This window comes from Pangasianodon hypophthalmus, chromosome 12 (assembly GCF_027358585.1).
Source record: "Pangasianodon hypophthalmus isolate fPanHyp1 chromosome 12, fPanHyp1.pri, whole genome shotgun sequence".
NCBI classification, from domain to species: domain Eukaryota; kingdom Metazoa; phylum Chordata; class Actinopteri; order Siluriformes; family Pangasiidae; genus Pangasianodon; species Pangasianodon hypophthalmus.
Window position 1 is genome coordinate 5509825 of NC_069721.1, and position 144179 is coordinate 5654003.

General features: G+C 39.6%; 6 protein-coding genes across 9 annotated transcripts; 3 read left to right on the forward strand and 3 right to left on the reverse strand.

The window, feature by feature from the left end:
• Nucleotides 1-15317: 15317 nt before the first annotated feature.
• aldoab (aldolase a, fructose-bisphosphate, b) lies at nt 15318-19895 on the reverse strand. The gene is made up of 7 exons (XM_026915836.3): nt 19738-19895; nt 18217-18333; nt 17766-18032; nt 17492-17652; nt 17144-17402; nt 15855-16054; nt 15318-15731 (listed from the first exon to the last, which is right to left on the reverse strand). Exons 2-7 carry the CDS (start codon nt 18326-18328, stop codon nt 15636-15638), a joined length of 1095 nt encoding a protein of 364 aa, XP_026771637.1. The 5' UTR covers nt 18329-18333; nt 19738-19895; the 3' UTR covers nt 15318-15635.
• Nucleotides 19896-27247: 7352 nt separating this feature from the next.
• LOC113527309 (integrin alpha-X) lies at nt 27248-66888 on the forward strand. The gene is made up of 30 exons (XM_026914970.3): nt 27248-27403; nt 35273-35381; nt 37884-37984; nt 38090-38160; nt 38410-38524; nt 38629-38762; nt 40748-40881; nt 40990-41140; nt 42006-42156; nt 42326-42399; nt 43052-43172; nt 44960-45090; nt 45282-45437; nt 46739-46951; nt 49339-49472; nt 51326-51468; nt 51573-51721; nt 52874-53005; nt 53200-53273; nt 53411-53552; nt 56754-56852; nt 57121-57200; nt 62994-63080; nt 63292-63370; nt 63461-63556; nt 65031-65111; nt 65251-65361; nt 65462-65575; nt 65892-66002; nt 66132-66888. Exons 1-30 carry the CDS (start codon nt 27349-27351, stop codon nt 66228-66230), a joined length of 3447 nt encoding a protein of 1148 aa, XP_026770771.3. The 5' UTR covers nt 27248-27348; the 3' UTR covers nt 66231-66888.
• Nucleotides 66889-75691: 8803 nt separating this feature from the next.
• Nucleotides 75692-78927, reverse strand: vkorc1 (vitamin K epoxide reductase complex, subunit 1). Its single transcript, XM_026915461.3, has 3 exons — nt 78631-78927; nt 76388-76497; nt 75692-76203 (listed from the first exon to the last, which is right to left on the reverse strand). The coding sequence occupies exons 1-3, from the start codon at nt 78819-78821 to the stop codon at nt 75986-75988; spliced, it is 519 nt and encodes a 172-aa protein (XP_026771262.1). The 5' UTR covers nt 78822-78927; the 3' UTR covers nt 75692-75985.
• A 3706-nt stretch (nt 78928-82633) lies between these two features.
• mapk7 (mitogen-activated protein kinase 7) lies at nt 82634-90538 on the forward strand. The gene is made up of 7 exons (XM_026915490.3): nt 82634-83158; nt 83881-84173; nt 84877-85042; nt 85163-86610; nt 87796-89072; nt 89280-89413; nt 89546-90538. The coding sequence occupies exons 2-7, from the start codon at nt 83888-83890 to the stop codon at nt 89691-89693; spliced, it is 3459 nt and encodes a 1152-aa protein (XP_026771291.1). The 5' UTR covers nt 82634-83158; nt 83881-83887; the 3' UTR covers nt 89694-90538.
• A 2565-nt stretch (nt 90539-93103) lies between these two features.
• On the reverse strand, nt 93104-110262 carry zgc:92313 (uncharacterized protein LOC436869 homolog). Of its 4 annotated transcripts, none has more exons than XM_034309612.2 (8): nt 110244-110262; nt 108515-108561; nt 107535-107558; nt 102117-102202; nt 95423-95499; nt 94856-95127; nt 93976-94136; nt 93104-93757 (listed from the first exon to the last, which is right to left on the reverse strand). In XM_034309612.2, exons 2-8 carry the CDS (start codon nt 108558-108560, stop codon nt 93500-93502), a joined length of 924 nt encoding a protein of 307 aa, XP_034165503.1. In that variant the 5' UTR covers nt 108561; nt 110244-110262; the 3' UTR covers nt 93104-93499. The 4 variants fall into 4 exon arrangements, with proteins under 4 accessions (XP_034165503.1, XP_034165499.1, XP_026771699.1 ...); XM_034309608.2 differs by lacking the exon at nt 110244-110262 and adding an exon at nt 109788-109855; XM_026915898.3 differs by lacking the exon at nt 110244-110262 and adding an exon at nt 108739-108879 and having other exon boundaries at nt 108515-108581.
• A 20730-nt stretch (nt 110263-130992) lies between these two features.
• LOC113527671 (paired box protein Pax-6-like) lies at nt 130993-141903 on the forward strand. Its single transcript, XM_026915697.3, has 8 exons — nt 130993-131397; nt 132202-132327; nt 132837-133007; nt 135889-135971; nt 136253-136406; nt 136742-136812; nt 137659-137776; nt 140457-141903. The coding sequence occupies exons 2-8, from the start codon at nt 132219-132221 to the stop codon at nt 140552-140554; spliced, it is 804 nt and encodes a 267-aa protein (XP_026771498.1). The 5' UTR covers nt 130993-131397; nt 132202-132218; the 3' UTR covers nt 140555-141903.
• Nucleotides 141904-144179: the final 2276 nt, after the last annotated feature.

The following is a 144179-nucleotide window of genomic DNA, read 5'->3' on the forward strand; positions in this document are numbered from 1 at the left end:
GCGAGTTGGGGACGTCAACTATGAGGTAAGGCGAAAGGATAGAGGTGGGGCGCGGCAGTTTTAACACCTTAACCTCTGATACCTTTGGAGAGACGCAGTTTCCATGGCTCCAGAGTTTCCAGTCATTCCAGAGAGGGAGGAGCTGGGACCGAAGGTAAATATAAAAACAGCGGCTCAAGCCACCCTGGTCCCTTATGGAGACCACCTCGCACTGTCCCAAATCACAGATGTTGCTAAATTGCAAGCAGAGTTTTCCGTTGCACTGATCTCATAGAGCACCACATAGAGACACCCCAGGGGTGGTAGTATGCAGCTGCCCCTATCGTCTGCCCGAACACAAGGATGAACTCAAGGCTATGCTCAACATGGGGTAATTGAGGAATCCCACAGTGACTGGAGCAGCCCAGTCGTTTTGGTCCCCAAATCTGACGGGATGATCCGTTTTTGTGCGAACTTTAGAAAAGTAAAAGTGGTGTCTAAATTCAATGCCTTGCATTGACGAACTGCTCAATCGGTTAGGTGTGGCTCGCTTTTATTCGACACTGGATTTGATAAAGGGATATTGGCAGATCCCCTTAACTCCAATGAGCTCATTAAAAAGGCAGACGGTTCCCTGGCTCAGTTGGACAGTGAGGGATTGTGGAAGGGACTGTGGCGCGGTCAAGCGCTGGTTTGTGAATGGAGGGCGGAGCTGGAGAAGGTAAGTGGTGAGGAATGTGCACATTCAGCGAATTCTGTTAATGAGTCTGTTTGCCTTTCAGTGACGAGGATAAAGAGGGGAGAGACGAGCGCCTCGGGAGAGAGAGAGTAACCAGCACCGATGTACGTGTGTGTGTTTGCTTGTGTGCATGAAAATAAAAAGAGCTGAAAGTGAAAGTAAAGAATAGAAGCGACTTTTGAGTGTTCAAGTCTGCCTCCAGCTTCCTCATTCCCTCCCTGAATTTTGGAATTGTTACAACTTATAATTGGTAGGTAGCGGTTACACTCAGTGACCATTACAGATTCCCCCCAGTAAGACAAGGGCTGTCCTCAGCCTTACACAACTGAGAAACAACACCAAAACATGACAACTAAGATACATGAACAGCCATCAAAATGTCTAAGCTGTACATGGGAGTTGCATTACTAGTGAACACTCTGGCATATATGATAGCACAGTTCCACTAAAATACATGCACTGTGAGGACACATCATAAACAAAAAAAAAAACATACTTACAGTGTGAAATACACATTTTTTTTGTTTTCCTATAAAACACTGTAACAACCAACATTATAGCAGGTTATTACACGTTACAAAATACAGAACACAATTCGCCGTTCTACGCAGTTCACAATATTTACATATTAACAAATACACACAAGCACATTTGTACAGTGTGCTACGTGTTTCTCCACCTATTAGCTGACCATTCTGAGGTAATTCTGGGTGCAAGCCTAGGCCTCAAGTCATAACGGTTACCATCATGGTTACAACCACTTAAAGCTAGGTCTTCGTTCAGACTGGGCAGGTTAGCCTGACTGTCAGAAAAACAACTGTCGGTGTTATCAGTCAGATCAAGGACATTGTCTTCCTCTAGAGGTCTGCAGTCTTCTCTAGTGTCCAACTCTATTGAGCATGTGACAGCGAATGCCTGACTCCTCATTGATGACATCATTCAGGTACTTGTGTTCCAGTGCATTTTGTGTGGAACATTCAGATTCTGACTGTGTGTTAATACATGAGTCTCAACACAGAAGTGCTGTAAGTTTACGACATGAAAGATTCCAGCATCTTCTTCTCTAGCTACATTTGTGAGTCTGTAGTACATGTCTGAGAGCTTTTTCGCAACTCAATAAGTGCCTGCATATCCAGGTGCAAGTTTGGCTGTAAAATTGGCCAGAGCGTCGGACCGTGGATGAGTTTTATTTCTGACAAGGTCTTTCACAGAATATGAGACAGAGTGACATCTCTTGTCGTAATAATGTTTCCGCTTAGCATTGCTAGTATCAAGAACTGCCTTAGCATGATCATGTGTATCTTGAATTGAAGATCTTAGGTTTTCAGGGTAAGGGACACCTGGCTCATCAGTTTGACTACAGCTAGGCTGAATAATTAGATCCAGTGGTGTATTCAGTTCTCTTCCGAACAACAACATGGAAGGGCTTAGGCCTGTACTCTTGTGTTGGGCTGTTCTCAAGGCAAAACAGATTTGAGGGAGATAATGATCCCATGAGGTGCGTTTATCACCAAGGTAAGCATGAATGGCTTTTTTCAGCGTTCTATTTACTGTTTCTGTGGCATTCAATTGGCATTCAATTTGCCTGGGAACTACAGTTTGGACAAGTACAAACTGTGAAACCTGGTAGCGAGCATTTGAAACGCTGACTGTCCCTCACTGATTTACTTTTAGATTGCTCCAGGGCAGGCACCGGACACTTGGGCCCAGGACTGTGTGAAGAGGAGGTCTGTAACTGATAATACTGGAGTGGCATAAAGCGCTATTCTGGATTTTTCGTGCACATGCTTACATATGAGGTCTACCTGCTCCTGTTGAGGCGGAGGGGTTTTTAGTTTTCTAAACTCACTCTGAATGTGCGCAAAAGTAGGTAATGGCTCGTCAGGCCTTTGTATACGGTCTAGGATACCTCTCATAATTTGTTCTTGGTTATCCGTAGGCAGAAAAACTTTTTCAAAGAAATCACAGAATTGATCCCATGTAGTCACTTGTGAACTAAGTTCAATAAGGATTTGGGCGTCTGAGAGATCTAGGGACATTCTGTATGTGTTAACAGACTGAAGCCATTCCTCTAGGTTAACAGCACTATCTCCTGCAAACACTGGTGAAGAGCAGAAGCAAGGGCCCTAGTTGTGGCACTCATGTCAAATGAGGTTGGCTGTGACATCCCTGGAACATTTGTGTGAGGTACATTATTTGACACTGACCTTGAGTTGAACAGCAGGGCCTGGGAATGTGGCATAGAACTGGCCAAAGGGGAAGACAGACACTGCGGTGCAACAGGAATGACACTCTCTTTGGGCCCCAAGCACTCTAGCGTACTCTTTTGCGGGTCAAGTGATTCACAGAGTCACTGCAGCAGCACTGTCACTTCTGCCTGTAAGTGATGCAGATGTCAGATGGAGGAGTTTAGTCCCAGATCCTGGAGATTTTTGGAGAGGTGTGAGGGGACAATGGTGTTAAAGGTGGAGCTGTAATCCACAAATAGCATTCGCATATAGTTCCCTTTCCTCTCGTCCAGGTGAGAGAGGGCAGTGTGTAGGGTGTAGTTGATGGCGTCAGCTGTGGGCCTGTTGGACCTGTATGCAAACTATAATGGGCCTAGGCAGCTGGGGAGGAGGGAGCCGGTGTGGTTTCTAACCAGCTTTTCAAAGCACTTCATTACTATAGAAATGAGTGCTACAGGACGGTAGTCATTCAGAGAGGCAGGACGGGCGGTTTTGGTGACGGGAACGATGGTAGAGGACTTGAAACAAGTGGGGACAACACTCTGGCTGAGAGAGAGGTTAAAAATGGTGGTAAAGAGTGGTGCTAGTTGGTTAGCACAGACCTTTAGCACATATCCAGGGATGTTGTCCGGACGGCATGTTTTCCTGGTGTTAATTTTGTGTAGCACCTTCCTCACATCCATTTCTGAAATGATCAGTCTTTCCTCTTCTCCAGCTAGACCTGATGGTTCATACTCATGGTTTTCCTGGTCTGTGCTGGTACCCTCGAACCATGAGTAGAAGATGTTCAGTTCATTGGGAAGGCACTGGCATCATTAATGCTGGGGAGCTTGGGTTTGTAGTCTGTAACAGTTTGCAGGCTCTGCCACAGACGCCTGGAATCTACCTGCTCAAACTGGGTCTCGATCTTCTCTCTGTATTTCCTTTTGGCTTCCCTCACTGTTTTTCATTCATCCATGTTGCCAGTCTGCAGCTCTGCATTGTAGGCAGCTGTGCGTGCGTTCAGAGCCTTCCGCACAGATCAGTCTACTCATGGCTTCTGATTGGGAAAAACCTTTACAGATGGTTTGGTAATAGTCTCTCCTATCAGACACTCTGTATACCTGAGCACCACTGCTGTAAACTCGCTGACGTCATCAGAGCTGCGTGACTTTTTTCATTTTAGCCTTGTTAAAGTCACCGGCGCTGCATCCAGGCGTAGTGTTTGAAGTAGTCCATGTCTCTGTGCAATGTCTGTAAAGCAGTGTCTGTGTGTGCCTGAGGTGGAATACAAACAGTCATGATGATGGTGGAGGTGAATTCCCAGGGTAAATAAAAGGGACAGCATTTGACCGCGAGGTATTCCAGGTCTGGTGTGCATAATTCCATAAGAATAATAGTGCAAAGAACAAGATAAAAAACAAGGTAAAATACACAAAAGTTGTAGTGTGGGTTGTGAGCACCAACGTAGGCAGCCTTCCTTAGTGGTGCCATCTTGGATCCAAGAGTTTGTCCAGAGTAGGGAAAAATAAAGGTGGGTTGCCGAGAGTTGAGAGAAAAGAAAGCGACAGACAGCGGGTTATCCACATTTTCAATTACCTGTACTCAAACAGCACAGAAATCCTCATACATGAGAAAGTTGGAGAGAAGTCAAACACAAAAAAGGAAAACACTCTGTGGCATCACAAATAAAGTACGAAAGAAAAGTAGTACAACCACTAGTTGCAGATAAACAGTCACCAATACATGCTCTCACTGTGCTGGAGATAGGGCTAATAAGAAGTAAATGAGAAATGGGAGAAGTAAGTGAGAAGAGGGAGAGTGTGCCTCGCACTCTTTCTAATACTGGCGGACGGATACATTCACTCACACACATAGCGCAGGTATACATACAATATATGAGAGAAGTGTCTTAAAGGCACATTACCCTTATAATTGGTAGTTGTAATTGCTGATAGTAAAAGCAGACAAGGCCCATTTTTACATTAGGCCAAATAAAGTACTAAAAACAAAGTTTAAGAAACACATATATCAAAATATATCAAAATATCATTAAAAGTATAAGCTTACAGTGCAAAAATGAAATACATTCTAGCATGAGAGAGAGGAGGGAAGTGAGAGAGAGAGAGAGTGGAGAGCCACCTGCCACAGGTCAAGTAGATAGGCTAATTCTCATTAAAGCGTAGTTGAGTCATTTCCTCTGTTTTCGGGAGGATCAGCTGGAAATTAGAGGTTTCAGGAATCTCTGCAGTACAAGGCATTGCCTGGAACTCAGGGATTTTGAGTGCCTTAATGGGTCATAAGGATGATGATAATTAATCCATGTTTACCATCAACACACATCAAAAGCTCCATGCATAAGTCAGAAGGAGAAAGGACAGAGGAATAATAAAACATTAATTCCCAATGAAATCCAATCACTTTTTATATTATTATTATTATTATTATTATTATTATTTATTTATTTATTTTTTAAAATTTTATTTATTTTTTTAAACATGACTTTAACCCTTTGTTGACTGGTCATCTGGTGGTGGGTATTCTTCAATGCATGCTCTCCTCCTCACTGTGTCTAGATAGTTCACCCTCACTGTTTGCTTGCTGAGTGCATGTGTGGCTTAATAGCATGATTATCTTTGACACATATTCAATTCAATTCAATTCAATTCAATTTTATTTGTATAGCACTTTTAACAATGGACATTGTCACAAAGCAGCTTTACAGAAATAAATGGATTCACAAAAAATATACTGTAAATATGTGAATTTATCCTTAATGAGCAAGCCAGAGGCAACGGTGGCAAGGAAAAACTCCCTGAGATGATATGAGGAAGAAACCTTGAGAGGAACCAGGCTCAAAAGGGAACCCATCCTCATCTGGGTGCAACGGATAGTGCGATTATAAATAAATCCCTTCTATTATTGTGTACTATATGGACAAATAGTGCAATTGTGCAACCAATAAATTAATCACAGTTTTTGCAAGAAGTCCGGTTGGTTAAAATCTATCCACTGTCCACTGATGGAGTCCTGAGTACGAAGGTGTTCGTGGCAACTGCAGCCCCAAAGCCACTCCAGCAATCGCAGTCCCAAGCCATTACAGTACAGCTCCCAATATGTGATCCTCGAGCCATCTCCACAGCCCCCAGGTGGGACTAAACCCAGCAAACCAAATTGTTCTTCAGAACATATGGATAGCTCTCCTCCATCTGGCATGCCCTAGCCCTGCTGCTTTATGTGTTTTTGTTGTTTTGATTAATTTTGTGTGAAGTAAAGAAGGGGGTCTTCATAGATTGGTGTAATACCCATTAAGAATAATGTTTTGTGTCTTAATTGAAAAAAAAAAAAATTGTTTCGAAATCTGCCTCTGCCTCATACATATGAACCTGTGACTTGGGTATCCTTTATGATACAACTACATAATTGTAGGAGCCATTTATGGATGTGTATTTATGTTGAGACACAGAGTCCGAAGAAGGTCAAACAAACTTTCTGACCGTGACCATGATAGTAAGGTGAATGGACTTGAATGGATATTTATGTTTGAAGTTCAAATCAAGTTATAGAATGGCCACTTCCTTTCCTTTGTTGTTTGTATTATCTAATTGATGAAAGAAACGGACAATATATGCATTGGATTATCCAATTTTATTTTTTTCAAAGATATGTACATTTGCATTTCATTTTTTATCTGTTCAAGGCTCAACTAGATAGCTAGATAACTAGATAGCTAGATAGCTAGCTAGCTAGCTAGCTAGATAGATAGATAGATAGATAGATAGATAGATAGATAGATAGATAGATAGAATCTTTATTGTCATTGCACAGGGAACATTACATACGAACCTGTGACTTGGGTATATTGGTAAATAATAACTTTGTGTAGTCCTATGGTGGTAGTCTGCTACATCTTTAAGGGTAAAATATTCTAAGTCCTTTTGCCATAATAGTACCTGTCCAGTCCACAGTGATTAGAGTTCTCCCTAAATAAATTTAATCTTTTACAATCCTGTTATTTGCTTACCACACAGACTTTTTTTAAAATATGATTTAAATTAAGATCAGTATGCAAAAGTGATGAGGAATCTGACTTTTTTCAATGAGCCAGAGCAAATGGTTGAGCTCACCAATAATATCCACATCTTTCAACTCCCAAATGGATCGTTGTAAAACATGTAAAATTGTTGGTCTTTCCAGACGATGCTTCAAATTGTTCAGAGAAGTCCTACTCTACCATCTCAACATTACACCTCGCATTGTGTTATGAAATGTATGTACATAAATGTAAAAATATATGTACATATTTCCATTGACAAATACAGTAAATATTCTGACATTAATATTAAGGTGCCTTTACCTTATCAATAGAACTAGCTATAAATCTTGACAATGAGCCAAAACAACACAGATATTGATAAGCTGGTTTTGAGGGATGCTTTTCAATCATGATTGCATAGTATATGATTAACCAGGTTAGAGAATTAAGAATACAGAAAAATGCTGAATTTTCAGTGCTGGGCATATTTTGAAATGCAAGTCAGCTTCAAACTTGCCACGCTCAAAGAGTTGGCTCATTCGCAAATGAGACACAGCTAGTAGGAAATTTGGCTTTAAGTGGATGTTGGCAGAAATAATGCACATATTTTGTATGTAACATTGCATGAGGACAGAGAGAGAACATTTTGGTATTCTAAAGGAAAATAAAAAACTGTTTTGTCCCAATTATTCTTTTACTATTTGCTCTTTAAATTTAAAATGGTAAAAAGAAACAAGACTAAATGTCTGCTTGTGATAGTACGTTACAAACTCAGAGCAGAAGAAGAGAGGTGTGAGTGTCAGCAGGATGGCCAGGCCACAAATTCAGAAAGAGGAAGCAGAAAAAAAAGAGCACAAGGTAAGAGGTCATCATGACAAAAGACAAAATTAGCCAAAACTCCAAGAGGGAGCTTGTAAATAGTCTCATATGTATCTCTTTGACACCCTTTTATTCCATATGGAGAGTCAGTGTTGCCAGTTTGACAGAAAATGTCCTTTTGTTGTTTTTGTTTTGGGCATCAGTTACTAATGCTAATTAAGGAATAAAGCATGGTGGGGTGTGCTGTTGTATAACTAACTAAGCATGGTTAAATAATCAACAATGGGGTGTGTTCATGTGGTACACAACAACAATTTGCCAATTTGCCAAATTTTTATATTAGATATGGACATTTGCATTTCATTTTTTATCTGTTCAAGGCAACAAACATGTGTCAAAAAAACCTGACCAGCTCAACTAGATAGCTAGATAACTAGATAGATAGATAGAATCTTTATTGTCATTGCACAGGGTACAACGAAATTGAGTGTTCCTTCTAATGGCGCCTAAGAATAAAATAAAAGGAGTGAGGAATAACATAAATATTAAAGAATATAAATATTAACACAAATAATCAGATCTGTTCAGTTAAGATAGTAAAGCAGCTAAGATATTGCACTTAACATATTGCACATTTGAACAGTGCGATCCGGTAAGATTTATACATTTTAAATATAACAATAGAAATTAAAATTAAAATAAAACTAAGGTATTGCACATTATGGTATTGCACATTCATGTGTTGAATTTCTATTTTGTCTTATGTACAAATTTTTGCAGTTGGGGATAAATAAGTAAGAAGTAAGAGTCTATAGACGTGAGTGCATGTGTGTAGTGCAAATAGTTCGTAACATTCAGTGGTAGTGTTTCTTAGCCTTCAGTTCTCGAATGGCTCTGGAGTAGAAACTGTTACTGAGTCTGTGTATGCATGATGTGATGGACCTGAAATGTCTGCCAGAGGGCAGAAGGCCAAACAGATGGTGTCCAGGGTGGGTTGGGTCTTTCAGTATGTTGTTTGCTCTGCCGTGGCAGCGAGAGCTGCATAGCTCTTCCAGAGAGTGTAGTGAGCAGCCAGTGATTTTTTGGGATGTGTTAATAATCCTCTGAAGGGTGTTCCTCTCTGCTGCCGAGCAGCTGGCGTACCATACAGTGATACAGTACATCAGCATGCTCTCAATGGAGCAGCGATAGTAGAACAATGTTTTTCCTGAGAATCCTCAGGAAATAGAGTCACTGTTGTGGCTTCTTTACCAATGCTATTATGTTTGTGGTCCAGGAGAGATCATCAGCGATGTGTATACCCAAAAACCTGAAGGTAGAGACCCTTTCCACACAGTCTCCGTTGATGTATATTGGATCAGGGGCTGTGCTACACTTACGTATAAATTTACTTAAGTTTATGATGAGTTACTTTGTTTTTGTGGTGTTCAGGATGAGATTGTTTTCTGAACACCACACTGTCAGTCTTTGGACTATAGGCTGTTTCATCACCTTCTGAGATGAGACCGGCAACAGTCGTGTCATCCGCAAACTTAATGATGTTGTTGGTGGGATGGGTCGATGCACAGTCATGAGTGTAGAGAGCATAAAGTATGGGGCTCAACACACACCCCTGTGGGGTGCCAGTGCTGACTGTAAGCGTGGAGGAGAGGACAAGCTCGTGTCACTACAGTAATGACACATAATACTTCCATTTATAGTTATGTTTAATATTGGGGAATATCCAGAAATCAAGTTCCTGTTAACGCTTTTTTGTTTTGGTGTTCTGGCAGCTATAAATAGTTGTTCCTTCACCAGCTTCTTCTTTTTCTCTCTGATGAATTTAACAAAAAAAAGCAGCTTGACATGTTACTAGGAAACTGCAAAGCCCACTGTCCTGAAGAGTTTCCTATATTTGAAAACTTACTTATTTTTTTCTTATTTGAAAACGAAACAACTTTACCTCTGACTGATACAAAGTGCTGACAGTGGATACTCCTTCTATAAATGGCAAATAAACTTCTCCTTACAAAAAGCTTTTACGCAAAAAGCTTTTAAACAATTCCACACATTTTAAAAAACGTGTTTATGCATCCACCATACAAGTCCCTGTATAAGCTGTTACTACAGAAACCATAACATATTTGAATGATCACATTAATATAAAACCTGTGATTTTCCCTGCAGCCAGAACCCCTATCAGAGCTGCTGTTATAGAAAATTCTATGAATCAAGAATTTAATGGTGCTGTGGTATAATTAAGCAATATTACATGAGTAAGAGTGCAGTTATACTGAATATCGACATGGCTCTAATTCAGCGTAGGCATGAGCCCGCAGGTTGCAGGGAATTTCATGTGGCAAACACAGACACACGTTGTGATACAAACAGTGAAACAATCCAGTGCAGTTATATATGTTATTTACATAGGAATAATATTCATGAAATGTATCAGTCAGAGTTTAGGCACTGGTTAAAGTGGTAAATGACCTCCTACTGGCCTCTGATCAGGGTTGCGTCTCCTTGCTTGTGTTGCTTGGCCTTAGTGCAGCTTTTGATATCATTGATCATACTATTCTCATTGATAGACTAGAAAATGTTGTTGGCATTAGGGGAAAGGCTCAGGTCTTATATGACTGAGCGTTATCAGTTTGTATCAGTTTGTAGTAAATAATTTGTAAATGGTGACTTCTCTACGCATTCTAAGGTAAAGTTTGGTGTTCCAAAAGGTTCTGTTTTAGGCCCACTGCTCTTTTCTTTATATTGCTTCATCTGGGCAAAATTATTCGTAAACATGGTATTAGCTCCCACTGTTACGCTGATGACACACAGATGTATGTTTCAGCAAATCCAGATGACAGACACCAGCTTAATAAAGTTGAGGAATGTGTAAAGGACATTAGACACTGGATGCTTATTAACGTCCGTTTACTTAATTCTGACAAGAGAGAAGTACTTGTACTAGGACCACATGCAGCTAGAAGTAAGCTTTCTGATTACATAGTAACTCTGGATTGCTTTCTGTTTCATCATGTGCAGCAGTAAAAGACCTTGATGTGATTATTGACTCCAGTCTTTCAAGCTCAAGTAGATAATATTACTAGGCTACTAATATTACTAGCCTTCTTTCGTCTCAGAAATGTTGCTAAGATAAGAAATATAATGTCACTACATGATGAAGAAAAATTAGTTCATGCTTTTGTTACCTCTAGGTTGGATTATTGTAATGCCTTACTGTCTGGCTGTTCCAGTAGATGCATAAACAACCTCCAGTTAGTCCAGAATGCAGCTGCAAGAGTCCTTACTAGAACCAGAAGATATGACCACATCACCCATATCTTATCCACACTGCATTGGCTCCCACTCAAATTTCAAATTGATTATAAAATACTACTTTTGACTTATAATGCACTGAATGGTCCTACACCACGGTGCCTGAGCGAATGCTTTATGATCCACCGCGCCTACTTCAATCAAAAATTGCAGGTTATTTGTTGGTACCTCAAATAGTGAAGGTTACAGCAGGGAGTAGAGCTTTCTCTTACAAAGCGCCATAGTTATGGAACTGCCTTCCAATTAGTGTTTGGGACTCAGACGCTGTCTCAGTGTTTAAGTCTAGGCTGAAAACATATTTGTTTAGTCAAGCCTTTTGTGAATATTTTTTTCTTAGGTAAAGGAGCAGATCTGGAGGGTTCATGGGCATTGACTGTTGTGAACTGGGATGTTTAGATGCTATGACCCCCCCACTCTCACACGTTCACTCAGGTTTGTTGACGGTGGAGTGACTGGCTGCTTTATGTCCCTCATGTCTGTGTTACATTCTGGCTCTCCCTTTTAGTTGTGCTGTCATAGATACTCTTGCCAGAGTTCCTGCTTGCACTCTGCACACAAATTACATTGTCCTTAACCATTACGGGACAATAAGCATACCTAATAATCTCTCCCCACTCATCAATTGGAAATCACTCGCTGCTGCTGAAGACAGACACATGGACAGCCTAAAGATATGTGAGATTACTGTGGATGGTACCACTTAAAAACCATGAAGATGGCTTTGGACCAGAATTCAACAAAACAGACTTCATGTGAAAACTGTTTTTGCTGGTTACACAATTGCACTTTTTGACCATGTAGTGCACAGTTATAGAAGGGATTTATTTATAATTGAGTCTGGTTCCTCTCAAGGTTTCTTCCTCATATTGTCTCAGGGAGTTTTTTTTCTTGCTGCTGTCGCCTCTGGCTTGCACATTAGGGATAAATTTATACATTTAAAATTTATATTTTGAATGCATTTATTTCGGTAAATCTGATTTGTGATGATGTCTGTTAAATTGAATACTAAATATAAGCACACTTGGAATGCTGGTCAACCAATCAAATTAGTGGACCATAACTAATTGTCGTACAATTCTATTTATTAGATACATTTGGGGTATTTGTGACTTGAGTTACAGGGTGACCACTGATGATAGTTTGTTCAGAAATAAAAAAAAAAAATTCACACCAGAATAAACAGTAAGCAAACATCAGCTTTAACCATAGTAATATAGAAAATAATTACTTGAAGACAGTAAATATACAAGTCTGTAGTAACATACCAGAAAGGCTGATTACAGTATATTACTGTAGAAAAAGAGTGAAAAGTCTAACAGTATTGTAATAGTATTGTGAACACTGATGATTTATTGGAGAAATTTATTTAAATAATTTGAAAAATTTATTATTTTCTTTCTTAACTGAATGAAAAAAAATATTTCTTAGAATTGGATCTAGATCTTTGGACCACAATCTTGACATTATACAAGGTTGGAGTGGAAGCACTTGAGTTGGCCTCAACTCCACTGAACCACTTTGAGATGAATTGGAATCGCAGACTATGCTCCAGATCTCCTCACTCGAAATCAGTTCCTGACCTCACAAATGCTTTTGTGGAATGTGCAAATCCCCACAGCCAGGTTCCAAAATCTAGTGGAAAACTGCTCATGCTAGAATGGCTCGAATAGCTTTTCATTCCCCCTCTCACAACTTTAGCTCTCTCCTGCAATTTGTTCCTTTGTGCTGCAAGACTGGAAAAAAGGGAATAAAAAAAATGTCATCGTATCCTGTCAAATACAACTTCTCATTAAATGTGTATAGAGACATTATGAAGAACCATAATATTTGGAATAAAAGTCGCAGAGATGATTGGTGTCTCTGGAGAGCGGTTGTAGTTCACACCATTAGCTTGACTGTAAATTTAAATCACGAAAGAATGAGTCAGAGGTGGCAAGAAAGGGCAAGGAAAATTCCCTGGGATGAAGAAACTTTGAAAGGAACCAGATTCAAAAGGAACCCGTCCTCTTCTGGGTTATATTGGATAACACAATAAAAAATGCTGCTTATAATCTTTGCTTTGAATAGAGTTTAAGTGATTCCAAATTTTACAGAGTTTACTAGTTTTAGTGGAAATCATAAAAAAATATATCGACAGTGGAAAGAAAATCCATAGATACAAATGGTTTCTACACTGCCATAAAGTGAAAATGAACAGACATCATGCAAAAAAAAAAAAAAAAATCCCCCTCTGGTTTCAAGTGGCAGAGGTGGTGAGATGGGTTGTCACTTTACACTCAAAATTTCCATTTGTGATGACCTACTCACCCACACAGTCTTTTTTAGCTGTCCTTTACCAGCCCCTCAAACTCTACAGGAAGTGTAGTGCAGTAAATGATATGTGCAGGGCAAACAGGCAGAAGAATATACCTAGTAAGAGCACACAGAAACTGAATATGATCTTACAGAGCTAAAAAGGAATGAACACAATGCATAATGTGCATGTTTTCCCTGTGTCTGTGTTTTTTTTTTGTTTTTTTTTTCAGAAAATCCAGTTTCATCAGATTTAAAAACAAGTACTTTTACTAAAAGTTAGTGGTCTAGACACCACTGAAAAACCCTGTACCTCATTGTATGTAAAATTTCTATAAATACACTATATGGCCAAAAATATGTGGACATCTGACAATCATACCCACATGTGAGCCTTCCTCAAACTAACAGGTCCAATCCTGTTCAAACATGACAATGCCCTGTGCACAAAGTAATCTCCATGAAGACATGGTTTGCCAAAGTTGGAGTGGATGAACTTGAGGGTGCCTGCATAGAGCCCTGACCTCAACCCCAGTGAACACCTTTGAGATGAATTGACACACCAACTATGCGCCAGGCCTTCTTGCCCAAGATGTGCCTGACCTTACTAATGCTTTTGTGGCTGAATGGGCAAATAGCCACAGCTACACTCCAAGATTTAGTGGAAAGCCTTCTCAGAAGAGTGAAGATTATTGAAACAGCAAAGAGGGAATGAATCTTAAATGGGATGTTCAGCAAGCAAATGGGACGTGATTGGTCAGGTGTCCACATACTTTTGGCCATATAGTGTATGTTTCAAAATCAGTAAAATTCAGTCAGGTGACTGTAATTTTATTCTAAATCCCCATAATCATACCCAGGGGTGGAAGATATTTGAGTAATTTTACTTTGTATTTATACTTGACAAGTGTTATTGAATTTGAATGCTTATATTCTTTCTTAATTACATTTCCAAGAAAAAAAACTTACTTTTATTTCTTCTCTTAGCCAACTAATGTCTGTACACTGAATGGGTGGAGTTTAGAATCCAGCCATTTCATTTCAAAGCATCCAATTAAATTCAGTGCTGTTCTTCTTTTGGCTGCTCCCGGATGGGGGTCATTACAGCTGATCATTGGTCCACATATTTGATTTGGCACAATTTTTACATCGGATGTCTTGGTTCCCTAGCTGGGAATCAAACCCAGGCTGCAGCAGTGAGAATGCTGAGGCCTAACCACTACTCCACTGACCCATCCAATTAAATTCATTAATGTAGACAAAAACTCAAGAATCACCCCAATTGTTGTCTGCAGTGAGTTTTCATGCCACACAATGCAGTACCAACTCTATAGCTACATTAGCTCTTTTGCTAATTTAAATAATAACTAGTTATATTTAACTAAATTAGCCTGTTTTCATTGGTAATGCCAGGTTAGACTAGAATCGATTCTAGTGACTAACATAATTGGCTATGCAGCAGTTAGCATTCTAGCTAATAGTAAATATTGGTTATTTACAGAGATTGAATATTCTTTTCAAAAAAGAATAATCTTTTCAAAAAGGAGTAGTTGTTCCTAAATTTATCTTCTAACAGTTTTAGATAAATTTTCATACGAAAACAGTACATAAGTTAAAATATTTACTTTTTACATTTTTATTCACCTGAGTAATTTTTTTTTTCATTTAATTAAAATGGAAGATTATTAACACTTTATCTATACTTTCACTTTTGCAAGAATAATTTCTCAGTATTTGTATTTACCAAACCTTTTACAACATAACTTTTTATGTTAATCGGTGAGAGGTGCTAAAAATTTGAAGTATTGTGAAGATTGATTTGAGAAAGGTTCTGTTCTCAGAAGTTTTTTTTTTTTTTTTTTTTTTGGTCACAACACCTCCCACACACATTTCACATTATAAAACCAAAATGGAATGACCAGCAAACCACATGTTGGTGAGTAAGTTATTTATTTCTTGGCTATTATAGGACAAGAACATGTGGGATCATCATATGAAAAAAGAAGTCTTACACCTACAAAACAGAGAATTTTTCCAGCTGAATTATGGCTTTGGAAAAAGCATGGACACGGAGGCAGATTTTTTAGGTCTTTCACACCTACAAAGTTTATGAGTTTCTCTCACTCTCTCAATACACCACTCATCCCCTATTACTATACTACAGAGTAATTAGAGGACAGAAAAGAGGATGCTCACTGAGAGCAGGGTGAAACATTGGAAGTCCAGTTATTTCCTAAATGGAGATGGTGCTTTAATAAGCATGATTTGCCACAAACAGGGACTCTCCTGCTGCTGCTCCTTTTTCACCAGTTGATTCATATTTACCAATGCATGCTGCACTGTTGGCCTGGTAAAACAGCAGGTGACAATTTTAGTCTACAAGCATTGGCAACTGAAAAATAAAAACACTGGCAGGTCTTAATGTTAGATAATGTTGATAAAGTTTCATATAGTGTAGAGATATACATACCAAGGCTCTCTTGATGTACTCCTCCTGGCAGGCCTTGCCATTCTCCTTCTTGCCTCCCCAGGCTTTGAGGGCTGAAGCCTGTAGGGCACGGCCATAAGAGAAGGTGAGTGCCCATGGTTTGTGCAGGGGGCATGTGTTTATGGCATTCAGGTTGACTGTGGCCTCCTCCTCACTCTGCCCTCCAGAGAGGAAAGTAATACCTATAGGGAGAAAATGTGAAAAGTGGGTCTATTTGAAAAGGAGACTGCAGTGAGCAGAACAATATACAGTGTGATATTTGAATCAAGAAATTGAAAAAGATTGAGGTCATTACGGGCTGCATGCATAATATCGAAATTGTGCACATTGTTATACAGACCTCAGACCTAAGTACTGAAGTTGCCGCTATACAGAAGTTGCACAAGAGCTACTCATGCTGGGTTGGAGTTTGAGTACAACAGGCATGTCTCAGTTCTGTGTGATTCTGACTTTGGACTTAACCACATTTTTCTTGCACAATATCTGCTCATGGGGGGAGGAGCATTACGTCCAGTGCCATTGTCTGACAGTATAACCACAATATAAAATAGATTATATCTTAGCACATATCTTAGCATAGATTATATCTTAGCACATTCTATGACCTAGACTTAGTACCTCATGGCTTCATGTCAGCGTGTGATACAAAAAAAAGCAAAACAATATGTGCTGGATTAAGTGCTAGTATATAAACTAAGCAATAATGAGGGTGGAAGCCATATTGTTAAAATTAACCTGCCTTCTTCTTATTCATAGATCATATTCTGCTTTTTCATTTTTTATTTTTAAATTGTCCCTTGCTTTTATGTTACACCTTATTCCATTTGAGATAAAGCGATATACCTGTCTTCAGTTAGCATTTTCTATTCTTGTTTTTTTTCAGGCTTAAAGGCAAGTGTTTGTGTATAAATGTAGTGGTCTAGACACTATTAAGAAACCCCATCTCACATGCTTCTACACATGAAAATTTGGCAACCACCAAGGCATGAACTACAAGTAGTTGTTTTGCATACTGTGAACAGGGAGCCCAGAAAATCAACTTAACTTAAGTGTAGACAAAGTCTGAATACAAATTACTTTCTCCACAAAAATACTGATGGAAATTTTAGACTTAATTGTTAAGTTGCCAACTGAATACTGCCATATGCCTATTCAAGAACCATTAGTTACTGTATGTTCAATATTATACAATGGTATGGGCAGAGAACACTGAAATATGCAGCTGTGGATGGAACCTAAAGCAATTTAGCATTTGTGTGAGCATGACTAACCAGGAACAGCAGGGGGCACAGTGCGGCGCAGGGCAGTGACAGTGGCCATGGCAATCTCCTGGGGGGTGTACTTGTGAGAGCAGGAGTGGCCAGCAGTCACCATGTTAGGCTTGAGCAGAGTGCCCTCAAGGTAAACATGGTGTTCAGACAGGGCTTTGTAAACAGCTGCCAAAACCTTCTCGGTTACATACTGGCACCTCTTCAGGTCATGGTCACCATCAGGTAAGATCTCAGGCTCCACGATTGGCACGATGCCATGCTGATGAGAGAGATGTAAAAACATAATGAGCTTAAAGACCTATGGAGCAATTTATAATGTTGTTGTTTTTGACAACATGTGAATCTCACCATCTGGCAGATGCTAGCATAGCGTGCTAGCACATTAGCATTTTCTTTGATGGCCAGACTGGAGGGGGTGGTGGGGGTAATCTTCAACACACAACGCCATTTGGCAAAATCAGCTCCATCCTTCTTGTACTGAGCACAACGCTCATACAGGCCATCCAGACCTAATTGAGGGGCAATGTGAGAGAAAAAATGGTTTTATAAAGCCATAAAAGACAGAAAAAAGACAAAGAGTGTGACAGCTAATGCTTTAAAAAAGTACAAATGGAGAACCCACCCTGAGTGGTGGTCTCTCCATTAGTTCCGGCCAGAGGAACTACGCCCTTGTCAACCTTGATGCCCACTACCGCGCCTCTCTCCTTGATGAGCTGAGGGAAGAGCTTGCCATCATCAGTCTTCTGGTAAAGGGTTTCATGAAAGAAGATGACTCCTCCAATGCAAGGCTTGACACGGTCATCGGCAGTGAAGAGCAGTTGACGGTAGAGCCTCCGGTTCTCCTCAGTGTTCTCGGCATTGATGCTCTGGAAGCGTTTGGCTATGCTGCCTGTTGTGGTAGTGCACCATTGAGTGCGAAGAAATAGTAAATAAATTGCAGTATGGTATGAGTTCATCGGATTAAGACAGTTTGGTGTGTATAGAAGGCTCATATGTTGGTACAATGTATTCCCATTGGCATTCTGCAGAGATGTTGGCATGCATTTAATATTTGACAGTGCATGCAAGCATACCTGTGGATTCGTCGGCAGCGAGGATTCCCTTACCCGGCGCAACAATCCTCAGAGCAATGTCATTGAGCTCTTTCTTCTGCTCAGGGCTGAGGAATGGGTATGCGTGAGGCATTATGACTGTAAAAGATTCAAAGAGAGAGAAAGAGAGCATGAGAAGTGAGAGGCAGTTGAGCCATAGGGACAGATACAACACTTTTGCAATATCTTGAAAAATAGCATGTCAACATGTTGCTTCTTAAACTGAGCTGAGAGAGAAAATGAAAATGAGGCCAGGTTGAAGATGTAAGCAGGGGTGTAATGAGTGACAAAAATAAATAGAGGAACTTGTATCATGATGGTAACGACCATCAGTTACATTATTTCCACCAGTGTACCACATTGTGTAAACCTGTACATGCCTTCTTATACCTTTTTATACATACCAGCAACATGAGGTTATTTCCTGTTTTATTGTCACTCTGACACACCTTATTGTAACATACATCTGATTATTGTAAAGTTCAACCACTTGTTATAGAGCAACTGTGCATGTGAAACCAAGACGTTTGTATTTATTTCACACTATATAATTCACACCGGACACTGAAACCACAGTTCAAACTACTGAGTGCTAAATATGTTATATGTTTGATGAAGCAGTACAGGAACTGTGTGACTGTCTGCATGTAGTCACCCTCTTCCTTATCTTTGCTACTTAGAAACTCTCACTGTTGACCTTTACTTTAATCATATATAGCACATACCCCCACTCTCTGCTCTCATTTTCCTTCTATCCTTCCATGATCCTCCCTCAATAGGTCAGGCTATATATAAATGCTGTTGATGACAGCTGCTCTTGTAATGCCCTTGCTTGTAATGCCATGGGTCCAAGCAGATCAGTTCATTTAATTTGATACTGCCTAAAACCTTTCAAAAATGTCATAGGTCAGAATGATGATACCATTTTTATAATAAAGTACATTATAACTTTATTTGTATTAATCATGGGCCAGTTTAGACTAGGCCTGTATTTACCAAGCTTCTCCAAGTTAAAGTGCTGATCTATGAACAGTTTTTGCCTTTTGCATTGAATTACCTAATTAAGTAGATGAATTTTATACTTAAAATTAGTACTCTCACATCCCAAAATTTTACACAGATCTTGCTTCTATTCAGAAGGGTTCAATGTTCTGTAAGTAGGAGGGAATACTGTGTCCTCAGCATAGCTTAGTATGACAACTAGGATTAGCTAATGTGAGGCAACATCATCCTGCCGTTTTTTTAAAGAGGAAGGAAGTGACTGCTTAACATGTGATACTAGGTGAGTGTTAGTCAGGGCTGCTAATGGCGATAGTTGCATTTGTGGCATAAACAAGCATTATAAGTCATGCCTTTATATAGCAAAAAAATCTGTGTTAACACATTCAGTGTTTATATGAGTCCAACTGGTAACACTGCATTATTTTTTTTATTTAACACTAGGGGTTATAGCTCAATATGAAACAGTTTATCTCTGAAAATTTTAGAAACTTCATCCCTTACCTTTCCAGTCGAGAGGACAGCTGAAGGAATGGAGGGACTCTCTGAGAGAGAGTGAGATAAAGAGGGGCAGTGGAAAAGATCCGGCTTTTGCCCGTGACACCTCCTAATCAGCGTGACCACTGTATTTATCTAGCATTATGACCCCTCACATTTGAGCTGGTTGGTTAAAATTAGCCCCAACCTGACACTGGAGAAGGGCGGCAACATTCCTCAATCTGAAACAGAGAGAGGAAGACAGAACAAGGCAGGGTATTTAAAGCAATACTGGGAGAGAGAGATAATGGTGAGGTTATGAGTTACTGGGTATAGAAATATAAAGGCTGGGAGGAAATTGCAGAAATGCCGATTATACATAAATATGGAGGATTGTACAAGTTTATAGGCCATGAAGGCCTTTAATTACAGCAATATGATTATATTGTAAGATTACACATTTTGGTTTTTGCATGCTGGCCATGACTGGCTGGAAAATGGGAATCTCACAATGCAATAATGCACATACATTTCATATACTTCAGGGAAGAAAAAAATTCAAACAGCTTTTCATTAATACTTTGGTTTGCTCAAGTCTTTTTTGTTTGACCACATACAGACACATCTCTTCTGCTACACACATATGGTGTATTCACACTACATATGCCCACATAGGTAAAAGTGCAGGGGAGACAAAAATAAAATTCATTGCTAAAGGTCAATCATACATGCTCTCCACATACATGAACCTGCTGAATTAACATTATTCAATTTCAGTTTAAGCATTTTCCTGTTGCTTCATTTGGCAACACTGCAAAGCTACTATTAGAAACGCAATCCCAGCAAGGTACAGATGATCCTTGACCTTTTCTCGACCTATCTATGACTTTTGGGTGTAGTAGGGCAGCAAAGGTTACACTCATAATATCTGAGGACCAGCAGAAGTGTGCGATTTATCACCTTTTGCATCTACACACACACACACACACACACACACACACAAAAAACACACACACACACTGAATTTAGAATTTATTTTAAAGAACATGCACACTTTTCAAGCAAAACATTTCCCCCATGAATAGACTGTTTTCTTTAAAAATATAAAAATAATAAAGATGTTCAAAATTAGACACAAAAAAATATCTGGACACTTAAGATTATTCTGGTTGTCACAGTTAATCCATAATTAATGTGTTTAACTACACAATGTGGTTACTCTGCTAGGGGTACTTGTATGAACTTGAAGGTAATTGAATACATACAAAAAATGGCAGACATGCAGACCCAGAAAGACCACCAGCAGACTGGGCAGGATAATTGTTAATAAAATCTAGAACAACAGGTGAGAAACAGCAGTAATCATCAATGAGAATTACCAAATACAACTAGAGCACAAACTACTCAAAACAGGATCAATGAACATGGGTATATAGGCAGAGTAATGCTGCAGAAATTATTTATCAGCCTCAAAAATAAGAAATTTGCAAAAGAACATGCACAGAAAGACAGCAGCTTCTGGAGAACTGTCTTATCAGATGAATCGAAATTTAACTCAGCTGGATCTGATGGTAAAATGTAAAATGGTAAAATGTTTAAGCCAGGAGAAGAATTCCAACCAAAATAGATGGAAGTGGAAAAGTCAAAATCTTTGGCTTTTTCTCCTACAGTGATGTTGGTGAGCTTGTCGTCATTGATTGCATCATGAACTCAGAAGTGTACAGAGGCATTTTGGATGCAAACTTGCAGAATTCAGCGAAGAAATTATTCAAGAGACAGAAGTGGATTTTTCAGCAGGATAATGATTCAAAGCATACCAGCTGCATTTTTTTGCAAAAAAGAAAACTAAAGTCTTACACTGGCCCACCCAGAGCCCTGACCTATACCCAATAGAGTATTTGTAATGCAATGAATTAGAATTTAGCAATTAGCAGATAGTGTGGATGAACAGAACGTTTTGTTGGTTGAAACTTGGAGGAAACACCACAACTGTTACAGAAACTAGCTGCTTCCATGCCATGTCAAGAAGTTCTGTGAAATAAAGGATAGCAAACCCTAAATATGGGTACTTATTACTATACGTATTATCATATTTGTACTCTATAGGCCAGAGGTGGAAAATACTTGTGTAATTGTACTTTGTTACTATTCGGCATTATTATTTTGCCATATTTTTACTGTACTTGAGAGTAATTGAAATTGAATACTCGTACTCTTAACTACATTTCCAAGAAAAAAAAAACCTTTTGCTCTTTAAAGTGTTTTATTTAGACCTTTAAAATACTCATTACAAATCTCAAAGGTCTCTTCTTCTCTCATTTAGCCAAATGTCTGTATCAATTGAAATGGGCTCAGTTTAGCATCTAATCATTTCAGTTTAGTAGCCAATCAAGTTCATCAATGTCAAGAATCGTGCCAATTCATCATCACCTGTGACCTTCACATGCTACACAATGTAGTTCGCAATGTAGTGTGCCTCTGAATATAGATAAACCACTGGACTGCAGTGAGTATGAATGTGCTTGGACCTACTTCAGTAAAATATTTCAATACGTTGGAGTTAGCAAAGAGTTGTTTAAAATAAGGTGTCTCCTTTCCCTCCCCTGAAGGCATGAACTCCATCTAATTTGAAAAAGCATGCTGAGCTAAGTTTAGCTAATTTGCTAACGTTAACTGGCTATAACTAAGTTAGCATGTTTTCTGTGCTAAAGCCAGGTTAGACTAGCATCAATTGCAGTAGCTAATATAATTGGCTAGGCAGCAAGTAGCATTCTAGCTATTGGTAAATATTGGTTATTTATATGATATTTTAGTTCTGATTCATGTAGTATTCATCATGCATATCACAAGTTACATAGATTGAATGATGTTTCCAGGCAAAATGGTGTGGTGGAATAATCTAATAATCAGTTTTAGATCAGAAATTCAAGTTACTTTTCACTTTAAACCTTTCCTTAATTTTGACGGTTAAAACATTTACATTTCACTTTTTAATGCATGAGTACATTTAAAAAGGAGCTTAAAAGGAGTAAACAATGTTTTTACTTTCACTTTTTGGCTGGTACATTTTTCGGTGAATACTTCCACTTTTAATTTGAGTAATATTGTAATTTTTAAAACACTGTCTATACTTTCACCTAAGACAAATTTCTCAGTACTTTTTCCAGCCCTGCTCTTAGCCATGCAATTCACAATAGACTTAACCTTTTATTATTTATTTTCCTTCAGTACATAGACTTAATTAAATAAATAGATTAAGGACATTGTAATATTTTACAAAGACATTGTGTACTTTATATTTGTATGTCATAAATATGTTATAGGAAAATAACAGATATAGGAAAAACAAAAAGATAACATAGCAGAATTTGGTGTCCTCGGTGTTTTACACAGATATAAAACATGGCCTACACGCACCACTATCCACAAGTCAGTTTCTATTTGTCTAAGGCTTGACACTTCCTCTCTTTTAATACTTGTGCAAACGTCCTCTCTGGTTGGTTAAAATTAGCCCCAACCTGACACTGGAGAAGGGTGGCAACAATCCTCAATCTGAAACAGAGAGAGGAAGACAGAACAAGGCAGGGAAGTTAAAGCAATACTGAGGGAGGGAGATAATGGTGAGGTTATGAGTTACTGGGTATAGAAATACAAAGTCTGGGAGGAAATTGCAGAAATGCCGATTATACATAAATATGGAGGATTGTACCAGTTAATAGGCCATGAAGGTCTTTTACCTACAGTACTGTGCAAACGTCTTAGGCACCCTATATTTTTTTAATACAAACTTTGTTATAGATTTGTATTTTATGACTTCTACATTATCGAGTCAGTACAAAACCTTTTTAGATTTCCAAACATTAGTTTTCCAGCACAAAATTAAATGTTACAGAACAATGTTTGTATGGCAGTAAAGAAAGCAGCATATTACATAAGAGATACTTTTCAGACAAAAAACATAATGAAAGCTGCTGGGTTTTCCTGCAAAAATAAGAAGCAAGTGCAAGAGTCAAAGTCTCCAGAAGAACTGTGTCTGGTTCTGCAAGATGCTCAGTAAAACTTGCAGCTCATTCATTTCCTTATAAAACTTCACATGCTGTACCTGAGATTACTATTTTTTATTTTTTTTAAAGCAGGCTGTCACACCAAATATTGACTTTGTTTCATTTATTACTGTTTACTGCTCTTTATAGTATTTTTTTAAATGTAGAAACATTTAATTTCATTATTTCTGAAGGCATCTTTGCTCTACAGCATTTCTTTGCATGTGTCTAAGACATTTGCAGAGTACTGTAGATAAAAAAGATGTGTGAAAGCTTTCTGATGGCCTGCATGCACCACCATCCACAAGTCAGTTTCTGTTCCCCTGAGGCCTGACACTTCCTCTCTTTTAACACTTGTTTAACACATGTGCAAATGTTCGCTACTGGCCGACTTAAAATTTTGAAAAAAAGAAAAAAAAGTGTCATGATTTTGGGATATGGACATGGGGAGAACATGCTCACAGGCCAGATCTCCAGATAGTCTATCCTGTGCTCATCCCAGAACTCCTTTTCACAATGAGCTCATACTGAACATCCTTTCAATGCACTTAATACTGCTTTTTTTTTTATTACTGTTCTACAATTGTATACTGTATTGATTTATAATTGCACTATCTGGTATTTTCATGTCATCTCAGTGGGGGTTTTCTTTACACTCTCACCTTTGACTCATTACAGATCTAAATTACATTCAAATTTCTGTAAACTTGCTTTGTGACAATGTTTATTATTAAAAGCACTCAATGAGAGGACTGTCTGATCCTGCCTGGCTGGCAAGTATGGCTTTTTTTTAGTGGATATAACCAAGAACTGTAGTGTTTTCACCAGTCTGCAAGGAAAACATGCTGTATGGTGAGTCATCTGTATGAACACATCAAGGCCTTTGCTATCTGTCACAGCTTCAGGCTAACATGACATACTTCTCCATGTTGCGAGAGGTGGTGGATAGTTTTCCTAGTGAGAACTTTGGTACACAAGTGGGAAATATGCAACTGCTTTTGTGTCACTGTCTGAGGAATTTAATGACAGCTTTCAAGATTTCACTGTAATTATGAAGGATATGCTCCTTTTCTCTTGTCTCTTCACAGTGGCTATGGATGTCACACGACATCAGCAATACAATACAATGCAATACAATGATGAACTTTGCAGTCAACACTAGCAGGTTTCTCTTCTCTTAAACATATTCCCAGAGATTCCCAGAGATGCAAACACATGCAAAGAGAATGCTCAGCTTATTTGTATCAGCTTATACATTAGTGTACAGAACTTCTCTGTTATAAACACGAACTGCTTGGGGTCCAGAGCAGCTGCACAGTTACAGCTTTCAAACCAAAACTAACACATAAAATCAAGACTAGTCAAGGTCTTGGCTTCACACCCACATTAGTTTTAGTGTTCTGTCCATCTTTCGGAAAAGAAGAATTATGACTAAAAGAATTTCATTTCCAAAGTTTGAGGTTATGCAACATGGACTAACAAAGCTAACAAAGATTTAAACAGTGATCATCTTTGGGAAAAACTGGTACATCCAAAACAGGGTATATTATCAAAAGCCGTAATATATTAAAGTAACAGTTAATAGGGTAATTCCTTGACTGGGGTGCCATTTGTGTCCCTCTGGTATTACAGATATTACTGTGCCAATATGTATGTAAAGTGACTGTGAAAGACCGTTTAAGCTTATCTAAAGTGTCCTTTATAACAACCTGTATGTAACTCTAAAATTAATAAACTCTACAGCACTTAGAAAAGTCATTAAAATACTTCAAACATTATATTATTTTTGCATTAATGTGTGAATCCATTTAACATCTCAGGCTCAGGCTATTTATTAATAAAAAAAAATAACTAAATTAAAAATCTAGAATGTCTTGAATGTCCTAATTCAATTAGAATGAGTTCAATTAGAGCTAGTTAACTACAATTTGTGTGGTTGCTAATCCTATGCCAGAAAAATCAGTGCTGTTACTTTCAACCTTGTTGCATTTAAACAAGAGTAAAATTGGGCCACATTTATCAATATTTGCATAAGCCAAACCGAACTAAATTTTTCCGCTGTATTTACAAAAGTTTCGGAAACTCTGATATTCTTCAGACCCACATGTGTATGATGCAAAGTGAGTTCCTGACACAGCTCATTTGCATTTAGTGGCACCCACAAAACTCCATAAAAGTTCAAATGCACAGACATGGCACAAAATGAATGATGAGACTAAAGGCTTAAAGACAGAAGTGGAAGTTATTCTGATTCAAAATGAACAATCAGTGTAAAGGCTGAAAAGCAGAAGTGGAAGATATTTTGACTCACTTCTATGCCAATAAACATATTTAATAATACATAATATTAATACACTGTGTGTATATATAATATATGGTTTTCACAAAAATTTTTTTGGTATTCTTAGTCCCTGCTCTAGTGAACTAGTATGAGGATGTGTTTGTCACAGATAGTTTGGAGACAGATGCAAGTGCAGAGTGCACTTTTATTAATTGTGAAACACACGAGAACAAAGACAAGGGCTATGTAACATGAACACAAAGTAGACAAGCATGGAATACACACGGCATGGATAAGACAACCAGCAATGCCGGTGCTATACAAATGTGGCTTAAATACTAGTGCTCATTGTGCATAAACGTGGTTCAGGTGTTCACGATCATGTGACTTGTTGCATCACATGAACATGTGGTTCTGCAGTCCCGAGCCAGTCTCAGTGCTATCCTGACAGTGTTTTTAATAGATACTTCTACAAGTCGCTCTGGATAAGGGCATCTGCTAAATGCTGTAAACATAATAAAAATAAGCCATTTAAACTTGACGGTATAATGCATAAGTGTAAGATCTCATTGCAGATTATATGATTTGAAGTCAATCAAGCTGAGGTTTACGTTAGTAAGTCTTCTTATGTGTAAATTTATACACAATCAGGAGCGCAAGTAGGATACGAAAATTTTAAACATGGTTTAAATGCATAGGTTAAATGCATGCTTTTAGAGTTAATGTTGAAAATAACTTTTAAGTTATAATAAAACATTTGGATCTATTTAAATATTCAAAAGTATTGTGTATACTGTATTTCACTTCACAACAGAAGCAAGTCTTACACAGAAATAGAAGTGTCTGGTATTGTAATATAATACTGTTCATCTGTGTGTTGTAACAGGTGTCATGCTGTGGGGAAAAAGAAAAGAAAAAAAAAAAAAAAGAAAAAAACTTGCCACATCACACTGTTTGACAAATGCAGGCAGCACTTTGCTAAAGCCTCCAGGCTGCTCATGAAAACATCTGCTGATTGTAGTTTAGAGATGGAGAAGTAATGAATAATAAACATTAAAAGAAGCTCTGTGCATATGGCCACAAAAATTGTAACTGTTGTTTTTATTTTGTAGACTTCATTTTGCTGAGTGCTAGTGATATTTTTATATGGTCTGCAACTATTTCCACTGTGTTTCCCTGATTTCGTCTGGTCAATTTATGCCACTCCCACAGATGTTTGTGTGGGTTTGCTAATCGACTGCCCAAATTTTCAAACACTGCTCATGTATCTACTTCCTCAACAGTCACTTTTTTGTGTCCACCACCCTGAACCTGATGACAGCATTGAAAATGGACTGGAATTTTGCAGTGTGCTTTTTCCTGATTTCTGGTAAGACCAAACTAAGTGTCTTTATAGCTGATATAGCTCTAAATTTATTTCATGTATTCAAATTCAGGTCCATTTTGATCTCTCATATCATTATGGCAGGGAGACAGGTCTCACAAACAGCCACATTAAGGACAATGAATTAAATAATTTGCTGATTCCGGTTTTGGATTGTACATATATTTTATATATTTTAAATTAAGACATTGTTAATACATCTTGAGTCTTCTTTTGAGATGCACAAGTTACATTTTAATGAGCAAAGTACTGCATATGAAATAAACTATACATGTCCACCTATCTATTGTATTTTTTTGTGATTTTGGTCATTTGTGTAGAGGTGTCTTGACATATGGGATGAGAATAAATTTTGACCAGTGAATATAACACAGCATTTAAACATTCAAAATGCCCTTTTATGGCACGTGATGGAATGTGCAAGATTAACCACTTCCTAATTTCTCTCTCTCTTTCTCTCCCATTTTCAGTTTTCATATATAATGCTTTATTGACATGACTGCTACACAGTCCTACCAAAACAATGTTAGAAATAAGTGTTGCCATATGTGTTGCCATATGTAATTTTTCAGAAAAAGGTTTTCTGAGAGACTTTTGAGAGACCTTTATTGATTTATTTTAAAGAAATAAGCCCTTTTTTAAGAATTGGCACCACAGAAAGTTCCTAAAATACCTTTAATGTCAAAAGAATCACTGTAATGCACATCCTCAAGTGGCTTATTGCTTTTACAAAACCATGAGAAAAACAATATGATAAAATCCAGTGTTCAATAAATCATTTAATTTATTTATAATATCCACAATAAATAATTCTTCCACCACACATTGTAGTCTGCAACAGTAAGCTTTGATTTCTAAACAACATAAAAGACAAAAGTTAGGGCATTCCAATTGTATAATTGTGTAGCATTTTTCCTACACTGGAACTAAGAGGCCCAAACCTGTTCCAACATGACAGTGCACCTGTGCACAAAGCAAGGTTTATAAAGACATGGTTTGCCGAAGTTGGCGTGAAAGAAGTTTGGTCTGCACAGAGCCCTGATCTCAACCCCAATGATCACTTCTAGGATGCATTGGAATGCCAACTGAGTGCCAGGCCTCCTCACCCCACATCAGTGACTGACCTCACTAATGCTCTTGTGGCTGAATGAGCAAATCCCCACAGCCACGCTCCAAAAATCTAGTGGAAAACCTTCACAAAAGAGGTGTTGTATGGCAGAGGGGGATCTAACTACAATAAACAGTACAGTGCACCTTACATATTTCCTTTTTTTTTTTTTACCCCTTGAGCACAGCAGTGTTGTAGCAGAGTTTTTTTTTAAAGACGTCATTGTCACTGCTGGGTTGAGAATAGCTGTGGCCAAGCAATAAGCTCCAGTCAGTCTGATACTGATGAGCAAACTGTACATGAAAAAAGATTAATTGCAGCCTCTCTATACCTACAACCAACATGGTGAACCAACATGGAACACCCTTAGAAAAAATTTACTCCATGGTTCTCTAAGTAGTTAAGTGTTCTTAACTTCCTAAATAGGTTCTAGTGGGTTCTAGATACCATTTAAGACGCTAAGAACCCTTAACTCTATTTAGAGAACCATGGAGGAACTTTTTTCTATATATGTTCCATGTTGGTTCACCTTGGAACATTCTTTGAAAGGAAAATATTCTATTTTCAAACTTTTTGTAGCCAGTAACTGATTTATCTATAAAATAAATTCCATGGACACCCTCATTGTTGTTTTTTTTTTTTAAATTCCTGACCTTTCTGCTGAAGAAACACGTCAGGTCCAATTAGGCAGTTAAACAGGCTAATAATCACAGACTTCCGGAGTAACTGGACCCCAGTTTGAGGAACCACTACTCTGTTTCTAAGAGAGTAGGAGGATCTAATAAGGTGGCCAGTAAGTGTACACAATATTGAAAAAAAATCCTGCATAACTGCTGCATATGATACACTCAGGGGGAAACAGTGTGCGATTCATAATGGTCATAATGCCATCTAGTGGAAATCATTTAGAACAATGATTTGTTTGCACCAGTCAGCGTAAGTGTTTTGAGGCAAAACTGTTCCTTTAAGTTTTCTTCCAGGAGGAGAGTCTTCATCAGAGAATACTTTACACTTTGTGGTTTATTGGTAACAAGATAAGCTGCAAGTACTGGTCTTATTAGCTTCGAGAAAGAGAGAGAGAAAAGAGAAGCTTGTGAGGGAACTGCAGATTATAGCTATTATAACAAGTGATAACAGGAACTGACTTGTTACACAAACATTCCACAACAGTACAATGTAAATGTCAGTACAAATGGATAAAAAGTATGATGTTATTTTTTAATAAATATAAAATTGTAATCATTGGGGCACTGCTGTGGTAAAAAGAGGAATACAACATTTTATTATATAACATGTTATTGGAAAGTAATCTACTTCAGGGTGGTAATAGTAACTCCTTTTCCTGTTGAGCCACATCATACCACCCCATTGTTAATTATTTTTCTAGAACAGCACACCCCTTATGTAAGGCTCTAGTGGCTGTGGTTAACTTTTATATACTTTGTGCAAAATATTATATAATACAAAAGTATAAATGTTCATATCCACACCTACTAGTATGTTGGATTTAAAGGTGAGATCATTTCCATTTCCTTTTTGCGATGCATTTTAGACACATTATCTGATATGTATTTTTATTATTAATTTGTTTTTTTTAACCCACCTCCTTCTTTAATTTAAAGTATTACTAGTGATGTGGCAACAAGATGGCGCCGCACATGGCAGCCTCGGTTTGTTGTTCCTTGGTACTTGTACTGTTTTTGTTTGTGTGTCCTGTCTTAAGCAACTTTTTTCCGATCAGCTTTACAAGAAACGAACTCCTGGACATCAGAAATAGCGCACCAAATAACTTTTTGCCGACGTTTGAACATTCAGACGTTTTACTGGACATTTTAGTCGGAGGAGCTGCGATCCTGTACAAACGCTCCAGGCGACGCAAACGAGGGAAGCGCGCTGGTGCGCTCGTGAAATTCCGACAGCGCGGTTTTAGGACTCCGCTGCCGAGCATTCATCTGGCGAATCTCCGCTCCCTAGCAAATAAATCAGACGAACTACAACTCCTCACCCGCACAAACAAGGACTTTTTAAACTCTGCTGCGCTTTGCTTCACGGAAACCTGGCTGAACGGAGCCATCCCGGACAGCGCGCTTCATCTAACGGGCTTCCAGCTGTTCAGAGCGGATCGCGTCACCGAGTCGTCGGGGAAAACGAGAGGCGGTGGATTTGTTTTTATATCAATGAAGGCTGGTGTACAGACGTGACAGTTTTAAAGAAGATATGCTGCCCAAATTTGGAAGCTCTCTTAATTAACTGTAAGCCTTTTTATTCGCCGCGGGAGTTTTCTTCGGTTATTCTGGTGAGTGCGCACATTCCTCCTGACGCGCGTGTGAGCGCGGCGCTAGAACTGTTGGCCGATCAGATCACACACACAGAGCAGCGTTACCCGGACTCTTTCATTATCATTCTCGGTGATTTTAATAAAGCTAACCTCACCCGCGAACTGCCTAAATACAGACAGCACATCACATGCCCCACCAGGGACAGCAATATACTGGACCATTGCTACACTGTTTTAAAGGATGCATACCACTCTGTCCCCCGAGCAGCTCTGGGACTCTCTGATCACTGTTTGGTTCATCTTCTACCGGCTTACAAGCAGAAACTTAAATCTGCTAAGCCTGTAGTAAAAACTGTAAAGAGATGGACTACTGAAGCAGAGCGGGACCTACAAGCCTGCTTCGACTGCACTGACTGGAGTGTTTTTGAGGCTGCAGCTACTGATCTGGATGAGCTCACCGACACCGTGACGTCCTACATCAGTTTCTGTGAGGACATGTGTGTTCCTACCAGGACTTACTTAACATTTAACAACGATAAACCTTGGTTCAGTGCAAAACTCAAACAGCTTTGCCAGGCCAAAGAGGACGCCTACAGAAGTGGGGACAAAGCCTTGTACAAACTGGCCAAATACACACTGAATAGGGAGATAAGAGTGGCAAAGAAAAACTACTCTGGAAAACTGGAAAAACAGCTTTCAAGTAATGACTCTACATCAGTGTGGAAAGGCCTGAAAGCCATCACCAGCTACAAGACCCCATACCCCAGCACTGAGGCCAATCAACAACTGGCTGAAGACCTGAACGAGTTCTACTGTAGGTTTGAAAAGCCTGGTCTGACACCTCGCACCCGCTCTGACTGTCTCACAACACAGCCATCAACACCCTCCCCGTCGCTCCCCCCTACTGTTTCTCAGCCTGTACTTAAGATCTGTGAAGATGATGTACGCAAAGTCTTCAGGAAACAGAAGATAAGGAAAGCCAAAGGCCCAGATGGTGTCTCTCCAGCCTGCCTCAAAGCCTGTGCTGTCCAGCTATCATCCATCTTTACATTGATCTTCAACAGATCACTGGAGCTGTGCGAAGTCCCCTCCTGCTTCAAACGCTCCACCATCATCCCTGTACCCAAGAAACCAAAAATCACAGGACTAAATGACTACAGACCTGTTGCTTTAATGTCTGTGGTCATGAAGTCATTTGAGAGGCTGGTGTTGGCCTACTTGAAGGACATTACTGGACCCTTGCTGGACCCCCTGCAGTTTGCTTACCGAGCAAACAGGTCTGTGGATGATGCAGTCAATATGGGATTGCACTACATCCTCCAACATCTGGACAAACCAGGGACTTATGCAAGGATCCTGTTTGTGGACTTCAGCTCCGCTTTCAACACCATCATCCCAGATACCCTTCTAAATAAACTGACACAGCTCTCTGTACCCACCTCTATCTGTCAGTGGATCACCAGCTTCCTGACAGACAGGCAGAAGCTAGTGAGGCTGGGAAAATTCACATCCAACACCCGCACCATCAGCACTGGAGCTCCTCAGGGCTGCGTTCTCTCCCCACTGCTTTTCTCCCTCTACACAAATGACTGCACCTCTAAAGACCCCTCTGTCAAACTCCTGATGTTTGCAGATGACACTACAGTCATCGGTCTCATTCAGGACGGCGACGAGTGTGCTTACAGACAAGAGGTTGAGCGGCTGGCTGTCTGGTGCAGTCACAACAACCTGGAGCTGAACACGCTCAAAACTGTGGAGATGATAGTGGACTTCAGGAGAAACCCCCCTGCTCTCCCCCTTCTCACCGTCATGGACAGCACTGTGGCTGCAGTGGAGTCATTCAAGTTCCTGGGCACCACCATCTCTCAGGACCTGAAGTGGGACATTCACATTGACTCCATTGTGAAAAAGGCCCAGCAGAGGTTGTTCTTCCTTCGTCAACTGAAAAAGTTCAACCTGCCACAGGCGCAGATGACACAGTTTTACTCAGCTGTTATTGAGTCGGTTCTGTGCTCTTCTATAACTGTCTGGTTTGGGTCAGCCAGCAAATCAGATATAAGAAGACTGCAACGGACTGTTAGGACAGCAGAAAGGATCATTGGTGTGCACCTGCCCAACCTTCAGGACTTGTACAACTCCAGAGTGAAGAAGCGGGCAGCTAACATCATCACAGACCCCTCTCACCCCGGCCACAACCTGTTTGCACTCCTCCCTTCAGGCAGACGTTACAGATCTCTGTGCACTAGAACATCTAGGCATAAAAACAGTTTTTTCCCCCATGCCATCTCCAGCTTAAACAGCTAACACAGGAATCATTACCTGTGTTTTTTTATTCTATAATTCATTTCTGTAATTCATCCTCCATCTCTAACTACTACCTCTGTCTCAAGTATTATGTAAATACGTATGCATATCTCTTTATTTATACAGCTGTATATAGAGTAAATAATGCACAAATCTGTACATAAATCTTCTGTTCCAGATTCATACACATTATTATTTTTTATTTTTATTTTTTTATTGTTAAGTCTTACTATTTAAATGTTTTTTGTTCTCATGTAAGATATGTATGTATGTACCAAGAGCACCTTAAAGAAAACCACAACAAATTCCTTGTGTGTCTGCGCGCACACTTGGCGAATAAAGCTAATTCTGATTCTGATTCTGATACCTTTGTCTTAGTCTTTTATTTTAGTGTTTTATTTATTTTACTTTATTTTTAAAGTAGTAAACTTAATTGAAAAAAAAAAAAAAAGAACGACACATAAAAAACGTGTCTAATACCAAAACAATATCCAGCAAACAATAAATGAAAAGTCACTTCAGGACTCACGACAGAGCTACATTTTTCAACTAAGTGCAAACCATGCACCTGATTTTGCAAATTATCTTGAGATTCTTCCATGTCCTGCTTATGTGTAAAATAAAACAAGAATATAAGTATTTTCGGTGATGCACACTTTATCCTGAGTTTGCACTGAGTATTCTTGAAAGAGGTATCATTAGCATTTGTTGTGCTCTTGTCTCAAAGCTATTTCTAAAAAAAAAGTTGTAATATACACATGAATCCCATACTTGGGGTATTTCTTCTGAGTTGTTAAGTATATATATGTGTACATTTATACATTTTAATATACAGGTGGGTGACAAATTAAAGGAAAAACAACATTGTCAGACAGAATTAGACTTAAATGGTATATGCATGTTAAAAAAGGTAGTTTTATTTAACAAACAGTCCAAAATGCTAAGCAGTAGTAAGGTTACCTAGTCCAAACCAGTACAAAAGGGCAAAGAAACGCTTAGAAGTGAAAGCAAGGAAAAAGTGTGTGGTAAACTTGGTACGAATTGAGGAAGTGGGTGTGGCTGCTGGTGGGGGATTCTGGCATTTCCTGTAGGATGGAGCATTTTTGTGACAAACATAAAGCATGTTAGTAAGGCATTAGCACAGGTACTAAAAGTTTCTGTAACTGTACCTGAGAGATGAACATTTTTCCAAAAGATATTTCCTTAGTTGGTGTTTTGATGATGGTGTTGGAGAATGTTCACTCCAAAATCTCCCGAAAGGTGTTCAGTTGAGTTGAGCTCTGGGGACTCTGAAGGCCTATCTCATTTTCATCCTCATCAAGCTATTCAGTGAGCCCTCGTGCCCTGTGGATGAGGGTAGAGTCATCCTGGAAGAGGCCACTCCTATCTGGAGAGAAATGTTTCATCATAAGGTAAAGGTGATTAGTCAGAAGAACTTTATTGATTTGTAGTGGCACATCCCTCTAAATTGACTAGTTGACACATACCATGATAGCAAAATGCCTTCCATAGCATAACAGAGCCACCTTTTTTCCCTTTGATTTGTCACCCATCTGTATATGTTCATGTGGGCACAGTTTAAAGGTAGACAGAACAATGTTGTGTCCCCAGGTACCGTTTGGAGGACAGGCTCATGATTTAACAGCTTTAATATGACATCAGTTCTTCTTGTTAGAAGTCTAATCTCCTGCTTCTTGGTGTTTCATACTTTTCAACTAGGTATTGGATCTATAGCATTGCCTTCAAACTACTGACTGGACCTAGTGCTGAATTACTAATGATTGAGCATGCATTAGCCAGTATAAAAACTTTGGTTTCTATTTATTTGGTGGGGGGTGGGGGCACATCAATAGCTGGGGGGCATATCAATAGCTGTCCGGTTAGAATATTAAAGGTCTTCAGCAGCTGAGGTATATGAAAGCTGGATCTCTCATCAGATTCTGAAAACTGGTGTACCCAGTTTCATTATTCAGCTCTTTACTTCTGTATGTGTGTTTAACTCTGTGAATATGGACCACAATTCTTAGGTTCTTTCCAATTCATTATTTTCAGTAATAAAAAAAATGCTTATACTCAAATATGCTATTGTTTTAATTGTCATCTAAGTAATGCACAGTGAATTTTGTATGTAATAAAAAAAATCTATTCTGGTTTTGAATTCTAGTACCTCAGTCAGTGGTGACTTTCAACATTGATCCAAATTCATGGAAAGCGTTCACCCAAATCGAAAACACAGCCTTCGGCTACAAAGTGATAAGCCAGAAAACCTCGAGGTGAGAAACACAACAGCTATAATGCTCCAGTAACACATGCCTTCTACTGTAATTTGTGGCTGATACATTTTCATACATTTCTTGTGACAAATACAGCATCTACTTTGTCCACAACAGCAGTGATTTTAAAACAATCAATTAGAGACAGATTTATTTCAGCTTTAATTCACTATATCACAATTCCAGTGAGTCAAATGTTTACATACACCAAGTTAACTGTCTCTTTAAACAGTCTGGAAAGTGATGTAATGACATTTAGAAGCTTCTGATTGGCCAGTTATTATAATTAGGAGTTAATTAGTTAATTAGCGCACAGTGCAAATGTATTTAAGGGGCAATGTCTTTTTGCCCTTGATACCCTGGGAAAATCCAAGCAACTCTGCCAAGACATCAAAATAAAATTGTCAGAACAAGTCCTGCTCCTCTTTAGGAAGAAACGTACCACAAGCATCTGTAGAAACAATTGTATGCAAATATAAAATCTTGGGACCACACAGACACTGCGTCGTTCAGGAAAGAGGCATAAATTTACTTCCAGGGATGAAAAATCTTTGGTCCAGAAGGTTCAAGTGCACCCCAAGACAAGAACAAAGGAACTGTTGAAGGAGTTGGAGGCATCAGATACCAAAGTATGTACAGTACATCCACAATTAAGCGATTCCTACATCAACTTGGCCTGAAAAGCTGTCGCACAAGGAAAAAAACGTACTCCAAGACCAGCATTAAAATTGCCAGACTGAAGTTTGCAGTTGATCACCAGGACAAAGACCAAGCCTTTTGGTGGACTGTACTCTGGTCAAGGAAAAATATAACATTTTGGACATAATGATTGGGTCTGTGTATGGAGGAAAAAGGGTGAGGCTTTAATCCAAAGAACACCATCCCAGCTGTGAAGAATGGGGGTGGCAGCATCATGCTGTGGGGGTGTTTTGCTGTAAAAAAATGGACTACTTCAGAAAATAGATCACATCATGAGGATGGAGGATTACCTAGAAATACCAAAGCAAAACCTCAAGACATCAGGCAGAAAGTTAAAATTTAGTTGCAACTTCCAGCAGGACAATAATCCTAAGCATACCTTCAAAGATGTAACAAAATGGCTTAAAGACAACAAATTGAAAGTATTAGTGTGGCCATCACAAAGCCCAGACCTGAATCCCATAGAAAATTTGTGGCTTGAACTAGGAAAGCATATCTGATCAAGGAGGCCTGAGATACACTAGTTCTGTTAGGAGGAATGAGCAAACAATTCAAAGTATTGTGAGAAGCTTGTGGAAGGCTACCCCAAGTGTTTGAATTAAGTTAAGCAATTAGAAGGCAATGCCACCAAATACTAATGAAGTGTATGCAAACTTTTGAACCTCTGAAATCTGATATAGTAAATAAAAAGTAGCTATTATTTTGAAGCAGAAATAAATTAGTTATTATTTTGAAGCAGAAATAAGTTGGCTATTATTTTGAAGTGACCTCTTATAGAAATAATTGAAAATTTGAGTTTAAATGTTTTTAGCCTAGGTGTATGTAAACTTTTGGCCTCAGTTGTAACTTTGGGACATGACAGGAACATATAGAAGCTTGTTTACAAAAACACATTTGTGAATGATAAAGGGTAAACCCAGACATATCTCTCTGTTTAATGAAATAGATTACACAATGACCAGCACATTTCAACACTAAGTGTGACAAATGATGCATTTCACCATAATTAGTATTGTGTAAATGATCCAGCCAAGATTTAGGCTGCACATTGTTCTAAAATTTGATTTTGTTATGTTAACATTTTCAGATTTACAGTACATGACACCATGATTCAAGCCCTTACATATTTAGTGGTGACACAAAAAGTAGATTTAAGTATTATGGTAATGCTTTACATTAAGGATTCCTTAACTGTCAATATGTAACACATTAATTTACATTAACAAAGCATAAGCATCAGCATTAATGCACCATGAGTAACTAACCAAATATGCCAAATAATAAACACATGCATTAACCAATGTTTATCTCAATGAGTAAAATTAAACCAGTATGACCAACATGAGCAACACCTTAATGAACATGTTTGTGATTGAACTGAGGCTGAACATCAAGTATTTACATTTAGAATATTTACATTTGGAGACCAGAGTTCAATAAGTTATAAACATTTAGAAAGGAATATGGTGTTATTTAATTTTTGCTAACTTGTATGAATTTATTTTTAATCATGATTTGAATAAACATTAGCAAATTCAGGTGTATTTAGTAAACAGACATCAATTTATACGTTTGTTTGTTGCTTTTTTAACATCTAATAAATGTCTTTTTATTTTGTTAGATTTAGATTTTTTTATTATTATTAGATTTATTAAATTTGGTTTGCTGATGCAGTAAATAAAGTTAGTTAAGCAAACCTCGATGTTAAGTGTTAAAAAAAAAAAAAGCAAATAATGACACTGATATCAGTGATGTTTATAAAAATTCAGGTTCATATGGCTAACATTTTCCTTTTCTTCTCAGTTTGATTGTGAGTGATCCCTTAATCCAAAGTAGGAATGAAAGAGGCAAGGTGTACAGCTGTGCAGTTGCGCAAGAAAAATGCTCACCAGTACCAATAAATGGTATGGATACGCAATATTTATTAGTCAAAAGTCTATGAGATATTTCATTGAAAATATTTTCCAGAAAGGGTACCGCATTTGTCTCAATGTTAAATCTTGTCACAGTGCCCTCTGAGGCTGTCAACATGTCCCTTGGATTTTCAATGACTAAAGATCCCCAGTCTTCAAAGTTAGTGGTAAGCTACAGCTGTAATAAGTCTCTATTTCAACTCAGGTAAGGCTTGATCTTCAATAATGGGTCTAAGACCCCACTGTAAGTTTTACTTCTGTATAAATATCAAGCTGAGATTTAAATTATCTGTGAAATGTACACTCAAGAGTACAGGTTTTTGGCTAATTTTCATCACTGTATATTAGTGTTCATTACTGAAAACCTCAAAATATCAATGTGGTATTAAGTAAAAGGGGAAACCATTATTTTTCAGGTCTGTGGCCCAACCATTCCCAAGAACTGTAAGCATTTTACTGCATACAATGGCATGTGTTTTATATTGGATTCCAACAATAATCCATCAGCACCTATACCAAGTACTTTGAGAGGTATTTCATGTGTGGAGCTAGCAATAATAAAAATCCAAAACCTTGTGTGTTTTACACTGTTCTCTATTCTTATAAGTTTGTTTTCATGCTTTCTTTACTCTTAGATTGCCCACCTCCATCGCAAACAGACATTGCTTTCTTGTTGGATGGCTCTGGCAGTGTAAGCACTGGGGATTTTACTATAATGAAGAATTTTGTTATAAGCATGGTTAACGGATTAAAAGACAGGGATTTTCAGGTATGTGCAGAAAGATCTTTGTTTTTTGTATTAGAACAACAAAAGAAAGCAAACATATTTGAGTGTTTTTATAGTTATGAGAATGAGTACTCTGTTGCTGGAATATATTTCTGATACATGTTTATATAACTCTACACTAATATAATGAAAGCAAGTTTATATTTTATAAACACTCTTTTGAGTACCAAGGTAAAATTGTTAAGAAGAATTAGTTAGCAACAATATGGGTTCTAACTGAGGTGGCAGAGTAAGAATCCTCAGACAAACATTATAAAATGTTGCAGGTGGCAAAGACTGTTGCTGGCCATCATTAGTGCTTGATAAAAAGAACACAGCAGAACACAGAACCAAGTTGTTCAATTAATTTTATAGTTATAGTTTGGAAATAGTGAGGTACCCAAATATTTCTGACTTCATCCTGTTAAATATCTTTTATTGTAGCTGTTTCATGACCTCAAATGAAGGCACAGACTAATTAGTCGAAGGCTCTCCATCAGGATAGCATGCTAGCTGAAGTTAGCTTTAGTTGATGTTTGTCCAAGTTCCTTAGTGAAAGAAAAGTAATTTACCATCAGTACCCAAAGTCATTGTGTTATTTGAAGTTCAGTGCTCTAGTTTTGTGATCATATCACTCATGTAAAAACAAGGCATTAGATTGTGGCTTTGTATATTTGGGCATTTTTATAACCATCAGCGCAGGTGAAATGTGGCTCAGAATTGTGCAAATGTAAAAGGGGTTGGAGATAAGTGAACACATTATTGAGAGGTGTGGTTCTATATGCTGCTGACATATCCAATCAAATCAGGTTTTAGCATTCCCTTCAAGTGTGTGCTCAGTGCAGTGTTGTGACATTTTCAAATATACAGTTAGATTTCACTTAAAGATTTCCTATAGATTATTAGTGTTAAAACTAAACACTTGCGCCTTGCAATGGACCAGCTAGAGTGTATCCCACCTTGCACCTAGTGTTCCCAGGATGTGCTCCAGATCCGCCGCAACCCTGACAAAAGACAAAATGCTTATTAAAGATGATTGAATGAATAAATGAATGAACGAATAACTAGCTGTCAATAAACTTTACACTGATACAACCTTGGAGACTGGAATAAAAATATACACATTTTTATTTTGAATGCCAACAATCTAAAATAATTAAATTATATTTGCATGTTTACACTGCTTAAAACAGTGCAACTCTTAGTTAAACATTTCATAACTACATTATGTGGCCAAAAGCATGTGAACCTGACCATCACACCCATATGTGGTTCTTCCCCAATCTCTTGCCACAAAATTTGAAGCGCAAAATTGTATAGAATGTCTTTGTATGCTTTAGCATTAAGATTTTCTTTCACTGGACCAAACCTGCTTCAGCATGACAGTGCCCCTGTGCACAAAGGTAGGTCCATAAAGAAATGGTTTGCCAAGGTTGGTGTGGAAGAACTCGAGTGGCCTGCACAGAGTCCTGACCTAACCTTTGGGATGAACTGGAATGCCAACTGCACCCCAGGCCTCCTTGCCTGACAGTGCCTAACCTAACTAATGCTCTACGAAATCTATTTGAAAGCTGTCCCAGAAGAGTGGAGGTTATTATAACAGAAAAGGAGGACTAAATCTATAATGGGATGTTCAACAAGCACATATAGGTGTGATTGGTCAGGTGTCCACAAACTTGTGGCCATATAATGTAGGTTCATCATTATACTGCCCAGGCCAACAAAAAATACAGATATCAGATATTTTTTAATGCCAGTGCATTTTTTTTAATGCACTGGCATTAAAAAAAACATACATTAATCTTTGTAAGAATAACCTTCTGAAGCAAAATATCCTTCTGGACTTATGTGACTCTTTATGAACTTTTATTTTTGAACAACAGCCATCCACTACAGTCAAAACAATACAGCTGGTTTTGTTAAACAGATTCTTAGAAATCTGCTATATGTAAAATACAATTTATTGTAAATGTTGTTTTCCTTTTCAGTTTGCAGTTGCACAATATTCTTCTAAGTGTGAAATACACATAAAATTCAACAGCTTTTCAAGCACTGATCAAATACATTGGATCAATCAATTTAGGGGTGTTACCAATACTGCCAAAGCTATCAAAAAAGTTGTGTGAGTATCATGAATGCATCTAAAAGCCAGAATGTTCTATGTTGCATTTTTATATTACAGAAAAGTAATGCGTGGCATGTTCATGATCAGTTCATTTGTTTTGCACAGGTCTGAATTATTTACCCGTCAGGCAGGGGCCAGAGAAAATGCTAACAGAGTGTTGGTGGTCATCACTGATGGTGAATCACATGACCGGAGTGAACTGGGAACTGCTGCTTGGGAAGCAGAGCAGAAGAAAATTACTCGCTATGCTATCGGGGTGAGAAATTCTCCTGTATTAGTCATTCATTGAACTATTATGAATGTTTTATTAACCGTATTACACTTTAAAATAATGTCCAACCAGAAACAGAATTAAATAGTAATGATCTACATAGAGCAAAATGCCTGGTCCTTTATAGTCATTGGGCCTCATTTATAAATATTTTAGTAAAGTTGTGTGTGAATGTTTTTTTCAGCCAAAGAAAGCTAAAAATTTCCATCAGATTCACAAATTTTTTTATAATGCTAATTTTCTTAATAATTCTGTGCATATATTGATAAATGCCAATCACCAGTACAGTACAAGGTGTGTTCATGGAATAGCCCACTTTCATTTAGTGATGCCAGCAAAATGCTATAAAAAGCAAATGGTGAGAAAGGTGAAAGAGCGCAGAGTGTGCTAAACCTTCTGGTGATGCCACTGAACCATTGCAGATCATAGAATAACATAGATACACAATAATTCTTCCTCCTTTCATGCGGCAACACAGCAGAACACAAACTTTTGTCCTAATTGAATGGCTAGACTTATTTGTCTTAATTTATGGATTTCTACTGGATTGCTTTCTTTCAAGTCATTAATATGAAACAACTGAATTTCATAAAATTTTCACTATGAACTAAGTGGGTTTTCATTAATATCACATTGTGTAAATGCTCCTATGAACATCTGCCATATACATTTGTCTGTATCTAGATGGATAAATAAGGTCCATTTTTTGTTTTTGATGAAGACCATATAAATATCTTTAAAGGCTACTAATATACTACTATACTAGTATTAGTTTATATGAGAGATTTAAAGTAGAAATACAATGTGTTCAGTTTTGTCTCTATTTATGCTCTGATTTTTACTTCACTAGGTCGGTAGTGCCTTTAACAGCCCATCAGCAGAGAATGAGTTGAGAACTATTGCATCGGATCCAGATAATAAACACATATTTAAAGTGAATGACTTTTCTGTACTGAAGGAAATTCAAGACACACTGGAAGAGAATATCATTGCAATTGAGGGTATACAAGTAAACTTATCTTGGGTACATTTTCCCTATCTCTGTTTCCCTCTGATACATAATGTGAGGGCTCAGAATTCATTGTAGCTACTGAAAAAAAAAAGAAAATAAGAATAATTTTTCTCTGGTGTTCACAATAACTTTCATTCTTGATATTATTACTTTATTAGGAACCCAGACTTCAGGAGAATCCACAAGGATGGAATTTGCACAGGATGGCTTCAGTGCAGACTTTGTTTCATATGTGGGTAAAGCCGTTAATATTTTAACCAGCATTGGTTGTTGCTAATTTCATTGCTTCTTTTTCACTTTCACTTTTTAATAAAATACTGTCAATCTTGGGCACCTGTATACTACTCTACATAATGTTTGAAACATCATTTTAGGCAAATTTACTGCTGTCATCTAGATATATCTGCATGATATATCTGCATTTTGTTTTGATTCATGCCTTGTCTGAACCCATCTTGTTATTGGTTTATCTCCAGTATTGTGTCATGATCATTCTCACCTCTTTTCATTTCTTCCACTGGGTGGTTTGTATGTTTAAGCCCTTGTATTTCATTGTGTCTGGGTAAAGCCTCGTCCATATATAAGTGCATTTCTAAGCCGTGTTTATCTGTGTTTCCCAGGTCCTTGTTTTCTGTGTGCCTATTTTGACTTCCCCATTTTTATGTCTGTGTCTTCCACTGTGATTATAGATAATCATGTAATATGCCTGTGATGTGACCTATGCTATGAACTTTGACAGTGACTCTTGGATTGCTCCAAATAAACAGCACGTTGATGTTCATGCACTTGTGACCTGCTACTACTATCCACATACAACACTACAACAGTATTGAAAATCAGAGGCTGAGTTCTTAGTTTAACATGATGTTTTTGTGTGTCTTTAGGATAACATAATAATGAGTGCAGTTGGAGCGTTTCAGTGGAAAGGTGGTTATCAGAGGTACAATTACCGTGGAACACCTTTAGACTCCTTTCAGAAGGGCGACAGTAATGACAGTTATTTAGGTGAGAAGCTTCTCAAAACTCAACCTAAGCAATGTAAATGGGAAAAAATGAAATTTTATACAGGTAGCTGTAAGCCCAAATACTACTCTATATGGCCAAAGGTTTGTGGACACCTGACTCTCACAGCCATGTGTGGGTCTTCCCTAAACTGTTGCCACAACGTTGGAGGCATACAATTGTATAGAATGTCTTTGTATGCTGTAGTATTAAGATTTCCTTTCACTGGAACTAAGGAGCCCAAACATGATCTAGCATGACAATGCCACTGTGCATGGGATGTTCAATGCACAGGTCTCCACATACTTTTGTCCATATGGTGAGGGTTTGCATTTTGATGTTTAAATATAGTATATAATAAATATAGTATATTAAGTCAAAAATTGGAATTTCATATTAGCGATTGACTTTTAATATGGCAATGAAGGACTTTAAATAAGGCAATTAATGTATTTGGAAACTTACAGAATATGTGCTATAACATAAAAAAAATATTTTAAATGCTTTTAAATAATTCACTTAAACCTAAGAAAGGACTCACATTTAAAATGTTCTGGGGTGGGTTTCCCAATAGTGATGATGATTAGTGAATAATGAACAACTTAAAGAAGGACGTATGTTAAGCCTGAGCCTGTTTTGAGAGTGTTTCCAGAAAGCCTTCGATATCAGAGATTTAACAAACGAGTTATAAGTAGTTGTTTGTTGACTCCGCCCAGTTGATAGTCAAACAATTCACAGTCCGGAGATAAATTTAATAGATAAATTAACTGTGAGACTGTGTTAATGCAAAACAATTCATGTGGAATCAGTTTACATATCTGGACCAAGTAAATTCAATGAACTTTCTTGAGTGTTCAAAACAACGACCAAAGGGCATACAAAGCTACACCAAAAAAGTTCATTTAATTTACTTGAAGCAATTGTGTTCATCAGTTCCAGACAAATTAAATATTGTACTTCAGCATAAATTCATCTCTTACCCTGAATGAATTCAATTACATGAACACAGTTTTAAATGCGGTTTGCTTCATTTGTTTTTGTACAGTTAACACGATTAATAAAAGCAATGTGCAACCCCACACAGACAGTCACCCAAGCTCAAACCTAAGAGACTGATGATGGCCACGTTCCCCACTGCAAGCCACAAACAAACTTGTTAATAAAGTTGACACTTGGGCAATAGATCACACTATCTCTAGCTACTGTAACTGAAAGGATTTTTGTATAGAAATTAGCAGCCTCTGTCTTTTTTGAGGTAGAACTGCACACAAGCTCTGAATAACAAAGTAGTTAGTGAAGGTTACTTGTTAATATACGAACGTCTTTATGTACTTTGTTGGTTATGAAGGGTTTCGGGCAACACTCATTGATTAAAGAATGTTCTAATGAATGAGCTAAAGCAGTGCGAACGTTTTGGGAAACCCACCCTGGTTCCTTAACAAGCTTTATGTAAGCACACTAAAAAAAACTTTCCAACATTTTACCCAGGAGTCATTCCCTGGATTTGTATATAACTTTTAGTACTACTACTTGTGCAAATTTGCTACTTTTATAAAAAAAAAAGAAAAAAAAAGAAAAAGAAAACAGAAGTTTGGATAACTGTTCCATCTACATTTTCAAATTAATGATTTAATTAACTTGTTAGTGTTCTGAAAACTTAATATAAGTTTGTATTGCTAAATGTATTGTATATCTGTATATAATACTATAATATAATGCAGGGATCAATCTGTGAGCAAACATGTAACATGACCAAGCAAAACTCCTGATTGACTGTCCTGTGTTCACAGGTTATTCCATGACAGTAGCAAAAACATCCAGGGAGCTCTACTACATCATTCAGGGAGCTCCAAGAGATAAGCATATGGGGAAAGTGACCATATCAGGCAATGGAGTCTTTCAGACACTGGATTCTCCTGAGGTATTTTATTTATTTAGTTATAGCCCATTTATAATAAATAAATAAATAAATAAATAACAGGCTGCATTGTGGTGCATCAGGTAGTGATTGTGCCTCATAGCTCTGGCACACAGTGTTCAGTCCTAGAGATGTGAATGGCTGTGTATTTCCCAGTCTCAGATGAAATTCAGACCCAGTGACCATTTTTTCAGCCTCAGATTGGTGCCTATTATGGTGCTGAGTTATGTGTGGTGGACTTGGATTTGAACAGCGTCGCAGACCTTCTACTTGTTTCTGCTCCACTGCATAATGAGGGGGATCAGGAAGGAAAAGTCTTCATCTACACCTTTACCACATCCTTGTCCCAGGTAAAGAGTAAACACAACAGTCCTAAAGTAAGAAAGCTGAAATAGTTTTTTTATTCTCAACATCTTACTGAAAATGCCTGTTCCATCTTAAAGTTGCAGATATAATATTACACCTGTAGAGGGTACTCATCAGTGTGAGTAGTGTAACACCCTTGAACTGGCTAATTATACCAGCAATTCTCAAACTCGGGCTGAGAAAAATCTCAGAAGTCTCTACTTAGTAAAGGTTAACGTAGTAAAAGTAAACTTAAATTTGATCAATATAGTAAAGCTGCTTTCTGTTTTTAACCTACCGTTTTGGAGCTCTTCACCCTTGAAAGTACTATACTATGTTGTATAAAATACCTAATTTTCAGACAAGGGTTTAAATCATCTTGGGCCACTAAAAACTCACCACAGTCTATAAGAACAGGCCTTCCTAAAATGGTCTGGATTGACCTCATCCTGGCCCAAAGTATATGTGACCCTTATAAAAAAGTGACCCTAGCATAAAATGCCTAATTTTCCCTGTAGGATTCAATGCTCGCACCACTGTTTGAAAGGTTAAAACATTTTGGGCCACTAAAATCACTATCACTTCCAAGAATAGGATATTTTGTCCCCAGCCTGGTCAGTGATCATTATTATACAGTACATAATATATTGTTTAAAAATAGCTATTTCCGCATACATTTTTAAACCACTGTTTAGGAGGTTAAATCATCTTTGGCCACCAAAAACTCACTACAGTCTGAAAGGACTCCCTTTAAAATGGCTATATTGCCATATGAGTCAATGTTCAGACCAAGTTAAGATAGTTAAGACATCTTGAGCCACCAAAAACTCAAAACAAAACTCATCAAAATACATATGTAAGAACAGGACTTCGTGGTATAGCTTGGTTCCAGGAGAATCCAGGTTGGTCCCAATGACCTGGACTGCTGGCATCTCCTGCTTTAATGCCATGGCCCCAAAGCACAGAGAGAACTTTACACTTTGTTGTCTATTTAATAGCTTCACTAATGACTGACAGAGCATAGGACATTATGAACATACAGTACCATGTGTTACAAAAGATGCTTAAAGTTCAGTAAACAGTAACAAACTAAATCAAGTCAAATATTAACTTGGTTTAGTTTGTTACTGTGAACTGCATCAGTTTTCTTAGGTACCTTGTCATGTTGTTTTATAGGAAAACTGGCTGGTATATTTTTCTAAGCATCTTCTGGAGACTTGGGCTGTTGTACTTGTTTCTGTTTCACACAACTTCCAGTGTGTTCATTTGAAAAGTGGCCTGTTACTTAATGTGTTACATTCTTTAGCGACGTGTAAACCTGAATGTAAAGCACATTCAGTCAGTGAAAGGAATCCCAGGACAAAGGGGGAGGTTTGGCCTGACGTTGGCCAGCCCTGCAGATCTAAACAGGGACGGTCTGGTGGATGTAGTGATAGGAGCACCTCTAGAGGAGAAAGGAGAGGGCAGCATCTATATCTTTAATGGAAGAAAAGAAGACATTACCCCCACCTTCTCACAGGTCAGAAAGAAACAAATGTACAGCTTCCTATTATGATTAAGATTTCATTATTTAAAATGTGTTGTAATAAAGAGCACTTTGAACATGCTTGAACTTGATAAATGCCCCTAGTACCACAATATTTCACATCCTGTTTAATTTTGACTTGAAAAATTCTTACTTTTTCCATAGTCATTGATGAGCTTGTGTCTATGCTCAGATGACATTCTGTAACAGGTTATAATCAACTAAAACTCACTCATATTTTTATATACACTCTAAAAAACGCTGGGTTAAATGTAACCCAATTTGAGTCATTTCTTGGCTGGGTCAACAGAACACACACTGGAGTAATTTGACTACATGCTGCTGGGTTATGTGTAACCCAAAACATAGATCATTATAAAGCAGCCATAGATCTTATTCAGATAGGGAATTTGAATACATTTTAATCTGTAAAATAACGAAATTACTAAAAGTTTTTTTTTTTTTTACTTTTATAGAAAGTATTTAGTTGTTTTATGTTGGCACCTGGATAGCTCAGTTGGGAGAGCATGAGACTCTTACTCATAGAGTCATGGGTTTGAGCCCCATGTTGGGTGCCAAACCCAGCCAATGAGGTTGCACAAGATAGTACACTCTCAGTGTTGGTCCCAAGATAAAACGGAAGGGCAATCAGTGTAAAACCTGGGCCAAATCAAATATGCAGTTATAAACTGGATTTCCATAATGGAGATGGATGATCTGCTGTGGTGACCCCTAACAGGAGCAGCTAAAAGAAGAACAACAACATTTAGTTGTGTTTATATATATATATATATATATATATATATATATATATATATATAATGTATGTCAGTAAAGAAAGTAGGATATTATGTAAGAGACCACTTTTCAGACAAAAAACATAATGATGTTTTTGCATATATATATATATATATGCAAAACCCAGCAGCCATCATTATGTTTTTTGTCTGAAAAGTGGTCTCTTACATAATATACTGCTTTCTTTATTTCTTTACTGACATAAATTTTTCTGTAACATTTAATTTTGTGCTGGAAAACTAATGTTTGGAAATCTGAAATGTTTTTGTACTGACTCGATAATGTTGTTCCTCTTTTGGCTGCTCCCGTTAGGGGTCGCCACAGCGGATCATTGGTCCGTGTATTTGATTTGGCACAGTTTTTACACCAGATGCCCCTCCTGACGCAACCCTCCCCAATTTTATGCATTTGCATTTTATTTGCATTTCTTTATTCATACTAACATTGAGATGTTGGTGTGTGGGCAGTGTCTCCCCTCTACTGTCTCAGATATGATCTCATCCATGGATGAGGCACTTTGTCAGCTAAGCATGAGCACTTAAAAACTGGTCTTGAGATGCTCTTGTCAGAATCCATGTGTAGGGTGTTTAATAACAAATCCTAAATCCACAATGCAAAAGCAGTGTCAAAACAGGTCCCAGTCAAGGACAACAACAAGAACACACATACACACACACTCAATACAAGTTAAATACAATAAATACTTAGAAGCAATTTGCAGTTAATATTATAATTATTACCTAAACCACAAAATTAGATAAACCATCGAAAAAGACTTTTCTTGGTGACTGGACTAGTTATTTTGTCATGAAGATGTTTCATCACTGATGAGAGGCTTAGCAGTGAGATTGTGGGTGTCAGGTTAGCTACTATCTTAATTCTGTTATTCTGACAAGATTATCTAAAGTCTGACGCTAGCTAACATTAGATACCGAAATCAAGTAAATCCAAAAACCATACTATTACCTAGCTGGTTGTGTTAGCTAAGCTTCTCTTATCCTTTTCATTTCATATAATGTTAATTCTCCATGTATAATATATCAATTTATGCCATTCATTAAATCCAAGAATCCAGAACATAGAGAATGAATAAAGTGAGAAATAAGGTACTTTGATTTTATTTAGATAGATTTTCTCTCAGCTGTTCACTTCGCATCATACAGGACCTCAGTAAAAAGTAAAAAGTGTCAAAAGTAACTTTAACTTTAAAAAGTAACCCAACACTGGGTTCTAATGACCATTATGCTGTATGATATGAAATAACAAAATGATCCAACCCACTCAACCCTGGGATTGGGTTATGTAATGACTCAGCATTTTTAGAGTGTACCATCACAGCTTGTCTTATTCTATCTTGTGTTTCTCTGATACATCTTACATCACATGGCTAATTTTTCTTAGTTTATAATTGTCTGCATTCAGCAGATAAAGTGACGGATACCAACATTCACACAACACACAAATTATTTTAAAAGGTAAAGCTGCAATAGTAATTCATGTTCATTTTCAAGATCTCTCACAATCAGCTTCTCGCTCTACTACTTTTACTATATACATTTTTTCCTGTGTTTTTCTACTGACAGAGAATCACAGGCTCTTCTGTACGCACTGGGCTGCAATTTTTTGGTTTTTCTCTGAGTCAGTCTGCTCTGGACCATAGTGGAGACCAGCTGCCAGATCTTGCTGTTGGTTCCAAAGGAGCAGTCATACTTTTAAGGTCAGGCATTTCAGTTCTGACATGGTATTGTGTGTTACGCTTGTGTTAGGTGCAGCAGCTTTCACTGTCACTGCTGGGTTTAGAAGAGTCTGCAAACCAAAAATAATTTTCTAACCACAAGATTATCAGCAAGAATCTTGTGGTCAGAAAATGACCACTGATGAAGAATTAGAGGATAATTAACACAAATTGCACACAAAAAAATAGTAGCTATAGATCACCTACAAAGTGGCCTAACAAGGTAGGTTTGTCTAATAAAGTAGTCAGTAACTGTGCCACAATGTTTAACATGTGGACTATTTAAATGAAATATACACAAATTCCATCCTCTTGAAGTTTTCCACATTTTGTCCTCGTAGAACTGTAAATTGACATGGACTTAACTGGGATTTTTAGCATTTGGTTTACACAATATGCCTAATATATTCAGTTTTTTTTTTTATTGTGACATTTTTTTAAGTCACAGTAGTATCCACCTCTCTGGGTAAATACTTGGTCGAACTACCTTAACTGCAAATACAGCTGCAAGTCTTCTTAGATATGTGTCTATCAGCTGGATAGTGATATTTTTTGCTCATTCTTCTTGGCTAAATTGCTCAAAATTGCTCAAGCTCTGTCAAATTGGATGTAGATGTTGGTGTTAATAATTAATATTATATAGTAATTAATAGTAATTCTAACACATTCAGTTTCTTGGTTTTGAATCATTTCAGTGTAGCTATGACAATATCATTAGAAGTGTTGTCTTTATGAAAAGCGAACCTCTGCCCTAGTGTTAGGTCTCTGACCAGAACAGGTTTTCTTCTAGGATTGTTCTGTAATTGCACCCATACATTTTGCCCATTTTAGTCCCGGGTGATGAAAAGCATCCCCACAAGAGGATGCTACCACTGCTATACTATATCACTGTGGGCATGGTGTTCTTAGGGTGATGAAGAGTGTCAGGTTTCCTCCAAATGTTGCGATTTTGTGACCAGGCCAAAAAGTTCAGTCTTGGTCTCCTCAGACCAGAGATATTTTTCCATATTTGTATCACCAACATGATTTTGGAAACCCCAAATATGATTTCGTATGGGTTTTTTTCCACAGTAATGGCTTTCTTCTTGCCATTCTTCAATAGACCAAGCTTTGTGGAGTGTCTGGGCAAACAGCTTCTCCCATCTGAGCTGTGGATCTCACCAGCATCTTCAGAGTTAACTATGGCCTCATGGTTGCTTCGCTGACTAATGCCTTCCTTAAAAATGTTTTGACTTTTGGCGAATGGCCTTCTTTGGTTTCTCTTGTAGCTGTGCCATATTAATTCCATTTTTAAATAATGCATTTAATGGTGTTTCACATGATGTTAAATTTTTTTTTTTTAATTTTTATTAGTTTATTTGATAACCAAACTCTTTATTAACAATTTTCCAGAACTTTGTCCTGAGCTTGTTTTGATAGCTTCTAGGTTTTCATTATGCTATTTGTATAGGTATGTTCCCAAATAAACCCGTGGCCTTCCAGGAACAGGTATATTTATATTGAGATGACATGAAACTTTAATTGAAGATAGATGGACTCTATTCAGCTAATTATGTGGCTTCTGATGGCAACTGGCTGCACCAGAACTAATTTAAGTGTTACAGGGGTGAATGCATATCTACTCATAACTTTTAGGTGTTTTTATTTGTAAATAATTTTGATTTTGTCCCTCAACATAATAATATGGGCTGTTTTGTGTAGATTCATGACATACAGTGAAATTCCAATTAAGTCGACTTCAGTTCCAGTTTGTAACACTACAATATGTAAAAATGCTGTTAGTCTTAGTTTGATGTTACATTTACATTGTGTGTTGTGTTTTGTGTAATGTTCAGATCTAGACCCATTGTGAAACTGTGGAACAAAGTAACTTACAACCCATCCAAAATCCCCACCAGAGACACCGACTGCAGCAGTCCTTTGAAAAACACACTAAAATTGTGTTTCACTATAATAGGATCAAATACTGGCATGACAGGTTCCTATATCTATCTACATTTTAAATGCATAACCTATTGGCCTTTCCCACAAAATAACAAGGGAAATCTTTGACTTCACTTGTTGTTATTTCTGTTTGTTTAGACTTGACTGCAAATGTAAACTATACACTAACACTTGATGCCAAACGACAAAGCTACCGAGCCTACTTTTCACCGAAAAACCGTGTTCGATTTGGCATGATATCTGTGTCGATGCAGGAGAAGTGCAATCAGCATGAATTTTTTATAGAGGTATTTGAAATGCTCCTTTTAAATCTTATAAATGTATTTACTTGCACACATTCAATGCTAAAAGGAAGTTCATTTGAGTGGCAAAAAAGGCTGCAAATAGGGTAGCCTAATATAGATGAGAATATTTGATTTCAAGTAAATTATTATTATTACATTGCACCTACATTTATAAATATATTATTTATTTTGTGTTAAAACACGAATAATGGAGGCTTAATGAATAATGTACAGGATCCAGCGTAACAGTAAATTGTACCCTTTCTAGTTCCTCAAGCCCTTGACAGCAAAAATGTAAAAAGATGCATGAATGATGCATGAAAATATGTCTATGATGATATACTGATATGACCAGACAATGATAAGAAAATCTGATATTGTCATCGTTAGCATTATATTGAACTAGGGAATGTCTTCTTCTTCTTCTTTTTTTTTTAATGATGCCTAGGTGTGGTGTGCCTACTCCAGCATTTTTAAAAGAAAATAGCTAATTTTTAAAGAGGTGAAAATTTTGTACCATCCATTTAATAAATATTCTAAAAGTCCTTAATTAAATAATCATTTAATCCTTGCATTGTTGCTATAGTGTTATACGACATTTAAAGTTGTCTTCCTTAAGCAATCTGTGGTCTACCAAAACCATGCTATTGGGTTGCCTTTTTATCCCATTGTATATTTTTCACACTGTTTTACATCATTTGTCGTAGAAGACAATTCCTAGAAGAAAATAGAATTTTTCCATGGTAATTTGTAGTGGTTCCTCAAATTTTGCTATAGCACTACTAACTACTATTAAACAATAGTAATTTTCATGCAATTTTCATGCATTTTCTACTTATGTATTAATGTACATTATTTGGACATATCTTCATAACTGTCCTCAAGTCAGAATTAATCATTCATTCCAACATTTCATGTGTTAGAGTTGATTAAATTCACCTATGAAACATTTTATTAGCTAAGAGTACTAACATGCATCTTATCTTGTGTAAACAGTGTGCATATGAGGAGATAGTATATACAAGACAGGATGTGAACACATCAACCAACACATGTCCGTAATTCATGCATCATCATTTTTAAAACAGTAAATAAGATGGTATTTATATAGTTTCTCTCTTTTGCTATGGCTATTTGTTTCCTCCTGCCTTACAGTCCTGCCCCAATGATGCACTAAATCCATTATCTAATGAGTTAGTGTATACGTTTGAGGGTCTTCCTATTGTAAGACAGAACAATCTACGGCCGATGCTGCTTCCTACCACAAAGACCACCTTAGATACCAATGTAAGTGCTGAGAGTCTACAGCTTTTCATATTAGAGCAGTAGCAGTATAATCTCTTTTATGTCTTTTTTCTTATTATTGCTAATAAACATGTCAAAAGCATTATCAATAATTATCCATTATGTTTATTTGTACATGAAATATCTTTCTACACCTCAATTCTATTATCTGATTTTCTCATAAACTATTTTCACAGCTGGATTTTGAAATAAACTGTGGAATCGATAACATCTGCATTGATAATCTCAAGGTGGATTTTAACTTTTCTGGGTAAGATGATTGGTGAAAACAGTGGGTCACACTGGGGGAAAACACTGGGCAAGATGATTGATGAAAACACTCAGCAGAGTCCTGAGAAGTGGATGATTTGACATTGTGTTTGTTTGTTTCACTTTTCATTTTTTCAGATACTCAGTCATACAAGTTGGAATAATGCAGGATATGAATGTAACTGTCTTTGTAGAGAACAGAGGGGAAAATTCCTACAACAGTCGAGTAATTCTCAAATACCCATTTGGACTTTCCTTCAGGAGAGTCACCACTAAACAGGCAAGTGTATCACGTAAAAAATTATACATTTTGGGCCACAGTCAGAGTTGAGTTATACAGTATGTGAATAATAACGAATTATTATCAAAATTGCACACACAGTGGTGCAGTGGGTAGCGTTCCTGCGTCACAGCTCCAGGGTCCACAGTTTGATCCTGAACTCGGGTTACTATCTTTATGGAGATTTGCAGATATACCTGTGTGCACATGGGATTCCTCCAGGTTGAAGTGACTTGTAATTAAGATAGAATGCAATTGAGCAGTTGAGGGTTAGGGGCTCTGGTCAGTGCCAGTTTGGCAGTGCTGTGATTTAAACTCAGAACCTTCTGATCAGAGCCCAAAGCATTAACCACTGGGTCACCACTTTCCCGTTAGATCTATGGCAGCATGGTGGCACAGTGGTAGTGTTGCCACCTCACAGCTTCAGAGTCCCTGATCGCTCGGGTTATTGCCTTTGTGGAGTTTGCATTTTCTCTGCAGGTCTGCATGGGTTTTAGTTTCCTCGCACCTAACAAAAACATGCTGCAAAGTGTATTGGCTGTGCTAACTTGCCCCAAGTTGTGAATGAGTATGTGAATTTGTATGTGCATGTTGATGGACTGGCATCCCAACTGGGGTTATTCCCACCAGATACCCATAGGCTGTGGATCCATTGCAACCCTGACCAGGATAAAATGCTTACTGAAAATGATTGAGTGAAAGAGCATAATAAAATACCTTATATTCCATGCACTTATTTTTTTCCTGACTTTGATTTAGTATTATGTGTCAACACTAGATGGCTCGCCATATAAATAATATACAGTTAGGTCCGGAAGTATTTGGACAATGATGTTTTTGAGATTTTGCCTTTATACACCACCACAATGGATTTGAAATAAAACAATCAAGATGTGATCAAAGTGTAGACTTTCAGCTGTATTTTAAGAGGTTCCACAAAAATATGGCATTTACCATTTAGGAATTACAGCCATTTTAAGCAAAGTACTTCCATTTTCAGGGGCTCAAAGGTATTTGGACAAAGTGACATAATTGTAAATATAACCATAATTTTAATACTTAGATGAAAATCCTTTGCAGTGAATGACTGCCTGAAGTCTGGAGCCCATGGACATCACCAAGTTTCCACTGAGTTTCCTCCCTGGAGATGCTTTTCCAGGCCTTCACTGCAGCCACCTTCAGTTGCTGCTTGTTTTTGGGTCCTTCTGCCTTCAGTCTTGTCTTCAGTAAGTGAAAAGCATGCTCTATTGGATTGAGATCAGGTGACTGACTTGGCCATTGAAGAACATTCCATTTCTTTGCCTTCAAAAAGTCTTGAGTTGCTTTCGCAGTATGTTTAGGGTCATTATCCACCTGCACTGTGAAGCGGCGTCCTATCGCTTTTGTAGCATTTGGCTAAATGTGAGCAGAGAGTATAGCCCTATACACCTCAGAATCAATGTTACTACTTCTGTCAGCAGTCACATCATCAATAAACACCAGTGAGCCTGTTCTATTGGCAGCCATACATGCCAATGCCATAACACTTCCTCCACCATGTTTGACACATGATGTGGTATACTTTGGATCATGAGCTGTTCCTTTCTTTTGCCATACTTTTCTCTTCCCATCATTCTGGTACAAGTTAATCTTGGTTTCATCAGTCCAAAGAATCTTATTCCAGAACATGGGAGGTTTGATGTTTTCTGGCAAAGTCTAATCTGGCTTTCCTGTTCTTGAATGTTACCAGCGGTTTGCACCTGGTTGTAAACCCACTGTATTTACATTTATGAAGGCGTCTCCTGATTGTAGATTTTGACAATGATACGCCTACCTTCTCCACAGTATTCTTGACTTCTGTTGATTTTGTGAAGGGGTTTTCTTCACCAAGGAAAGGATTCTGCGATCATCCACTTTAGGTGTCTTCCGTGGTCTTCCAGGCCTTTTGGTGTTGCTGAGCTCGCCAGTGCATTCCTTCTTTTTAAGAATGTACCAAATTGTTGATTTGGCCACTCTTAAAGTTTTTTCTATCTCTCTGATAGGTCTCTTTTGTTTTTTCATCCTAATGATGGCCTCCTTCACTTGCATTGAGATCACCTTGGACTTCATATTGGTAGCTCCAGTCGAACAGCTGCCAAATGCCAACTCAATACCTGATATCAACTCCAGACCTTTTATCTGCTTCATTTGTCTTGATGTAACGAGGGAATGGACCGCACCTGGTCAATTAACTTCTTGTCAGTCAATTGTCCAAATACCTTTGAGCCCCTGAAAATGGAAGTACTTTGCTTAAAATGGCTGTAATTCCTAAATGGTAAATGCCATATTTTTGTGGAACCCCTTAAAATAAAGCTGAAAGTCTACACTTTGATTGTTTTATTTCAAATCCATTGTGGTGGTGTATAAAGGCAAAAACACAAAAACATCATTGTCCAAATACTTCCGGACCTAACTGTATATTGTTTGCATCATGTCTAGTTAATGACTGAAACTCTCAATAGTAGATACAACATTTTTCACCCCTGCTTAAGGATCATGCTTTCTGCCACTGTGCCTCTAGTTCATCATGCAAAAATAGGATTGTAACACAGGGCTCACAGAGGCAGAGTAATGATCCATATGCAAGAGGTTAATTGACAGACAAATCAAGTCCAAACAGTCCAGGTCATTATCAACAACTCTTTGACAGCCAGGCAAATCCAAAACATAGTCAAAATGCAAGGCAAGGACGAAATATTAGACATCACATAAATCATACACAAAGGCAAAAATGAGGCAAGGTAAGGCAAGATATGGTCATACAGAAACTACTAATCCAGAAATAACACAGCACAGCACTCACAAGATCAGCTGGCAAACTGTAAGGCTTCATACCAACTGAAAAGTTGTGAATTTTTTTCTAGCATTAACATGACCGTTATAAGGTTCTATGCATTCAAAAAATGCATTCAGCCATACAAAAATCTTGAAACATTATGCTTTATAAAGTATTTATGCAGCTCTTACTAATGTACTGTGAAGGCTCAGTGTATGTGCCCTTCCAAAACTGTGTTAACGAATGATGTGTCCTTCTTCAATGGGAATTGTTATAATGCGTTGACTTAAACAAAAGTATTTGGTTTATAGAAATGTTTCATTTCATTCTATTATATTTCTAAATGACTGGACTGGACTCTGAAGAGCAAATGGAAAAGATGTGTGTCTTGTTTTCTGTCTGAGCAGGGCAGACTGGAGTGTGTATCTTTGGACAGTGATGAAAAAGCTGCGCTGGGGGAGACTACATGTTTCATCAGTAAACCCATCTTCAAGAATAATGGTTTGGTGAGTCCAAATGAGTTCATACTTTATTCTTTTGTTTATACGTAGACATCGTATATAGTAAGAGGAATGATGGGGATTGAGTTACGAGTTAAGCCTAGGACAAAGATAAAAGTAGTGTAGATTTGTGATTATTGGCTGGTTAAATATTAGAATTAGGGAAAAAATAAGTCAGAGTTGTTTAATACATTCACAAAGGATTTACATTGTTTTCTCTTTAGGCTAACTTCTGAAATAATGTAATCTCTCAATTCCTGCATTACCTCTATAGGCTACCTTTGATGTTACATATAGCATAAACAAAGAAAGTAACTTTGACAGGACGGTGACGTTCACTGCAAATGCTTTCAGGTAAGTTCCTACATTAACCAGCACATTCTACATGGTCGATTGCTTGTGTGCGTCTCAAAATGAATGAAATATCTTATAGCCAACAAGGACACACAGGCTATATTCCCATTACAAGCTTCACATTGCACAGTTCTGATATTTTTGCTCAGATTGGATATGTCTATTTTGACTTGTAGTGACTCAAGGATGCAACAGGCTGAACACAGACATGCAGAGGCAGGAATACGTGAGAAAAAGGGCTCTTTCATTTTAAAAAAAGTGGCAGGGGGAAAAGGGTGCTAACAAGGTGCAGTATCTTGTGGCAGGCTGTGCATCGTGGAAGCGGGACCCAGGTGCAATTATGGATGTCCCGGAGAGGGCACACAGCAGTCTGCAGCCGGGAGAGAGTCATTCCCTGAGCTGTCTTCTTCGTCTGTGTAAGAGAGAGAGAGAAAAAATGTCAGTGGCGAAAACATAGCTCACCTGGTTGCTGCTGTATTGCCCTTTTGTATTCTCTTATATTCTCTTCTTTTATATTCATGCCTGCAAGAGGGTAGAGAGCCACCGCTGCAATTAATCCTCACCAGCCGTGTGTGATTTCGCCACCCTGCCTCACAGCCTGCTTTGCTCCCTAAAACAATGGAGGTGCTGAAGTGGCACTGTCCTTTCCAGCTGTGCGAGGAGCGTGTTGTTTTTGTGTGCGGGCTGCACGCCCGCTGTTACAGTTACCCCCCAGCTCCGAGCCTACTGCCATTGGTTGCTATGCCCACAAGGCGTATCTGCAGGAGAGGCCATCTGTATTTCCATGCTGGACCCCCACCCGGTGCTGTACCTGGAAAGAGAATCCATGTAGTGAAAGAAACCATGGTTACCCAGGAATTGGTGTCCTTGGCTTGGCCATCCATTGTAGAGCTTGGTCAGTGCCAACCTGCCCGGTAGTAATTCAGGCCTTCTATAGCCCACTTTATTGTGAGGGCTTCTCTCTCAACAGCGGTGTACTTCCTCTCTGCAGGAGTCAGTTTGCGGCTGATGTACAGGACCAGTTGTTCTTTGCCATCGGTCTGGCTGTCCCTTCTTTGTGAGATCTGGGGATCTGTCAACCCCAAAAAGGCACTTACTTGTTTCTTCAATGTGGGCCGGGGCTATTCCTCAATGGCCTTGATCTTTGTTTCTTGTGGTTTCAATAACTCCCAGCCAATGCTGTAGCCCAGGTACTGTGCTTCGGTCAGCCCCAGATGGCACTTCTTCGGGTTGGCCATCAGGCCGGCCTTCCGGAGCTCCTCCAGGACCTCCCCGAGGTGATGTATGTGGTCCAACCAGCTGATGGAGTGGATGATGTCGTCGTCCAGGTATGCAGCTGTGGACTGTCTATGTGGGGGCAGGGCAATATCCATCAATTGCTCCATGTAGCCCAAACGGGAGAACCCGGTACTGCCAGTGGCCGCTGGTGGTGCTGAATGCAGTTTTTGGCTTCGCGTCTGGAGCAAATGCGACCTGCCAATATCCCTTTGTGAGGTTGAGGGTGGATACAAACCAGGCTCTTGTGAGCCACTCCACCAGGTCAAATCCTCATACTGCCTTCAGACTTCGGCACAACCACGATAGGGCTTGACCAGGGGCCGTCATGGAGCATTAGGCTAACTTCCTCCTTGATCACCTGAGAGTTGGCCTCCGGCCTTACCACAACACAGACACAACTGGAGATGGTTCAACTCACTTTTTTAATAAGTTTATGTGGTACAATTGTGTGTCTGCATGCTTACCGGGCTGTCGCAGGCAGTATTTGACTGGACCCACCTTCTCAAAGACTGTGTATGGGCCTTGCCAGTGTTCCAGGAATTTACAGGCGGCATTGGGTAGGAGGAGCACCTGATCGCTCAGCTGGAACTCTGTTGGCTGGCCTCCCAGGCCTTCCGGGGCATGTCCATCAGTCCCCGAGGTCGCCGTCTGAAGAGGAGTTTGAATGGAGTGAAGCCGGTGGATGCTGGGGGGCTCTCTCAGATGGCAACGAGGACGTATGGTTGGAGGAGGTCCCACTTCCTCCCCTATTCCTCTACCACCCGCCACAGCATTCGCTTGAGGGTTTTGTTGATCCTTTCCACTAGTCCATCCGTCTGTGGGTGGTAGACGGGCATCCTCAGGTGCTTCACCTGCAACAGCTGACACAGATCAACCATTAATTTTGAGACAAACAGTGTACCTTGGATCATCCTTAAGGATCCAAATGCCACCGAACAGGATCATGAGTTACTTTGCTATGTTGTGGGAGGCGGCTTTCCGAAGTGGGACCACCTTGGGGTATTGAGCGGCATAGTCGACGATCACCAGGATATGTTCATGGCACCAGGTGGACTTTGAGGCCCTATGAGGTCCATGCCTATCCTTTCAAAGGGGACGCCCATCAGGATGATGAGGAGGTGAATTAGGGCTGTGGGTGAGGGCTTTCATCAATGCCAGGCCAGAGGAAATAATCTTTCAGTTTCTCCAGGGTGTTTCATGCACCCAGGTGACCGCCTAGTGGGTGTGAATGGGCCAGGTGGATGAGTAACTGGGTCTTGGGTTTGGGAACCACCAGGAGGTCACAGGCTTGGCCACAGCATTTGGTGCAAAAATACAGGAGGCCTCCCTGCACCAGGAATTACGATGCCGGAAGTCTCTGCTCTGGGTCCTGCATGATCCCCTCCACTTGGCGCACCTGACTTGGCGCACCCTGCCGAGTACCAGGCTGGCTAAGGCGCACTCAAGGGCCTCTATCATCTCTCTGGGGTTGCTGGGGCTTTGCATCCCAACGGCTTTCTGTTCTTTGGGCAGCAGAGCTCGAAGAAACTGGTCCTCTTCTTTTTGTTCGTGCCCGAAGATCCCCTCCTATGTCACCTGTTGAAAACACAGGATTGCGGGTTAGTTTTTGTATGTGTTGCACCTTCTGCTGTGGCATCCCCTTCCTCCTGGGCCATGTAAGCTTGTTGGACCCATGCCCAGGTGTGTTTCAACCTCTGGTGACTAGAAACCTGTGTGATGGCTTCGGGGGGCTGGATGATGGGAACCCTGGCCAGTCTCTTCCTAGGACCAGGGGGACGGGGAGCTTGTTAATGAGGCCTAGGAGGAGGAGCCATTCTCCGGTCTGGCTTCGGATTTTTACCTCGGCTATAGGGATTTCCCAAACATCCCCATAGACACAGACCACTGATAGGGTCTCTTTTTTCTTGGACCTTTGTGGCACGGCTTTGGGTCTGGCCAGGGTTGTTGTGCTGCTGGAGTCCAGGATAGATATGATGGGTTGGCCGTTCACTTGGATGAGCAGGGTGGGTGCTTTGAGTGGGTTATCTGCATCTAGTGCACACCTGGCCAGCCAGGGTTTGTTGGGCAATGGGTCTGGTTTGGTGGGCATGGCCTCATCCCAGGATGATCCATATCTGGGGCAACTTTTGACATCCCTCCACTCCCCGTTTTGCATCCGTTCAGGGCGGCGAGGTGGGACACTTTGTCGGGGCACCGGCTGGGTTCCCCCCCCACCCTTCCCTGCCGAGTACCAGGCTGGCTAAGGCGCACTCAAGGGCCTCTATCATCTCTCTGGGGTTGCTGGGGCTTTGCATCCCAACGGCTTTCTGTTCTTTGGGCAGCAGAGCTCGAAGTAACCGGTCCATCGCCATCCTCTCGGTGACCTCAATGGTATTCTGTTCAGGCTGTAGCCACATTTTGCTTGTGTGCACCAGGCTGTCCATCTGTCTCTGGGCTGGTAGGACCACCTGTGGAACTCAGCTGCCACACGGTTGTATGAGAGGCCGCACTGGACCAGGATTTTGCCCTTTACCAGTTCATAGTCAGCAGTCTCGGCCAGCAGGAGGGCGTATTAGGCCGCCAGCGCTTCCCCAGACAGGAAGGGTGTGAGGATGTGCGCCCATTCTTCTTCTGCCCAGCCCTCGCAGGGGAGGCTCCTTTCAAAGCCTAGCTGGTAGATCTTTACATCATCTGCTCGGCCTAGCTTGGAGAGAAGTCACTGGATGTCTCGGCAGAGGTCGGGGAGGGGGGTGGCAGCAGCGGTGGCAAGCTGTCTCTGTGCTAGTAGTTTATCAGTGGTTACACAGAGGCTCTCGATGAGTTGCTGGGTCATCATCTGCTTCTGGATGGTAGTTTCTAGGAGATGTATCAGCATGGGATCCATGACTGGGACAGGTTGGGCTGGGTCTGTGTTCATGCCCACATTCTCCACCAGTGTAGCCACTCAAGGCTGCGACAGGCTGAACACAGACATGCAGAAGCAGGAAAACGTGAGAAAAAGTGCTCTTTTATTTGCAAAAAGTGGCAGTGGGAAAAGGGTGCTGATAAGGTGCAAACAACAGAGGCGCTGAAGTGGTACTATCCTTTCAACACCTCAGCAGCAGTTGTGCGAGGAGCGTGTTGTTTCTGTGCATGGTCTGTGAGCTTGCTGTCACAGACTGTTTGCATTTGTAAATGTAAGTTACCAGTATTTGTCTTAATCATAATGCACCTGTCCCCCAAAACACCCTGCATGTGCACATCGATATAAATTTTATCTGCATTATAAACAGTAGCAAAAATGTCATATTCGTCAATCATAGTAGAAGCAACAAATGAATACGCTAATAGCCCAAGCCTGCATTTGGTCTGTAGGTCAGCAAACAGCTTGTCAGCTGTACAGGTGAAAAAAAGGGCAGATGACTAGCTTTTGCAGCTATAGCTGGCACTGCTGCACCATGTGATGTGTGGGTCCAGGAGAGGAGCCAGCAATGGACCACAGTGTGGAGGGATTCACAGAGTATTTCTATGGGAGGGTATTTCTTTGGCAGGCGGCATGGCGGCCCAGCAGGTAGCTGTCCCAGGTTCGATCCTGAGCTTGGGTTATTGACTGTGTGGAGTTTCTGTGCATGTTGTCCTTGTGTCCATGTGGGTTTCCTCTGGGTTCTCCAGTTTCCACCCACCTCCCAAAAATATGCCATTAGGCAGATTGGCCAGTCTAAATTGCCCCTAGGTGTAAAGAAGTGTATGAATGTGTGTGCATGGTGTCCTGCTATGGACTGGCATCCTATCCAGGGTGTATTCCTACCTTCTGCCCAGTGTTTTTGGGATAGGCTCTGGATCCACTACGACCCTGACCTGGCCAAAGCAGTTACTGAAAGTCAGTGAGAGTGAGTGACTATTTCTTTGGCATTGTAGCCACATTCATTTTTGGCCACGCTCTGCCATTTTTGGGTAACTGTTTTGAACACTACTAAGTTTCGGGAGCAATTGATTACTTTCTCTAAGTAACAGTCAAGATAGATAGATCCACTGCTATTGCTGTCCTTCATTGTTGTTTTGCCATGCTGCCATGGGTGACGACAATGACAGTGATAAGCACATGCACGTTGGGGAAAAGTGACAAGAATTCCAATCTGACTTCTTATTTATGTCACATGGCCACATATAGGATATGTATCTGATCTAGGTTTAAAGAGATCAGATTTTTTTGTCCACACAGTACTGAAAAAAATCTGATATTTGTCATGCAGAAATTTGTAAGAAAAAAAAATGTGTCTCTTCAGTCTGGTAATATGAAGGTAGCCACAGTATCACTGACGCACCACTTGCTTTTTTATCCATGCATTCATAGATAAATTAAATAGGTCTGGGTTAAAGATTGCTAAATATGATAAATAAAGCCTATTCTTTTGAAATCTGCAAGTTGTAATGATTTAATTTCAATTTATATACATAGAGAATGGATCACATCAAAAACATACGTACAAAAACTACGTTCAATTTGTAAAAAGAATGATGTTTACTGAACTGATACAAATACCCCAATCTTTACAGTGACAATGACAGACATTCACCTGACAATGAACTATTCAGAAGGAAAACCATTGATGTTAAATATGCCATCTACATTGCATTGATCAGGTTAGTCAAATATTTCTGTTGATTTATAGTTCAAATAAATATGTATAATTACAAATGTGAAGTCTGCCATACTCTTGTTTACATCCATCAGTAAATGGTCAGATATTGTAATATGCCAGGAGAACATATACATTCATTGTCTGTGTGCATCTACTGATGTTTGTTTAGTTATCTGTGAGTAACATCTTACTTTATATGATTTCATGTCAAGGCATGAGAATTCCACTATCCACATTAACTTTACTGCAGGGAAAAATGACCTTGAGAAACCAGTCCACCAAATATTCAAGGTATAAAAAAAATGAAGGAAACCTTCGAAATGACACTTTTATTTGACAAGAGCATAGTGTGGTTATTATTAAATTCTCACTTCCTCTCAGGTGGAGAATGACCTCAGGGATTTGAACGTCAACATTTTCATCAGAGTACCCATAAAATTAGGAGTTAAGGACATCTGGACTAATAACAACTTGCAGGTACTGTAGAATGACATTATTGCTACTGAGGTTTTCAGCAGCTGTACATCTTTGACAATCTAGTTGTTATTATTACAATATGTCACATCCACCATGATGAATTCACTACCAAGCCACCACAGGCACCCTCCCACATATTTGAACTTCTTCTGTTATTCCACTCATTTTGTCTCTTGTGCTTAGCATTCTTTCACAAAAAATTAAGTGCAGGCAAACAAGAAAATTTCAAGAATCATAGACCAGACAACCCTAACAACTGACTACTTACAACAACAGTCAAAAACAACAGATGCTAAACATCCAAGGGGGGCTGGGGGTGGGGTGGCATTGTGGGACAGACCTAGGAGACTAATTAAGGGAGAAACTGAACTGGTGTGCATGAAAAAGAACTTATGTGTTAATAAGTTATGTGGGAGGGTGCCCTCTGGTGGCTTTGTGGTGAGTTGTTCGTGGTGGTTAACTGTGTAATGTACTACTCATCCTGACTTCTGTAAGTGGAGGGGGGAGGCCCCAGTGTAGAATGCCAAAAAAAAACACAAAGAAACAAAAAAAATGTGAAATTTGAAATCTGAAATTTAATTATCATGCCACTGGAGTGCAGAAGTGTATAAGTGTACACAAACCACAGACAAAACATGAGTCAATGTCATTTTTAGGTGATATAGTTTCACCCCTTTTTCACCCCACTCTTAATTAAAGTCAGCTTCTACTAATGTACATAGCTAAGAAACTACCACTAGCTAGTCACAATCTTGGAGATAGAAGAGTTCTTCAAGGGTTTGTTGGATAGTTAAGGATTCCTAGCTTCCTAAATGGGTTCTACTTATGACTGTTCCTGATAAGGAAACACTGTTGTAGGATTCTACATATATACTTAGAGGGTTCACACAGAGGGAAAACTGAAGAACCCATAAGGGTTCTAAATTATGATGCTCTACGTCTGCTTGGGGCTTTCTGCACTAGTGACACACCTTCTGCTGTTGTGGATGATCCCATATGCATAGTCTAAAAATGTGTATTTCCCAAAAACAGGTTTATGTCCAAGTCTCACAGTTTATTCAGTGTTTAATCTCAATTGGATGCTACAGACTTTTGAGTCTGGTATCTCTCACAGATTCTTCCTCATGTGATGTCAGGTGTATTTCCTTGCCACTGTCACCTCTGGCTTGTTCATTAGAGATCTAAATTTACATACAGATTTCTCTAAAGCTGCTTTGGTACAATGTCTACTGAAAAAACTGCTATACAAACAAAATTTAATTTTATATACAGTATCTAAGATTCTGAGTGCAGTTACTTATGGTGCAACCTACACAAGGGCCGAAGGGCACATGTGTAATGGGAACCTGTTTATTGATTTTTTTTATTGAAAGCATTTTTGTGTGAATCAGATTTACATAAAAGATAAAAACCAATTTAGAATTTCAAGCTTGTCAAGACAAGCAACTCTGGAACTTATTACTGTGTTTCTTAGATTCAAGGCTGCAATGCAGAGAGAGTTGAGCAGCCTACAATCCCAGATTTTGTGGCAGCACTGCAAAAACAGCCTGAGGTGGTGAGTAACTGTTATGCCTTTGTATAATCACCTAACATTTTCCAAATTCTAACAGTGAATCAACATTTTTCTTCTCAAGACTTTCCTTTGAAATGAATTAATATCATTAATATGTATGTGGAAACTCTCTGGGTTTTAGAATTGCTCCGTAGCTGTATGCAGAGTGTTTAAATGTGCTGCAAATCTCATTAGAAAGCAAATGAAATTCTACGTCATCTCTGGTAATGTCAGCTCTGGATGGATTGAACAGGTATATTTATGATGCCAGGTATTACTGATATTTCCACCAATGACCATATTTTCTACACCTCTGTACCATTAATCATTCATGTACACCTTCTCACTTTTAGACTGGACTGCGTTCAGCAGTTTTCGAGCTGGTCAGTACAGCAACACTGGACTATAACAAAACAGCATATATCTTCTTCTCCTTTGATTCTATAAACACTGCACCTGTTGGCAAGGTACATCTACTGGTTAAGACTCTACTGAAACCATAATTTTCATGATGAGCTATGCTTCGTCTGTTTACTCTAGTTTTTATTTTAAAATATTTTATAATTACTGTTTATAGTTTATCAGTTACTAAGTGGTGAAAATTGAAATGCTGGCATTAAAATAAATAGGTTTGAAGTCATGTGACTTTCATGGAACTCTGGTGGTGAGAGTTGGTATAAAGTTAGCAACACTACCCACTGCACCATCTTGCCAGCCTCAGCTTCTAGGGGCTATATAGAATTTACTTGCCAGAGTGACTTGTTATTGTAACTGTGTATGCAGATTAATACCCAGGTAGAGGTGTATGAGGAGAAATTACCCCTTAAGGAGACAATTGGAGGTGTTGTAGGAGGGCTTGTGCTTTTGGCTCTTATCACTGCTGGCCTCTACAAGGTCAGTACAGAGATCATTTTTTTCTCCAATATTTTTTTCTCTTTCAAATTTCAAGATGTAAAACCTCTGAAAACATTCAGATATTCTGGGCTCTGTGATATGTTGCTTGATCTTTTCTATCACTCCTAGGCTGGGTTCTTCAAAAGCAACTATAAGAAGATGTTGGAGGAAGCAGGAGCAGGGGCTGAGGGACCCAGAGGAGACGCAGAGGCACTAAGTCAAGAATGATCACTCTGCTCTACATTTCCCGTTACGCTTAATCTTATTTGTAGTATAAGGTGTCCTTAATCCTAAGGAAAATTTCAGGAGAGTATACAGTGCTCTTCTGATTAATTATAAAACCTAATTTCAACTTGTATATGGGGAAAATGCATTAGCAACCATTTTGCCTTTTGCTAGTCAGTTGGAATTTCTCAGAGAAAAAGAAAACTTGCTTAGAACTTACAGCATTAACTTTCTCTTATAGCTGCTGCAGCTTATAGTAATGTTTAGGCAAGCTTACAATCAAGTATGAAGGTTGGCATGCTGTATTTACCAACATGCATATTTGATTTCATTTAAAATTTTATGTTACATGCACACAGACGTCACCCTTTAAATTGCAGATACAGAAGTGTAGAACATGTCAAAGAGGCACATCTGTACTTTGGTTATTGAAATGTGTTCAAACATTGACTGGTGATTTGAGATCACATTTTACTAACTGAAACTCCTAGTTGCCCAAAAACCTATTTTGGCACATTTTGATGTCTTTGTAATAATGCTGGATTATTTCTTAAGATAACTAATGGCATATAACTTTGTTGTATTGCTCAGACATACAAAAAAATACAGCCTAATATGTAATGATGGAAATACAAAATAAATATTTTATTTGAATGGATAAGATACAGTGGATATAAAAAGTCTACACACCCCTGTTAAAATGGCAGGTTTTTGTGATGTAAAAAACATTCAACCAGAATAAATCATGTCAGAACTTTTTCAACCCTCAATGTGAAATCAAACCTATAAAAATTAAGTGAAAAACAATTAGAAACATTTTAGGGAAAAATAGGGGGAAAAACTTACAACAACCTGAATTCATAAGTGTGCACACCCCTAAACTAATACTTTATTGAAGCACCTTTTGATTATATTACACCACTCAGTCTTTTTGGCTAATTGTCTGTCAGCATGGCACATCTTGACTTGGCAATATTTTCTCACTCTTTCTTGCAAAAACATTCTAGATCCATTAAATTGTAAAGGCATCTCCTGCGCACAGCTCGCTTCAGGCCACCCCACAGATTTTTAGTTGGATTCAGGTCTGGGCTCTGGCTAGGCCATTCAAAAACATTGATCTTCTTTTGGTTAAGCCATTCCTTTGTTGATTTGCATTTATGCTTTGGGTCATTGTCATGCTAAAAGGGGAAATTCCTTTTCATCTTCAGCTTACTAGCAGACACCTAAAGGTTTTGCACTACAATCGACTGGTATTTGTAGCTATTCATGATTCCCTCCACCTTGATAAAAGCCCCAGTTCTGGCTGAAGAAAAGCAGCCCTAAAGCATGATGCTGCCACCGCCATGCTTCAACGTGGTGTTCTTTTGGTGAAGTGATTTTTGTTTTGCACCAAACATACCTTTTGGAATTATAGAATAATTATACCTTTTGTAATTTGTCTCATCAGACCATAACACATTTTGCCACATAGTTGGGGTGATTTAGTTGTGCTTGTAAGTTGTTTTGTGAGAAAGGGCTTCCATGTAGCCACCCTACCCCATAGCCCAGACATGTGAAGATTATGAGAGATTGTTGTCACATGCAAAGAGTAATCAGTACTTGTTAGACATTCCTGCAGCTCCTTTATTGTTTCTGTAGGTCTCTTGCCAATCTCCCTGGTAAGTTTATGTCATGGCCTTTTATAAATTTTGGAGGGACATCCTGTTCTGGTTGATGTCACTGTGGTGCTCCACTTTCTCAACTTGTTGATGATGGCCTTCACAGTATTCCATGGTACATCTAATGTTTTGGAAATTTTTTTGTACCTCTCTCCTGATCAATACCTTTCGACAGTGGGACCCTGTACATGCTTTGTAAGCTCTTTGCAGACCATGGCTTCAGAAGTCAGATGAAACCAAGAAGATGTGAAAAAAATCCTATAGAAACAGCTGGTCTTTATTTGGAGTTAATCAGAATAATTTCATTGATGACATCTGTATGATAATTACTTTTTAACATGAGATTGAATGTGATTGGTTGATTCTGAACACAGCGACATTCCCAATTATAAAAGGGTGTGCACATTTATGCAACCAGGTTATTGTAAGTTTTTTATTTTTCCTATTTTTCCCTAAAATGTTTCTGATTGTTTTTCACTTCCTTTTTAGTGAAGTGACTTGTGGCCAAGTATGGTGACCCATACTCGGAATTTGTGCTCTGCATTTAACCTATCCAATTGCACACACACAGTAGTGAACACACACACACACCGTGAACACACACCCGGAGCAGTGGGCAGCCTTTTTTGCCGCGGCGCCTGGGGAGTAGTTGGGGGTTCGGTGCCTTGCTCAAGGGTCTCACCTCAGTCGTGGTATTGAGAGTGGGAGAGAGCGCTGGTCATTCACTCCCCCCACCTACAATCCCTGCCGGACCTGAGACTCGAACCCACGAACTTCAGGTTCACCTTTGGGCTGCAAGTCCGATAATATAATATATATATATATATATATATATATATATATATATATATATATATAATATAATATAATAATATAACTATAGTTTTATAGTTATAATTTCACATTGAGGGTGGAAAAAGTTCTGACATGATTTATCGTGGTTTAATTTTTTTTACATCACAAAAACGTGCCATTATTATACCAATGTATAGTCACAAGTTTTACTTTTACAGGATTTTTCAGTTTATTTTAAGCCCTGTAATCAGTAATACAGCTTGTGGACTTCCAATTAATATATAAAGATTTCACCATTAAAAAGCTCTACATTCAAAGGTGAGGTCAATGCAAGTAATCCACCTTTATTAAATTTACTTTGCATCCATAATATTAAGTGTAATAAGAAGTAAATAAGACAGCAGTTGGTACAGATTTCAGCAGGCTAATGACACAGATGGCCATCAAGATCTGGGGCCTCATGTAAAAAACAGTGCACTAGTTTTCGTGCAGAGCTTGTGATGTTAAACATGACACATGGGAAGTAGGTGTAATTTAAGAGCTGACTCAAATATATGAGCCATTCCTGTCTTTTTGATGATGTAGGTAATGCCGCTTCTCTCACAGGCTAATTTAATCCAATTGCTTCCATGGAAACCTCTTTTTAACATCTGAACTATTTGTTAGCATGAATGGTGAGATGTGTGATTGTATGAAAGATGCAGCTGGTCCGTCTGCACTGGTGCTTGATGAATATGTATTGTATGTAGTCAACTGTAATAGGGGAGGTGAGCAGTTATCAGGATGACTAGGCACAATAATATCAATGCAGGAATGCTTACTGTATTTGTTAATGAACATCTGTAGTGCCTTGCTTATTTTACAATTATTTAAATAGATTTTATAATATACACTGCAAACAATTTCAGCCATATTTAGGAAAGTAAGAACAATGCCTGGTCAAAAGATTGCAAACTTTGTCTTGTTTAGAAAAAATGGCAATGAGCCATTTGGGAACCAAAAGATTCGGCTGGTGAGCTGAGACAAATTATCTGACTCACTTAAAAAGAGCAGGAATTCCCATCACTAGCAGAATATGATGTTGGCTCAAAGATTATACTGTCGACCACACTGCTGTTTTTGTCATTTAGCACCACCACATGGCTGAAATTAATAGAAAGGTTTGACATCTACACTCTATGGTCAAAAGTATGTGGACACCCGGACATCACACCCATATGAAAGCCTTTCCCAAACTGTTGCCACAAAGTTGGAAGCACACAATTGTCTAGAATGTCTTTCTATGCTGTAGTATTACAATTTCCCTTCACTGGAAGATCATTCCAGCAACCTGTACTAGCATGACAGTGCCCCTGTTCACAACTTCATGAAGACATTGTTCGCCAAGGTTTGACTGTCCCACACAGAGCCCTGACCTCAACCCAACTCAACACCTTTGAGATGAATTGGAATGCTGACTGTACACCAGGCCTCCTCACATCAGTGCCCGATCTTACTAATGCTCTTACAGCTGAATGGGCACAAAACCCTACTATTCTATGAAAAGCCTTCCTAGAAGAGTTGAGGCTGTTGTAACTACAAAGTGGAACCAACTCCATGGGAATAGGATTGTAAAATGCACAGGTAGGTGTGATTGTCAGATGTCCACATACTTTTGGCCAAATAGGGTACTTTAGGTGTCACTTAACTTTAAAATAAAGTCAGCTTGTAAGTGACTTTTTCACTGATTTTATTATACACTGATTTGTTTAAAGCAAACATGAAACCCCAAACATGAGCTAATTAATTCTGCTAGGATCTACAGGGTAAATAAAAGGAAAGTAAAAGAAAAACTGAGTTTAATGTTACTTTTTTAATATACACAATTCAATAAAAATTTAGCTTTTACAGTTTTAAAGATTCAGTACAAAATTATAACAGTTACTACAGATACTTATGATAATATCAGCTACTGTAATTGTTATAAAATTAATATACAGATACTATAATTTATTTAGTCACTAGTCCAATCTTTTTAGTTTTCTTGTCTAAATAAAATTCATATTCTAAATGTTCCAGGCTTAATCATCTGCCCGTATTATCAGATCAATTTGTAGTGATTATGCCTTTAAAAATAAATAAATAAACAATATGAAAGATATGTTTCCTTAAAATATTCTCCATAATATATTTCAATTTCATCACCCTCAGTTCTTCTATGGACTACAGCACTACACTGCTGATACTATGCCCCCTTGTGGCCATAATTGCATACATATCCCTTAAATACAGCTCGTTATTATCAATAAATAGATAATGTGTATCCATCCATCGTACCGCTTATCCTACACAGGGTCACGAAGGAGTCTGGGGGGACACCCTGGATAGGGTGCCAACCGATCACTGGGCACAATCACACACACACACCCATTCACACACTATGGACAATTTGGAAATGCCAATCAGCCTACAACACATATCTTTGGACTGGAAAAGTGCTGGGCTCACAGAGACTGAAGTACCTTTACACTCCTCACTCCAAAGTGGAGTCCAGTGCCAGAGAACATACATGTAAGTAAGAGGGAGCAAGGCCAAATACAGTTTTATAAATAATTAGTGGCAGTTTACAGCTAATAAGTCATAGTGTTGTAGCAGTAACTTTGGACGGACATTATAATAAGATCAGGAAATCATGAAGCACATCAACATACAGAGAAGAATTTGATGAGTATGAATAGAGTAATGTTTACCAGTGGTGGTTTTGTAGTACCACTGCACTACACACAACATAGCATGTTCTGTGCTCTAACACAACTGTCAAACTATTTGATTACTGTAAATTCTAGTTTAGGTCTATTCATCAATAACATGTATAAGCTATTGGTAGTACATTCAGACTAACTGTGGTGCATACAGTATGTAGTGGATAGATAATGCAAGACCAGATTGGGAAAATATCTTTTCTTCTCCAGGTCCTTGGCTTAATGTGTGTCCACAAACAGCTTTTGACAATAGTAAGATCATTTTTGTAAACTTTCAAAAGAGTTCTAAACATAATAACATTATAAATACCCACAACTCAAGGCATCAACATCTCATTTCAATTCTGATTAAAGAGACACCAAAGCTTGTGACTTTTCAGGCAAGACTTTTTCTCAGGATATTATTACTTATTGTTATTATTATTCCTATTCCTGTTATGTCTCCTCACAAAGCCTGTGAGCACTCACACTGGACCCACCCAAATCTTACACAGTTACTTGAAAATATAGTAATATTCACTCATTTTTTATGAAATTGCCTTACCTGAATAATATTACTATGCATTTGCATTATTATTAGAAAAAATGGTATTTTAGCTTCCAGGCTTTCATAGGTGAAGACCCTACAACACTGGTTCCCAAACTTTCTGAGGAAACAACCCCAAATGGACATTATGAATTTTCTGGGACCCCAAGCCTTGACCACCCTACAATTTTTTAAATTCCGGATTTATAATATAAAACTACTGTAACATTTAAACTGTTTTAATCTAACAGTTTTATTTTGTTAGTAACTAATAGTAACTAATATTATTATAATATATATAGAGGTGTCCAAAAGTCTGAGACCACTAATGAAAATGCTTCTGTTTGGCTTTTGTTATTTTATTTAACACAAACGTTTTCATTATAAATAATATTATTGGCAACAACTTGAGTGAAAAGTCAAATATTTACATTAATTTCAGAGTTTCCTAGTATATGGTATGTCCCCTTTTTTGCTTTAATGACAGTGTGCACTCGAGCTGGTGCACTCGAGTTTTACACAAACTCCACGTTTGTGTAAAACCTTATGATCCATGTTAGATCAAATCCATCTGTGTTTCACCTGAATATGTGCTTCAATGGAAGGGATAAAACTCACAGAATATCTGACCTTTTGTAAAAAAGAGATAACATGATCAATATCACAAATTTGCTTAAATTTAAACTGTGCAACTTCTTAAATATTGAATAGTCAAGATGTTGCACATTTCCATTTTTTGTTTCATAATTTTCAAAATTGGGGTTTAAGGTTCTTTAATTGTCACATACCTATTACGTACATGTGATGTAATGTAGTGAAATGTTTTTCCTTACAGTGCAACAATGATAAATAATAAAAACAGAATAAAATAAAATAAAATCTAGTAGACTATATGTAAAAAAAAAAAAAAAGTTTAGCAGCCTTTAGAGGAATGAAATGTAGAATATGAATATGCAAAATAGAAAATGTTTTAAAAAAAACACACAGATATACAGAGCTGTAGTGTTCAGAAACTGTCTCATAGTGCAACTGTTTTTGTGTAGAAATATACAGAGCTGTACAGTGTAAGAGTTTTTTATGTAGTGTGCAAAAAATTCATTTTCCCATAGTGCAAACTGTTTGTGTATGTGTGTCTGTGTGTGAGGTAGAGACATGCAGACTTCTCAAGTGTCCTCATTCAGTAGCCGGATTGCCTGAGGGTAGAAACTCCTACTGAGTCTCTCTGTGTTGGTCCTCAGGATCCGGTAGCGCTTCCCTGATGGGTAAGTGGACCACTGTGTCCGCGGTGGTGAAAGACTTGCAGTTCTCCTGGCCTTGGTCTTGCATCGCTGGTTGTAGATGTTCATGATGCAGGGGAGAGAAGTCATGATGACCTTCTCCGCTGCCCTCACCACTCTGGACAGTACATTCTGGTCCTTGGCCGTGGTGCCTCCGAACCAGGTGGTGATGCTGTCAGTGAGAAGACTCTCCACAACCCCAGTAAGCCTTCAGCACCCTGTGAGAGACCGTGAACCTGGCCAGACGTCGTAGATGGTAGAGAGGCTGGTGCACCCTTGTCACCAAGCTGTTTGTGTGTGTAGTCCATTAGAAGTCTTCTGTGATATGGACCCCAAGGTATCTGAAGCTGCTCACCCTCTCGACTATGGCCCTGTTGATCAACAGGGGGCTGTAGTTCCTCACCTGCTTCTTCCGGTAGTCAGTAATCATCTCCTTAATCTTGGTAATGTTCAGGGAGAGATTGTTATTCTGACATCATGTGGAGACGACATTCATTAAGTAGGCCTTCTCGTCGTTGTTGGTGATGAGGCCTACCACCACTGTGTCGTCGGAAAACTTCACCAGCTTGTTGGAGCAGTCTGTAGCCATGCAGTCACTGGTATAGAGGGAGTACAGCAGGGGGCTGAGGAAGCAGCCCTGAGGGGCTCCAGTGCTGAGGGTGAGCGTGGAGGAGGTGTGGTTTCCCATCCTGACCACCTGGGGGCGTCCAGTCAGGAAGTCCAGAATCCAGTGGCAGATGGAGGAGTTCAGTCTCAGATCCTGGAGCTTTTTGCAGAGGTGAGAGGGGACGATGGTGTTAAAGGTGGAGCTGTAATGCACAAACAGCATCCGCACATAGTTTCCTTTTCTCTTGTCCAGGTGGGAGAGGGCAGTGTGTGGGGTGTAGTTGATGGCATCATCTGTGGACCTGTTGGACCAGTATGCCAACTGTAATAGGTCTAGGCAGTTGGGGAGGAGGGAGCAGTTTTCAAAGCATGTCATCACTATAGGAGTGAGTGCTACAGTACGGCAGTCATTCAGGGAGGCAGGAGGGGCGATTTGGGGACAGGAATAATGGTGGAGGATTTGAAACATGTGGGGACAACACTCTGGTTGAGGAAGAGGTTAAAAATGGTGGTAAAGAGTGGTGCTAGCTGGTTAGCACAGACTTTTAACACACATCCAGGGATGTTGTCTGGACCGCATGCTTTTCTGGTGTTAACTTTAGCACCTTCCTCACATCCATTTCTGAAATGATGAGTCTTTCCTCTTCTCCAGCTAGACCTGATGGTTCATACTCATGGTTTTCCTGGTCTGTGCTGGCAACCTCAAACAGTGAATAGAAGATGTTCAATTCGTTGGCTGGGGAGGCACTGCCATTATTAATGGTGGGGGGCTTGGGTTTGTAGTCTGTAACAGTATGCATGCTCTGCCACAAACACCTGGAATCTGCCTGCTCAAACTGGGTCTTGATCTTGTCTCTATATTTCCTTTTGGCTTCACTCACTGTTTTCCTCAGGTTGTAGGAAGCCGCTTTGTATATTCTAAAACTTTCTGTTTATTTCCAGTTAAAAAAAAAAATCCCTGATTTTCAACATGGTCTCAGACTTTTTGACCCCACTGTATGTGTAACATAAGTAACTAAAAACCAAAGGAATATTCTTTGCACTGACTTACCAGTCTAGTGGGACGTATTGGGTTGTTAAAAGAAAATAAGCCATGCCAGGGTGGTGTGATTCGCCCCAACTCAAAGCAGAGGAGCCTGGTTTATACTGGTTTACACTTTGCTTGCGCATGCAGAAGCAGTGGTAATGCGAGTGGCATTGTTCACACACTAACTGTGTATCTTATGTACATCCAGAACATTTAAAAATGACATTCACTAGATGGGACAACAGAGCCAAAACATCCCTGCTGTCAGGTTTCCTAGACAAACTGTAAAATGTTGAGTGATTTCCAGCATAGCACTGTTAAGTAGACTGATAAGCTGTCTCTTTCTGCCATCATCGTGATTGGGTAAACACCAGTACACAAAATAGACCTTTCGGTAGGTTTGAATGCTGCATGAGAGTTTTGTAAAATTCAAACACTAACTGGAATAGTAAAACTGGTTAATGTTATTACTCATTAACAGTCTAGAAGAGTATATAATTATGCATTCTGAGACACAATGCTAGTTTTTGTTTAAATACACTAGTGCAGCATGTCAGGATATAGTGAAAAAGACTAAAATAAGATGTCCCCTATTAATTTAAATGTGGTTTGTCTGCATGTGACTCCCGGTAACATTTCAAAATATTAGAACACAAAATCCATGTTTCTAATATTAATTTGCAAAATAAATGAATGACACATAAGAGGATATGAGTTTCTGGTGACCCTATTTGTAAATCAAGCAACCCCATGTGGGGTTGCGACCCCTACTTTGGGAATCACTGGCCTACACATACCTTTTCTTTAATTATGACATATACGAGAATTATATGGTTACTTTTTAATAAGCTTTTATTCAAAGAGGTTGATAGTTTTTTAAGTAAACAGATTACTAACTTGCATGCTTTTCTGTAACACTCTGATCTACAAGCAAGAACACTATATTCTTATATGGGGCACTGTTTCAGCAGGCAGGACCAGTTATAATAAAAAAAAAATTATGTTTTTTAATTATTGTCATTGCATTTGGCCTCGTCTTAAGACACCTGTAATCCAATATCACTGCTGGTTCCTTGCATCACTTACTAAATAAGACAGACAGACAGACACGCACACAGATAAGAGATCTCATCTTGTCTTCTCTTTCTTCTGCTTTCCCCTGAGGCCTGTCCTTCTCTTTAGGTTGGTGTAGAGGAGAGCAAAGTTGATGATGTATGTCGACACACACACCATGCAGAAATCACCCAGCACCAGCACTAGAATAGCAGCTAGATAGATAGAACCAGCTACCGACACCCAGGATGCCATGACCAAGAAATGTGCTGCTGTAGTGGACACCATTTGGCCTGCAGAAGTGAAAAGAAACCACGACCCATGGTTTGTTATAGCATTTAATAATAAGTTGTATAGAGCTTACTGAATGCTAAAAGCTAATGGTAGTTTTGGACCCACTGTAGTGACTGCAGTAATCTTAAAGCTGCACAGATGGTCTTATAGAAGGCTTGGCTGCATATGGACATAAAGACCCACCTAGGCCTAGCTGCAGAGTGTAAAAGATGATGCCCAACACACTGTTTGGTTGGTTCAGAAGGCTGTCCTTTTCCGCAAACAGCTGAACAAGTCCAAATCCACGTCCCCATCTGACAAAAGCATACACAGTATATCAGTGTTGGAGTGTAGCTAGCCACAAGTAGTGAGGCTACTAGCTTAACTACATTTTTAATAGTGGGCATTAGCTGAGCTATTTTTTTTTAAATATCATAGCTTTTCCAGGAACTAACTACTTTTTTTCACCAAGTATTGGTGTAGCATGACAAAACTATCTAGCTAGTTATTTCCAGAAACTATACGAACTAAGATTAGTGGCGTGAACCCTCTCTGTATCTGTTGCTTTTTGAGGATTGTTGTTTTACAGTTGCGTAATGTTAACTGCTTCAAAGAAAGTGATATACAAATACCAAAATATCTTTGTTATGGCATACCCTGTACAAAGCATGTGCATTTTTATTTTGTGCAATAAAGTAGCTGCACAATAAAATGAAAATGTCACTTCAGTGTAGTGAGCTACTATTTCAAAAATGTTTTTTTAATGTTTAACTTTATCAAAAGGATAGTTTGGTGGTAGCTCAGCTATTTTCAATCATAAGACACTGCACAATATCTTAAAAATGAAATTAGTATATTACAAGAACAGATGTTTCAATCTTTTCCCAGGGACCCCTTCCACTGTAAAATACATTTCATGGACCCCCAGAGAACACATTTATTTTATGAATGTAATCTATTTAAAAATGTTAGGCTCATTATTTAAATGTGTACAATAATATTCTGGCTATTATTGAAGCCATGTAGCTTTTTTATTCCTCAAATTTCTAACGGAAGAACACTCAATAATAAATATAAAAGACCTGATAATAGTAGGTTGTGATTTCCATCACTGTAACAAAAAAAAAAAAAAAATTGGCATGCTTTCAGAACCATTAGAGGGTACATACTCTGTAAAAATGATCTGATATGTTAGCTTAAGTCGTAATCTTATCAAAAGTACAATCAGATTATTGAATTATCCAAACAGCACTGGTTATCTTTGGCAGTTGTCTTCCCAGTGTGGAAAGCCGACTTACCAAAGGCCAATAATATCATGACAATACAGTATTATGATAAATAAAGGAAAACTTAATAACTTTATTGCGGATCTGGTGACTTTTTAGACTTCTTTAGTGACCTTATTTAAAAAAAAATATAGCGACAAATTTGTCCTTCACTCAGTATGGCTCTCCAGCTCACATCAGAGCTGCTGGTTATACGATTTGCAAGAGCAGGTTCAGTTGATTTGCCATGAGTGTGTAAAGCCAGAATGAGTTGTGGTCACATGAGCCAATATTCCCAACACCCAATCACTAATCATCATTGTTTCCAACACCCAATCACTGATCACTACTGTTCCTGATGCCCAATCACTGATCACTACTGTTCTCAATGACCAATCACTGATCACCATTGTTCCCAATGACCAATCACTGATCACTACTGTTCTCAACAACCAATCACTGATCACTATTGTTCCCAACGACCAATCACTGATCACCATTGCTCCCAAAACCCAATCGCTGATCACCATTGTTCCCAACGACCAATCACTGATCACCATTGTTCCCAAAACCCAATCGCTGATCACCATTGTTCCCAATGACTAATCATTGATCACCATTGTTTGTCACACCCGCACATTTCTATGTTCCTTGTTTTAAACTCTCTTCTTGTCTATAATTATATAAATAACAGTAATAACAATGAGTTATTCCATCCATAACCGTTCCCTATGTTTATTTCCCAACTAGTCTACTTACTACCACTACTTATTTTGGTCTGTGTATAATATATAAATAGTTAGTTTGTGGTGCCACAACTTCTTTCTATAAGAAACAATTATAAAAATCTATTATTTTCTATTCTGATAAAACTCTGTTCTCTTCTAAGTGTCTTTAGAAAATCTTCCTTCTTTGTGTAACACGTTTTGATATGCAAATGATTGTGACGATGCAAGAAATATGCAAATTAGCCCGTGACGTCAGTAGCGACTCTTTTGAGCACACACTAGCTACTTTCCCCTGAAAAGATCTGCTTGCGCGGACACAAACTGTTAGACGTGGCATGAGTGCTGTTCCTCAGCTGCTCTGCTTCTTTCGGAATCTTGGAAGCTCAAAATAAACATAAATACATATTTTTTTTTAAAGTTCATTAAATGAGATACCACTGTGAGATATTTTTACCTGGAGGTGAAGACCTTGGAGCAGCTCACTGATTCAGCGAGGTCGCACATAGCTCGGTAATGTGGGTCGTTTTCGCGGGACAGCTCCACATGAAGAGCATAAACCGATAATATTAAACCTAAGACACAAAGCAGCACACGAACCCATCTCTCCCATTTAGGAACACCGTCAAGTGATTTACCAGAAGACATAGCGGCACTAAAATAATTTTTAAATAACTATTACAAGACCTTATCCTGAGCTCTTATTTACTACTGTGGGTCCTGTCCGGAATATCGAGGAAAAGTAAACTTTCTCTGCTACGTGGAAAAATCCGGAGCTGTGATTGGATGTGTGCCAGTGCAGCCGCGTGTTCTGATTGGTCGGTTGGACAGACGTTATGCATTATTATAATAATTATTAAATTCCGTTGTTTTGATTTGTATAGCCAATCATTTCCACACATCCTAACCTTTGGTGTGTTCATATACACTCCAAGAAATATATATACAGTACTGTGCAAAAGTCTTAGGCACCTATTTTTTTTAGTACAAACTTTATTTTATGACTTCTACATTATTGATTCAGTACAAAAACACTTTCCAAACATTAGTTTTCCAGCACAAAATTAAATGTTACAGAAAAAATGTTTGTATGTCAGCAAAGAAAGCAGCATATTACATAAGAGACACTTTTCAGACAAAAAAACATAATGAAAGCTGCTGGGTTTTGCTACAAAAATAAGAAGAAAGTGTGACAGTCAAAGTCTCCAGAAGAACTGTGGCTGCTTCTGCAAGATGCTCAGTAACACTTACAGCAGATTTCCTTATAAAACTGCACACACTGTACCTGAGATTACTATCTCAGTGAAGTATCGTCACACCAAATATTGACTTTGTTTCTTTTATTACTGTTTACTGCTCTACCAAAAGTATTCGGTCACCTGCCTTGACTCACATATGAACTTAAGTGCCATCCCATTCCTAACCCATAGGGTTCAATATGATGCCGGTCCACCTTTTGCAGCTATTACAGCTTCAACTCTTCTGGGAAGGCTGTCCACAAGGTTGAGGAGTGTGTTTATAGGAATTTTTGACCATTCTTCCAAAAGCGCATTGGTGAGGTCACACACTGATGTTGGTCGAGAAGGCCTGGCTCTCAGTCTCCGCTCTAATTCATCCCAAAGGTGTTCTATCGGGTTCAGGTCAGGAATCTGTGCAGGCCAGTCAAGTTCATCCACACCAGACTCTGTCATCCATGTCTTTATGGACCTTGCTTTGTGCACTGGTGCACAGTCATGTTGGAAGAGGAAGGGGCCCGCTCCAAACTGTTCCCACAAGGTTGGGAGCATGGAATTGTCCAAAATGTTTTGGTATCCTGAAGCATTCAAAGTTCCTTTCACTGGAACTAAGGGGCCAAGCCCAACTCCTGAAAAACAACCCCACACCATAATTCCTCCTCCACCAAATTTCACACTCGGCACAATGCAGTCCGAAATGTACCGTTCTCCTGGCAACCTCCAAACCCAGACTCGTCCATCAGATTGCCAGATGGAAAAGCGTGATTCATCACTCCAGAGAACGCGTCTCCACTGCTCTAGAGTCCAGTGGCGGCGTGCTTTACACCACTGCATCCGACGCTTTGCATTGCACTTGGTGATGTGTGGCTTGGATGCAGCTGCTCGGCCATGGAAACCCATTCCATGAAGCTCTCTGCGTACTGTACTTGGGCTAATCTGAAGGTCACATGAAGTTTGGAGCTCTGTGGCAATTGACTGTGAAGAAAGTCGACGACCTCTTTGCACTATGCGCTTCAGCATCCGCTGACCCCTCTCCGTCAGCTTACATGGCCTACCACTTCGTGGCTGAGTTGCTGTTGTTCCCAAACTCTTCAATTTTGTTATGATAAAGCTGACAGTTGACTGTGGAATATTTAGGAGAGAGGAAATTTCACGACTGGATTTGTTGCACAGGTGGCATCCTATGACAGTTCCACGCTGGAATTCACTGAGCTCCTGAGAGCGGCCCATTCTTTCACAAATGTTTGTAAAAACAGTCTGCATGCCTAAGTGCTTGATTTTATACACCTGTGGCCAGGCCAAGTGATTAGGACACCTGATTCTGATCATTTGGATGGGTGACCGAATACTTTTGGTAATATAGTGTATATATATATACACTATATTATATATATATAGTTTTGTTCTTGAGTTGCTGAGGGGAACAATAGTAAATCCTCTTTAAAATCTGTTTAACATCCAAGCACTCTCTGAGTGGAAAAAAATGCCACGTGTGAAAGTACCGTTTAGTTTTGTAACTATGAACTGACTAAGGACTTACCTGAGGAAAATGTAAGATGTAATAAGTCAAAGTCAAATTTATTTGTAACGCACATTTAATAACAACAATTGTTGACCAAAGTGCTGCACGAAAGCTCTAATAAAATCACTGAAGTTAATAAAATAAAGTTTATAACCTAAGCTAAAAAAACTTGATAAAAGGAAGAAGACTACTAGAATGGGTGAATAAAAAATTATTATTATTATTATTATTATTATCATTGTTGTTGTAGTTAATACAAAGATAAAATAAAAAATTATATTAGGTAAAATATTAAATAAATGAAAAATACAGAATATGCACACCACTGCATCACTATACACCACACCTCTTACAGCGAGGCATAGACCAAAGCAAAAAGATATGGGGACGATCTGACTGAGGGGGGAAACTATTCCACAGATTTGGGTCTGCAACTGAAAAAGCACGGTTACCCTTTGACCTTCTGAGCTTGACTAGCTGATCTAGGAGACCTTAATGTAATGTAGGGGCAGATTAATTCTGAAATGTAAAGCAGTGCTAATACATGTACTGCCTTGAAAACAAACAGTAAAATCTTCAATTCAATTCCAAACGTAAACAGCAGTCAGTGAAGAGATACAGTCTCTTCAGTCAGTCGAAATCACATTTTTTATATGGTTATGTATATTTGCAGACAGGGGGCCCAAGTTGTTGCCAAGTTGTTTAAAGGACCTAGAGAGTCCAAACACAGTAAGTTCTGTCTTGCTCTCATTTAGCTGAAGGAAGTTCATTGCCTGCCAAATTTTAATGTCCCTCAGGGAAGAATGGAGAGGCATTACAGAGTCATTATCACCAGGTTTTAATGGGAGGTACAACTTTGTGTCACCGGTATAGAAATGATAAAAGATATTATGTTTTTGAAGGAGGTGACCTAAAGGAAGCATATATAAAGAGAATAAGGTCGGCCCTAGAACAGAGCCTAGTGGCAACCCAAAGGCGATGGGTGCTGTGGAGGAGGAGAAATTTCCTTTCCTGACTGAAAAGGTATGATTTTCCAGATATGAGGAAAACCGTTGCAGAGCAGTACCCTTAATGCCGGCCCCATGACTGAGACGTTCCAGGAGAATGGCATGATCTACTGTGTCGAATACAGCACTCAAGTCCAGAAAATCTAGAACAGCAGAGTTCCCCAAGTCCACAAACTGTAGCAAGTCAATGGTTACTTTAAGGAGGGCTGAATCAGTACTATGATGTGCTCTAAAACCTGACTGAATACCTGAAATCTATAAAATACAATTAAATAAAAAGAAAGCTGGGAAAATACAGCTTTCTCCACAACTTTAGAAAGAAATGGCAACTTTAATGTAGGTCTAAAATTTGAAGGACAAAATGCTAGGACCAACAGTGCCTAACAGTTTTCAGAAAGTAAATAAATATGCATTAGCTCATTTGCCATCGTTGGTAAGACCTGACACAGTTCACCTGCGTTAAATCTGTAGATGTAAATTTAATAACACATAACATTTTGGTTTCATGATTTTCTCTTACTGCTCAACATCTCAAAAATGTATTCTTATCGTTTTCAAATACAGGAGCTTTCAGTATTACATTGTGTCTCAATACTGTGACAATGTATTACACATGCTACAATTACTGTAGCTTTCGTGCTGTTTTGAAATACTATGTAGTGCTGCAGTGTGTGTGCTGCAGTGTGTGTGTGTGTGTGTGTGTGTACGCAGCCTTTGATCCCAGCGTGTTCACAGTGCACTATCAGCAGACGAGTGGGAGGCGCCATGTCTCACTTTAGTATGAGTCGTAGGCTATGTAAACAGTAAACCAGCTCAGATTTGTCAGTGTGTTGAGGATTTTAAATAGCCTCAGCTTAACCACGGCTTCTCTGACGTGTTTAAAATGCGACCCTGATACCAGAACGCATACTGTAATCATACTGTATGTAAAAAAGAGGTTTGGCTTCTCGAAAGTGTTTACCCGCGACTCACTTCAGGTCGGCACCGCCCAAACAATGGTTCTATTCAATAGCTAAAAGATCCCGCCTCTTAACTATGTCTTAAAGCCTATTGGCTCTTCCATGCACATGTTACACCCCATTGGACAGTCGCGCTGTCACTCACACACAACACGGAAGAATAGAAGGAAGTAAAAAAGGTTTGCGATAGCCATTCCAGAGAAAAGCAGGCATGCTTTGACAGAAACGTTCACAGGATCATCGCTATCCTGATAATTATAAGGTAAACTATATTTTTTGAATTGAGTCTTTATTGACACACGATGTCGTTGTTGTTGTTTTTTTTTGCACGAGTTAAAAGATAACAGATTGGTTATGCAGTGGGATATCACGCCCCTATGCTAAAGAGAGCAGTGCTCGTTTTGCCTTGTATTATAAATCCTATAAATCCTATAGCGTGTTATTTTCTTCAGCATCACATAATGTTATGTTATTTTAAACTTAGCTTCATTAAGTAATGACCTTACGTGATCTTACGTTTAGACAGAAGATAATTTAGTGTCTTGAAATGAAATAGAAAAATGTTTAAGTTTCAATAAATCAATTTATTTCCTCTTTAGTTTTCTGACTATGAATTGACTAAGAACCTAAGGAAATGTAATATTATAAATATATTTATATACATACATTCATTACCCTTTACTAATTACATTACATTACATACTAATACCATTGCTGAAAAGATCATGCTCACTGTTCACTGCATTCTTAAGTCACTGAAGTAGTTTATATTAACAGCAGCTGTCTTAGCCATAGATTGTTTTTGTTTTATTGTCAAACTGATCAATAAAATGGTTATCAAAAAACACAGAGGTGTCAAGCAATAACAGTAGCCTTAGTCATATTCTGTATACAGTGTATGATGTATCAGTAACACAGTACTTGTTGTAAATGGCAGGCCATGTCCACAGGCGTTACATTTTTAGTGTTTCCTGCATTTAAAAGGTCCAGGATGTCATCCAGTGAAGTTGAGAAATCAAAAGACTCTGTAGCCAACAGTAAGAGGGAGAGTAACAGTGACAAGAATCAACAAGCACCTGAGCTGGAACATCACTCCCAACCTGTCAACGATGTGTCAACCAATGCAGATGCAAGTACTGTGGCTGCGAAGAACCTGGCACTTCTTAAAGCCCATTCTTTAGATGTGAAGTTTGAGGTTGGTGAAGAGTATGACATAATCGAGACCATTGGCACAGGTGCCTATGGCGTCGTATCATCTGCCAGGAGGCGGGACAATGGTAGGAACCCCAAAATGTTGTCTGACATAGTGTTAAAATGTTAAAGTAAAAAAAAATGTATTAAATACAATTCTTATATATTTAATATAACACCTACTTTGAGATTGGGATCCATAAGTATTTGGACAGTGATACAATGTTTGTAATTTTGCCTCTGTACTCCACCACAAAGGATGCAAAGGATTTGCATGCAAGTATTAAAAATAATCCTAATATTTATGATTATATTAGTTTGTCCAATTCCTTTTGGGCCTGTGAACATGGAGGGACTATGTAAAAATGACTGTAATTCCTAAATGATTACCACAATATTTTTGTTAAATCCCTTGAATTAAAGCTGAAAGTCTACACTTCAATCAAATTTGAATGCTTCATTTCAAATCCATTGTAGTGGTGTACAGAGGCAAAATTGTTATGTGTATATATATATATATATATATATATATATATATATATATATATATATATATATATAAATATTATTAGATTATTATAAAGTTCTTTGCACAACGAAATATTCAGCTGGTGTTTGCAAACACCATTTAGTACATTTAAGTAGCTAAAGTAGACCTTGTAAAAAAAAATGACAGATTGTGATGTCAAGCTAAAACATTTTACTTTCAGTGATTCGTTTGTCTTATTTTTGTATTCCATGGGGCATTAAATGTTTTTCATTAATTTTAAACTGATAATTTTTATGCAGGGCAACAGGTGGCAATAAAGAAGATCCCAAATGCCTTTGAAGTTGTGACAAATGCCAAACGCACACTTCGAGAGCTCAAGATCCTGAAACACTTTAAACATGACAACATTATTGCAATTAAGGACATCCTTCAGCCTGTGGTACCTACCTCAGCCTTCAAATCAGTGTAAGTGTGAGAAGTATCACATGCAAGTTGTAGAAAACAATTGGCATATAATGTGTGCACTTTCTATAAGGTGTGATTGTTTCTGCCTTTTATTTTTTAATCTTTGTCTCCTCTTTGTAGGTATGTAGTCCTTGACCTAATGGAGAGTGACCTGCATCAGATCATCCACTCAAAACAACCTCTGACCCCTGAGCACACACGCTACTTTCTGTACCAGCTGTTGCGTGGCCTAAAGTACATCCACTCAGCCAATGTAATCCACCGCGACCTGAAGCCGTCCAACCTGCTGGTGAATGAGAACTGTGAGCTGAAAATTGGGGACTTTGGCATGGCCCGGGGTTTGAGTGCTGCCCATGCTGAGGAGTCACGTTCCTTCATGACAGAGTATGTGGCCACACGTTGGTACCGTGCACCCGAGCTTATGCTCTCACTTCACCACTACAGCCTTGCCATTGACCTCTGGTCAGTAGGATGCATCTTCGCCGAGATGCTGGGTCGGAAGCAGCTCTTCCCAGGCAAGCACTATGTGCATCAGCTGCAGCTGATTCTCTCCGTCTTGGGTACACCTCCTGAGAGTGTGGTGGGTGCTATTGGAGCAGAAAGGGTGCGCTCTTACGTCCAGAGCTTGCCTTCCAGGGCACCCGTGCCCCTCACCAGACTGTTCCCACAGGCTGAACCTGTTGCTCTGGACCTTCTGAATGCCATGCTGCGCTTTGACCCTCTCGAACGGATTAGTGTCTGCCAGGCACTAGAGCACCCTTACCTTGCCAAGTACCATGACCCAGATGATGAGCCTGTGTGTGTGCCTGCCTTCGATTTTGAGTTTGACCGACAGCCCATGGGGCGAGAGCAGATCAAGGAGGCCATACTTGCTGAAATACAGGACTTCCACAACAAGAAACAAGGTAGCAGGAAGATCCAGTTCAAACCACTCCAGAGATTGGGACAAGGGCCAGGGAGCACAAATAATCATGCCTATCCAATGGTGCCCAGTACTCAAAACCAGCCAAATGTTACACACCCTCAGCAGCAGAAAGCAAGTCAAAATTTGGTCATAACACAGAGCTCAGTCACCTTGGCTCCTTCATTAAATAAGCAAGCTCCTCCACCTGATTTTACCCATCTTGCCAATTATTTGACACCATTCACAAGAAGCTGTCAGGATGTGGACATGCCCAGTGCAAATTCAGATGGACAACCAGAGACCATAGACCTTACCACTCCCACATCCAGCCAAGGCACACCACCTTGTGAACCAACTGGAGACTGCACCAAGAGGGAGGCTTCTGCAAATCAAGCTCCTGCTGTACAGACAATTCAGAGCCAGGCACTCCACCAGCCATCAGCCTCTACAGCACCTCCATCCAGTCTTACAAAATCTGGGGCCTCCCTTTCTCTATCTCAGATGCAAGCTCAGTCTCTCTCTCAGTCACTTTCTCGTTCACTTGGAAAAGGGGGGAAAGGAACTTCTGGGGAGACCGCTAGAAAAGAAGGGGCAATTTCAGATGATACCAAAGCAGCACTCAAAGCAGCTTTGCTCAAGTCAGCACTAAGGCAAAAGGCACGAGGTATGTGTAACCATACATAAATAATTTTACCTGTGTTCCTGAAGGGAAACTGTGACATTTTATGTGCTTTTTTTGTGTGCCTGCATTTTTCCTTTTTGCCATTCATATCAAATCCAAAAACAAAAAATGAAAAAACACACACCTTACAAATTACTCCTTACAAATTCCTTACATTGAAATCTGGGAAGAATTTTAAGCATAAGCTTGACACAGCAGTACTATCTGCTCAGAGTTTGGCCATAACAGAAACATGTCTCAGTTGTATTCAGTTCTTTTTTTTAATTACGCAGTTTTTCTTCATCATCGATAATATTTTTTTGTTATTTTATCTCCTTCTCCATTATTATAAGAATCTCTACACTACTGTGCCTTCAGAGTGCTGTTTATTGCCTGGTAGTCAATTAATGTTAAGTCAATTAATAGTCAATTAATCCCAGATTGTTATATTGGACATTTGCAGAGATTGCAATAATTATGTTATAATCATGGCTAGGGCTATGTATGGTCTAAATATTAAGCTCAGTTTTCATTCATTCATTCCTCTTCAGTAATTGCTTTACCTTGGTCAGGGTCATGGTGGATCCAGAGCCTGCCCCTATAATTTTAAGTTGCCAATAAAGATGCACTGGAGTGAAAATTCTTGGCCAAAACTACGCCATCTTTCTGGACACATTAAGAAAAAAGTCCAGGATTTTAAAAATTTGCTGATTTATTCTACTACAAACAGTAAATCACTGAGAGAGAAAGGATACAGTGCATTTTAAACACTGTCTAACCTTCTTTACAGTAAAACTGATGTCTAAAATACTTGCTTTTGGTTTGTTGTATTCAATTTTATTAAGTACTGAAAGTGTAACTTTTTGAAATATATTTTTAGCTGGTTTACTTAGTACTGTTTGCCTTTACTATACTACTATACTGTAATCATTTAGAATTACACTATCTGTCATCCAGAAGAGGATGGGTTCCATTTTCAGTCTGGTTCTTCTCAAGGTTTCTTCCTCATGTCTTCTCAGGGAGTGTTTCCTCGTCCGTTTTGCCTCTGACTTGTTCGTTAGGGATCTAAATCTATATCCAACTGCTTTTTGATGTTTATTGTTGCACTACACAAATGAAACTGAATTGAAATTAACTGAATGGTTTAAAGACCTAAATAATTAATATTTGTTTTTCTTTGATACCCAGATGGAAGTGCTGCAGCCCTGGGTATAGACCTGGGCAGCGGAACTGCAAGCTCATCTTCCTTGGTTTCGTCCTCTGGTCCAGAACACAGGAGACCTGTTACAGCACAAGAGAGACAGCGGGAGAGAGAAGAGAAACGAAGGAAAAGACAGGAACGAGCAATGGAGCGAAAGAAAAAGATGAGAGAAAAGGAGAAAAAAGAAGGCAAATCAGGCGAGTCCTTGGGTGGCGTCGTGCTGAGTGACAATGACAAGAAGCTGCTGGAACGGTGGGGACGAATGATGGACAAATCACAGGTCATCGACAATAATCCTACTAACTCCAGTAACAGTAAGACAGGTTCTTGCCAGATGCAGGCAAACATGGGAAAAGGCCTGATAAAGATGTCATCAGACACTGTGGAATCAGTGCCAGACAAACAACCAAGTGAGTTGCAGGTGTTCAAACCACCCCAACAAATAGTGCCTCAGATTGGCCAGTGTGTGGCATCTGGAATGTTTCATCCACGTGCCACCTTCAATTCCCTGTCAATTCCCCTAGGGTCCACTCAAAATGGGGACATTGGGATGGTGGCAGTTGGTGGAGGTGGAGGTGTAGGGGGTGGGGCTCTGGCCATAGTTGGAGGTGGGACACTTGGTGTGGTTGCAGCCCAATGTACCCTTGCCAAAAGTGACACCTTAAAACCCCAACCTCCGACTCAGTTCCAGGGGTGTCGGACAGTATTAACCACAGTAGGGAACTGGACAGGGAACCAGGCCAGTGGAGGAACAGCACAGCAGCAAGCACAAATACCACACCAGTCTCAGCAGATCCAGCTGTCTCCTCCACAGCTGAGCCATGTGAGCTTACCCCAGCAGTCAGTTCTGCTCACTCAAACCCAGTCTCTTCCACACCCCCAGCAAACCCAACCTCTTATGCACCCCCAAGAAACTCAGCCTCTTCCTAGCGTTGAAATGCCCATCACTAACCCTCCTGTCAAACTCTTCTCATCAGACTCCTTCATTAGCAAACCTCTAGCATTGACTCCCAATGGGACGACAAGAGTTGGAATTCAGGACACCAGCAGGTCTCTGCCTACCCAGGACTCAGTACATGCTTCTGAGCCCCTGGAGAAGTTGTGTTCTGCCCTTGGCAAGCAGCAAAATGGTACTCCTTCACATGAACCTTCTCATGGGGCACCTGGATCATCAGCCCAAACCTGCCTGACGGACACGGGGCTACCAGTGAGCTCCAGAGCACCAGACATCCATACAGTCACACTACAGCTGTCTAAGTCACAGGTGTGTTGTGAATAAGTGAACTAAATTGGATTGATTATGAATGTTTTAGCTCTAAGCGTTAGCATAACAGTATTCTTAGATTCTGTCCTGCTTGTATTACTGTGAGGATATTTTCTTCTGAATAAGAGCAACTGTCAAATATGGTAAATTTATAATACCTAAGGTTTTCTGAATTGTTTAGTCTTCCCTTGCTCATGTTTTTGCCAGGTTGACGATATTTTGCCCCCAGTTTTTTCTGTGACCCCCAAGGGCAGTGGGGCTGGATATGGCGTCGGCTTTGATCTTGACGAGCTTCTTACTCAGTCGCTCACTGACCTCCAGCACTCAGACCTCAGGGAAAGGTCAGTCAAGCCTCACTTAAATTGCAAATGTATTCATATGGAACTGTAATGCATTTACAGTTGTTCCTTTTATTTAAATGGTGCCTGTGAGCTTACCAAGTGATTGAAATGTGTTAAATCCTTTCATGACAGTCACAACGACTCTGCACCCCTCTCCGCATCCTTGCTCTCAGATTGGTTGGAAGTACACCGCATGACCCCAGCCGACTTGGAATCACTGCAGCAGGAGCTTCAGCTTGGATCTCCCATGATTCTTTCTGACAACTCCAACCTCCCTTAGACTAGATTCTAGTCTAATTCCCATCATGGCAATATGGCACCTTAATTTATTCTACCCAAGATCATGTACTATACCTCTAAAACAAGTGCCAACTTCACTATATACAGTAGTTAACGGTGAAGAAAATTTCACGGTTATAGGGTGTAGATTCCCCCCCCCAGTGACTTCAAAAGACAAGTATGGCATGCTGTAGATTCTCTAATACACCTGTTCAGATTGTTTTTCAAACAATCGTTTCCTCTATCCATATACATTTGGTCAAGTTTTACTCCTAAGAATTCTAACAAGTCTAACACATGGCTAAAATTGCTACCATTCATGACCAAAATGGAGGCCTAGATAGCAGTCTGGTGCTAATTTGGTGCTAAAATGAAGCATTTCAGCTAATAAAAGTATAAACTGGGTCACAGGCAATAGGTTGATCTCTATCTCTAATTTTGTTTTGTGCCACAATCTTGATATTGAAACTGAAAATCTGATCCTTTGAGACAGAAACTTAAGATTTACCTATTGGCAGCTAAGACTAACTGCAGCAGAATGTAGAAGCACTACAAAAGGATTCTACTTGTGATCCCTAGGTGCACTCAAACTACAACAAAGGCACACTGAGCACTCACTGCAGACGAACTCAGACTGAAAAAGATCAACCATTGCCTTGGAACCATGTTCATTGTAAACACAAAACCCACCAAGAGTGAAGTGTTAAGAGCAGGTAGAAGTTACTAAGCAGGTTTGATTGGGCATTTCATGAATACATTTTAGGTATTAGTGTTCAGATAAATGATTTTGCACCAGCATGACAAATAACATTTGTTTGCAATAAAGGAACAAAAATGATAAGTCAACATTGGAGTTGGTTTCACCACTTCAGTCTGCAAAGAAAAAAAAATGAGTAATGCAATGAGTAGTGTGTGTGTGTGTGTGTGTGTATATATATATATATATATATATATATATATATATATATATAGCACCTGTCAAGGGTTGAGATATATTAGGCAGCGTAAGGATTAGAGAGACCAAGGAAGGACAACCAGTGAAGTAGCGAAAGGGTCATGGGCGCCCAAGGCTCACTGATGCGTGAAGGCTAGTCCGTCTGGTCTGATCCCACAGAAGAGCTATTGTAGCACAAATTGCTGAAAAGTTAAAGCTGGCTATGATAGAAAGGTGTCAGAACACACAGTGCTTCGCAGCCTGCTGCATATGGGGCTGTGTAGCCACAGACCTGTCAGAGTGCCCATGCTGACCTCTGTCCACTGCCAAAAGTGCCTACTATGGACAGGTGACCATCAGAACTGGACCACGGAGCAATGGAAGAAGGTGGCCTGGTCAGATAAATCACATTTTCTTTTACATCATGTGGAAGGCCGGGTGCGTGTGCATCGTTTACCTGGGGAAGAGATGGCACCAGCATGCACTATGGGAAGAATGCAAGCTGGCGGAGGCAGCGTGATGTTCTGGGCAATGATCTGCTGGGAAACTTTGGGTCCTGGCATTCATGTGGATGCTATTTTGACACATACCACCTACCTAAACATTGTTGCAGACCAGGTACACCCCTTCATGGCAATGGTATTCCCTAATGGAAGTGACCTCTTTCAGCAGGATAATGCACCCTGCCACACTGTAAAAATTGTTCAGGAATGGTTTGAGGAACATGACAAAGAGTTCAAAGTGTTGACTTGGCCTCCCAAATTCCCCAGATCTCAATCCAGTCGAACATCTGTGGGGTGTGCTGGCCATCAAGTCCGATCCATGGAGGCCCCACCTCGCAACTTACAGGACTTAAAGGATCTGCTGTTAACGTCTTGGTGCCAGATACCACAGCACACCTTCAGGGATCTAGTGGAGTCCATGCCTCGACGGGTCAGGGCTGTTTTGGCAGCAAAAGGGGGACCAACACAATATTAGGCAGGTGGTCATAATGTTATGGCTGATCGGTGTGTGTGTGTGTGTGTGTGTGTGTGTGTGTGTGTGTGTGTATATATATATATATATATATATATATATATATATATATATATATATACACACACACACACACACACACACACACACACACACACACACATACAATCAGGTCCATACATATTTGGGCGCCAACACAATCTTCATAATTTTGCCTCTATACACCACTGTACACCACCACAATGGATTTGAAATGAAGCAATCAAGATTAAGCTGTAGACTTTCAGCTTTAATTCAAGGGGTTTAACAAAAATATTGCATTAACCATTTAGGAATTGCAGCCATTTTTGCAGAGTCCCTCCATTTTCACAGGCTCAAAAGTAATTGGACAAACTAACAATTATAAATATTAGGATTATTTTTAATACTTTGACTGCGAAGGATTTTCATCCATGACTGCCTGAAGTGTGGAGCCCATAGGAAGCACCAAGTGCTACGTTTCCTCCCTGGAGATGCTTTGTCAGGCTTTTACTGTAGCCACCTTCAGTTGCTGCTTGTTTGTGAGTCTTTCGGCCTTCAGTTTTGTCTTCAGTAAGTGGAAAGCATGCTCAATTGGGTTGAGGTCATTGAACATTTAAGAACATTTAATTTCTTTGCCTTAAGAAGCCCTTGGATTGCTTTTGTGGTATGTTTTGGGTCATTATCCATCTATACTGTGAAGCAGCACCCTATCAGTTTTGCAGCATTTAACTGAATGTGAGCAGAAAGTATAGCTCTATACACTTAAGTATTCATCCTGCTCTTTTTACCAGCAGTCATGTTATCAATATACACCAGTGACCATGTTCCACTGGCAGCCATACATGCCCATAACACTTCCTCCATGTTTAACAGATGATGTGCCATGCCTTGGATCATGAGCCCTTCCTTTAATTCTCCGTACCCTTCATTCTGGTCCTCCAGAGTGTTCTTGACTTGGTTAGATGTTGTGATGGGGTTTTTCTTCATCAAGGAAAGAATTCTGCGATCATTTGCAAAAGTCTTCCATGGGCTTCCAGGCCTTTTGGTTTTGCTGAGCTCGCCAGTGCATTCCTTCTTTTTAAGAATGTATCAAATTGTTGATTCGGCCACTGCTAAAGTTTTTTCATCTCCTTAATTTGTCATGAAATAACAAGGGAACAGGCCACACCGGGGCATGAAACTGCTTATCAGTCAATTGTCCAATTACTTTTGAGTCTGTGAAAATGGAGGGACTATGTAAAAAATGGCTGTAATTCCTAAACGGTTAATGCAAGATTTTTGTTAAAACCCCTTGAATTAAAGCTAAAAGTCTACACTTCAATCACATCTTGATTGATTCATTTCAGATCCATTGTGGTGGTGAACAGAGACAAAATCACATAAATTCAGTCACTGTCCAAGTAATTATGGACTTGACTGTGATTATATATATACACATACACACATATACACACACACACACACATATACACACACACACACACTATACACAGTTCTTTATTTAAGACAATCAGTTATAAATTTAAAAAAAGCAAGATACGTAAAAAACATCAATAAATACCTGATCACACTATCCCACAGTTAAAACCTATTTTCCTCAATTTATGGTTGTCAAATCTTGCGGTTTACAGACATTTCATTAAAAAAGTAGTCTGCTTACAGTTCAAATGTGCAAATTGCATATCACTTCTGACTAAAGTGTTACCTTTCTATATTCAGACTAAATATGCACATTGAGTAGCCACTGAATGCAAAGGCAAGCAGAACATTGTATTCAACATACAGTATATAAACAATAATCATTGCCTGCATTGCCTCTTTTTAATGTCACCTGAGGTTTGTGAATTTTTCCTTCCCTTGGCATAGATAAGTTGACATTATCTCAGCAGATGTGCCATAATTAGTGCGATTACAGTCCTGGTGAGTATGATGAGCCAGCCGGTCCAGTTGTGATCCGCTGCACCACGCAGTTGTAGTCCCTGAATGTTGTTCTGAATAAAGTTGGAAAAGGCTGACACTCTAGCATAGACACCCGGCCGGTTGGGCTGGGCACAGCCCAGGCCGAAGCTCACAATGCCAGCTTGTAACCAGATGCCACTAGATGTTTGGCACACCAGCGGTCCTCCAGAATCCCCCTAAAGAGAAGTTCAGTATTTTTTCAGAAAGCTCTGGAACGTGAATATGTCCATCTGAATATGTTGAGCAAAATCCGCAAATAAATGATACATCAGCTGAGAAAATGCATAAAGCATAAGGGTGAACATGTAGAGCATATGCTCTAAATAATAAATACAAAATTAAGCTCTAATTGGTTCTTGACTTTTCAGACACCCTATAGAACAGTCACCCTCACCTGGCAGGAATCTTTGCCCCCCTGTTGAAAACCGGCACAGAGCATGTCATAGCGAATGTTAACCTGCTCTGTGGCTTGGATCTGGAACATCTCCTGGCAGGCAGACTGATCGATGATTGGCACCTGCACCTGCTGCAGAGTTCCCACCCCCTGCAAAGAAACTACACCCAGAGACAGAAGATGGGAAAATGTTAGGAAAATAGTGGGCAGGAGTGGCTGAATGGTTAAGGCTCTGGGTTACTGATCAGAAGGTTGGGGGTTCAAACCCCAGCACTGTTAAGCTGCGGCTGTTGGGCACTTGAGCAAGGCCCTTAACCCCACCTGCTCCAGGGGCACTGTATCATGGCTGACCCTGAGCTCTAACCCCAGCTTTCTAGCAAGCTGGGATATGTGGAAAAACTGCATTTCATTGGCAATAAAATTGAAGCTAATCTAATCTTACCTTCTCACCCAATTCCTATTTTGTGTTCTCTAACTATCACCTACAACTGTTAGAGGAACACCATGATAACTCTCTAATTTTGTTGGAAGTTATTACTGGGCAGAGTCTTCAGGCCTCAATTTACTTCTTGTTTTGTAGGGTAATGAAAACTTATTTACGTAATCTGTAGTTCTTTACCCAAAAAACCTGCCTAAGTTGCAGATTTGCTTATATGGCTCTCTTTTGTCAACAAGGCCTCAACTCTCTGTAACTCAAATCCTAAGTGCATTAGTGGGTCACAACCAAAATACGGATGAAAGTCTTACCTGTTCATGGCCACAAGTACTCCCCCTAATAATACTAATAATACAGCAAGCATGCACCTAAACTTAATCAGGCTGTTTTTAATTTATATTTTCTCTCAACGCCGACCTCTGTTTCCGGCATCCCCACACTCACTTCCATCTCTAATGTCTCCCCAGCCTGTGATGGTGCACAGCGTTCCTCCAGGAAACGAAACATCTGCATTTGGCAGGCACACAGGCTGGACATGATCAGACCACTTGACTGGGCTAGCCAACTCCACTAAAGCTATGTCCTGGCCCAGCTGCGGGTCCGTGTAGCCATACGGCACCACCACACGACTAATCCGATGAGACGTCTCATATGGGTTCCAGCCATTCAGCTGCAGACGGCCTGCGTAGATCAAGTACTGGGACGTGTCAGAAGGACTGGAAACACCATGAGAGACAAAGATAGATATGCTGAACATGCTAAATTTGCAACATCACAAGCAGAATACACTAACATAGCTAACAAATTGCTAGTGGAAATCACTAGTGGTAAGTCATTATTATTAATCATCAATCATGATCAAATTTGTACATTAGCAAGAGGAAAAAGTTCCTGTAATGATGCAAGATTTCTGTACATTCAGAAGGAAAACATGTAAAGAACAAATAGATTTGACTGAATTCTGCTGCAAAGAAACATCTCAAGAATTAAAAAAAAATGATCCAAACTCACTTTGGGAAACAGTGAGCTGCAGATAGAACCCAGTTCTCAGCAATGATTGTTCCTCCACATACATGTCCTGTAGGGGACTGAAAATAAATGGTTTATTGATAAATAAACTGCTTACAGCAGCTTTAAACTAAGAACACTTCAGTAAAACAGATGCTGTCAGAAAATGTCCCTGAAAGCTGGAACTAAAGATATCAATATGATCCACCTACATTATATGGCCAGAAGGTATATGGACACCTGATCATCACACCTTTTTAACAGTTTTACCATTTTAGATATATACACTACATATCCAAAAGAAAGTGGACACCTAACCATCACAGTCCTATGTGCCTATTCCAAAACCATGGGAATTAACAGAGAGTTGACCCCCACTTTGCTATTATAACCTCCACTCCTCTGGGGAGGTTTTCTACAAGATTTTGGAGGGTGTCTGTGAGAACATGTGCCCATTCAGTCATAAGAGCACTTGTGAGGTCAGGCACTGATGTAAAATGAGAAGGCCTGGCTCGCAATCGATGTTCCAATTCATCCCAGAGGTGTTCAGTTGGGTTGTTAGGGCTGTGTGCAGGCCACTGGAGTTCTTCCACACCACCAAACTTGTCAAACCATGTTTTTATGGACCTCACCATCATGCTAAAACAGGAAAGGGCCTTCCCAAAACTGTTGCCTCAAAGGTGGAAGCATACAATTGTCTAAAATGTCTTTGTATGCTGTAGCATTAACATTACTCTTAACTGGAACTAAGGAGCCCAAACCCTGAAAAACAGCCTCAGACCACTATTCTTCCTCCACCAAAATTTTACCATTTGCATTACGCATTCCGGTAGGTAGTGTCCTCCTTGCATCCGTCAAACCCAGATTCGTCTGTCAGACTGCCAGATAGTGAAGCATGATTCATCACTCCAGAGAATATGTTTCCACTGCTCCAGAGTCCAGTGACTGTGCTTTACACTACTCCATGCTTGGCATTGTGCATAGTGATCTCTGGCTTGTGTGCAGCTGCTCGGCCATGGAAACCTATTTCATGAAGCTCCCGATTCAGTTTGGAACTCTGTAGCGAGTGATGCAAAAGAGGATAGGAGCTTTTTATGCGCTACACACTTCAGCACTCGGCAGTCCTGCTCTGTGAGCCTGTATGGTCCATTACTTCGTGGTTGAGCTTGAGTTCTTGGTCCTAGATGCTTCCATTTCACAATAATAGCATTTACAGTTGACCAGGGCAGATCTAGCAGGGCAGAAATGTCTCGAACTTTCTTTCACAAAATGCTTTTCTGCACACGATGGTTGTAAAGAGTGCTTATTTGAGTTACTATATCCTTCCTGGCAGCAAATCTGGCCATTTTCCTCTGTTCTCTCTTATGAACAAAGCATTTGTACCCACAGAACTGTCGCTCACTGAATGTTTTTTGTTTTTCGCTTCTTTCACCATTCTGAGAATGTCTGTGAAATTCCCAGGTGATCAGCAGTTTCTGAAGGTGCAGAACTGCATGAAGGTGCAGGTGTACAGATGTTCCTAATAAATTGGACACTGAGTGTACATACATTTTTTTCAGGGACAGAGTTAACATGAAAATGTTAGCAGTTTTACACTCTGGCAGCCAGCACAGTTTAAAATTTAGCGAAGAAATTCTGCACATTTTTGGAGTGTAGAATCTCTAACAAACATGATTATAGGCAAGAAAATAAAAGAAAAACTGAAAAATGACACAGTCAAAATTACTTTTCTGTGGCTTAATAACACCTGGCTCATAGTTGTAAGCGAAAACAGAAGCAGTAAAAAAAAAAATCAAGTCCTGGGAACATGAACAATTTAGTCAAGCCAAACCTGAAATAAAGCTTGTTCCTACATGCATAAATGAAGTTAGGCAAAATAAGGATATATACAGTTCCCTTCTAAAATATTGGAAATTCTTTTGTTTCTTTTGTTTTTGCTATACACTAAAGACATTTGAGTTTACATTTACATTTAAGGCATTTGGCAGACACCCCTATCTGGAGCAACTTACAATTATCTCATTTATACAACTGAGCAGTTGAGGGTTAATGGCCTTGCTCAAGGGCCCAGCAGTGACAGCCTGGCGGTGCTGGGATTTGAACTCACCATCCTCTGATCAGAAATCTAATCATTGGGCTACAACTTCCCCATGAATGTGCAGGTGAGATCAAAAGATGAATATGAGACAATAGATCTTAACTTCAGCTTTCATTTCCTGATATATCTAGATGTGATAAACAACTTAAAACATGGCACTTTGGGGTAAGACTACACAATTTTTAGGTGAACAAAAGTATTGGAACAGTCGTAAAGTAAATTAAAGCAAATAACACTTCATATGCGATTGCATATCTCTTGCTTGCAAGAACTGCATTAAGTTGGCGACCCACTGACATCACCCAACTATTACATTCTTCTTTTGTGATTCTTTCCCAGGCTTGTACCACAGCTTCCTTCAGTTGTTGTCTGTTTGGGGGGTTTCTCCCTTCAGTCTCCTCTTCAGGAGGTGAAATGCATGCTCAATTGGGTTAAGGTCTGCTGATTGACTTGGCCAGTCTAAAACCTTCCACTTTTTTCCCCTGATGAATTCCTTGGCTGTGTTGGCAGTGTGTTTTGGGTCATTGTCTTTCTGCATGAAGTTCCTCTCAATTAGATTGGATGCAAATCTCTGGATACTGGCAGACAATGTCTCTGTAGACTTCTGAATTCATTCTGCTGATACCATCATGAGTTACATCATCAATAAAGATTAGTGAGCCCATTCCAGAAGCAGCCATGCAAGCCCAAGCCATGACACTACCTCCCACCGTGCTTGACCAATAAGCTTGTATGTTTTGGATCACAAGCAGATCCTTTCTTTCCCCACACTTTGGCCTTTCCGTTACTTTGGTAGAGGTTAATCTTGGTTCCAGAACTTTTGTGGCTCATCTCTGTATTTCATTGTGAATTCCAATCTGGCCTTCTGATTCTTACTGCTGGTGAGTGGTTTTCATCTGCTTGATGTCTCACAACAACAAATGCGGTCTTCACAGACAAAACCCAAGGCTCAAACCAAGAGTCAGCAGACCTATTAATTGTTTAAACTATCAATCTAACAGGGCATACCTGGGCAACAAGAAACACCTGTCAGTCATATGTTCCAACATTTCTGATCACTTAAGATTGTTTAACACAACTAGATGTAAATATCAGGAAACGAAAGCTGAAATTCTGATCTATCGTCCCATATTCATCTAAAAACCCTTGACGCTCTAATACTTTCAGATCTACAGTTAGGTCCGGAAGTATTTGGACAATGACAGTTTTTGTGATTTTGCCTTTATACACCACCACAATGGATTTGAAATAAAACAATCAAGATGTGATCAAAGTGTGGACTTTCAGCTATATTTTAAGAGGTTCCACAAAAATATGGCATTTACCATTTAGGAATTACAGCCATTTTAAGCAAAGTACTTCCATTTTCAGGAGCTCAAAGGTATTTGGACAAATTGACTGACAAGAAGTTAATTGACCAGGTGCGGTCCATTCCCTCATTATTTCAAGACAAATGAAGCAGATAAAAGGACTGGAGTTGATATCAAGTATTGAGTTGGCATTTGGCAGCTGTTTGACTGGAGCTACCAATATGAAGTCCAAGGAGATCTCAATGCAAGTGAAGGAGGCCATCATTAGGATGAAAAAACAAAAGAGACCTATCAGAGAGATAGAAAAAACTTTAAGAGTGGCCAAATCAACAATTTGGTACATTCTTAAAAAGAAGGAATGCACTGGCAACACCAAAAGGCCTGGAAGACCACGGAAGACAACTAAAGTGGATGATCGCAGAATCCTTTCCCTGGTGAAGAAAAACCTCTTCACAAAATCAACAGAAGTCAAGAATACACTGGAGAAGGTAGGCTTATCATTGTCAAAATTTACAATCAAGAGGCGCCTTCATGAATGTAAATACAGAGGGTTTACAACAAGGTGCAAACCGCTGGTAACATTCAAGAACAGGAAAGCCAGATTAGACTTTGCCAGAAAACATCAAGCCTCCCATGTTCTGGAATAAGATTCTTTGGACTGATGAAACCAAGATTAACTTGTACCAGAATGATGGGAAGAAAAAGGTATGGCGAAAGAAAGGAACAGCTCATGATTCAAAGTATACCACATCATGTGCCAGTGGAGGTGTTAAGGCATTAGCATGAAGTGTTAAGGCATTGGCATGTATTGGTGCCAATTGAACAGGCTCACTGGTGTTTATTGATGATATGACTGCTGACAGAAGTAGCAAGATGAATTCTGAGGTGTATAGGGCTATACTCTCTGCTCACATTCAGCCAAATGCTACAAAACTGATAGGACGCTGCTTCACAGTGCAGGTGGATAATGACCCTAAACATACTGCAAAAGCAACACAAGACTTTTTGAAGACTATTCTTCAATGGCTATGTCAGTCGCCTGATCTCAACCCAATAGAGCATTTTCTCTTACTGAAGACAAGACTGAAGGCAGAAAGACCCACAAACAAGCAGCAACTGAAGGTGGCTGCAGTGAAGGCCTGGCAAAGCATCTCCAGGGAGGAAACTCAGAATTTGAGTTTTGAGGACATGGGCTCCAGACTTCAGGCAGTCATTCACTGCAAAGGATTTTCATCCAAGTATTAAAATTATTTTTATATTTACAATGATGTCACTTTGTCCAAATACCTTTGAGCCCCTGAAAATGGAGGTACTTTGTTGAAAATGGCTGTAATTCCTAATTGGTAAATGCCATATTTTTGTGGAACCTCTTAAAATAAAGCTGAAAGTCTACACTTCAATCACATCTTGATTGTTTTATTTCAAATCCATTGTGGTGGTGTATAAAGGCAAAATCACAAAAACTGCCATTGCGAAATACTTTGGGACCTAACTGTATATACATATATAAAATGTTTATACCAGTTTAAGGTGCATTCCCAGGCTCATTTGTTGAAAACACAGACACAGAAATGTGGGTGGTCAGTGTTATTATGGACAGCTCATGTTTAGATTTTCCTACTGTAAAGGCCAGGTGGCCAAAGTAGAAAAACAGGTTGAGGGATTTCATGGGCCCTGGTCTAAACAAAGCAACCATGTAATCAAATCTCCTTCTACTCTCAATTAACATTCCACAATGCTCACAGTTTTTATGTTATTATCTGTCATTTATCAGTTACAGGAAATACTGTGATATTGATTACACACATTATTATTAGCATGGACACTTAGAAGCCACACAGGGAGGCCTTGGTAGGTAGGCAGACAAGCTAAAGACAGTCACATTCTAAAGACAGCAACAGAGCACAGGGGTCTATAGCCCAGATTGTGTGTCTTGGCTATTTTTTTTATTCATATTTGCCTGACAGACAAGTACAGACAAATACAGAATACAGAAACCCCCTTTGCATTCCATTCTGTGTCCTGGAACAAATGCATTCTATTGTGTGTCCTGGAACTGTTGCTGTAGTAAAGAGTCTGCTCCTTGTAGCCACACTTTTCCAATCCTCACTGTGGGTTTCACATGTTTGATGATGGGGTGTATTTGGGGAGTAGGAACAGGGACATGTGATCTGATTACTCAACATGGGGGAGGGGAGTAGCTTTGTAGGCCTCAATAATATTTGTGTAAACATGATCAAGAATGTTGTATAACAATACCAAAATCATGGATAACTTAGCATTAGCATCCGTGGGTACATACACTGGAGAGATTATGGTGCATGTAAATTCACGGGGCAGATAGAAAAGGTCTGCACTTGATAAAGAGGTACTCGATATCAGCAGAACAGTGGAACTAAGTAATAACAGCATCGGTGCACTAAGTTCTGTTTACATAGATGCAAACACCCCCACCTTTCCTTTTACCAGAGCCCACAGCAGTTCTGTCAGCTTTGAAGATGCTGCGGCCCTCTAGTTCAATCGTGTTGGTAGGAGTGTTGCTATTAAGCCATGTTTCATTGAAAACCATAATGTTGCAGTCCAGAGGCATTTTTTGAGTAATCTGGAAAGCTGTAGTAAGTCATATTTCATCAATCTTATTAGCCAGAGACTGTACATTGGCAAGGAAGGTGCTTGGACGATGCAGGTTGAGCTTTAGCTTAGCCCGCAGGCCACCCCGCTTATCCTGTCTTTGTTTATGGTCGTGACGCCGGTGACTGGCCCTTCTGTGGATGTTGGGGTGGCTGGCTCACTGGAGTCCGGGGACCAGAGTATCTCTGATGGTAGCAGATGGAAGTTGAATGCCATATCCACTGCAATGTTTCTGCAGCGAATGTCCAGTAGATTTTGTCAGCTGTATAAAGTGATTGCGCGGTTGTGACGAACAGCCAAGCTTAACATAACTGGAAAAAACATAGCTAATTTGCAAAACCTAGAGAGACGCTGAGCCTCGTGCTGTGCATGCGCCTCCATATTGGTTTTGGTCACCAAGATGATAATTGTTTAAAAATATGCACATGTGGGTCATGTCAGGACAGAGATCTGTTTACCCATGACTATTATAAGTCACTTAAACATAAATATTAAGGAAGCTCTTAAGGTAGACCAGATCTAAGGTTAGACTAATGTAGACTATACAATGTACATCACAATAATGTAATTAACTGTAAATTGTGATATTATGATGTATCATGAAATAAACATTTAATATCAACAATGTCTAGCCAGAACATTGCATTATTTACTGTACCTGTATATCAACTTGCCATGGCCAGTGACCTGCATTTGCATCATATCCTCCAACTATTCTGCTCTGTAGAGGTGGCTGACCGCATTCTGAGACACACATTTGAAATATAAAAAAAATAAGTATCATATTTTCTCTGCTTCCTGTAAGTCTCAATTAAAAACATGCCCTGTATAAATGGTATTAAAATCCAAAACACACCACAGACAAGCGTAGGGGTAATTGATACGCTTTTAAAAGAAAAATAATTTAACAATCTTGCGATATCATAAATCATAAGGCATTTTTACAGTACACAGTATACACATTGATGAGCCATAACGTTAAAACCACCTGTCTAATATTGTGTGGGTCCCCCTTGTCCCTCCAAAACAGCTCTGAGCCATCAAGGCATTGACTCCAACAAGACCTCTGAAGGTGTGCTGTGGTATCTGGCACCAAGACTTTAGCAGCAGACCCTTAAAGTCCTGCAAGTTCTGAGGTGGCCCTTAATGGATCAGACTTGTTTGTCCAGCACATCCCACAGATGCTAGATCGGATTGAGATCTGGGGAATTTGGAGGCCAAGTTAGCACCTTGAACTCTTCGTCATGGTCCTCAAACCATTCCTGAACAATTTTTGCAGTGTAGAAGGGTGCATTATCCTGCTAAAAGAGACCACTGCTATTAGGGAATACTGTTGCAAAGAAAGGGGAGTACTTGGTCTGCAACAATGTTTAAGTAGGTGGTACGTGTTAAAGTAACATCCACATTAATGCCAGAACCCAAGGTCTCCCAGCAGATCATTGCCGCCCAGAGCATCACACTGCCTCTGCCAGTTTGCCTTCTTCACACAATGCATTCTAATGCCATCTCTTCCCCAGGTAAACGATGCACATGCACCCGGCCTTCCACATGATGTAAAAGAAAATGTGATTTATCTGACCAGGCCACCTTCTTCTATTGCTCCATTGTCTAGTTCTGATGCTCATGTGCCCATTGTAGGAGCTTTCAGTGGTGGACTGGGGTCAGCATGGGCACTCTAACTGGTCTGCAGCTATGCAACCTCATAGGCAGCAAGCTGTAATGCACTGTGTGTTCTGACACCTTTCTATCATAGCCAGCATTAAATTTTTCAGCAATTTGTGCTACAGTAGCCCTTCTTTGGGATCAGAGCAGATGGGCTAGCCTTCACTCCCCGCACGCATTAGTGAGCCTTTGGCACCCATGACCCTGTTGTCGGTTCACTGGACCACTTTTGGTAGGTACTAACCATTGCATACCAGGAACACCCCACAAGACCTGCTGTTTTGGAGATGTTCTGACCCAGTCATCTAGCCATCGCAATTTGGCACTTGTCAAAGTCGCTCAGATCCTTGTCTATTTTTCCTGCTTCCAACACATCAACTTTGAGACGTGACTGTTCAGTTGCTGCCTAATATATCCCACCCCTTGACAGGTGCCATTATAAAAAGGTAATCAATGTTATTCACTTCACCTGTCAGTGGTTTTAATGTTATGGCTGATTGCTGTATATCACGATATTTAAATGTGCCAGCAGGGCCGCTTAAAAAAAAAACTATTCAATCAAACTTTTATTCATAATCTACAAAAAAAATATTATTTAACACGGGAAAGGAGGGAAAACTATACATTTGGTACAAAGGATTTACTGTCCAATCAAGTGCTTGTCAACAAGTGTTGCTAAGTGATCCATCAAAGCACTTACAACAGCCGTAATATTTCAGAAAACAAATCTGTCACAATATCAGTATTATGTAGATGATCTACATTAATAATTGATACAACATACACTGGATTCAGAAAGTATTCAGACCCCTTTACTTGTCACACACTTTATTGTGTTGTGGATTTGATTTTGAATGGATATAATTGCCATTTTTACCCACCAGTCTACACTTAATTGCTCATAATGACAAAGTGAAAACATGTTTTTAAGAGATTTTTGAAAATTAATTAAAAATCAAAAACTGAAATCTCTTATTCACAAAATTATTCTGACCCTTTCCTGTGGCACTCCAAACTGTGGTCAGGTGCGTCCTCTTTTCTTTAATTATCCTTGAGATGTGGCTATAACTTAACGGGAGTCCACCTGTTGCAATTTGAATTAATCGGTCAGAATTTGGAAAGGCACGCACCATGGTCTACAAGGGCCCACGATTTACACTGCATTGTCAGGACAAAAGCCAAGCCATGATGTCCAAGGAACTGTCTGTGGATCTCTGTGATCAAATTCTGGCAAGGAATCAATCATGGCAAGGATATAAAACATTTTCTAAGGCTTTGAGTGTTCCCAGGACCACATTGGCCTCAATAATTTTAAAATGAAAGAAGCCTGGTCTTGAAAAGTCTTGAAAGAAAGATCTTGGTCAGAGAGGAAAGAAAGAACCCAACAGTCATTCTAAAAGAGCTGTAAAAGTCCTGTGCAAAGGTGGGTGAACCTCTTGGACAGACAACCATCTCTGCAGCACTCCATAAATAAGGCCTTCATGGCAGAGTGGCAAGACAGAAGCCACTGTTGAGTAAAAGGCATATGATAGCATAAAGGACTCAGGCAACATGTGGAAAAAGATTCTCTGGTCTGAGATGAAAACTGAACTGCAAAAAAACAGGCACTGCAGATCACCTGGCTAATACCTTCCCTACGGTGACACATCATGGTGGCAACATCATACTATTGAGGGGGTTCTCAGCAGCAGGGACAGGGAGTCTGGTCACAATTGAGGGACGGATGAATGCAGCCAAATACAGGAACATCCTTGAAGAAAACCTCATCCAGAATGTACACAAACTCAGACTGGAGCAACTGTTCACCTTTCAACACGACAATGATCCTAAGCCTACAGCCAAAACAACATTGGAGTGGGCATTGGGGCAAATCTCTGAATGTCTTTGAGTGGCTCAGCCAAAGCCCAGACTTAAACCCCATCAAACATCTGTGGAATGGCAGTTCACAGATGCTCGTCATCCGATCTAATGGCGCTTGAGAGGATCTGTCATGAAGAATTTAATAAACTGCCCAACTCCAGGTGTGCAAAGCTAGTAGAGGTGTATCCAAGAAGACGTATAGCTGTAATTGCTGCCAAAGGGGCTTCTACAAAGTACCAAATAAAGGATCTGAATACTTTTGTGAATGAGGGTTCAGTTTTTGATTTTTAATTAACTATGGAAAATGGATTTTGAATTAAATTTTTAATTAATTTTTTACTTTAAAAAAACATGCTTTCACTTCATCATTATGAGTGATTAAGTGCAGATTAATGGGTTAAAATGGCAATTATATCCATTCAAAATCAAATCCACAATGCAATACAATGTGCAACAAGTAAAGGGGTCTGAATACCTACTGAATCCACTTTATACTGTATACTCTTCACATATGAGGTCATAAAAATCCATTTACTAGTAATTCAGGTTACAGTTGCATCATTGCCTGTTGACACATAAACCTGAATGCACATGCATGAAGTTGCACTGATTAGTCTTGAAATCTTGAATAATCTGTCTGTAAGATTTCATGGTAAATCTATAATACTCCTCTTCTGTCATTCAAAAACAAATAAACTTCGTGCCTTAAAAGTTTTGTTTTATAACCAGCCTCAAAGACCAGACTACATGATCACATGGCTACAGCCTCTTAAGGTGGTGATATTTCCTTAATTCACATATGTTTCTAAAGAACACTAAAGAACAGAATGATAAAAGAATAAGAAGCAGAAATGCAGACAGGCAACTTTTTGACAGTTTTCAAATGGGTCAAATGCGTGGTGGTATGCAGCTTCACAAGCTGTGAGACCTCTCATTTGATATGCATAGCACCTTTCTCCATTCTGCCTAAAGATTAGCTTACAGGAAGGGTTGAGACGATGTCACACAAGTATGCAAAAGACATTGAAGTAGTGGATATGAATTGACTATATTATGGCAGGTAAACTGGGTAAAATGTTCACTTATATTTTACAATAAGATAAAAAAAATCTCATGTGTGCAATCTGTATTGCTGTTTGGAGATTTTTGCTGAAAGTATTGACTGTGTACTATGGGGGAGCAGTGTTGTCCATGATGCTGCCCTGACTTTACTGCCCTAGCACACCACTATGTAGAAGAAGTAATTTTTTTTATGAATCTGAGTCACTGTTCATTCAGGGCCTGTTCTACTTAAATTCTTTGTAGATTCAGAGTGATACTATTGTTGGCCAAGTGCGGCCATTTAGGTATAATAATTTAACAGTTAATATGCCTCTAAATGTATATAAAAAGGGGGTAAAATTGTTTCCCATTCATTTGCAGGTGTTACTAGATTACATCATTTTATTTGTATAGCGCTTTTAACAATAAAAACTGTCATACAAACAGCTATTCAGATTTAAATGAGCAAGCCAGAGGCAACTGTGGCAAGAAAAAAAACTCCCTGAGACGACATGAGGAAGAATAAGTCATATTTAACAACTGAATTAAGTATGTCTTATTTGTAATTAGTTACATTTGTCATTATACAGGAAAATAGCCTATCTAAGAAATATCTAAGAAACTAGATTGTGAGATTTTTTTAAACTAAAATGTTTACATAATATGTATACAAAAAATAAAATAGTCCATTTATAGTCCAATTTACATCTACTTTATTTGAAGCTATGGCCAGACGTTCTTAAGCTGACAATATGTACTCTTGACTGATACTTAAAATAAATGACACAAGATCATCAACTTCAGCTAAAGCTTCCATATACAGTATTCCCCAAATATCCAATTGACCAGGTTGGTTGAATGAAACCAAGAAGGCCCCAAACACAAAAAAGAGCACTGAAGGCAAAGAATAACACACTGAATAACAAGACCGAAATGAAGAACAGTAGTACAAAGACCCAGCCCGTACAATAATTTTAATATAATGCTGAGTTACAAAATCATGAAATCACATTAATAAATAAAATTCTCAATTTGCTAACATAAAATATATCATTGAATTGAGATCAGTTTTAATATTTTTGTATAATAGATCTTTCAATTTTAAAAATTATGTTGTTGAAAAACTTTACAAGTGATAGATGTCATGTAGTGTGAGTATGACTTTGCATCCACTAGGCTTTGGTTAACTTTTAACAGGCACAGTGAAATCACAGTAGATGTCACAGTAGAGCTTGAGCCTAAGTTCATGTGTCTTAATTTTTGTTTTTATCGTGTCAACTACAATGTTCTTAAAAATGTAGCATGCTTGCAAGATGTTTCTTGGACGCCTGTGTTCGTTATAACGCATGCAAATAGAGAGAGAATGTCTCAACCCAAATTCAAATTAATGGCACTACTAACAAATACATCTTTTTTAAACAGACAGTTGTAGTGATTTCTGATCTGTGACTTGTAAAATTCAAGAAAATGGAGAAGAGAGATACGAGTTAATGACACACATTCATTAACTTACCTTGTGCATTACTTGTCCAAAGACCTTAGAGATAGGGGTAAAAAAAAAAAAAGAGAGAAAAATTTGAAGAATTCACACAGGCTAAAACTAACAACTGTAAACACATAGCTCTCATATAGAAAACCCAAACCATCAACCGCCAGTCATGAAAATATTAAAATGAAGATCTTATTAAAGGAAACCACAGAGACTATAGATTCAGAGGGACATTTTATCCATAAGTGCGATAACAGAAACAACAGAACAGGCTTATATCGTTCCTTATCTAGGCTGGGTTTCCAGTCTGACCTTCAAAGATGTTTAATCATTTTAATGTTTATCTGTATTTTATACCTCGACCAATTCATACTGTCACACACATAAATGACGACTCCATTTACACTTCAAACTACTTTTAAATGACTTACATTTTGTGAACTTATTTGATTAAACACACTGACAGAAAGAAAGGTAACCAAACTGTAGGCTACTTGTCCTTGTCTCTGTCGTGGTACTCTCAGGGATAGACCTTTTGTACCTTTAGCATGTATGAAACGTGAGTATAATATATAGACTTTTAAAAATAATTAAAGATACATTACTGAACCTTAAGGACCACTAATGTTGCTTTAAATCTTTACTCTAAAAGCTAAATAAAGCTACACCACATGGACCGTCCTACATCCCAAAAGATGTATACACGTGTAATATTATTATTATTGTTGTTGTTGTTGTTGTTGTTTTATTATTATTAATAATAATAATAATAATAATAATAAACTTTATTTTATATAGCGCCTTTAAAGTAGCATCTCAAAGCGCTTTACAAAAATTAAGATACAGTGAAATACAAATAAAATACAAGCAGTATGCTATATATTAAATAAGCATATAATTATAAACATTCGTCTTCCCTCTCAGCCCAGTAAAGCTTGTTTGTTTAATTTGTAACTCCTTACACTAGGCATAAACAGTGTGTGAAGAACAGACAGGTTACTCACCTAGCAATAACAAGCCAGAAATCCAACCAAAGCGAGAACGCTGCATCCTGTGACAAGTCCAAGCAGTCTGGTGAGTGATTACAGAAAAAGAAATCACAAAAATACAGCACAAGCCCCTAACGTTAAATGTGAAAGACAGCCACTGAAACTCCAACTACTCCAAGTTTCGTTCAAGGAAGAAACCGGGGCGAGTTTCGGCTTCAGGTCCAATTACAAATATCTACCTGTTCCCTGTTTAGGTTCACTGCATAAGGTGTGGCTGTGTCATATAGCAGTGCACTAAATCTTCAAGAGGAAGGCGTTTGAGCTTGAGCCCAGGCCCAAGACCAATTGTAGCGTCACAGCTACACACGCCATTCAAGCTAAGTTCCGCCCACGGCTCTTACCTTAACGACACGTGACTGAAGGCCTAATTTAGGAAAGCAGTTTTGGAAAACAGAAACGTTGAGCAATCTATATCACCTGCCAGTCTGTATATTTTGCGGTGATTTCTTGGCGGAATATTACATGCTACTGGTATAGGTGGTTGGATATATATATAAATATATATATATAAATCTACAGTCATTATGGAGAGAAAAGTCTCTTCAAAGCTGGAAAAACCAGTTCAGCAAGCAGCCAGTGTGTGTTTCAGAGAGACAGAAAGGTTAGGATTCCAAAACCCTAACCCTTTCTCATTTGATGAGAAACATGTGTAATGATATTTACCAGCAACTTTATTTTTTTTTCCTGTTTCACTGTACAATCTTTGGTGTTAGTAAATTTCCCAGCATGTTTGCACCTCCTGGCAGGTTACTATAAAGATTGTTATAGATGGTCCCATACGGATATGCTAAATATTGCACTTCCCAGAAACAGTATATGCCCAAGACTTACTCTTGCTTCAGAAGATAATCTCGCCTAGATACGGTAGACCTGTAACCAATAACTGCAGCTGTAATCATAAAGACTATGATGCACCTACTGAATATACCTTCAACTCAGTATTGTTTGATGTTATACTGTACAGCTGGAGAAGAGTAATGACATATAAAACCACTATCGTGTACACAGAAGAGGATGAGTTCCTTTTGGAGTTTGGTTCCTCTGAAGGGTTTTTTCCCCTCATGTTGTCACAGGTAAGTTTACCGTGACACCATTAGCTTTGTCTTGTATCATTATGGATCTAAATATAAATCTACATCCAGGTTTCTGTAAAGCAGCTTTGTGGCAGTGTCTATTGTTAAAAGCACTATACACATTAAAAAAAAGAATAATTGAATTGTGCACATACTTAGCAAATCTGGCAAATATCCTGAGGGGTCTCTCTTGGTGTGTAGCCTGCATCTGTGTTTGCTAACTTTGGCGTTACATAATGAGTTTCCCCATTACAGCCATGATTCAAGCAGACTTGTGTCATGTTGTTATATGATCATTAAGAGTGGAAATGTTCACTACACATTCATCCTAAAAGGAGACTGTACATTTGAGTCACTACTAATTTATCTCTTCCAGTTAGTTTATGTTTTGCTATGCTTTCATTTTAGTTTCTTGTAAGTCATATGAGTACACCTATTTTATTTGCGACTTCCTCTTGTTTTCTTCCTCCCTCTCACTCCCCCTCCCTCTCTGATCTGAATTGTTCATAAAAATAGCAGCTGGTGTGTATTGATTACAGCAGGTATTCTCAGCTACAGTGCTGGGAACCTGTTACACTGCATCATTTGACATTTTCCTACTTCAAACCTACCTGAACAGATCATATAGCCCTTAGACAGAAGATTGAGCCCTTCAGGTGTGTTGGGTGTTCCCAACCCTGATCCTGGAAAATCCCTTGTCCTGCACATTTTACTGTTTTCCCTGCTTCCAACACGCCTGTTTCAACTAATCAGCTAATTAATGGCCATTCCTGAGTTGATGTTGGTGTGTTTGAGCAAGGAAAACACTGAGTTGTTTGTTGAATTGACATGATCATGGATTTGTCTGTTCTTTGATGGTGTTGTTGGATTTGTTACCAAGCCAACAAGGCTGTAAGCTCAAACCTGACTTATTCAACAAGATTAGATTGTGCTAGATTAAGAAGCATTATGTCCACTAAACCACATTTTATAGTGTGTGTGTGTGTATATTTATATATGTATAGTGGAACCCAGTGTGGTCTCCTGCTGCTGTACATCCACCTCAAAGTTCAATATTTTGTGCATGCTGAGATGCTTTTTTGTTCACTACAGTTGTTTATTTATATATATATATATATATATATATATATATATATATATATATATACACACACACCGATCAGCCGTAACATTATGACCACCTGCCTAATATTGTGTTGGTCCCCTTTTGCTGCCAAAGCAGCCCTGACCCGTCGAGGCATGGAATCCACTAAATCCCTGAAGGTGTGCTGTGGTATCTGGCACAAAGACATTAACAGCAGATCCTTTAAGTCCTGTAATTTGCGAGGTGGGGTCTCCATGGATCGGACTTGATGGCCAGCACACCCCACAGATGTTCGATTGGATTGAGATCTGGGGAATTTGGAGGCCAAGTCAACACCTTGATCTCTTTGTCATGTTCGTCGAACCAATCCTGAACAAATTTTTCAGTGTGGCAGGGCGCGTTATCCTGCTGAAAGAGGTCACTTCCATTAGGGAATACCGTTGCCATGGGGGGTGTACCTGGTCTGCAACAATGTTTAGGTAGGTGGTATGTGTCAAAATAGCATCCACTTGAATGCCAGGACCCAAAGTTTCCCAGCAGAACATTGCGCAGAGCGTCACACTGCCTCCGCCAGCTTGCGTTCTTCCCATAGTGCCCCTTCCCATGCCCCCACCTCGGCTACTCAGACCACATCTCTGTTATGCTAATCCCAGCATACAGACGCTAGTCAGACGTACCAAACCTGTTTTGAAGCAGGTGAAAACCTGGCCAGCAGGAGCCATCTCTGCTCTTCAGGACTGTTTTGAACACACTGACTGGCACATGTTCAGGGAAGCGGCAACTGACGGCGACTTCACTGACTTGGAGGAATACACGACATCAGTGACCAGCTATATCAGCAAGTGCATTGATGATGTCACCGTCTCCAAGACCATCACCACATGCTCCAACTACAGGACAACATCACCTGCCTGTGACAGTGATGCCTCCCTCCCAGATGCGCTGAATGACTTCTACGCTCAGTTTGAGGCACAGAATGGCGTGACGGCGAGGAAGACCACCCCTTCTCCCAATGACCAGGTGCTGTGTCTAACCACGGCCGATGTGAGGAAGACTCTACACAGAGTCAACCCGCGGAAGGCTGCTGGACCAGACAACATTTCTGGCAGGGTGCTCAGCGGATGTGCAGACCAGCTGGCAGATGTTTTCACGGACATCTTCAACACCTCCCTGAGCAGCGCCATTGTTCCGACGTGCTTCAAGGCCAGCACCATCGTCCCCATGCCAAAGAAGTCTCCAGTGTCCTGCCTCAAAGACTACCGTCCTGTTGCACTTACACCCATCATCATGAAGTGCTTCGAGAGGCTCGTCATGAGGCACATCAAGACCCTGCTGCCCCCTCACTGGACCCCCTGCAATTCGCTTACCGCCCCAACCGCTCAACAGATGACGCCATCACCACCACCCTCCATCTGGCCCTCACCCACCTGGACAATAAAGACACATATGTTCGAATGCTGTTCATAGACTTCAGTTCAGCATTCAACACAATCATTCCTCAGCACCTGATTGGAAAGCTGAACCTGCTGGGCCTGAACACCTCCCTCTGTAACTGGATCCTGGACTTCCTGACTGGGAGACCTCAGTCAGTCCGGAACAGCATCTCCAACACCACCACACTGAGCACTGGGGCCCCACAGGGCTGTGTGCTCAGTCCATTGCTATTCACTCTGCTGACCCACGACTGTGTAGCAATGCACAGCTCGAATCACATCATCAAGTTTGCCCATGACACGACCATGGTGGGTTTCATCAGCAAGAACGACGAATCAGCATACAGAGAGGAAGTGCAGCGGCTAACGGACTGGTGCAGAGCCAACAACCTGTCACCGAACATGGACAAAACTAAAGAGATGGTTGTTGACTTGGTGTTCACCTGGCGGAGAACATCACCTGGTCACTCAACACAAGTTCCATAACGAAGAAAGCCCAGCAGTGCCCGTACTTTCTGTGAAGGCTGAGGAAAGCACATCTCCCACCCCATCCTCACCATGTTCTACAGAGGGACTATCGAGAGCATCCTGAGGAGCTGCATCACTGCCTGGTTTGGGAATTGCACTGTCTCGGATCGCAAGACCCTGCAGCGGATAGTGAGGACAGCCGAGAAGATCATCAGGATCTCGCTTCCCTCCGCCACGGACATTTACACCTCACGCTGCTTCGGCAAAAACACCAGCATTGTGGATGACCCCAGACACCCCTTTCACACACTCTTTACCCTCCTGCCGTTTTCTTCCCCCATGCCATCAGACTCCTCAATACTCAGAAACTGGACTGAAGGAACACACACACATACATATATACATACACACACAACTGAGCATCGTCCATCCTCTCTGCAATTTTTTGCAAGTTTTTGCATGTTTATGCTGCTACTAATACTCACTATATTATACTGTACATAGGCTGCTACTTGTATGTTTACACTTATGTTTACTCTATTTCAGCTACTTGTATTTTACTCTTGTACTATTTGCACTATTGTCACTAGGTTCACTTTTAAACAGAACTGTGTACTGGTCGGTGCTGCACTGGGACTTACTATGCCCATTGTCTGTCCCAGTAGTCATTGTACTGTCTTGTGCTGTCTGCACATGTTTACACTTGTGCACTTTATGTATAAATTATGTAGTCCCTTGTAGTTCTGTGTTGTTCTGTGTCGTCTTATGTAGCACCTTGGTCCTGGAGAAACGTTGTTTCGTTTCACTATGTACTTGTATATGGCTGAAATGACAATAACCTCTGCTTGAAACTTGAAACTTGAAACTTGAGCTGACAGGAAATCTATAGTAACTCAAATAATCACCCATTACAATTGTGGTGAGCAGAAAAGCATCTCAACATGCACAAAATATTGAACCTTGAGGTGGATGTACAGCAGCAGAAGACCACACTGGGTTCCACTCCTGTCAACTAAGAACAGAAATATAAGGCTATCATGGACACAGGCTCATTGAATCTGGTTTCGTAACTCACATAAATTGAAAACAACTGTTTTGCTTACTGTTAAAAGCAAAAGTAAACTTGCATGAATATAAGAAAGGCAAAAACCTGTGCGATGCTACTGGGTAGCACTGATTTTACACCGTATGGTCATAGATGAGAGAAAAGTAGGCTTCCTCTTTGTAGCCAGATCACACATGGCGATCAGCCTGAGTGAGATGAAAGATCTTCTCTTTTACAGTCTATTCTGCAACACAGTTGAACCCAGAGAGACTGGACAAATGTAGGTGAAGTCCTTTTGTTAGTCTGCAGGGGTGACATACTTATTACATCTTTCTGGTTGCTGTAAAAGTATGTTAATTAAAGTGTGCCTCTATCTGTTGTTGTACATACTTTCTCGATGACCAGCAAAATACTGCAGTTTCATCAGAAGTACGATGACTGAAGAATCAGGAGACCAAGAGCCAGGTTATAATAAAAGAGATGGTTTATTGCAAGCATGAAGACAACCTGGGCTTTCTTTAGTCTAAACAAAAGTTGGACACAGCAGGCTTTTTTACTGATGTGTGCGTGCAAGAGGACACACGCTAGACCATAGAGATATTGCCCACGGCTAAAACAGGAGAAAAACATGGGCAAGGACAGAACATTATGACCCAAGGAACAGACACATGTACATCATGAGTGAACAAAGAGAGTTACATAAATCAAATTAAATTGAATTGATCTTAAAATGAATAAATCAAGAATGCATCATGGAAAAACAGGAAATAATCCTACACTGTGGATGCATGGTACCTACATATACACAAACCTGATTAGCCAGGCAGAATAGGTTACTAACAGTCACCCAGTGATGTCTCCCTAGCTGACATCTTTTATTTGGCATACTTAATTGGAAGTATTTTTTCAAAAGGTCTTCAAAATAAAGAAAATTGCTTCCAAGTGGCACAACAGAAAACCCTTTTGCCCTATTGCCAGGTAATCACTAATTCAAAACCCAACAATGCCACAGCTATCCGTGGCTGGGAGCCAAGGGAACAAAATTTGCCATGCTCTCTGGGTGGGAGGGATGGCATATTCTCATTCTCCTGTCAATCATAGTGATCTGTGAGTTCACAAATGGGTAGATATCGCATCCGTGCAAGTGTGTTACAGTGCCTTGTGATGCAGCATGAGCAGCAGTTCGAAAAGATGTGGTTGGCTGGCTTTGTGTTAGCCTTCACCCTCCCCTGTCATATGAAATGGTAGAGCTGGCTAGTGGGGGGTGACCAAATTGAGAAGAAAACAGGAAAAAACAGATTTGCTGTCATCAGTCAGTAACTAGTCATTTACACTTATGGCATTTGGCAGATGCCCTTATCCAGAGGAATTACATCTATATTAAAAAAAGCTTCTCTCAGTTATAGCTATAGTTTGTATAGTGAGAACTGCTGCCTCAAAGTTTTTCATGGAATGGTGGTGGCACCTTCCTGGGTTATCAAGTGGGCACCCACTTCCTCAATTTTTGCTTATGAGCCCAGAGGGTTCAGCAGACAGACATGGCATCCCAGGTCCACTCTCTTTGATGCCTAGGGCCCAGGAGGGCCTTCTTCTTTGTCCAGAGCCACTGGCTGCCCTTCTCAGCTGCTTCGACAGATGACACCACTGTCGTAGGACCAATCACCAGTAGTGATGAACAGGCCTACTTAGAGGAAGTGGAAACATTGAAAATGAGGTGCCGGGTCAACACCTCACCTTGAATGTCAGCAACACAAAAGAGCTGCTGGTAGACTTTAGGAAAAAGTACAATCTGTGCTATAACCCACTAACAATCAAGAAGATCCTGGGGAGAGAGTAATCCACTTCAAGTACCAGGGCGATTACATTTTGATGGACACACCACACTGGTCACACCACACTGAGACACTGGTGATGAAGAAACAACAATGCCTGTTCTACCTCCACAGTTGAAAAATTTAAGCTTCCTCCTCCCACCCTCACAAGCATCTACCAGTGTACCTTAGAGAGCATCCTGACAGGCATTACTACCTGGTGTGGAAACAGCACTATGCATTATCACCAAGCCCTGCAAAGAGTAGAACACATCACTGGAGTGATTCTACTGAGACTGCAGGACATTTACATCAACAATGGAGAGACAAAGCATTGAAAACTATTAAGGACCAATGACCAACTCGACAGTCTGTTCTTCTAGCTGTAGTTTGGCAAACGCTATTTGCAGCATGAGAGCAAACACAGAGTGCTTCAGGAGAAGCTACCTCCCAGAGAGCATCTGACTCCTTAATCACTTAATCTGATTCTGGACAATCTACACAAACATGCCAACCTGCACAAACCCGAGAAAACGTAACACTAATCTGCTGCAGTGTGCCTACCACTGTCTTTTGTGATTTTTATTGCACTGTCTGCTCTTGTCATTTATGTCTCTGTGTCAGCAGGGGCATGGTTGAATATCAGCTGCGGACAGTGATTACTTACGTGTGCTTTGTTTGTCCTTTCAGGGAAAAAACAGAGAACACTGTGAGAGTGAGGGAAAGAGCTGACAGAGGTTTCACATAACAAACATGCACACCCAAACATGCCAGAGTGTGAGCTTAGAAAGTGCTGATGAACTTGAGTGAAGTGAAAGCCCCAAAATATTGGGATGGTGTTTTATTTTGGTTTTTCCACTGTGTTGAAAGCATGCTGAAAGGCGCTAGTGGGAAAAATAAAGTGAGCCCAAAGCTCTGTCAAATTCTGAGCAATCCTTCCCACCCACATTCATCTGCGGCTGCTCCTGCCAGCCCCGGCTGTGACAATCCCAAAGATGTTATCCATGGATGATCTGGAGGCCTTCGTGCAGCTCTTTGGGTGAGTGGCAGCTGCATGGGGATGGCCAGAGGAAGATTGGGCCCCACACTCCTCCTCCCCACACAGCAGCTGCCACCGTGTCTGCAGCTGGAGTACAAGACTGTGAGGTATATGGTGCTGCAACAGGTTGGCTGGACCCCGGAGGAACATAAATGACACTTTCAGGTCCTGAAACTCACAGAGGTGAGCCACCTGTTTTGCGCAGCAGCAGAGGAGCGGGACACTGAGGGAATTTTTGATCTGGTGGTGCTTGAGCAGTTCATCTCAAGGCTACCAGTAGTAACAGCAGAGTTGGTCCAGCCTGGACAAAGTCTTCCAGCTAGCAGAGTATCACCTGTCGGTGTCTGCAGTGGCAGGCGACTCGCCATTCTCTATCTTTTTCTTTGGGCACTTATCATACATGACACTCAAACCAAGGAAGAGATGACCCAAATATTGGTATTGAAGAGCTACAGGGAAATGCTGTTCCATGAGGCTCATTATAATCCCATGGCTGGGCAATTGGTGTAAATTTACCCAAACACTGAACTGTCTCATGGCCCATTTCTATTGGCAGGGCATTCGCGGTGGTGTGTGGCATGTCACGAATGTCAGCTGGTGAATCCACTGGCCACCTAAAAGTGTCATTGCGCCCACCTATATTGATTCAAGATCCCCTTAGAAAGAATATGTATGGACCTTGTCGCGCCATTAGAATGGAGTGCACGAGGGCATCGCTTTATGCTAATTTTAGTGTACTGTGCAGCGCAATACCTGGAAGCAATGGTTCTTTGCCACTAATCTCAGCATGCAGCATTGCAGAGGCACTCTTCTGAGTTATCTCCTGAGTCAGGACCCTGAAAGAGAACCTGATTGTCCAGGGCACTTCATGTCAGGCACCCTTTGCAGCAAAGGATAGAGGTGATGCACTACAAATATACCACCTCAACCTCCTTAAACTATGGAGAGAAGTAGTCTCTGTAGCAACTGGTGATGGTGTTTCTGGAGGAAGAGGAGGTGGGACTGGAGGTGCCCATTCCACCCCAGTCCCTTGTGGAGAACATCTCTCACCATCCCAGAAAACACAGGTTGTGGTGTTGCAAGGGAAGTTTTCTAATGTGCTTTCACCTCTACTAGTCACACAAACCTCATATAGCACCACATCCAGACTCCTCCAGGCATGGATGTACAAAACCGCCCCTATCATTTTCCCTGAACCCAAGACAAAGGTAGCTCGGGAGGACCTCAACCTCGGCAGGACCTATGCTCAACATGGCCGTAATCGAGGAGTTTCACAGTGATTGAAACCCTGTGGTTTTGGTGCCCAAGGCTGATGGGTTGGTCGGGGTCCTTTTGGACTTTAGAAAAGTCAACATGGTGTCTAAATTTAATGTACACACAATGCCACACATTGCTTGGTTAGGCACGGCTTGCTTTTATTCTACGCTGGATTTAAACAAGGGTTATTGGTGGATTCCCTTCACTCCAATATCCGGAGAAAAAAAGCTTTTCCCATTCCGTTTAGGTTACACTAATTTGTCATCCTTCCATTTGATTTGTTTGTCAGTATCTAATGGACAGAATACTCTGCCTGCACAGTGCTTATTTACAACATCTGAGAGATGTCCTGAGATCCTTGAAATGGGCAAGGACTCACAGCAAACCCAAAGAAGTCTGCAACTGGGTGAATGGAAGATCTCGGCTTCTACTTGGGCCGCGGGCAGGTGCATCCCTAAATTGAAAAGATAGAATTGATTGGAGCCTGGCTGAGTCCCAAGACCAAAAATGGTGTGACACTGGTCATGGGCCTGGCTGGCTATTATATTGTAGAGTTGTACCTAATTTTTCATATGTCACCAGCCCACTGATTAACCTCACTAAAAAGGGAGCACCAGGTCCAGTGCAGTGGACGGAGCCATGCAAGTGGGCTTTTTGACACGTATAGGTGATATGGTGTGGGGGCACGCTGACTTTTCTCTCCCTTTTCTTCTGCAGACTCATGTGTTAGACTGAGGGCTGGGGCCTGTTTTGTCCCAGGTGGTGGAAGGGGAGGGATACCCAATACTGTACATCAGCTGAAAGCTTTTGGTATATAAGCACAACATGATAGAGAAGACATGTCTGGCCATCAAGTGGGTGGTCCTCACCCTCTGATACTACCTACTAGGCTGCCCCTTTACCCTCTGTTTGAATCACACCCTGTCCCAGTGGCTCGACCTCAAGAAGGATGCCACCACATGGATCACTCATTGGTATCTGGCACTTCAGCCATTCAAGTTCTAGGTGGTCCTCAGGCTGTGGGCACAGATGGTGGTGGTGGTGGATTACCTCTCCTGCCAAGGCAGGGGGAAGTCAGCCGCAGGCCAGATTGATCCCCAACCTGAGTCGGGCAGTGGGGTTATGTGGCAGCGGGGGCATGGTTGAGCATCTGCTGTGGACAGAGAGGAGGCAGGTTGAAGCAACAGGTAATGTGTGATGATTTTCACCTGTATGCGATCACAGTGAGTTTACTTATGTGTGCTTTGTCCTTACAGGGAAAAACAAAGAGAACTCCATGGACCAGAGAGAGAAAGGGACAGAGCTGACAGAGGTCACACATAACACACACCCCCACACATGCTGGAGCATGAGCTTGGAAAGTGTTGATGAACTTGATTGAGACAAAAGCCTCAAAATATTGGGATATTGTTGTTCCCAAAATATTGGGAAATCAATGTTATATTATGATTTTTCTGTTGAGTGTTGAAATTGCACTCAAAAAAGCTAGTGGGGAAAATAATAACTGAGCTCAAAGCTCTGTCAAAATCCACCTGTCTCCTGAGTCCTCCTTCCCACCCACCTTCACACACACACAGGGTTGTACAGTCTCTTATGTTTCTTATGGCTTATTGTATTACACACATCTCTAGAATCACGTGTCCTGGTACATGACTGTCCATTCACCATTACCAATACTCAATATGGACACTCACACTCTTGCACTCCAATTCCCATTTGTACATACTGGACATGGCTATGTTTGCATAGTCTTCTGTATGTTGTATAGTCTATTTCTACCTCTCTGTCTATAGATCCTGTTTAGCCTGACTCCCATGACTGATTGTCTGATTTCATTGTCTGTAAGCACAGCTTGCTAGTCCACAGCTTGGAATTCCTACCAAGCATTTCACTACAGTGAATGTGTATAGCTGTTTGTATGTGACATATAAAATTTGAAACTACTGGATGAATTATGACTCAGCCACATTGTTCAGTGTCCACCACAAACTCAGCATACTTAAGCCTCTTGTGCTTGTTGGCCTCATCCACTGCATCTTCCTAGGGCACTGTAAGCTCTATGATATACATAAGGTGCAAAGTGGAGGACAAGTTGGATCTTCACCATGTCATTAACTGAGGTTTTGTGAGATGGCAGGACATCATATCTGGCTCTATTGATGAAGCTGGAACTAAATGCTTACATGTTCCATACATCTTTCCAAGAGATCTTCAATACTCTCTCCCTTCTCAACAATTGCCCCTGCTTTGCCTGGGTGACAGCCTTTATGCACATTGTAGACTGTTCTTCTTCTGTTCTTCTTGTGTTCTTTTGATGCACTTCCTCCACCACAAGAGCATGGTGCTAGGGTAGCCTTGCACCACATGGCTTGTTGGATACAAAGCAAAGGCCTCCCCTCCCTTAATGCAGTTGGCCAACAATGTCTTTGTTCTGGAGTGCTGCCTTTGCCTGCTGGGTTGCCTCCACTAGTGTCCACATCCTCCTAGTTGACAAAGATTGTGAAAGTCTGTCAGCATCATCTCAACTTTGGTGTTCTTATATACCTCTAAAAGACTGAAAGCTATAGGATGCCTTTGCTGCTGAGGCAGATGGGAGACCTAGCCATTTTCTTATACATTAGCTGATCATCCTCTACAGCTTGTCAAGCTTTGTGATTGGGACGTCGTAGATATTAAGTGGCTACATGAGCTGGGGCAGGAGCCCAAACTGCAGGCACTGGAGCTTCAATTTGCCAGGGAGCATGGCACTATCAGTTTTCTCAAGGCCACTGACTGTGTCCTAGCTGAGCCACTCTGTTTGCTCTGTGTCCTTAAAAGGACACTTCAGCCAAAAAAAAAATTAACAATACATAAAAACAATACATCTGTTGTAAGCATGCCTACTTGTGTCTTACAGCAATGATGCAGTAGGCACTGTAGTGAGATTTGCCAGTTTGAACACTGGGGAAACCCCCTCCAGATTTTGTATGTTGGAGGTGAATGCAAATTTTGAAAGACTACAATGGTCATGAGTGGATATTTGGGTGGGAGATCTTCATCTGAGCTAGTTGAATATTTTCCTGAAGTTTTCTCAGAAGCTATGTGGTACATGCCCTGGTTGGAGTGAGTCTTTTCAGATTGTCCATGTAAGCTCTGATGGGAGGAAGCCATAATCTTGACTTTATCTGCTCTCCATCAGCCACTCACAAGATCTTATAATTACCTCCATGGCCATTGTGAACACTAGCAGGTAAATGATGCAACCTACCATCTCCACCTCCAGATGTTGCCATGCTGTAATGTATTGTCACATAGTCATGCATAGCTGGACATCATAAAAATAGCCCTAGACAAGGTTTGTGATGGTCTCTGGTGTACTAAATGCAGCCCAGAGGAAGTTGTGGATAACTGCGCCAAAGGCACTGGCAGGATCCAGAAACATCACATAGTGGTCTCTTCTATTTCTTTGGCTGTCTTTAACGGATGCCATTTCATGGTTGAGTATTCCAGGCACCCAGAAAATATTGGAATTCCTCCCTTCTGTATAGAAATGTCAATAAAGTGGTGTCTTTCCAGGTACTCCAACAGCCTGGGTGCCATCACACTGAGGAATATTTTGCCTTTAATGTTTAGAGGAGTGATCTGCCAGAACTGGCTAATGTGAGTCCTTCTCCTTTGGGATCAGGATGCCTCCAGCTCTAAGCCATGATGCTGTGATCTCCTGTTTCTGCCATACCACCCTCATCAGCCTCCAGATGCCTCTTAGTATATCTGGTGCATTTTGGTAGAGCCTGCATAGCACTCCATTGGGCCCTGATGCAGATCTTGCCTGATGCACGTTTTTTTCCACTTCCCCCAACCCAGGTTCAATGTGTTTGATGCCTGGGGCCCAAGAGGGGTCCTTCCTTTGATGGCTTGCCAAGAGTCTGGCCTCATACTCCCAATTCTTTTAGAAGCCTAGTTGTTGACATGGCTACAGCCTACCTCTACTAGACAGGTTCCTGACTCTCTAGCCATGTTGTTCAGAGTCTGAGATTGTTGTGCATCCACTGCCTTTCAAACACTCCTGCTAGGCATCGACTAGAATGTGTTTGTGTTGCTTTGGATGTGCATAGAGGGCATGGTGGATTTTCACCATACCACTGGCTGAGGTTTTTGGGAGATAACAGGACTTCATATGATATTTACTTTCATAAGTCTCAACTGTGAGACTTCAATTTGTTTTCTTAGTTGTCCTAGTTGCATTTTCTGAAATTTGCTTTGATATTTCTTAAAAATGTAAATTGAATTCATATTATGTGTCATGGTTATTACATTACCCATCAGCCCCAGCATGTCACATGACCATGTCACATGTCCCACTGATCACTCACACCTATTCTGTTGTACCCCTAATAAGCACGAGGCCATGTGCCCCCTCAAGAAATATTTTGAGGGGGTGCTAATGACCCAACTAAAAATAATCTCCCACCATCCCTGCTCCACTTCGGAAGTGTCTCTGCCTCCTTGCTCCATGGAGGACATCCCTCTGCCTCTATGCTCCATTGAGGACATCCCCCAGCCCCTCTGCCTTGCAGAAGATGCCACTACAGATCACAGCCTCTCCCTGGGTGTCACTCCGTCTTCCTGCTTCACCTCAGACGTCACTACACCACCTTTGGCTCCATGGAGGATATCGTGCCTCGTTCTGGCTTCATGGAGGATACCACACCTTGAACTTTGCTCCCCCCACTGGCTTCGCGGTGGCTGTTGCTCTGCGCTCGTGCTCTGTCTTGGACGTCACATCACCCCTCAACTATGTGGAGGAGATTGCTCCGTCTCATTGTCTGGGCATCATGTCTCCTGCCCACTCCGCGGTGGGTGGCGCCCCTAAGAACCCTGATCAGCTGGGGGGACATCTCGTCTGGCTGTCCAGGACCCCCCCTTCTCGAACTTGTTTCGCGCGTCAGGAGCCGCACATTAAAGGGGGTTCTGTCATGGTTATGCCGAAATCGGCAGTGAACTACATTGCCCATCAGCCCCAGCACGTCACATGACCATGTCACTTGTCCCACTGATCCCACTCACATTTCTTCTGAGTTACTCCTAATAAGCACCCCTATTTAGGTTCTGGTTTCTGTGTGTTTCTTTGTCAAGCTTTTGTCATTGTTGTGCATGTGTGTCATAGCCTTGATCATACTCTGCCTGTTTTTACCTTGTAGCCATTGTTTGTTTATAGTTCTTGTTTTCACTGTTTTGTTTTTTTTGTTGTAAATTATATATTTTATTCATTTTTGAAGTGAAAAGATATAAACACAACCTCTGCAGAAAATTATTTTAACAAATAACATTTTTCTGCCAATATTAATATACACGGTTACTTTATATTTGTTGATTGTAAAGAATATTTAAAAAATAGTAATTGCATGTCCAAAAGTTTGGATGCCCTACTAAGCTGTAACCTGTTTGTTTACAATCATTCTGATTTGGTCTTCAGTATGGACATACTTTGGTGGAAAAAATTTTTTTACAATACAAAAAAAAAAAAAAAAAAAAAAAAAACAATACAAAGGGTCAAAACTCAAGCAATATTTTTGATCATTTAAAAAGTAGCCAGGTCAGTAAATACAGAGAATAATTGAAAAGGCAGATCTCAGCAACTGGTGCCTCACCAAAGCCAACATTGCTGTGTTTAGTCAGGCACCTTAATGCCTTCAATAATGAAAAATACCATAATATGATACTTTGGTCATATCGCCAATTCCTACGTTTAGGAATCAACTACCTGTCTTTGTTTGTTATTGTATTTCTGTATCAAGTTTTTTTGATCAGTAATTTATGGAAAAGAAGATTTTTGATGGGCATATTCACTTTTTGACGATCTAGCAAGGCATAGAATGTGAAGATTTAGATGAAGTTTCTTTGGTGCACCTTTGGTGGCTCTTCCTGTATTTTTCAGCTTTCCTTTCCTCTGATTTATTTTGCATTTTGCCCCCCTTCAACTCCTTTCACCCTGACATCATTAGCTACGTTTACATGGACACTAATAATCCGATCGTAATTGGACTAGAAGCACAATCAGATCTAAAAAGTCACATGTAAACACGTCAATCGGAATGAATTGGCCAAAACCGATTAAAATTTCATTCGGATCGTAAGGGGTGGTTTAAACCTTTTCTAATCCGATGGAGAGGACATATAAACACTTCATCGGGTTGAAAATTAAACCAGATAGTTCTGCGCATGTGCAATGCCGTACAAATCACGTAATGACGTATGACGCACGGCTGTCAGCGGTATTGGGGCTCTGACCGTAGCCTCACAAGGTGCCATGTACCCCTCCACCATGGAGCATAGTGTCATAAATGACTGTCGTGTCATCCTAAAATTCTCTTTCCACTCCTCGTCTGTGAAGTGGTGCAAGACGATGTTGTCCCACCGGTCCTTGCTTCTGACCCTCATCCACAGACGCCTTGTTCTGGGCTCGGGAAGGGGCATTTTAATTGCTTGATAAATACACGCAGTACCGCACAAAACATCACGCGCTCGTCGTCTTCTAATTAGCAGCTGAAATAGGCAAATGTTAAGTCTGCTTTTTAAAACGAAAAAAAGAAGCAATGGCAAGAGAGTGGCTGCTAGTATCTGCATGTTGGAATGGCTGGAAACGTGTATTCGTGCACTGTGCGCATGTCAGAAGATTCTGTCATGTAAACGCGCATATCAACCTGATTACTTTATTCAGCGTTCTTGTAAACACTGCGATCGGATTAATCAATCTGATTGATTTCATTCCGATTGAAACAAAAAGTGTCCATGTAAACGTAGCTATTGTCTAAAACACCAAAACATGTGGTACCTATTTTTTACGTAACTTACTAAACCTGCTAATGGCATTGTGTTAGGTAATGATTGTGTTTGAAAATGAACTACAGATTAATCTCAAAACCTTAATGAATTCTTCAAATATTCAAACTACCAGGTTCTAACTTAGAGGTCTTGCCTCAGGCTGGTTTTCTGTTGTTGTGGGTGGTGTCTCTCACTGTAGCAATGCACTAACCCTGTCCCTGGCCAGCCTGTTTGCCTCTTTCCACTTCTCCCTTTTGGTACACTCTTCTGTTTCACTACTGACATTAATGTCTATCCTTTTTTACAGGCTGTTTGTTTGCCTGCTCCCTTGCTTTTTCAAGGTACTTATTTCTTCTTTCAACATCAGAATTGCAACATGCTTAATACCTCTTTGCTAACACTGTTGAACATAGAGCTTAGTTTTTAAAAAAAATAATATATTCAGGACAATTTTGAACAGTTTGTAAAATAGCTATGAATTTGTGTGTGTGCATTTTATATGTTTGTATATGTGTTTTTTAAAATAACATCTACATCTTACATGGATTACATGATTACCTAAATTATTTAAGGGATTAATTAAATTACATTAATTAAATTACAAGTAATTAATTAATTAAATTACAAGTAATTAATTAATTAAATTAACGTAATTAAAGTAATTAATTAAATTACATTATTTAATGACATTGAGCAGCACAGATTACATTGACTATTTTTCTTGTATTCTCTCTTTTTTAAATGCAAAAGAAAGTAAAGCCATGTCCACCCTGTCAGGGGAGTGACACTGTGAATGGTTTTAGCTAAAGTTAGCATCTGATGAGCATGTGGTTGACGTTTAGTTAGCAACGTGTTGAATTGTTCGAGGAGATTGCATATATTTTACAAACATATTTTAATACTGTAAAATTGTATTAAGTAACTGAATATTTTACTATGATAGGGTTGACTTGACTATAAGCTTGACTATATCCAGTTATAAACACACAAAAATAAAAAATCAGGAAATATAAGTGTAGATATGTACTATGCATGCAGCACTTTTTCCTCCATCAAAGGAAAAAAAAAGGGTGGTTATGTTGTTTACTGATAGGGCAGGTGTCAAAGGGGTGGTTCAATTCAATTCAATTCAATTTTATTTGTATAGTGCATTTAACAATAGATATTGTAACAAAGCAGCTTTACAGAAAATAAATTCGGGATATAAATTTTAAATTTATGAATTTATTCCTAATGAGTAAGCCAGAGGTGACGGTGGCAAGGAAAAACTTCCTGAGATGATATGAGGATGAAACCTTAAGAGGAACCAGACTCAAAAGGGAACCCATCCTCATCTGGGTGACGCCGGATAGTGCGATTATAAATAATTCCCTTCTGTATGCTATATGGTCAAAAAGTGCAATTGTGTAACCATAAAATTTCATTATAGTTTACACATAAAGTCTATTTTGTTGAAGTTATCAAATGTTCACTGATGGAGAGTTGAGTGTAAAACTGTTTGTGAAAATTGCAGTCCTAAAGCTATCAAAGCAATTGTAGTCCTAAGCCATCGTAGCAAACTGTTCATATCAATTGAAGTTCAAAGCCATCTTCATCGTTTCTAAGTGGTACCATCCACAGTAATCTCATATCACATTAGGCTGTCTCTGTGGGGTTGGAGTGGAACAACTCGAGTGTCCTGCACAGAGCCCTGATCTCAACCCCAGTGAACACCTTTGGGATAAATTGGAACACCGACTGCACCCAAGGCCTACTCACCTGACATCAGTGTCTGACCTCACTAATGCTCTTGGGGCTGAATGAACACAAATCCCCACAGCCACGCTCCAAAATCTAGTGGAAAGCCTTCTCAGAAGAGTGGAGGTTATTATAACAGCAAAGGGGAACTAAATTTGGAATGGGATATTCAAAAAGCACATGTGGGTGTGATGGTCAGGTGTCTATATATAAGTTTTGGCCATATAGTGTATATTGTATGTAACTGTAAGAAAATATGGAGAGTCTTAAAATCTTCATTTTTTTTTTTTTGTTAAGGCTATTAATGTGATCAAGCAGCACCCGAGAGTTGTCAACATGCACTATACCTAATTAAAGAAAATTTGCATCAAAAGAACATCTTAGGGCAAATGTCTTTATACAGATGTATTCATAAATGTTCACCTATTGACGCCACTGAAGGCAGCTTATAATGACCCTTTATCTAAATCATTAGTTATTTTGTCTAGTTATATCGATTTAATGCTTCCCAACCCCTTAAAGTTTTGTAACCCAACAAGTATGGTAGATCATTGCAGATCACCACTGCTTGACATCACGTGTCTTTCTCTCTGAGCTTCTTTATTTGTCTCTCTCGCCCTCTCTCTTTCTGTGTCCTCAGTGGCCAGTTAATTAGGTACACCTTTCTTCTTTTATTTGCCTTTTTATCAGGTAACTGGTTCACTTTGTAGATATATCTTGTAAGTGGAGATTAGCTGATGTGCAGTAACAGATGAACTACAGTCAGTAATTGTACAAAGATTTAAAAAAGGCCACATAGTGGATATTTGTATTTTTATTTCTCTTTTTGTATCTTTTGCTCTGTATATTGGTCTGGCTCTGCTTGCCTCTCTTCCATACTGTCCTCTCTCTCCCTCCCTTCCTCTCTCTCTCTCTCTCTCTCTCTGTCAGCCCCAGGCACTGCATCTTCTTTCACAACCCAATTGAAGGTGACAGGGACAGGGGGATTAGGGGGGTGAAGGGGAAGGCGAGGGACGATGCACAACGGAGTTGCCTGCGGCAACACAATCATGGAAGAGGAAGCAAAAGGGAGAAGGATAGAGAAACAACAGCAGAAAGAATGAGTTCTGGAAAGGAAGATGAAAAAAGTTGTGAAACCTTCAACGAAAGGGAAGAGACAATCTTTTTTATGACATGAGCTGATGTGCTAAAGCTCAACAAACCACAAAGACATGCAGACACATACTCTATATACAGAATGTGACCCAGAATATTGTGGACGCAGGACGTGGATCTTATTCACTTTATGTCACTTATTCACATCATGTGATGAGATATTTCCTTCGTTTTCGTTTTAAAGACTTGATGAATATTTGTCATGGCATTGTTACCATGGTGATTGCCCTCTTCTACCCATAATACCTGCACCCCCCCTTCCCAAAATTCAAACACACATGCAAAAGTTATGGAATGAGAGAAAGCAGGATAGAGAGACAACGAAAATTAAATAGTCAATAGAAGCAGAGGAATGGAGGAAGAAGAGAAAAACATATGAAGTAATAAGAGAGCAATAAACGGGACAAGAGAGATAATGAGTAATGGATGAAGCTTAAGAGCAAGAGAGAGGGATGTCATGAAAGACAAAGAGAGAATATGTGAGAAATAAAACAAAAATGGTGGTTGTGATGTCAATGATAATAACAGCACAAAAAGATAAAGAGAGAGATGGCATGATAAATAGAGAAACAATAGGAATGGAGCAAGTGACCAAGAGAGAAGGATGGTGTGTGTGCGTGTGAGAAAGAGGGATAGAGAGAGATGAAGCAAGAGAAAAAGAGGGTGACAGGAATGAACTAACGAGATCCAAAAAAATTGCATGCCCTAAAGCTATATGAAGCTCTGTGAGGAGATACACAGACATACACACATTTACACAGTCACACAAGCACACAAAGACACATCCAGCAGCATTACAAATCCATACCACAATGGACAAAATAAAATGTGAACTAAAACTAATCCTTCTTCTTATTATTATTATGTGTGTTTCTTTTTTTAATTAATATTAAGATTATTGTTAGCTGTAATTCTAGGCATTATTTAGCTACATTAATACAAAGCTCAAGTTAAATGCACTACAAAGAACAATGAATTACAAACATCTGTGGGTGCCTGTATGTGTGTATGTAGCAGCATGAGGGATAGACAGAGACAGGAAAAAAGTCAACTGGATATAAAATAAGATGGCATCCCCGTTAATTTGATTTGTATTTCTTTTTCGTAATGGTTAATTTATTCACTCATGAAGATGTCCTCAACCCTCAAGCACATACCTTGTTTATTATATTACATATATTGCATTTATAGTACCTCCTGTACTGTCCCATTTGTACAAATAGTGAAATATTCACATATTGTAATTTGTAATATATTGTTCAGTTTATACATTCTGCACAAAAAATACATACATATTTTTTTAACATACAAGAAATGGTAGATATTCTTATCTTTCTAATCAAGTCACTTAACTTTTCTTCTTTTACGGTCTGTAATGTTTGCTTGTTGCAATATCTTTGTGACCTATCTTTAGGTTTATGGTAATTAGACAGTAACCAAACACGTTTTCAAAGCAAATAGCATTGTAGCTTTCCAGCTCACTCAGCACTTGCTGCCTAGATATGACTTTGCTGTGCTTATAGCCACAAACATACTCATCTAACTGCTCAGATAGAGAAAGAAAAAGATAGATCACCTAAATACTCAGGACTCAGGTGTGCCTCTAGCTTATCCTTAAACAACTCCCTCTCACTACAGACCCATGCTAAACCATAACCCTGCCTGCTACAGGGAGGTTCTGCACAAAGACCTGGTTCTTGTACAGCAGAGGAGCCAGACTTGAGCAGTGATATATAGAAGGTGTGAGAGATTCTGCAGGATAAATGAAAGGGAGAAAAGTGAGAGCCAGAAGGTAATTCAGGAGTGTAGATTGGCACAACAGGAATTCCCACCAATCCACCATTAACAAACCTGAGTGATCATGTGAGGGAGGATGGGGTGTGGCAGCATCAAAACATCCAAAAGCCTATGCCCATGAACCACTAGATCTGCACCTTTACCTAAGAGGAGAACTATTCAATAAAATTCCTTAGCAGTCAAATGTGGTTTTACCTAGACTTAAAGATTGTGGCTGTATTAGTACAAGAACATTAACTGGAAGGAACAGGACTGCGGAATAAACATTAAAAAAGGCTAGTAAATATACTTAGATCTGTGGCAAAGAAATGGCTGAGTGACATGGGAAATGTTCAGCGATGACTGAGCAAATGTGATTGCTTTTTCAAGAGACATTGATCTGGTAAATGAGTTGCAAATGTTGATGTTCAGAAGAGATGGAGTGCTGAGTGCACATTGTCAAGGGCATGGATGATGTAAAGCCAGGCTGAGATGTGAAGTCGGTTGCAGAATCCCATATCCTGGGTGCCACTCCTCAGGCAATTGAACCGCAAATTGATGGTCAGCTATGCCCAAAGGCTAGGCGATCTTGATACTTTTAATGGAGCTCTACCTTAGGAAGTGGGTCCAGAACATCAGTCAGCCATGAGTAACCCATCTAGTTCATCAGGTACTGGAGCTTTTACCCTCTGCTGCAGTTCAGAAGAAATCTCACAACATAAGCTTGATAGCCACGAGGGCAAGTGGTGGAGTGCCAGGGGGGACAGCAGATGACCTGATGAAAAAGACATAGAAAATAGGTTACACTCAGAACTTTGATAGTAACTAGAACTCACTGTGTTAATGCAATAGAGGATCTTGAATAGTCCGATGTAATGAGACAGATGTTGTACAAGAGGAACTTGCATTGCAAAGTAAGGTTTCCAGCATGTGCCAAAAAATAGTAACTGAGTGTCTAGCACTATGGCAGAATTTTGTGTACTTTCGGAAGGAGTAGTTAGAGTATCTGGGTATTTGATAGTGGGAACAAAAAGATGATTAGAATGTCTTCAGCGTAACTGTAGTAGGAAAATTGTTAAGATAATGCATCACTAATAAGGAAAACAGAAGAAGACCAAGCATTAAGTCTTGTGGGACACAAGTGGAGGGCTTGCAGATGTGGATCCTCTCTATGTCACCTGCTATGACTTCAATATGGCATCTTGAAAGCATTGACAAATTAATTAACTGCAAGGTAAGTGGGTCATCTTTACAGGCTTGTTAACCTGTAGTTCTTCACTCAGCGTTCTATGGTATGTGGATTGTAGTGAGGGGATCTGTCTCTATAACAAGGAGGACTTGGATGAGTTTAAAGGATCCATGTGCAGTGGCAAATTGAAGACATATAAGAGGTACCAGCAAACAGCAGCCAAAAGTTCAAAAATTAGGGTCCAAGTAAGATCCAAGCTCAAATGGCAGACACACAGGTCACAGGGAAAATATTAATAATTTTAGGCTGACTGAAACAGGGTCAGCCTATTTAATGGGAACTGATTAAACGTGTGATCAATTACACAAAATATCTTAATACTCAATTGCAATATTATTATTATGGACCCTAAAAATTTTTACTCTTCCTCATTCTAGACACATGAGTGCACACTATAACACTATGCTATAATACTATACCTAATGGATTAGTGAGGATGTTAAATATTAATTTAGAATCATTCTTCGCCATCCCCATTTGATCTTTTTTTCTCAAACTCTCCATCTCTATCTCTCGTCTTTCCACTGCTCCCCTTTCTGTTCCCTTCCTCCCCTCTGTGACATTAAGTTTAAACTTGACACTGATGTTGACTCACTGTGTCACCTACTCTCTCTCTCTCTCTATCTCTCTCTCCTTCTCTTGCTGCGAGGACATAAGTGCCCGCAGACGCAATTCTCTATGGAGCCCTCCCTCCATCTCACTCTCTTCCACTCCGTCTAACTCTCTCCATCTCTCTCTCTCTCTCTCTCTCTCTTCCATTCTTTGCCCTGCTATCTCACCCTCTATCTTACAAACATACAGTCCATTGTCAACAAACAGAACAAGCAGGATAAAACTCCTGTGTTTTATGAAGAGCAATGACTTTGGCATCACACTCCATGATGTCTTGTGCATAAATCAACATTTGGTAAGTTTGTTTTAACTTAATTTTTATATTTACTGTCATCAAAGGAGTCTGTAGATTTTTGTATCTGTATTGTCAGGGAAAACAGAACGTGGAGACACAAAAGCAGAAAGACTTAAAAGAAGTCCTTTGGACTTGGGTTACTGAACACGATTGTACTATGGCATGCACACCCTTATTTTCAGTTAGTCACTTTCAGTCATTTTTGCAAGTTTGTGAGTTTGTGTCTATTTCCATAAATATTATTTAAACTGGTAATAATTTATTATATACTGTGGACTTAAAAACAAGAATTACAATTAGATATTACATTAGCTAATAATGTCACATTTTCACAGTCTTGTAAAATCTACTTAAGTAATGACCCAACTCTAACTTAAATCTTTTTTAATTAGATTTTGTGAGATTTTTAGAGTTCTGTGAATGTATATTTTTGTTGAGCATTTAGATGCTTTTCTTATATTGAAGCTCAAATGTCTTACATGTGGGAGAGCACTACAGTTGTTCCCTACATTAACACTATGTTTTCTAATGCATTTCACTTCCCAACGGTAGTGTTTGCACAGTGTATAACTGTACAAAACGAGAGGAATCTTTCTGTTCATGTAACACACTCCAGCTTTTGCCGTCAGGATGATGATAATTCTTTTTAATGCCAAACGTGTAGATTCATGCCTTCTCTCTCTTTCTCTCTCTCTCTCTCTCTCTCTCTCTCTCTCTCTCTTTCTCTCACTCATGATCCTCAATAGTTAGAGGTCAAGGGTTATTGTTTTTGTTGCTTACATATTAATCTCTGTTCCTCTCTAGGTTAAAGGGTCTAGTGTATGATGCATGAGAAGTTAACAATGCTGAATTTGCAAAGTAGTTCGAATTGGAACATGCCTAATGACTGGTACCATCAGCAGAACACTGCTGCCACCCATCACAGTACAGGTGACTTTACTTACAGCATTTGAGTCTGAATGTGTTTTCAGCACAATTGTTCAAACTATTTGCACAACTAAACTTTCATGTAGTATACTACACCCCGGTGATTTATTTTTTTCATCATCAGGGTATCTGTTGTTTTTTCTGGTCAGGGTCGCAGTGGTTAGGTTCTATTCTTCTTCTTCTTATTATTATTATTAGTAGTAGTAGTAATAGTATTTAATGTAGTAATTTATTTTTGATTTACAGCTTTCTCATACACAGTGTCACTTAGAAAAAATGCGGCATTACAGTGTACAAAATACAGTCTCTATTAATTTTCTTAAATGCTTTTTTGATCTGAATTTAACTAAGTTTAAGGCCTTTTTCATATTAAATTATATACTAGTAATTTGGTACTGTCCTGATAATTTGTTCATATTAATAAAAAAGATTCATAAACAATAAAATACTTGATTATGCATAATTTAATTGGGAAATGTTATCAGTTTAAAAACTAAAGCTTTTGCTTGTAGTGTCCAATGGCTGCATGGTGGACACAGACATAGGGATGGGGACAGGAGGAGGAAGAGTGCAGATGGAGAGGGACGACAGTGAAGAATCACAGCTGCGGCTGCAGCTGAAGAGGAAACTGCAGAGGAACAGGACTAGCTTTACTCAGGAGCAGATTGAGGCTCTGGAAAAAGGTACAAGTCTCTGTTTTCAGGCTATCAGTGTGGATTTTACAGTGGATATTAGTGGACAGCAGTGGTTACATTTTAAACTTAATATTCTGTTCAATACTTAACCCAAACCATTATTGTAGATGTGATAGTAAAGTAATAGTGATGTTTATTTTAATATGCCAAATGCATATTACTTTTATCTAAATTATCATTATTAATAATTATTATATACCTATGGACTTTTTGAGGTGCATCTCTGCTTGGGAAAGAGATTATCCTAAAGAGATTATATCCACATTGGTGTGGTATACTGCAATGGGAGCCACATACACCTTCAGCATAGAAGGGTCTCCGTTGAAAGGTCAGCATACTAGGAAATGGGCAATTCACTGGATCCAGACAAAGAAATAAACACCATTTACAACTTCTACTTAAGGGCATACAAGTCCCATGTGCTAGGGGATGTTTCCTAGACTGCTAGATTCCAGTCCTCAGTTGGTGATTGAGCCCGATGGGTCAGACTCACAGACATAGATGTCCTGGCTGAGGGTGCCAAATCTTGTCATCTGAGAGTATTCTGACTACTAGTGAAAACAGCAGTGGGAACCAGGGTCTTGTTGGCCATTTTGTGACCGAAAGCAGGATTCTGTGGCCTAGCTGATAAATTGTAAAAGAGGAAAAACAGACTGAGAACCACAATTGGCATTGAGTTGACTTGTGAAAAGCTCTACCTGTGCCTTGCCAAACCTCTTCAAGATCTGGTGTAGGTGCCAGATGAGTTGGTCTCAGAGAGGCAAGACATGGATGGGCTCATCTGAGGAAATTTTGTGCAGGATGGAACCGCTTGACCTTATTCCACCATGACTGTCATACCCTTGTCTGAATGGACAATAGCATTTGAGTGGCATCTGTGACATCTGAGATCTGGCAAAAAGTACTTTAGGGCCAAATGGACCACCCTCCATTTGAGCTGATCGCTGACTCCCACACACCATCAGTACCCACCACTCCAAACCAAACTCCTTCTGTTAGGAATGTCCTGCATTGCCAGCAATGCTTGGGTTTCTGCTAATGAGATAAGGACATGCTTAAGTCCATGGTGTTTGGGGTCCAGCCATAGGCTGATAATCCACTTCTGGAATGCTTTTGAAACTCCAGCAAATATAGGGCCTTCACCAGTCCTAGCATCCTCAACAGATGCTGATACTGCACATGGTATCCTGGCTGAATATTATGGACAAACATAATAATATACACCACACATTGGGGTAATGGAGTGGCTACCATTTTTAGTGAATCTATCCTCATGCCATTTACTGTCAGACTGAGTGCTGTAACATGGACAAAGAAAGTAAGAAAGACTGCTTCTTGGTGAAGGTACACAGTAGCCATTCCAAATATGGTAATATTCTGGATACAAATAACCAGTTGCCATCACAGGCAACTACCATACATCTTGAAAACACCCGTGGTGCTAGAGAGAAGTCGAAGGGCAGGATTTTTAATTGGCTTGCTTCCCCTTGGAGCAGCATGTGTCTTCTGGGGCAATAGTAACATGATAATAACTTGTGAATCATGTGAAACCATGTTCAAACTACATCTGTCATCCAAAAATGTCCATCCAAAATAGGTTTCTATGACACCTCTGTCCAAAAAGGATCAAACTTCGTGAAAGTTGAATGACAGACTTCTTGACAGAATGAAACTTGGAAATGAAGCTAGGGACTAATATTAATGAACCCCACCTTGAACCCCAAAAAAGCTGGGGGCTGGCAGCAGAACTGTATTTGGTATCCGTGTGACACTCTCTTCAGGGGAGTGATGTAGTTGACAGCCAGTGAGTGATGTTTTCAGCTGTAATGTGCCTCATCACCAGCCCCTGCCCTTCATGACATAGTTCAAGGTGGCATAGTGCACTGTGGCATAGTAGAAAACAGATGCTGTGCGAAGGAATGCATTTGATGTTGGGGGTTGCATTGCACTATCCAAACCATCTCAGGCCACAGTCTAGACAGAGCATCCTCACGGTGTTCTTATAAGGGGAGAGAAAGATTCCTGGGCGCTGATCCATAAGGAGCATCCTGTTGAGAAGTACATGCTCCAGTATCAGCTCCTAGATCTCTGATTCCAGCCAAGCAATGCCTGCCACCATGGTTAAAATATGCAGCTCCTAGCTTGAGCACTGGGTGTCACTGTAATGTAAAAACAGATCTAAACACTAGCCATTTCCTCATTCCTCCAGCTATTCAAAATGTTAAGGACATTCCTTTTAAAAGCCTATGTTACCAAGCTTTTGACTAGATATGGCAGCAGCAAAGAAACAAAAAACTAGAAAGCAAATGTAGAAGATTTCAGGCATCTTCAGTAATACTTTTCTCATTGAATTCAGAAGTAAGTGTGTCTATTTAATTTCCCAGGAATCACTTGTTCTAATAAAGTTAAGAGATATTTAAAAAATGAAATGTCAGCCTTTTGAGTCATGTACTGGTGCTGAGTGTGGCCAGAAGGTGAAACATGGTCAATATAGAAGAAACTCATCAAAGTAGAAACAATGAGAGGAGATTACACACAACTTTGTAGGACAGCGCACCTATACTTGTGACTGTGGTCACAAGTTGCTACATGTATAGCTCCACATCGTGTTCATGTAGCCTGACGTGTACAGGCGAGAAGGAGAGAGCGAAAGATTGCTATATGACGTTAGCTGGTAATACTGCGTCACTATGTGACTTTGAAGGAAGATTGTGGCATGCTTGTACATGTGCACAAGGAGGTTACCAGGTGTTTCACACCAAGGAGGTAACATCCTCTCAGGAAACATTTGTGTAATAAGTGAGAACTAGTGAGTGGGTTTAAAACTGTTAAAACTGTTATTTCATTTTTCATTTCTTTTCTTATGCAGAATTTGAGAGGACACACTACCCTGACGTCTTTGCACGAGAACGTCTAGCAAATAAAATAGACCTCCCAGAAGCACGGATCCAAGTATGAAGTTCTGTCCTTGTATTCCCTTAACCCTAGTCTAATCATAATTCATGGTAATATCAATGTTAAGGTAATGGAATGAAGCCTGAATAATGCCTAAAGGCCAAAGGTTCTCATAAAACTAGAACCACTGAAAATATATGACTTCTCTCTGAGGCTTTATGTAGAATAAGCATATATATGTAGTATTTTATGTACTATGTACCACATGTAGCTTTACCTCTAAAAGAGACATGACAGCTCCTCAGTCCAATGTGCCACATCTGTGTGTCTCTCCACAGGTGTGGTTTTCCAACCGAAGAGCCAAATGGAGACGAGAAGAGAAGCTGCGCAACCAGAGGAAATCTGGGGGTGGAACTTCATGCACCCAAACACATACTCCGCTTAGCACTTCCTTTAACTCTGCCCTCTATCAGCAGCACAGCAACAGTGCAGGTGTGTATTCTTACAACATTAAACAACTCACACACACTTTCAGTAAAGTGTCCTGGTCAGGGTCACGGTTGGTCCAAAGCCTATCCTGGGAGCGCTGCGTATGTTGCGGGAATACACCCTGGATGGGACATCAGTCCATCGCGGGGCACTATGCACACATATTCGCACACTCTTGCAAACACTAAGCCAGTAAGTTTAAATATTTAGTTAGCCCAAAACACTGTTTATGATATTTCCCTGGTATAGATGCAAAAGAATACTTGATCTAAACTATAAAAATTTTAATTCTGTATTTTATTTCTCGTGTGTGTGTGTGTGCGTGTGTGTATGTTTAGGCTCCATGATCAATCAAAGTGAGACAACTCTCCCTAGTTACAGTTCCCTCTCTGTCTATTCTGGAGTACAGGTAATGTTTGTTTTATTTATATAGTGCATTTCCCATATATACATACACACACACACACACACACACACACACACATATATATATATATATATATATATATATATATATACTTTCCACAACATATCTTTCAGATCATTCAAACATATCAAATGCCAATAATTAGTCAAACCTGTTGAGTTGGGCAGTTTAAAAAAACAGTTTCTAATAAATATGGTGATGAATCCATACATATAAACTTAATTACTACAAGAGAAGAAATATTAAATACATTGCGCATAGAGACATGATGTCTTTAGGGCTTTCTCAGATTCCTAGAAAGCTCTTAGAGTTCCTATTTGATTTTAAAGAAATGCAATGAGTTACTTGTCATTTCACTTTGTCATTTGAAACAAATCACAACACAAAAATCAGTGTTTGTCTAAGTAGCAAAGTAAAGATTTTTCAATTTTCACATTTGACAAATTTTGCACATCACTAGTAAAAAGTAAGGATACATGTTTACACCATAATTGAATGTGGCATGGACTGTGCTTAGTTTGAGGGAAAACCTACTAATTAGGTTGAGGGAAATACTGTACATATGTTGAGCACGTGGTTGTTCATCCCTTTGTTTGGTGATTAAAGAAGCTAATGCTGCCCTCTGGTGGTTCCAGCAACAAAAGACTCCAGACACAAAACAATAAATGATTAAAAAAATAATAATCAGTATCCCTCTGTCAAAATGAATCTCCTTCTTAAAAAAAAAACTTCTTTTCTCTACCCCACTCTCCTTTCCTTAATATTCACTCCGGTTATGTTTTATCGTGAATTTCTGTTTTATGGCATGAATTTGAATTGTCTGCTCAGTCGGCCCCCTCATATCCTTGCATGCTGCCCCCTTCCCCTTCTGCCCCACAATCCTTTGAGCCTTCTTCTTACCCCTCCCCCCACCTCCCAGGCCCGCCTACTGGAAACACCAGCACAGGTAAGATCCCACCCACTTTTACATATGGCTGTCAATAACAATATCAAATTGACTGTTTCCCTTGTTTCACCATTAAACAATTATATAATTAAATGAAAATGTCAACTTTCTATTAAAAGTGGAACAATACTAAGACCAATGATTAAAACTGGAACAACAGTAAAATCAATTCCAAAATTATTTGGCTGGATTTCTATAATTAACATGACAAACCATTTTATGTCATATATACGGTCCCCTCTGGAAGTATTGGAAAGGAAAAGTATTGTTTTTGCTATACACTGAAGACATTTGGGTTTGAAATCAAAAGAAGAATATGAGATGAATATGTGATAGATCAGAATTTCAGCTTTTATCTCCTGACATTTACATCTAGATGTGTTAAAAAAACTTAGAACATGGTAACTTTGATGGCAGACCACCCAATTTTTAGGAGAGCAAAAGTATTGGAACAGATAGTCTTAAAGTAAATTAAAGTAAATAACACTTAATATTTGGTTGCATATCCCTTCCTTGCAATAACTGCACCAAGCAGGCAACCCACTGACATCACCAAGTTATTACATTCTTCTTTTGTTACAGACTTGTACCACAGCTTCTTTTTAAGTTGTCGTTTGTTCTGGGAGGTTTCTCCCTTTGGTCTCCTTTTCAGGAGGTGAAATGCTGCTCAGTTGGGTTATGGTCTGGTGATTGACTTGGTCAGTCTTAAACCTTCCAGTTTTTCCAGTCCTTTGTTGTGTTGACAGTGTGTTTTGGGTCATTGTCTTGCTGCATGATGAAGTTCCTCCCAATTAGATTGGATGCATTTCTCTGTAAATTGGCAGACAGAATGTTTCTGTAGACTTCTGAATTCATTCTGCTGCTACCATCATGAATTACATTATTGATAAAGATTAGTGAGCTCATTCCAGAAGAAGCCTTGCAAGCCCAAGCCATGACACTACCTCCACCATGCTTGACCGATGACCGATGTTGGTGATGTCACTGACTGTTGTTTTTTGGGTTTTTCTTCACAGCTCTCATAATGTTTCTGTCATTAATTGCTGTTGTTTTCCTTGGCCCACCTGTACAATGTCTTCTTGTTAGTACACCAGTGGTTTCTTTCTTTTTCAGTACATTCCAAATTGTTGTATTGGCAATACCCAATGCTTGTGCAATGGCTCTGAATGATTTTTTTCTCAGCTTCAGTATGGCTTGCCTTTCTCCCATAGACAGTTCTCTGTCTTCATGTTGGTTTATTCTTTTTATAACAACAAATGTAGTCTTCACAGACAAAACCCAGGGCTCATACCAAGAGCAGACATTGACTATGTTTACATGCATATCAAATTCCGTTTAAGGTCTATATTCGGGTTGCAGCCATATACCGAATATGATGTTTACTGAACTATACTACACTATACTACAGCTAAGCACCTGTTAGCACCCACAGTTTCTTGCAGACTGAGCATGTGTATATATCTCCTTTCAGTGGATTTTCTGAATAGGGTTTTTTCATGCAACAAATTTCTGGTTGAAACAGGCATGTTCCAGGTGTGGGAATCAGAATATTGTCTTAATCTGAATCAGGCAATTGGATTGCAGCATTTACATGACTCAATACTAATTAGAATATTGCCAAATTCCGATTAATATTAAAATATTGATGTGCATGTAAACGTAGCCATTTAGACCTATTAATTGTTTAAACAATCAATCTAACAGGGCACACTTGGGCAATGAGAAAAACCTGTCAGTCACATATTCCAATGTTTTTGATCAAACAAAAGGTGCCATGTTTTACATTGTTTAACACATCTAGATGTGTAAAGCTTGAAAGGGAATGAAAGGGACTGTATATTACAGAGATATTCATTTTTAATAGAATCAAGAGAATACCCAAGCATGGGAAGGGCAGCTTTTGTGTGTTTATTTTGGAAAATAGTTTTACACTGGTATTTTATACAATTGCATTGCTTTAAACATAAAGAGAGATGGCCTTGGAGTCATATCTTTGCTACGTAGTAAGAAGGTTAGGGTTATTATGTTCGAAACAGATACAAATAAATAAATAAAGACAGGAGGTGCACTTTTTTTGTGTGTGTGTTCATCAGTGGTTTGCTCAAGTAGCCGGACCTAACCCATCACATTAGATAGAAAGTTTGACAGAAAGGTCCACAGGGCTTCTGGTTCAGACCAATTATGAATTTGAGTGATGTAGATGAGATTCCAAATACAGATACAGATATTTGGAGCATTAAACAGATAACAATTCAGTTACAGATAGTCGATTTGCCTTACACCCCTAGCATAAATGGAGTATTATGTATTTCTTCAGAAACTGTTAATTTATGCTAAACTAATTACCCCCCCCCCCCCAAAAAAAAAAAAATAAAAAAAATATGTGGGTGATATATTTTTAAAGAGTTGAAAATCTGAGAAAATGGTATTTCTACACTGTTTTGATAAATTACTGAAAGCTAAGAGTGCTCCTTATGTCAAATTATTTAAAAAAACTATTTTAACAGTTTCCTTAAGTGAATAATTGAATGTTGTAGTAGAGTTTAGTGTGTATGAGGATACCATGATATACCAAATACCATATAGCAAGCTTATACAGTAAATCTTTTTATACAGTTTAACCCTATTTGTAGTATTATGTAGTAGTATAATGCTGCATTTGTTGCTCTGTGTGTGTTAGGTTTGATCTCTCCAGGCATTTCAGTACCGGTCCAGGTCCCAGGGAATGAGCAGAACATGGGCCAGAACTTGGGCCAGTACTGGGCTCGACTGCAGTGAGGAAAAAGCAGTTCATGAGCATGTGAGGAAGTGATAGAGTCAGAAACAAAATCTTGAAGAGAAAGCTCATGCATGAAAACTCGGCCATGCTGAATACGCAGGGATACAAATTACGAATTAACATTCAATTTAATGCACTCTGCAGAAGTGTTGTAACTTTGTGGTTTTGTAAACCATATTGCATTGTCACCAGCATGAATCAGTTGCAATGCACTATGGGACATTTTGTCTTGCTTGATAGTCTGTTGTTTAAACTTACACTACTAAATTCGCAAAATAAAGTGGATCATACATTAGCATTTTAAGGGATTATCTGAACACACGCTAAATTTTTGATAAAGCCTATTCAGTAAGTGTGCTTATTATGTACACTTATTAGTAAGTCTGAGTTTTCATCCATGGCCAGAGAGAGATGTAAACTTTTTTTTAGGTTACACAAAGAACCAAAAAATAAGGAAATCCTCTGCAAGGTTGTTTACAAAAGTATTTACTTCTCTTTTAGAATAATTTCTTAATGGGAAAATTTCTTCATGAAAAATTTCCATGCTCTAATTGAATGAAAAATAATGTGAAACCGAACTTTTGGTAAATATCTGAATCATGTATTTTTCAATTTACATGGTTTTTTTTAGACACTTCATAAAATATGTTTCACATATTTTCACATGTGGACTTTTCACATGTAGTGCATGTGTTTTGTTTGTGTGTGTGTGTTTTTTTTTAACAGATGATTAATTTATTTTCATATGTGAACTCTTCACATGTGAATATGTGATAAGGGGGATTCCACCATACAGAAACAGTGAGAGGAAGTCAACAAGCATGTTGTAAACACTACTTGGAACAGAGCCATTGTGTCAAAACTGACATCTGTTGAAATACTTGCACTAGAGCGAATGACTATCAGTGCTCATTAAAAAGCCAATGACAATCATTAACAGTTATGCATCTTGAATTTTCATAATGACTTAAAAAGCACTTGACAATCCAAAGTTTCTCATCACTGCTTTTTGCCCCAAAACATTATCATGCTTTAATTCCTTCTGTAATTTGATTAGAAAATATATTTGATATTTATTCATATTTTTGCCATATTCTGTGTGACCATCTTTAAATGCTAGGATTTCTGATCTGTGTACTCCTTTTCGTATATACTCATTAAATCTGTGAATGTGTACATATGTGCATGTGTGTGTTGGAGGGCTCATTAAATCTGTGAATGTGTACAGATGTGCATATGTGTGTTGGAGGGCAGGAATGCAATGCAATTGTTTTTTGTGTAAGGATCAAAAAGGTGTCTTTTTCCTGCAGTCAACCTATTTTGTGTATGCACTGAACCCTTTAATAAAAATCTATGTGTAATCATCAAAACAGTTGTTTTTTTTATTCCATAATGCAAAGGCAACAAAATAGACTGGTAAAATCCATCCAGCATTGCTTTGCCTACACTGTGCTAATACTGAATCATCTTGGAAAAGTCAACGTTTCAAGTTCCCTGACTGTGAGACATTTGACCTCGCTGTTACCTTGACCCTGTTTGGAACATTTCCAGAATCAAAACTGTTCATCTGCTGGTTACAGTGATAATTCTATATAAATAAAAATCATACAAGCATTCAACCACTCGTTCTTGAGACATTGAGCTAATGAAGATACTGGACGGATGGATGCACGGACACCCTGAAAACATAATGCCTACATCACATTCATAAAAACAAATGTGTACAAACATGTACTTGTTGAGTTGTTATTTTTTCATTTTATAATTGTTATTTTGTATAGTACTGATAAAATTGAAACTAATAAAACTGGTGATTTTATGTAATTGTCATTTGAATTTGTTAATGCTAATTCCTGTTATGTAAATTTATTTTGGGGTCTCATTTCTTGTTATTAGGTCATTACTATAGATATTTTTAATGTGTAGTAGATTTAAAGGTGTCATTTGGTCTTATCATGGTTTACAATCATTACCTTTTTTATCCATACAGTTAGCTGCATTATACGTGCAGGCATTTTTGTGCATATTTCTAATATAACTAACAAAACAGACAAAAGATTATGGTAATATGTCCTATTTTGCTGTGATTGTAAGGTTTTGCATGGCTCTAAAAATATCTGATAAGTAAAATTTGTTTGTATATAGGTACAACACAATACAACACAATGAATATTCCCAAATATGTGGAGAATTAATCAATATGGTTAAAGTATGACCAACAGTCAGGAGGTGAAAAAAATCAGTTTAATGCGATCACTTTTCTCCTTGATTCTATTTTGGGATTGTGTTGAGGCAAATGATATGAAGCTGGTTGATGCTTGACCATCATAAACACTCTCTCTCTCTCTCTCCCTCTCTCTCTCTCTGTCTGTCTCTCTTACCACTAATAACATTATTAGGCCGGCTTTGAAGGTTGGACAGTTGGGAAGATAGGACAGAGAATAGCAAACCTTCTATCAATAGTGTACTCAGTGCTGCAGTGCTGCCACATAATTTCACATTTTTGCACTTTACTTGGATCGAAAACGTGGATCACAAGGTGCACAAGGAATCTGTTATGCTTATTTCTAAACAATGACACATCAGTTTAGCTAGTTAAAGATTCAAATCAAAGAATTTCACCTGTCCATATACTGCTGCTACCTTACTGTTAAAATTATCCTAGATGTAATTATACTTTTGAAAGTGGGTTTACAATTTTAAATAAAAATATACATTATCATCAACAACATCCCGTGGTACCATATGAGTTACAAACAAAAACATATGAGCGACTGCACTCAGCTCTCATCTGACTAACTCACACACATGCAGTTCCTGTTCTACATTGTGCAAGTGGATTTTCGTAATCATGCTTCATAGTTTTGCTACACACGTCATTCAGCCTTGAGCACATAATTGATGAAATGCTTGGATAAGAGATCAGTGTGATCTTTGAAATAAAGGCAAGGAGGTTGCTTTGAATGATGCTGTTGTAGCTGTTCCACACTTGGCCCTTTCCTCATTTTCGCAGAACAAACTTGGAAGACTTAGGAAAAGTCCTGGATCAAACAGTCAAAAATGTACTTTTACATATACTAATTTGGCAGATAGTTAGCCTATAACATGGCCTATAGCATGGCTCTTGGTGGCTTAAATGAAACACAGATATGAACAATCTTTAATTCAATTCAATTCAATTTTATTTGTATAGTGCTTTTAACAATGGACATTGTCACAAAGCAGCTTTACAGAAAATAAATGGATTCACAAAAATATATTGTAAATATTTAAATTTATCACTGTGAATTTATCCCTAATGAGCAAGCCAGTGGCGACGGTGGCAAGGAAAAACTCCCCGAGATGATATGAGGAAGAAACCTTGAGAGGAACCAGGCTCAAAAGGGAACCCATCCTCATCTGGGTGCAACGGATAGTGCGATTATAAATAAATCCCTTCTATTGTGTACTATATGGACAAATAGTGCAATTGTGCAACCAATAAATTCATCACAGTATTTGCAAGAGGTCCGGCTGGTTAAAATCTATCCACTGTCCACTGATGGAGTCCTGAGTACGAAGCTGCTCGTGGCAACTGCAGCCCCAAAGCCACTACAGCAATCGCAGTCCCAAGCCATTACAGTA

Bases quoted from the DNA above. Each gene is read 5' to 3' on its own strand.
- aldoab (XM_026915836.3), bottom strand. From the start codon at position 18,328: ATGCCTCACGCATACCCATTCCTCAGCCCTGAGCAGAAGAAAGAGCTC. The intron at 17,653-17,765 runs GTGGGTTCTCCA...CCCCTCAATTAG, and splicing joins TGGAGAGACCACCACTCAGG to GTCTGGATGGCCTGTATGAG. The intron at 16,055-17,143 runs GTTAGTCATGCT...TTCTCCCTATAG, and splicing joins TGTGCCCCCTGCTGTTCCTG to GTATTACTTTCCTCTCTGGA.
- LOC113527309 (XM_026914970.3), top strand. From the start codon at position 27,349: ATGACAGCATTGAAAATGGACTGGAATTTTGCAGTGTGCTTTTTCCTG. The intron at 63,371-63,460 runs GTATAAAAAAAA...ACTTCCTCTCAG, and splicing joins CAGTCCACCAAATATTCAAG to GTGGAGAATGACCTCAGGGA. The intron at 63,557-65,030 runs GTACTGTAGAAT...TGTGTTTCTTAG, and splicing joins GGACTAATAACAACTTGCAG to ATTCAAGGCTGCAATGCAGA.
- vkorc1 (XM_026915461.3), bottom strand. From the start codon at position 78,821: ATGTCTTCTGGTAAATCACTTGACGGTGTTCCTAAATGGGAGAGATGG. The intron at 76,498-78,630 runs GTAAAAATATCT...TGCTTTTGTCAG, and splicing joins TCCAAGGTCTTCACCTCCAG to ATGGGGACGTGGATTTGGAC. The intron at 76,204-76,387 runs GTGGGTCTTTAT...TCACTTCTGCAG, and splicing joins CACTCTGCAGCTAGGCCTAG to GCCAAATGGTGTCCACTACA.
- mapk7 (XM_026915490.3), top strand. From the start codon at position 83,888: ATGTCATCCAGTGAAGTTGAGAAATCAAAAGACTCTGTAGCCAACAGT. The intron at 85,043-85,162 runs GTAAGTGTGAGA...TCCTCTTTGTAG, and splicing joins ACCTCAGCCTTCAAATCAGT to GTATGTAGTCCTTGACCTAA. The intron at 86,611-87,795 runs GTATGTGTAACC...TTTGATACCCAG, and splicing joins ACTAAGGCAAAAGGCACGAG to ATGGAAGTGCTGCAGCCCTG.
- zgc:92313 (XM_034309608.2), bottom strand. From the start codon at position 109,840: ATGCAGGCTACACACCAAGAGAGACCCCTCAGGATATTTGCCAGATTT. The intron at 107,559-108,514 runs GTGAGTAACCTG...CCTATCTCTAAG, and splicing joins TTCTGGCTTGTTATTGCTAG to GTCTTTGGACAAGTAATGCA. The intron at 93,758-93,975 runs GTGAGGGTGACT...ACTTCTCTTTAG, and splicing joins GGGGCAAAGATTCCTGCCAG to GGGGATTCTGGAGGACCGCT.
- LOC113527671 (XM_026915697.3), top strand. From the start codon at position 132,219: ATGATGCATGAGAAGTTAACAATGCTGAATTTGCAAAGTAGTTCGAAT. The intron at 135,972-136,252 runs GTATGAAGTTCT...GTCTCTCCACAG, and splicing joins TCCCAGAAGCACGGATCCAA to GTGTGGTTTTCCAACCGAAG. The intron at 136,407-136,741 runs GTGTGTATTCTT...GTGTATGTTTAG, and splicing joins GCAGCACAGCAACAGTGCAG to GCTCCATGATCAATCAAAGT.